Genomic DNA, 144179 nt, shown 5'->3' with positions numbered 1-144179 from the left:
AGGGGCAGCAGCAGCCGGGGAGGGGCCCCGGGGGAGGGGAGCCGAGGGCCCTGTTTCCCTGCACCTTGCTCCTCCTAGGCCACACCGCTAATTGGAACTCACTGTCCCCTTAATGAGTTTTCTCTCCAGAGAGTCACGTGACCATTTCCACTCTGGAGCAAGACAGCCACACGGCTTTGTCTGCACCACACACCGGTCCCCAATTAACCCCGGGCTTAAAACACAGAGGCCAGGAGACGCTCCGGCGAGCCCCTGCTGAGGGCCCGTGCTGCTATGATGTCACTTCCCTCCCTCGCTGGAAAAGGCCAGCGTGGCCACCAGCTGAGCAGGGGACGCCCGGCTCCTCCGTGGCCAAGAATCAATTTCCACCCTCAGGACACTGTGGCTCCATTCCCAGCCGTTCGGAGCCTGAGCTGGACCCCGGCGGCTGAGGCTCTCGGGGCCGGAGTGTGCAGTCAGATGGGGTCAGCAGAAAGGTGGGACCCCAGGGGTGCTCAAAGGGAGACACAGGCCAGCCAGCCCCTCCCAGCTGGAGCAAGGTGTGGGTGCTTTGTCCAGAACCTACTGGTCTCACCTCGAGTACGGCCTGCACCGACCATTACACCTCCCAGTCCGGCTGGAACGTGAATCTGGCCCTGGCTCTTCCTTGCTGACAACCCTTCAGTGGCTCCCAGTGACCAGTGAGTCAAATCAACTTCCTCAGGTCCAACATAGGCTTCGGCCTGCATCCCCAGCCCCACCACACTTGTGCCTAAAATCTCAGGCTCCTCAAGGGGTCCAGGGACCCCTGCCACCTGGCCCCCTTCTGAGACACTCTTCTGCCCACTCCCTTCCACACTGCACTGTCACAGCAGTCACCCCCTTGAAGAAAACCCCGCTGAGCCCCCCAAACCCTCAGGTTCAAGTCCCCCACCCCATTCCCACCAGAGCCTCTACTGACCATGAACTGCATACGTACTAACCGCAGAGACCAGGAGTCACCTGTCGGGACCAGGGCTTCCCAAGCTCAGCCCCGCTGACGCTTTTGGGGCCTCGGAGTTTTTTGTTGGCTGAGAGGAGACTTCACGTCCATCATGACAACCAAAAATGTCCTCAGGTGCTCCCAGATGTCCCCCAGGATGACCACTAGCTCAGATGGGACACTCGGGGGGGGGCACACAGAGCAAGAGCACGCAGGGCAGCGTCGTCTGGGTAAGCGCTGAGTAGGTCCACGTGCACGCTCCTCTCCTTCGCCTCATCTGTCAAATGGGGCTCAGGGGCGTGGCCAGCCCGTGGGGCTGCTGGGCTTACCTGCGCGGGTTAGTGCTGACGGTCGGTACCTGTTGCTCTACTGCGTGACTGCACGCTGTGCTTTAACTGCGGTCTCAGTGTCAGAGTTCCCGTCACTGACTCTGCCAGCACCCGGCTGCTCCACGCGTGCCACCCCATGTAGCTGTCACCACCGTGACTGTCAGCGTCGCCCAGAGGAGACGGAGGCCCCGGCTCGGCCAGCAGTCACCTGGGGAGCTCAGGCTGGGGCCCCTTTCCGCTCCAGACCACAGCAGTGTCTGCTCTGCTGTCCACTTGCAACCCGCCCTGTCTGGGGAGCCCTGTCCACGCGCAGGCCTCAGCCCCACACTGATCCAGCCCCCAGCACCGATGCGTCTCATCACCACCCTAGCCCCCCACATCCTTACCAAGCCCCAGCTCCAGCAGGGCTGAGAGAGAGAAACTGAGCACCCAACACTCGGTCGGCACTGGGCGCACTTCACCGCTCACTACGTGCTGAAAGCCAGTCCGAGGGCTGAACAAAGCAGGACGGAGCTCAGCCAGGTCCATGGCAGCAGCGGGCCGGCGAGAGGCCTGAGCTCTCGAAGGGAAGCCAGGCAGGTGTCTCCAGCGTCTTCCAGAGACTCCACCCAGACGGAGCCGACCCTTTGGGGAGCACGTCGGAGCCTGTGTTTGCTCACAAGTGTGGCCCGTGCCCATCAATGTAGACTCAGACGGAAGCGAGGCCTCCCCCCAGCCACCCTGTGGTCAGCTCCACCAGCAAAGCCTCCCCCCAGCGCACGGGATGAGTTCTGCCCAACGCCTCGTCCCTCCAGCTCCTTGGGCTCCTTCAGGCCCGCTGGGTTCTCTCAGCACCAAGCCTCGTCCCCTCCTGTCCCAGCTTCCCCCAAAGGCCAGGCCCTGACTGCTGCTTTGAAATCACCCATGCTTGGTGCCTCTGCCCAGATGGGACTCCCCGGAAAAGCCATCCTCCTCCGGCCCTGCGTGGCTCCCCGCAAACCCCCAAGCCCCGGCATTTGTCTCCTTCGCCCGCCCGCCTGCACTGCAATTCGTGACCCCGACCCCATTCGACTCTCAGCTCATTCGCTGCAGCACCCCGTGCCTGGCACAGAGCAGGCGCTCAGGGAGGGCGAGGCGGGGGCACGAGCACCTGCTGCAGGGGAGCTCACAGCGGGGCCACGCTGCTGGCTGCCTATGGACGCTAGATTCCCCGCTGCTGGCTGCCTATGGACGTTAGATTCCCCACAGCCACCAGGCACCCTCGGACGGCGACTCTGTCTCCTGCAGAGACCTCCCCAGGGGGAGAACACGGCCGCCCAGGAATTCTGATCAACGCAGCTGCCAACAAACACAAACCGAGGACGAGGACAAGGACGCCTCCCTGCAGGGCGCTGTGTGCCGAGCTGGCCAGGGACCACTCCCCCGGGGACAACCGAAAGCACCCCCCTTCTTCTCTTCTCATCCCTAAGGAAGCCAAGAGGGCCAGAGACCAGAGCGAATCCACGTGCGGCTGACATCTCAGTCCCATCTCTGCAAAAGGAGACCAGTGTTCACAGGAAAATATCATACAAAAGAATCTTTTCACAGAAGTAATAAAAAAGTAGTCATCGTCTTTTCAATAAATATATATTTTTCCTTAAAAACACACCAGACCCTGTTCAAATGCATTTTACTACAACTTACACCTCTTACAGAATGCTACATAAACAATCCCATTTTCGTGGAAGAGGCTGGAATCTTTCTCAGCGCAGCCAGTGAAAACTCACTCCTCAGTGGTTTATGAAACTTGAGTACGCAGATTCGACAGCACGCAATTAATGTCAGGCCGTATGGATTTCAATCTGGCTTGAAATATATTTAAACAAATGAAGTAGATACAAATGTGGGCTCTTTGGCCAGCCAGAGCTAAAAATCCATTTTCCATCCCATTCATAATAAGAACTAATTTGAATGCAATTTATCTAAAGCACAATGTTTCCGAATTTTTCCACACGGCCATTACTTATGGTTTAAGTAATAGTTATATCCATGGATCTTACTGCACTTAATTGAAAATGCATGTTATTAAAATGCAAGACTTAATCCTTCAGAAATAAAAGCATTATCCTAAAGAATAATTGAATATTCAGACTCAGAACAAGAGACAACGGGAAAAAGGGGGGCGGGAGGGCTTTTAAAAAAACCCTCCCGTTCAATCCAGCACTTCTCTCTCTTTACGTGGTATCAGAATTATGTCAGAGTGAAATTAGCCACTCTCAACCCGTTCCTTCAATTCAGATTACCACCGCCTCTCATCCGAGTGTCAGACCTGGCACCAGAGTCAAATCCGTCTGCCGAGGAGTGACATGTCAAGGGTGACAGTGACAAATTGTCACTAAGTGAGGAATAACACATGACAGGGCATGTGTCCTTAATGAGGCACACGCGTGCCAGCCCGCCTCGGGTCGCGCCAGGCTGAGGGCGCAGTGCTGGAAGCGCTCCTGGTGCTGCGGGCCCTCATTAGGGCTGCGCCTCCTCGGATGGGGTCTCCGCATGCAAATAAATAAGTAATACATGCGCGCCAAGTGAACGCCACACGTGCAGCGCCCCGTGTGGGGGTGGGGGGGTGGGTGTCTGTGTGTGTGGGGGTGTGGGAAGGTGTGGGGTGTGTGTGTGTGTGTGGGTGTGTGGGAGGGTGTGTGGAGGGTGTGTGGGTGTGGGGTGTGGGTGTGGGTGTGGGGTGTGGGTGTGTGTGGGTGTGTGGGTGTGGGCATGGGGTGTGTGTATGGGTGTGTGGGGGTGCATGGGTGTGCGTATGTGTGTGTGTGGGGGTGTGTGTGGATTTGTGTGGGGGGGTGTGGGGTGTGTATGTGTGTGTGTGCATGTGTGTGTGAGGGGTGTGTGTGTGTGTGTGGAAGGGTGAATGTGGATGTGGGTGTGGATATATGTGTGTGTGGGGTATGGGTGTGTGTGAAGGGGGAGGGTGTGTGTGTATGTGTTGGTGTGTGGTGTGTGGGGGGGGTGTGTGGATGTGGGTGTGGATATATGTGTGTGTAGTGTGTGTGTGTGTGGGTATGGGTGTGTGTGTGCGTGCGTGGGTATGTGTGTGTATATGGGGGTATGGGTATATGTGGAGGGGGTATGGGTGTGAGTGTATATGGATGTGTGTGGGGTGTGGGGGGTATGGGTATAGGTGTGGGGGGTGGGAGGGTGTGTGTGGATGTGGGTGTGGATATGTGTGTGCGGGGTATGGGTGTGTGTGTGAGTGTGGGAGAGTATGTATGTGTGGGGGTATGGGTATAAGTGTGTGTGTGTGTGGTGTGTGTGTGGTGTGTGGTGTGTGTGTGTGGGAGGGTGTGTGTGGACGTGGGCGTGGATATGTACGTGCGTGTGTGTGTGTGTGAGAAATCTGAATACTTGAGGATTTTTTCAGGGCTTTTCTTTGTAACATTTTCTTCCACCTTCACGATTTATTTCCTCATTTCCTCCTTTCACTTCCCCAAGAGCCAGGAAAGGCAAACAGCAGAACAGGAGGCTTCGTCCTCCTTGTGTCTGTGCGGATTTTCCAGGAGCACTTGGAGAGAGAGAGTCCGATTTGCGGAACCGGGGGCCAGCCTACAGACACTTCACAAAGACACCCAAAGAGCAGGTTTCTTACTGGGCTCCGATGCAAATCACCGCACTTTTACCCCGGAGCAAGACAAGCGCTGGAGGTGGGGTGGGGAGCAGACAGGTAGGAGATGTCATTATGAGAAATTAACTTGAGGCCACGAAAGTGCGAAGCGTTAGGAGCGGGAGCTGGAACCCCATTGTTTTTGTTTGTTTCGTCTCGTTCTGCTGTCTTTGATTTCCCATATGGGATCTCTGGAACTGCTGATTGTCCCAACGAGCAGTGGCTTTTTTTTTTTTTTAATACCCAAGACACACGGAGACATAAAGAAATGCTATTGGGCTTTATCAGGTGAATGGAGAAACGGATGGGGTAGGGAGGGAGGAGGGGACAGATGGGTGGATGGGTGGGTGGGCACCGAGGCAGGTCAGGCAGGACCGGGGCAGTCCTGCGGGGATCGGCCATCATACGAGGAGTGTAGACCAGGGCCACGGCAGAGGGTGCGACGTCAGGAGCGGCGTGGCCAGGTCTGCGTGGTCAGCAGAGGGGCCTCAGGGTGTACATGGGTCAGGGCAGATGCGAACAGTGTGGCAACCTGCTGCTAACTGCCGCACAGAAACAAGGCCCGAGAGAAAGTGCTGGAAGAGTCGGGGCAGACGGGAGGGGTGTGCGAGAGGTCCTGGGCGTCCCCGGATTTCCGGCAGCCTGCTGTGCCTCCTGGCTGAGACGGCACAGAGGGAGCGGCAGACCGACCCGAGGAAAACGTTGAGCTCTCCGGAGCCCTGGGCACGGGGGCGGCTACAGGGGAACTCTGTAATCAAAGACTGTTTCAGCAAAACTGGACTCGCGGGCCACACTCGCGCACCGCTCCGATTGGTGCGCATTTCCCCACGCACACCTCTGGTTCTGTGAGTGGGATCTAAGCACTTGCTTGCAACCTGCATTTCTGTGCCGAATAAAAATATCACGGCCATTCTTTCATCCTTCTTCTTTGATATCGTAAGGCTGTTTTGCTGTATGAATATGTTATAACTCATGGAATCTACCCTCTAATGTTGGACATTTTGACTGCTGTTAATAGCGCTTTCACTATTGCGTACCCCTTCCTGTGATTTTGTTTTTTAAGATTTATTTGAAAGGCGGAGATACAGAGAGAGAAGAAGAGAGGTCTTCCATCGGCTGGTTCACTCTCCAAATGGCTGCAACAGCCAAGGCTGGGCCAGGCCAAAGCCAGGAGCCAGGAGCTTCTTCCAGGTCTCCCACGTGGGTGCAGGGGCCCAAGCACTTGGGCCATCTTCCCAGGCACATTAGCAGGGAGCTGGATCAGAAGTGGAGCAGCCAGGACTTGAACCGGCGCCCAAACAGAATGCAGGTGCATCCTACAGCCCAGCGCCGGCCCCTCCCGTGAGTCTTACTCTAAGGCATCTGATTGGCTCTGCAAGGGCTCCCCGAGCTCCTGGGAAATCAGAGGAGGATGAGAAGCGGCCAGATGCACGGAGCCTGCCCTTGGCGGGGCCAGTGCTCCGGAGACAGCAGGGCTGGTGGTGCTAACACACGGGCCCCGCACCACCTGGCCGGAGAAGGCGGAGACACCCAGGCTGCCTCTCCTAAGAATTCCTGTCTGCACCTGCAGCTCCACAACTTTCATGGAGCCTGTCCAGGAAATTTCTTACTAAATAATTCACTGAAAAGCCCGCGACCGGAGCAGGCCCGCGTTCCACTCAGCAGCGCCCAGTCTGCCGCCGGCTCCGGCTCCTGCGGGTCCTGGGGAGCAGTGGTGACGGCCCGGCTGCCTGGAGCCTCCCACCTGGGGGGGGCCCAGACTGAGCGCCTGGCGCCTGGCTCGCATCTGAGGCCTGAACCAGCCGATGGAAAATCACCCTCCTCTCTCTGCCCTTCAGGCAGATGAAAATCAACAGAAGCGAACACTGATTCAGCCTCCCACACGCCCGCACGTTGACTGCACATCCGACAGCGGAAGGAGGCAGCCGAGGCGCCCCGCGGCTTCGAGCACTGGCGGCCGCACGTGCAGCCGGGCCACCTTCCTGTGACTTCCGGAACATTCCACCTCGCCAGCCGCCGCGGTGGAGAGGGGCAGAGCAAGAGGGGCGGGGAACTCCGGGCTTTCCCCTGCCCCCACCCGGAAGTCTCGGACGTGACTGTCCCTGCCCCCACCCGGAAGCCTCGGACGTGACTGTCCCTGCCCCCACCCGGAAGCCTCGGACGTGACTGTCCCTGCCCCCACCCGGAAGTCTCGGACGTGACTGTCCCTGCCCCCACCCGGAAGTCTCGGACGTGACTGTCCCTGCCCCCACCCGGAAGTCTCGGACGTGACTGTCCCTGCCCCCACCCGGAAGTCTCGGATGTGACTGTCCCTGCCCCTACCCGGAAGTCTCGGACGTGACTGTCCCTGCCCCCACCCGGAAGTCTCGGATGTGACTGTCCCTGCCCCCACCCGGAAGTCTCGGACGTGACTGTCCCTGCCCCCACCCGGAAGTCTCGGACGTGACTGTCCACCGTGCAGGGCCACAACGAGGCCAGGGCCCCGTCCAACCGCAAGGGGTGGGAGGTCCCCCATGCACCCCCTCCAAGCCGAGGCCCGGCTCTGGGCTCTCTCAGTCCGTCGGGCAGGCCTCCAGCACAACGAAGCAAATCCAACATCTGCTTCCGCCAGGGAACCCCGGAGCCCTGCTCCCACGCCACGGCCCCCACAGCCCTCCCAGCCTGGGGCCCAGGGCGCCACAGACAGGAAGTGGGGTGAGGAAAGCCCGCCTCCCAGGCCGCACTTCCTGTCCCGGTAGGATGACTGACAGCGGCGACAGCCAGTCTCAGCAGGGCCAGGCCTGGCCGTGGGACCGCGTTCCGCAGGTGTGCACGCGCGCGGCCTCCCCTGGACCCTGGGACCGAGGGTGCGCCAGGCTCAGGCCCGGCGAGGGGGAGGTTCCTGCCGAGGGAGGCTCTCCTTGGCGCCGGTCCGCCTAATTAATTTCAAGTGTTTGGGGAAATCAGAGAAAGCCTGCCACAGACGGATCCCACCCTGCAGTTGGACAGCTGCTCGTCCCGTCACTTCCCCCTGATGTCCAGTTGTCCCGCAGATGTGTCCCCAGCCGGCGCGGCCGAGGCCCATCTCGGGGGCACCAGGCGAAGATCAGCCATGTCCAGCCCCTGTCCTGGGAGCAGCGGAGGGAGCCGACCGGGCAGGAATGCCCATGACCGCGGGGTCACACCAGGGGCCCATCAGAGGCCGTGGGCACAGCCTGGGCTCCCTGGACAAGGTGTCGAGGGCACAGGGCGAGGAGAAGGAGGAGGCGGGCTGGGGGAGCCGGTGCCGGCGCCCAGGCAGGGCGGGGACTCAAGGGCAGCCGCACAGCCTGCTTCCGATCGCCGCAAAGTCAGACACAGCCTGGGTGGGAGAGCGCGCGAGAGGGAGAGTCAGGGCGTACAGGAAACATCTCCAAATCCATGAGAAAGAGCGAAAAACACCGACCCCAAGACTCGGAGCAGGCCCCTCGCAGAACCACCAGGTGCCCGCGCGCACGTCTGCTTCCAGACGCCCGGGAGACGCAGGTGTGTCCGTGGGCCCAGCAGGTGCACAGGGCCCGTAGGAAGCCTTGCAGTTCCTGGAGAATACAGCGAGAGTATTTACTCTGATTATCTGTGTGCTGCCTCTCAAATGGCTGCACAGTTACCAGGACCCGAGTATGTATGTAGCAGGGATTCTTGGGAGCTGACACCAACAGAACTGCGGGCGTTTCTCGGGGTGGGGGTGGGGGGTGGCGTGGGAAGCTCCCCGAGGTGCTAAGGGTGGCCAGACTGGAGGCAGTGTGGGGACCTGTGGGTTACAGGAGACGGGGCAGGCCTGGCACAGCCTGGAAGCTGCCCCCTGAGCCGCGCGTGCTGAGAAGGCAGAGCAGGGAAGATCGGGGACCCCGAAGCATCCTCTGAGTGGTTACGGCCGAGTCCCCAGACTCCCGCCGCCAGGGGCGAGGCTCAGTGTGGCTGGAGGGCCGGCGGGCCCAGGGGAGTGCAGCAAGAATGAAGTGGGCGGGCTGAACGTGTGCCCGGAGTAGCGCCACGGCCTGATCCCTGACACCCGCAAACAGGAGCTGATCGAGAACCGGGGAGCTTTGAGACTGAACTGGGAGTCCTGGTATGTGACCGCCTGACCGTCGAGGATTTGGGCCAGGCCCTGCAACCAGGGCAGTGTTCTTCTCCGAGAAAGGCAGAGGAGCTGGGGTGCAGGGTCACAGAGAGGAGACCACGTGTGCAGACAAGGGGGAGGCTGGAGCGCCGCAGACCCCCTCCTGTGGCCTCCGGAGGGAGGGAGCCGGCCCCACCCACGCCCTGGTTCTGGACTTTGGCCCCCAGCGGTGTGACAGGAGAAGTGGTCAGTTTGTGGTCAAAGCATTGTGGCGACCCCAGGAATTAGGCTACAGTGCCAGCCGGCAGGCCGATACACCTGCCGCCAGGACGCAGGGCCTGGGCCTCGCTCAACGTTCAGGATGGAGCAGTCACCGCAGGGCACAGAAACCCAGCAGCCGAGTCCGGCCGTGTCTCGGGCCTTGGCCTGGTACGCTCCTGACACCAGCTGTCTCACTGTCTCCACGGTCAACGGCTTACTTGGTTGGAGGCCAGGAGAGGCAGTGGGGAAGCCCTGTGCTGGGTTCTGGTCCTCGTGCCCCTGTTCTGCACTGTGTGGTGGTGGGCCTGTCATTCTCCCTCTCTGGGCAGCCGAGGGCCCCTGTGCAATGCCACATGCTCCCCACACTCTAGTCTGCGGGGCGGCCGGGACGTCTGGGAGGCCGCCCAGCTCCGGGCCAGGTGTCTGAAACCAGGGCGTGGGCCGGGGCAGGGCCTCCTCTGGCCCTGGGAGGCCTCGGCCTGCTGCCCTCCTGTCTCCAGTTTCCGGCAGCCTCTGCTGGTCCCCACCTGTTTCCACCCGCCCTCCCTGCGCGAGCCATGAGCAGGTGCCCACTTGCCTTGAGGCACGCGCTGCGCCCTGCAGGGCCCACCCTGCTGTATCAGATAAGTGGTGTTCCGAGGCATGGAGGACCTCAGCATAACTTGGAGGGGACCCAGTTCTGCCCTGGGGCGCCGTGGGGCCCCCGCTCCCCTCCCTGGGCGTACACTGCTTGGGGAGGTGGAGTGAGGGGAGACACGAGGGCCACACGTGCTGAGACCTCACGGCAAAGCCTCAAGTTCATGGTCACACTCCTGGGTCTGAATCCCCACCTCATTCTTGGCTACTGTGACCCCGCCGCCTGTCCACCTCTGTTCCTCCTCCTGTGTCAGGACACGTGATGTCTGTCCCAAGGGCACATGGCATCACGAGGTACATGACACCATGGGCATGAACGAACGGTGCCCATCCAACAGGGGACGGCGAGAGTGCAGCAGGAGGCTGCGTGGGGAAGCTGGCACAGTGCCGGGTACAGAGTACTCCCTCCATACACGGCAGCCATGGCCACAGCCCGTGCGCCCCCAGTTTCTGGCCCATCGTGGGTGTTTTAATTCACGTGCGGTGAGAAAGTGGGAAATGAGAAAGGACAGAAATACCAGGCCACGGGTGGTGGAGTCTCGCAACGAGCACTCGCCGTGCCCTTGGAGGACCGGCATCCCTGGATGAGCTGGAAGAGCGGCCGGTGCCGTGGGGGCTCCCACCAGCCAGCCCTCCGCGGGAGAAGGCAGGTTCCCGGGTGCCCCCACTGTCAACAGGCAAATGTTTTATACTTGCTTACAAGGCAGAGCAATTATGTCTAATTATTCTATGATGCAAACACATTATGAATACTTAGAGCACCGTTCTTCCCCCTCCTCCCAAGGAACCTGAACTCCGTGGTGAAGACGGTTTGTGTAACTGGAATTGGGAGCAGGTGTAGGAAGGAGACCAGCGCCTTCCTGAGGCCCAGGAACCCACAGGGAGCTGTCTTGGTAAAACAGGAAGCTATTCCAGGAAGAACCGAGAGGGGCGCTGTTGTGCCAGAGCCCACCTAACGTGTGACACACAGCGGCACTGACCAATCAGGAGCCCCGAGGAGGAGGTCGTCTCTGGCCCCGCCCCTGGAACATGCCACTCTGTCCTGCCTACATGGTTCTTTCGACTCTTTTTTTTTTAAGATTTATTTATTTATTTGAAAGAGTCACAGAGAGGGAGAGAGAGAGGGAGAGAGACAGAGGTCTTCCATCCGCTGGTTCACTCCCCAACTGGCCACAACGGCTGGAGCTGAACGGATCCAAAGCCAAGAGCCAGGAGCTTCTTCTGGGTCTCCCACGTGGGTGCAGGGGCCCAAGGACTTGGGCTATCCTCCACTGCTTTCCCAGGCCACAGCAGAGAGCTGGATGAGAAGTGGAGCAGCCGGACTCGAACCAGCGCCCATATGGGATGCCGGCACTGCAGGCAATGTCTTTACCCACTACACCACAGTGCCGGCCCCTCTTCCTGCTCCTGAAATGGCCTTTATTTGTCCCGTCCCGCGGGACAGCAACTGGGGCCGAGCACCTAGAAGGAGAAATGAAAGGGACAGGAGACACAAGGATGGCAGCAAGACAGGTGCCGATCAAGCTGCGACTTTATTTTTCAACCACACACTTATATATCATCGAGGCAGGGTATCGGGAGGGGGAAGGAGGGGGGGCTTATCTTGTAGCTGCAATGCTAATGCAAGTAGGGGAAAGGTTACAAGGCCTTAAGGCACAAGGTCACACAAGATTGTGTTATCAGTACTATCAGGTCTGGCCTGTCCAGCCCTGTCTCTCAACTAAGAGGTCACATGCTGCGTGGTCCCCGACATTTATTCATTCAGGGTTCGAGACTTGCCTCCCCCCACTTCAAGGGGACAACAGTGAGTTCAGGTCACCAGGGTGTCCTTGTCCCCACGGCACCCAGGAGTGTTGAACATACAACAGGCACTCGTAAACACCTGTTGGACAATCGAGTAAACAGGTGCACCGGTCACCCCTGCGGGAAGGTAGGGAAGGAAGCAGCATTAAATGAGCAGTATCTGTGCAGGTCCCATGATCCTGCAGTCCCCAGGGCCACTCCTGGCGTTTACCCCCGATGCGTGAGGCTCAGGAAGGTGACCCGACTGACCCAGCATCACACAGGTGCTCGGGCCCTGGCCTCCCCTGCCTTGTCTTCTGTCGCAGACATTGACTGTGCTGGTACCGGAGCCTTCGCGGGGCCACCGTGGGAAAGGACTGGCCAGGTGACAAAAGCTGTTGTCCGAGAGGAATGAGGATCCGGGCGGCCGGGGAGCCATTCATCCAGGGAGCTCATCTTCCTGACCGCTGAGTGGAAACTCGAGCTGTAGCCCCCCGAGCTGAACTCCCACTTGGCCTAATTCCCTATCGAGTGACAGCAGCTTGCCATCTGTCCTGGGTCTGGCTGTCCGAGGACCTCGGGGGCAGATCCAATCTCCCAGTGCCGCCTGGCCACGCTCGCCCTCTCTCTCCTTAGCTCAGTAAGACAGTAGCCGCCTTTCTCCCAGCGCCTGGCCCTGCCCGCTGCTGCGCCTGAGACGGCTGGGGCGGGGGCCGGTGGCGAGAGTGTGCACCTTGGGCTGTGACAGGTGAAACGCCCTCACCCTGGCCCTCCAGGGGTCAGACTGTAGGCTGGCTCACACACTAGCTGTGTGACCTTGGGCAAGGCGCTCTCCTCCTCTGCTCAGATGTCTTAGCTGCAAAAATATCTCCTTCCCCGTGGGTTTATGGCAAAGATTTAATTTAACGGGATAATGTCTGCAAATCACCTGAGGTCTGACATTGAGAAGGAGCTCCTTACGCAGTAGGTGCATCGTGATTAGATTAGGAAGCCCGTCAGCAACTGTCTCGGAAGCCCACCTGTCTCCAGGAAATCAGCTGCAAGTCTGTGCTGAGCTAGGCTCTTCCCAGAACTCGTCCGGAAGGCCCGTGCGACGCGGAGCTGCGAGAGACCTCAGCAGTCAGCTGACCTGCCCATATGACAGAGGGGGACCACTGAGACCCAGACAGGGGAGAAGAGTAGGACAGGCCCGCCCTGTGAGGCAGTGGCAGAGCCCGGGGTGAGCCCCAGATCCCTGAGTGTTTCCTCTTGGCGTCCCTTGCTCCATGCACCCTGCGGCAGTCACCAATGCACACAACCAACATTCCCAGCATGCAACGCATGAGAACAGTACAGTCATCTTGGGAACTGTGCCCGTCTGCCGGGGTAGCCACAGCAACAGGACCCAAGCTGCCGGCGTGTCTGTGCTCACCGTGCTGGAGGCCGCACACCCAGGGTGGCGGTGGCGGTGGCCGCAGCGACAGGGCTGGCTTGGCGGGAGGCCTCTCTCCCTCTGGCCGGGTCCTCACGGGCCTGTCCGCCCTGGGCTTCCACCCTGGGGACTCTGCCTCTTGCAGTAAGGACGCCACTCCCGGTGGTTCAGGCCCACTCCTGTGGCCTCACTTCATCTGAAAGTCCCAGCTCCAAAAAGAGTCTCGCTCCAGGCCCCTGGGGCCAAGAATGTGCATTTGTTGGTTGTGGGGGGACACATGGCCGCCCAGTACGCATCTCGGGGCTTCCGTGGCTCGGGGGCGCCAGGAGGCTCAGCTGCGTGGGCCAGGCGACAGGGTTCTCACACCATCGACGATGGGGAGTGGCAGGGGCTGCAGCACCCGGGGAGTGGCCTGGGGCTGCTCCCTGCCGAAGCCGTGCCCTTGCTGTGGCAGTCCCTCTGGGCCGCTGTCACCAAATGCCACCTGCCGGGGGCTCGTGAACAGGGCTCCCTGCTCACCGCTGCAGGAGCTGAGATGAACACGCCCACAGATTCGCATCTGCTGGGGGAGGAGGTCAGTTCCTGGTCTGGTCCCGGGCTTCTCACCTTAGCCTCCCACGGCAGGCGGGGGCCAACGGGGTCTCTCCAGCCAGGACACCGACCCTCCGGGCGAGAGCTCGCGACCCAAGCCCTTCTCCCACCCCCCGCCAGCAGCCCAGCAAACGCACACTCACACGAGGCTTACTTCTCACCACAGCAAGCCCAGGGCAGCGTCCACACTGGCAGGTGTCGCCTCTCCAAGGGCCGAGCCCGGGACCCAGACTCCGTCCACCTCCAACACGAGGCTTCACTGTGTCACCTTTGCAGACAGCAGAGCTGTCTGGGGAGGGGGCAGGAAGGGCACGGCAAGGACTGGGGGCCCCCGCCTCCCCAGCACAGCCTGGAGCCCAGCCACGTGCCTGCACCTCACCACCCAGGGCGGCTGGGAAGCGTGCGCAGGAGCAAGGGAAGGGGCCTGGGGCGGAGCCGGCCCGAGTGGCCTTCAGCAGGGCAGGGCTGCGACTGCCCGGCGGCACCAGGCTCTCCCCGTTCTCTCCTCTGCCCACCGGAGCCACCTCCACCCTGCAAGCTGACGTCCCACAGTGCGAGCTCAGCGGGCAGCATCCGCTGACCTTAGCCATCCTCCCAACCCCCACCCGCGGCCCGGGCTAAGTGCCCATCATCACGAGGCCGTCACCGCTCCCCCCTCCAACCCCGGGTGCCCCAGCAGCCCCAGTGAGCCTTTCGAACAGAAGTCGGAGATCTGTTCTGCTCCAGAACATTCCCGGGCTCCACGTCGTGCCCAGAGCCACCCAGAGGCTGGCTGTGGCCTGGGAGGGCAGCGGAGGATGGCCAAAGTCCTTGGGCCCCTGCATCCACATGGGAGACCTGGAGGAAGCTCCTGGCTCCTGCCTTCGGATCAATGCAGCTCCAGCCATTGCAGCCATCTGGGGAGTGAACCATCGGATGGAAGACCTCTCTCTCTCTCTGTATGTCTCTCTGTAACTCTTTCAAATAAATAAAAAATAAATCTTTACCAAAAAAATTTTAAAAGCTATCCACCCCAGCAAAGCCACCCGCTGATTCGATGTTCTCCTTGGTCCCATCACCATCCAGCAAGCTACAGTCTTGCCTAGTTCCTGTCTGCCTTACAAAAAGTCAGCCCCACGTGGGGACAGAGCTGTGTCTGCTTCACTCTCTAGTCTGTCACCACCAATGGCATGAACAGTGCCTGAAGCCTTGCAGACCCTCAGTCAGTCTTGGCTGGATGAATGAATAAGCTTATCCCTCCTGGTTGCAGGATGGCTGCAAGAGCCCCCAGCATCACACCACCCTGGTACATCTGCAGCCAGAAGCAAGAAATGAGACTCCAGCAGAAGGAGCCGCCCCTGTCCAAGTCTTCCTTCCTGTCTGACAGGAAAAGAGTTCCCAGAAGGTGCATCTCATGGTCACAGACTAGAAGCCCCAGCCGCAAGGGAGCCTGGCGAAGGCAGTAGCAGGCTCTGAGTCCCCGGCGCTGAAGGTGGGTGAGGCTGTGTCTGCAGCAGGTGCAGTGAGGTCCGCCCGCGGCCGCCTCCCTCAATGCTTCCGGGACTGCAGGGCACCACAGAACCTGCTTGGGGCACGTGTCCAGGCCAGCATGGTCACCACGTGCCCAAGTTCCACCCATGAAGCAGGCCCGAGACACAACCCACACTGCCGTCACCCACAGCCCAGCCCCACCCATCCAGCTCTGTGAAGTCCCAGTGCCGTGGAAGCAGGAGAGTTCTGGAAACAGCCCAGGTGCCCAGGGCCGACCCCAGCCTTGGCCCTGACACGGCACCCAGCTGCCAGGGCCGCACGTCCTCCAGCCGTTTGCTCTGTGCCTCCACGGATCCCTGCATGACCTCCCCGCAGGGAGCCACGTACTCATTCCACTGGGGCTGCCATTGCTCCAGCCTCCTCTGCGCCCTTCCTCTGGGAACTGCCGCTGGAGCCCATTTGTAAGCTGCGTAATGATTTGTTTTCGTAGCAATGCGATGTTTTTGAGCCCAAGTGCTACAGTCTTTAGTGCAACTATCCACTTTGTTGCTACATTTGGCTCCAAAGAATCTGGATTGATTTCCAAAAGTTCAACCTCCCCGTCAAAGGGTGGCGACGGCTGCTGCCCCGAGCCTGCCCAAAGAGATGGGCTCTGTGGGCCAGGACAGGGGTCAGAGTGCCACCTTCTCATCCCCACGCAGGGCAAGAGCCTCCACGTGCCTGTGCAGGCGCCTGGACCGTCCACAGGTGCCATTTGCCCTCCGCCCGGGAGGACTAAGCTGGCCCTGTCTCCACCGCACACGGGGGGCTCAGCCAAGCTGTCCACTCTCAGGGCAATTCGCTGGTCTCCAATCCGATTCTTACGGCACGAGGACAGAGAGGGCTGAGACCCCACTTCTGGACGCGGGGTAAGGGTGTAGAAGGAGACTCTGCCATGACAGACAGCATACCGCCTTGAGAAAGTCTGCTCACTTGATGAAAAGCCACACCCTGCGTGCACAGCCGGAGTCTGGGAGGGTGACAAGGTGGCTCCAGACCCCTTCTCAAGAAAGGAGGTGTTTCTGAAGGCAGAGGGCTGGCAGGGACAAGGAGCCCACTCCTAGGCCAGCTGACCGTCGCAGGGCTCCCCTCTGCCCATACGCCGGGCCCCTCGGACGCCTCCCTCAATCCCACCCACCCCTGCACATCAGCCCCCAGAACCATCAGCTCAAGGAGGAGACGGGGTTGCCCAGCCCCCTCCCTCGGCTCCCAGAATTACACGCTGTGAACTACCAGAAACAAAACCCCAGAACTGCACTGGGCTGGCCCCAGGAGGACTGGCATTTCGGGGCTGCAAAAGGCAGATGGAGGCACCCGGGGGCAGGTCCGCGGGTCCCGCTCCCAAGGGCGACCAGGGCGGCCGGCTGCCCCGCTTTCCACGGGAGCTAGCGAGCGGTGTGACACTGTCACTCAGCAAGAAAAGTCACTTCCCAAAATACCACGGCTTCAGGTGAACGGCAGAAAGGTCAGAGTGATGTAGGTGTGCGTGCTATAAACCGTCTCGTACATAAAGATTGCCTAATTACGGGGAGATGTGCAGGAGCCCGGGCTGCTCCTGCCTGCGCCGACCCCCCGGGGGTGGGCCGCAGGGGACGTGGCTGGGGCGGCTCCAACCCAAGAGACCTCCGGCTCGCCCCAGCTGAACAGGAAATGCCAGCGCGCCCCAGGCCCCCACCCCCGCACAAACCCCTGGAAAGACAGCATGAGAGCGTCTTGTGTGTTACAATCTTTGTCTTCCGTTCATACTACGATCACTGCTTTTGACCCCTTGGCCTTGAATCTCCACAACGCAGACTCCAAAGCTGTCAGTGTCCCCGTCAGGTTCCGGAGCACACACGGGATATTACTGGAATGGACTCGATTTTGTTGACTTCTGTCTGTTAACACCACATCCCCCATCCAATGTTTCTGTTGTGCTTGGCATCTAATCTCGGGGACCCTGTCTTTGCCCATCGGCGTTCGCTGTCACCCACAGACCAAAGCCTTGGCAAGGGCTACAGTTCTTCTTTGGAAATCGTAACTCGTCGATGGGATTCCCTGGACAAGCCACCCGTTGCCCAGACCAGTGATGGCATCCGCGTGGCCCAGGAAGAAGCTGCTGACACAGGGACTGCAGAGCGCAGACGGATGCTGGGCCTGCGATCCCGCGGGCGAGTCTCCGACCGCCGCTGAGGCAACGCCTTTGACCTTATGAGGTCCTGCGGAGATGTGGCTGCTTCACGGCCCCTGGCCGCACGCTGTGCAAGTATCACCGGCACTTTCCATTCGCTGCAATGCCTTCAGCTTGCAGCAACTCTGTTTTCTTAACTTCAGTATTCCTATTCCCCACCCCCAAAGACAAGGGAAATACAACTGGAGCTCTTCCAAAACACATTACCCCAGAAGAGCTCCGTATCAGACGCTCAGCTTAAACAGGTGCACTCGCTCCCCAGCCAGCCGAGGAGAGAAGGCTACCTGTCCCATAATTCCGGAAGACATGGAGACCAGGGCCCAGGTGGGGAGACGAGATTTCACACAAACAACGACAGCACGGAACCAAACCAAGAGCCTGACACGTGCGCTCAGGGCCGACACCACGGCATGGCGGGCAAACCCCCACTTGCAATGCCAAGCCGGCATCTCACATTGGAGCGCTGGTTCGAGTCCCGGCTGTTCCGCTTCTGATCCCGCTCCCTGCTAATGCACCTGGGAAGGCAGCAGAAGGTGGCCCACGTGTGGGAGACCTGGATGGAGTTCCAGGCTCCCGGCCCAGCCCTAGTTGTTGTGGCCATTTGGGAAATGAAGTGGCAAATGGAAGATTGTCGAAAGCCAGTTGTCTTCACTGTGTGGAGAGGGGGCTCCAATGTAGGAAGCCCCACAGGAACCCAAGCACATGCGGCGACCTCCGCTTCACGTCTCGGGGAGTGACAAACCAGCCCCCCGCCCCGACCTCTCCCCTGAATTCCCACCACGGCGGCCCTGGCTCTGTCTTCTCCAGGGACCACTGAGAGGCTGGCTGGCCTTGTCCTCTCCTGGCCTCCCCACAGCCACCCCTGTCCTCCTCTGGACCGGAGGGGTCCCAGCTTCCGCTTCCTGGGGTAATGGCGCCTGAACCACGGCCTGCAGTTCTCACGGGAGAACACCTCCCTTTCTCCAGGTCCACGCAAAGGGGGCCGCGTCGTGGTGCTGTGGCTGCCGAGCGCGGCCTCCCCGCCCGACCCTGGAGGGGGCCCCGCCAAGCTGCTCTTCTCACGGGGAGCCTGCTCTCGGGGAGTTGGTTCCGCTGGATTACAAATGCTTGGTGGGTTCATTTCTTCATCTTGCATGCAAACGCATTCCCCACACCAGCCCTGCACCAGACACCACATCGGGCCCGCACACCGGAGATCAGGGCAGCGAGAGGATCACGGGCTGCTGGGGGAGGCTGGGATAGGGCGTGGTGCAGGCGCTGGGACTCCTCTCTGCACGGACACACGGCTGAGACGTGGGAAGAAAAACTGAGCACCACGGCAGGGTGGCAGCGCCTCCTGGGGCGAGGAGGACCAACAGCCGCCCGGGCACTGGGCGCCTCCTCCACTCTTGAGACCCCTTTGCCTCCTGAGTTCCAGCAGAGTAAAGGCAGGCGGGGCAGGGAGGGGAGAAGGGAGCGGAGCAGGAACTCCGTGGAAGTGCAGAATCAGACTGAGCTGGCCGCTATCTACTGAGATGAGGGGGGGGGGTGGGCCTGTGTGTGCGCGCTCCATGCTTCCGGCACATTCTGCGTGCTTGGACCCCTGGATGGGTCTGAAGCATCTGCCTCTTCCTCTCCTGAGCTTCGAGCACCCGTAGGCGAGTGTTGGTGAGCCAACAGGTCGACCGGCGACTATCCATTTGCTCTGCCGGCAGCAGCCCAGTGCCGGGCAGAGTGGGGACGCAGCTGAGTGTTAGTAAGTGAGGCTGGTGGGAGTGAGGCTGGTGGGAGCGACGGACGCGCAGGGCCCTGCAGGGCCCCTGTGGCCACACGTGCCCAGGCTTCCTTGGTGAGCTGCGGAGAGGCAGCAGGGCTGACAGCAGCGGGGAGGGGCCCCTCTGCACCCAGGGTTCCTCCACCGCTCAACATGACCTAACAGCCCCAAACCTCTTAGCAATCTGTGAGAAATGTTGGAGAATACAGTGAGAGAAACCTCCCCAAAATCAGAAAGGGGAAAAAAATAGAGAAAACGGGAGAGGCACCCAACAAACAGCTGAGGAGAGAGCCAGGGGCATGAAGCCAAGAAAGCAGAGAGGAAATAAGCAAGCAACGCGGTAACACGTCCAGAACCAAAAGGCACCAGTCTGTGGTCTGAAGCTGGGTCAAGGCCACGCCACCTGCTCCCTGCCCACCCCTGGAAAGAGAAAAGCAGAGCCAATCCCGCCTCTGGGCATCGCCTCCAGAGAACAGAGTCCAAAAGAAAATGGTTTTCCATGCTGGCTTCTATACCCAGCCAAACTACCAATCAGATGTGAAAGTAGACCACAGATACGCTATTTGCAAACAGGTACAAACTTACAAAACCATAACCTGGTGCCGGTGTTGTGGCATGGTGGTTTAAGCCACTGCCTGCAACACCAGCATCCCATATGGGTGCTGGTTCATGTCCTGGCTGCTCTGCTTCTGATCCAGCTCCCTGCTAATGGCCTGGAAAAGCAGAAGATGGCCCAAATCCTTGGGCCCCTGCACCCACGTGGGAGACCTGGATGGAGTTCCAGGCTCCCGGCTTCGGCGTGGTCCAGCCCCAGCCATTGAGGCCATCTGGGGAGTGAACCAGATGAAAGACTGAAAAATCTCTCTCTTCCTCTCTCTCTCTCCATCTCTCTGTAACTCTGCCTTTCAAATAAATTTTTAAAATCTTTTTAACAAGATGAGTGAGGCAATTTTCAATTCCAAAGGGGAAAATATTTTATTAGCAATCAAAAAAAAAAAAAAAAAAAAAGAAAATGATATCACAGTATGTGGGGAAAACAAGCCATCACAGAAGATGGCACCAGCAGCCACAAGCGACCAGGAAATGGCGGCAGGGAGGAGCCACAGAAGTATTCTGCCCAGCAACCAGCACCTATAGGCTGACTAAAGAAACGCCCTGAGCTGATTAGCTAGAACCCCTATATAAGCTGCTGCACTGACTGAAATAAACGAGTTTGCGAGCTGCTGGCCACTAGCTTGCTTCTGCCCAACTCCTGGTGTCTGTGTCGTGACTCCTTGCCATCTTACCCCCAAGCCACCCAAACAAGAACCCAAACAAGAACCCAAATGAGGTAACAGTACACTGAAATAAGCAGTATCTACCTGGTCAAAATAATGTAAACACTGCTACCAACTTATCAAAAATACATGGGAGGACTTTAAAAAGTTCATGGAAAATGAAATTTTAAAAGTTTATTTTGGTGAAAAAAAATTTAAAACCCATGCACTTACGAGGTCTTCAGAAAGCTTGTGGAAAATGCATAATATGAAAAAAACATGCATGGATCTCAACACTTTTACACAAAAATAAACCCTTTTAATTCCATTTTTCCATTAACTTTTTGAAGTATTCTCACTGAAAGAATGGGGAAAGAAAAAGAGTGCAAGAAAACTAAGATCTTATTCCCCATGGTGTACTTGAGTTTGAAAACTGACAAATAGTGAATTCAGCAGTGTCACGATGCAAACTCAATTGCATTTCTTTATGCTAACAATGAAACTTTGGCAACTGAAATTTAAAAATACAATACTATTTACAATTGTTTCAGAGAAAATGAAATACTCAGGTGTTCACAGAAAATAACTACAGGACTGATGTACTGAGATTTACAAAATATTCATGGGAAAAAAAAAAAAAAAACCCAAGACCTAAACAAATGGACATAGCATGCTTGTTTAGATTGGAAAACTCGACATGATAAAGTTGTCAATTCTCCCCAAAACTGACCTGTAATTTTAATGCCATTTCTAACAAAACCCCAGCCAGGTTTTTGTAGACATGAACACATTTATTCTAAATGTACACAGAAGGGCAGAGGTTCTAGAATAACAGGACAAGCCCTGCTCTGTAGCTACAGAGATGACCAGTGTGACACCAGCGGAGGATGGGCAGGTCACTCAACAGAACAGAAACCCCAGGAACAGCCCCACCGACCCGTCGGAGTCCCTTCAGCAGAGGGGCAGAATCAGGTCGGCAAACAGCCTCGTCAGAAGGCGGTCCTGGAGCAAGGAAGGCCCACAGGCAAGGTGCTGGACGTCAGCTTGGCCAAGGATGGGACATCTTCCCCAGGGCAACTGACCCAAGCGAGGGGAGACCCCAAAGTAGATGCAGGGAGCGAGCGAGCAAGTAGTGTTTTGTGCGCTGTCTCCAGTCCGCTCTCATCTCAGCCTGAGTGGCCATGACCGCAGCCTCCTGCCAGCTCCCTGGGTGCAGCCTGGTGGCCTCTCACCCTTCCCTCTCTGGCTGCCTGCTGGGAACATGGGGCTTGGCTCACACCCAGCTCAGGAATGTGGGCAGCCGGCATCCACAGACAGGACGTGACAGCCGCTTGCTCTGGACTGTGGCTGGCTGGACCACGCACGCTGGTCGGTGCCCCCTTCTCCCCTCCCCACCCCCACTTCTCCCAGGAGCCCATCACAGGCTCAGCTCTCTGAAGACCCCAGGCTGAGGGCTGCCGTTCTGGAAATGGCCCACGAGAGAAGCGCAAACAGGACGAAGCCCCCGTCACCGTCTGAGCAGCTCCCTCTCATCTGGGAACAGGCAGCAGACCCCCGAGGAAGCCCACCTAACGTGAGACAAGTGCATCCCGGAGGAGTCAGGATGCCCAGGGTGCAGGGACACGGAGTCAAACGCCAGCACTGGAACCCTTGGACACAGACCCAGTACTCAGAACCAAGGGCCAGGGTGGGAAAAATTTAAAAAGAGGGGAACATTAAGAGAACAAAGAGCCACCGGAAATTAAAAGCATGATGGTAGCAGAAACTTCTGCTCGAATCACAAGAGCCATTGGGGAAATCGCACAGGGAGCTGGGCAAACAGGACGAAAAAGTAAAGCACCTGGAACAGACGTTCCAGAAAGAGGGGGCAGAGGGGGCCGGCGCTGCGGCGTAGTGGGTAATGTCACCGCCTGAAGCCCCCGCGTCCCACACACGCCCGGGTTCGTGTCCCGGCTGCTCCACTTCCAATCCAGCTCCCTACTAATGCACCTGGGAAAGCAGTGGAAGATGATCCCAGTGTTGGGGTCCCTGTACCCACACTGTGGCCACCTGGGGAGTGAACCAAGGATGACAACGTGCTCTCACTCTCTCTAACTCTGCCTTTCAAAATAAATCTTTTTTTAAAAAAAAAAAGAGCAAAGGGAAAAAGTCAACAAATCAATCCAAGAATCCCCAGGACGTGTTTCGTGACTTCTTATGTGTTTTGTGACTTAAAGGATGTACAAGAACACACGGCCACATCAGCCCTGTGAAATGTAGGACTTTAGGGACAGGAAAGTCCCCTCCGCAGGCAGGGGCAAAGGGCCACATTCAGAGGGAGCCGCAGTCAGGACGGGGACCGCGAGGTGCCCAGGGACGCCTTCCGCACCCTGCAGGAACACTATCCCCAGGTCTACCGCTGCCTGAGTCAGGAGTCGGGAGGAAAAGCAGAACAAAGGGGACTTCCGCAGGCAGCTACCGAGCTTCCCAGGCCGGATGGGTGCGCCGAGAGCGAGGCAGGCACCCGGGCAGCCCACAGCTGAGCCAGCGCAGGAGGGAGGCAGAACCGCGCCAAGGGCGAGGGAGAGAGGGGGTCCCGAGGCCCCCGTGCAGGCGTGTGCAGGGAGGGGGCTTGGAAAACCTGCGCCAATGACTGCTTTGAGTGCAAACAACACAGGTGAAACTAAAGTCTCTGCTGTTAACAGAAAGAGCTGAGATCTTCGGGATGACGAAACACAGACTGGGTGGTGAGATCGACTTATCACTCAACACCACGGACACTCAAACCCCCACGCTCGGCTCGGCTCGGCTCGGCTCGGCTTCCACGCCGACGCCGCACCAGAGGAACGGCAGCTTCCTCTCGCTCGCTCTCAGTGAACACGCACATGGTGCAGGTCCCAGAAGCCTCTGCGGCTGTCACTTCTGCTGGGGAGAAACGGGGCTGGAGGAGAGGAAAGGAAAGGTTTTTTTTGTTTTTGTTTTTGTTTTTTGTTTTTTTTTGAGAGGCAGTGGGGCACAGGGGGCAGAGAAACTCGTATCTGCTGGTTCACTCCCTAGATGGTAGTGAAGGCTGGGCCAGGCAAAGCCAGGAGCCAGGAACTGTCTCCCTCATGGGTGGCAGGGACTTCATGATTTGAGCCATCCACCACTGCTTTGCAGGAAGCTGAAGTCAGGCACCAGGAATTAAACCCAGGCCCTTAACTGCTAGGTCAAACGCCACCTCCTCCTTCAGTTATTAATGCAACAAATAAAACAGATTGTTCTCTATTCCGACTCCCCAACATACGAGACTTTCCACTCTTGTATTTCTTTGCATTTTTATGGCATGTATTATGTACACCTATTACCTAAAAAGAGTATTTCCTAAGTCAGTTTAAAATGGAGGTGTGGGTGAGGTCTCGCGCGGCTGCATTTGCTCCAAGCCCACAAGAGCCATCACTCAGCAAGTGCAGGGTTGCCACGGCGGGAACGAGGCTGGCTCGGCTCCGGGGCACGCAGACATTCCAGCAGACACTGGGGTGTTTAGGGGCTCATGGGGTGGGAGGGTGGGCCCCGGGCCTCGACTCCTGCACCAGGGCTGGTGAGAAAAGGCGGCGGTGGAGCCCGGCCGCACTCCCAGCCTCCTGGCTCAGCACACGCCGCCTTCCAAGACCACACAACCAGTGGGGCCCACAGGGAACATCCCTGCCTCAGCAGGGCCAGCGATGGGCGTCTGGTGACAAAGCCGGCCAGCCCAGGAGCGCGAGGGGAGCTTCAGAGCCAGGTCTGTGTTCACCGAAGGCCCGCTGGCCACGTGCGCTAACTCCACTGCCTACAGCCCAAGCTGGCACACACAGCCAGGACCCCCGGCCCCTCTCACGGAGCTCACACGTCCAGGGACGGCACCTCGGCCACCCGGGACCCCCGGCCCCTCTCACGGAGCACACACGTCCAGGGACGGCGCCTCGGCCACCCGGGACCCCCGGCCCCTCTCACGGAGCTCACACATCCAGGGACGTCGCCTCGGCCACCCGGGACCCCCGGCCCCTCTCACGGAGCTCACACGTCCAGGGACGGCGCCTCGGCCACCCGGGACCCCCGGCCCCTCTCACGGAGCTCACACATCCAGGGACGGCGCCTGGGCCACCCGGGACCCCCGGCCCCTCTCACGGAGCTCACGCGTCCAGCCGCAGGCAGCAGAGCCCATCTGTTTGAGCACCGTGAGTCCCAGGGCGATCGCCTCCTCCCAGCTCTGCTCCGCGGGGGCTATGCACGGCAGGGAGGGTGGCGCCATGACAGTGGTCCTGGGGGAGTCAGGGGAAGTGACCCCCTGAGAATGGCCACGTAACGGGGAGCCAAGAAGCATTCCTGTTGCTTTAAGAGATTGAGGTACAATTCCTGACACCTTCTGAACGAGGCACCAGCTTCTAGATGTCTGTGCATTTCTGAAGCAGGAACGCCGTTCATTTTAAACCAGGACCTGGAACCAAGACGGCGTGGTGGGGACCGACACGGGGCCAGGCCCAGGCTGCTCCCAGCTCCTCTCCACAGCCACAACCCCAGCGTTCCCACGACTCAGAGACAAGAAGGGAACTGAACGCACCCCGTCCCTGGCTGCTGCCTTTCGATGGCCTGCACCACAAACTATACACGTTAGAAGATGGGAAAGCCTCCCCATGCCTCGGCTTGCAGGAGGGGACCGGGCCAGCATCGGAGATCTGGGCTGATCAGCAGCATCCCCGCTCCCCGGGAAAACAAAGGGGACCACCCGTCCATCAGGCACCGAGAGCCTCTGTGCTGGCTCGGCTACAGTTTTTTTTTTTTTAAATGTCTGGCAGAATGTTTTACAAACTAAACCCAGCAAGACTACAATTCGACCAGAAGGTGCCTCAGATGGTTTTGCTAATAATTTTGATCAGCTGAAATAGAGAAAAACATCATTTCAATTATTCACTTTTCAAAAGCCGTCAATTTTAATTTGGAATATTAAACGCCTTCTCTCTTCCTCCCTCCATCACCACCGGCCCAGCAAAAACCAAACCTGGCAAGAACTCTCCCAACTAGGGCGAGCGGGGGTCTGGTGTGTCAGGCCACCTGCCGTGTCACCGGGAAGCCACGCGCGTCCGCCTCACGTGTCCCCCTGCTCCAGGGGACCGAGTTCCTCTAGAAAACTCGGGGAGCCTGGCGCTGCGGCTGCTGCAACCATCTAAAGTGCGAACCACCATATATTGGCTTTTGCGGTAATAGCCTTTTAACCAACTTTGTTAATGGACTGAATGCAATTTAGATATGGAACTTGGCTAAAACGTAGCTTCAATTGGCTATTAAAATTTAAGAGCCAACTAAGATAGCTAATTACAAAAAAAAAAAAAAAGCTCCAGTGATAATGCTAAGCAGAATTAGTAATAGCAAATGACAGTCTGTCTAGTCTTATTCCCACAGGGAGAGAGACTCTTAACTGAGAAGTCAACCGACAACGTGCAGCAAACCTAATTGCATTACTGGTATTATGGCGTACAAATCTGGCAGCTCACTGGGACAAAACAGGGAGCGAAGTCTGTCAGGCTCACGTCAGAAAGCAAGTGACCCTGTTTCGCACGGCAGAGCCGCGGGTTCCAGATTTTACTTTCATTGAGAGTCGTTGGGAAGAGGCGCCCTTCCCGGGGAGGCCGCCCGCGCCGCCCGAGCAGGGGCTGGCCGGGCGGGTGGGAGGAGACTCTCCCTGCAGATCTGTAGGTCTAAACAAGGCAACAATCAATATCTGACTGCTAAAAAGTTGGCCGCGGAGGGGGAGACCTCATCACAGACACCCTCATTAGGGCCTCAGCCGAAGTGCAGACTCGCTCTCCTATGAAGATTTATCTTGTGCGCTGGCCACTTTGAATCCCAGGGACTGGGGTCTTGAACATTCCCTCGTCAAGTGGCCCCCCGCCGGGCCTGAAAATGTCAGTGCGGTTTTTTCACGGCTGTGCGCACAGATTAGAAACAGCAGGGGAGCTGGGAGTGTGACTGCAGCGCCGGTGAGGACACTCGTCTGTGTGGCACTGCTCAAGTGGCTCCCGGAACGCAGGGCCCTGCTGTTTTCCAATATTTACACACAACTGGAGTCAGCAAGAGCAGTAAATGCAGGCTCGAGGCAGCTTCTTTTGTGTTCGGGACGTCACATGCAAATGGGGATATCAACAATAACACCGAAAAAAATGAAAACCCTCCATCGGTACCAGTTCCGCGTTTCCTCTGCATTCTGCCACTGGGCGATCAGGCATTCGCACCGCTGCTCCTCCCACCCACCTTCTGTGTGTGCGGCACAGTTCACCGGGAACAGCAGGTGTCTGGATTCTTGACCGCCAATTGTGCGTTTGCAGGCGGCTTCTCTGACCTCCGCGGGGGCAGACAAGGCCCTGGAAACCATTTCTGATGTAATTTCAGCCACCTCTGCTACCTGAACACTTGCATGACACAGCAGACTCATTTGGGGACTGTACCACCTGGAATACGGTTTCTTTCAAAAGCCTGCTTGGGAACATTAAAAATGCAAGGAAGAAACCACTGCAACCATATGCACGTCCTAAGAAAGGTCTAAAGGACCTTTGTTAACCATACACGGTGGGGTAAATTAACATATTTTTAAAATATCTGCCAAGGATTTTTGGGCCAGAAGACTGAGATGGGAGGGGACGCACTCTGGGCCCAGGTCACGTTCCTTTGCAAGGACAGTTTTCAGCGGACTGGGATATGCACCAACCGTGTTCTCCAACAGCTAACGAAGACAAGAAAACAAGGTTTGGGCACCGGCCGAGGAGCCCCTGAACGGATGACTCTGCCCTCTTCCCCGCTCAGGTGACTTCCCACCCGGGACTGCAGCCCCTCCAGTCGCTCTCCCCCCACACGGGAGTTCTCCCACAAGCTGGTCTTACGGTGGGAGGAGTTGGAGAGCCTGCACGGGCCACGCTAGGACCACGATGCATTTCGTACTCTGGATTTCTGCATCAGGGTCGGAGCGTATTAGCCATGGCAAGGTGCTGTGTGTAAGCAGTCGGCCAGGTGCTGTGAGGTGCTCACTTGACACAGCGCATCCTCCAGAAAGGAGGGACTGTCAGACTGTGGCGCCGCCCCATTCCCCGGTCATTCCTGCAGCCCCAGCCTCCGCACCCAGACCGCCACAGGCCACCCCCCACACTTCTGACGCTTCCCCAGCTTCAAACAGGAAAGGCTTTTTGAAGCTCTTTTGCAGCGGTTCATAAATAAAACCCGAGTTTGTTCACCAAATGACTTTTATAGGCCACTTCAAGACAAACCAAAGGACTGAAACTCGGGAATGCTGTTCTTGCAAAACACTACTACCACCTCAAAAGCAAACTCTGTATAAACATATCCTTTATAGCGGAAGCTATAGCTATATAAAGAGTTGTCTAGGGTCAAGGGTCAAGGGCATGCCCTACAGAATGAGTGACAGAGTGTACGGGGCTAGACTTCCATAGGAAAACCTTCTCTCTGTGGAGTGTCTTGCATTTCTGTATCAGCAGAGCTTAATAAATGAGAGGCTGAAGGAATAATTCATGGAACTTGAAAAATACTATAAACTTTTATCCATGCAGCTGTCAGAACTATGAAGAATTACGTACACATGAAAGCAAGACTCAAAATAACACAGCCAAAGGACAGGAGTTTCGTTTTTGTAGTGGTGATATCACAAGTGAATTTTTTCTTTCATTTTGATTTGTTAGTGTGGATTGGGCAACAAGGAACTAATAACTAAAATGGCATGAATTTAATCAGTATGGTGCTACCAAAGAACACACTGATGGCATCAAATGACAGTGCAGAGACCACAGTCTAAGAACATGTGGAATAAAGGAGGGTGGGAGAGGTGTTTTATGTAACAAATGGTATTGGAGCCACTGAGTAGCTGTCTGGGGAAATGCCCTGTGATCCTTACCTCGTGGGAGAGTGCAGACAGACACCAAAGCCAATTCCACATGGATTGCAAATTTAGAACCATTAAAACAAAAGGCCAGGGCTGGCACTGTGACGCAGTGGGTTAAAGCCCTGGCCTGAAGCACCGGCATCCCATGTGGGCGCCAGTTCGAGTCCCGGCTGCTCCTCTTCCGATCCAGCTCTCTGCTGTGGCCTGGGAAAGCAGAAGATGGCCCAAGTCCTTGGGCCCCTGCACCCACGTGGGAGACCTGGAGGAAGCTCCCAGCTCCTGGCTTTGGATCAGCTCAGCTCCGGCCATTGCGGCCATTTGGGGAGTGAACCAGTGGATGGAAGATCACTCTGTCTACCTTTCTCTGTAACTCTTTCAAATAAATAAAAAAAGGCCCTGATAAAGTCATCAATATTTGATTTCTGTATAGACAGTATTTTAAACCAGCAGAAAAAAGTGAAAAACATCAGTAGATTGAAACCATAAAAACTAAATTTTATAAAAATTAAAAAATAGATCTCCATTAAAAAATCAAGTCAGAAACAAACATAACAAAGGAGGGGGCAGGCCTAACTATACAAACAGCACAGAGATCCACCATGGGAATGGCTGATGCAGAAGTCACTCAGGGTCCCACCACACAAACAGCACAGATGCACCCAGGGAACGGCCTATTAGAACTCATCATCCAGGCCCACCGGCAGTGGAAACACCGCCCCCTGCAGCAGGGTGATGATGCTGGTGAGAACACCCGTGTCCCGTGTCAGAGTTCCTGGGCTGATCTGAAGCCAGGAGCCTCCTCCAGGTCTCCCATGCGGGTGCAGGGGCCCAAGCACTTGGGCCATCCTCCACTGCTTTCCCAGGCCACAGCAGAGAGCTGGATCGGAAGTGGAGCAGCCGGGACTCGAACTGGCGCCCACATGGGATGCCGGTGCTTCAGGCCAGGGCTTTAACCCGCTGCACCACAGAGTTCCATTCCCAGCTCTGGCTCCGGCTTCCTGCTAACGTGGATCCTGGGAGGCAGCGGCGACAGCTCAAGTAATCAGGTCCCTGACGGCCACGTGGGCACCTGCAGTGAGTTCCCAGATCCTGGCTCCCCCCCCCACCCCCTTCAATGATGATTTACCCCTCCAAAGTATAAAGACATCACTTAACGTCTCATTTCAGGCTGCAGTAACAGGCGGGCGGCTTCACCAGGTTCTTTCCCACAGCTCTGGAGGCTGGAAACCCAAGATCAAGCCCTGGCAGATGCTCCAGGTGTGCAGGGCTAATCCCCTTCACCTGGGCTCCGCCCCATGCCCTAACTAGCTCCCAGAGGCCCCGCCTCCAAACGCCACCCCCCTGGACTTTGCAGGGACACATCCAGCCCACGGCCTGCAGGATGAGAATGTGGAAGACAGGCACCCCGGCGTATGCACTGGGCACGGCGTCAACTAACGGATTTCCGCAAAGTAACCTGACCTTCTGCACTACTGACTTCCCATCTCAGTCTCTGGCCCAACAGAGGCTCCCTCAGACTCCAGGGAAATGCTCCTCCCATCTCGCTCGCAGCGCCGTGACATCCCTGTGCCGGACACAGCGATATCAGAGAAGTGATCGCAAAAGGATCACAGAGGCCCAGAGCTGTGGCGTAGCGGGGAAAGCTACCGCCTGTGGTGCTGGCTTCCCATACGGCGTTGGTTCACGTCCTGGCTGCTCTTCTTCAGATCCACTCGCTGCCAATATGCCTGGGAACACAGTGGAAGACGGCCCAAGCCCTTGGGCCCCGGCACCCGTGTGGGAGACCCAGAAGAAGCTCCTGGCTTCACTGCCCCAGCTCCAGCCATTACAGTCATTTGCAGAGTGAACCAGCAGATAGAAGACCTTTCTCTCTGTCTCTCCCCCTCTCTCTGTAACTCTACCTCTCAAATAAATAAAATCTTAAAAAAATAAGTATCATAGAGCCATTAGAAAAAACATTAAAAACATAAAAATTATATTAGTGAAGGATCTGTAATTAACATGTTAAGTATTTAATGCTAGCTTTTAAATGCAAAATATAAAGCTTCATATAAAATTCAACAATGTAAAGATCAAAATACACACAAAACAGAGGAAGACAAAGGGTGGAGACCATATTCCTGCGGCTGCCAGTATTATGGCTGGTTTGTCTTCTGATGCGTCTCTGTAGGATCTAAATTTGCTACAATTATCAAGCATTACTATTATACCTTGATAATCCAAAGAAGAAAGCCCACTAAAAATGGGATTTTATTAAAAAATTTATTTAATCGAAAGAGTTAGAGAGAGAGAGAGAATCTTCCATCTGATAGTTCACTTCCCAGATGGTCACAACAGCTTGGGCTAGGCCAGGCCAAAGCCAGAGCTTATTCCTGGTCTCTCGTGTGGGTGTCAAGGGCCCAAGCACTTGGGCCATCTTCTACTGCTTTTCCTAGGCCATAGCAGGAAGCTGGATCGGAGTGGAGCAGCCGGGACATATGGGATGCTGGCATTACAAGTGGTAGCTTTACCTGCTATGCCACAGCACCAGTGCCTAAAAATGAGATTTTAAAGAGTCGGTATAGGAGCCGCTGCCTACAGTGCTGGCATCCATGAGTGCCAGTTCAAGTCCTGGCTGCTCCACTTCTGATCCAGCTCTCTTACGGCCTGGGAAAGCAATGGAAGATGGCCCAAGTCCTGCACCCACATGGGAGATCCGGAAGAAGCCCCAGGCTCCTGGCTTCAGATAGGCCCAGCCCTGGCCATTGCAGCCATTTGGGGAGTAAATCAGCAGATGGAAGACCCCTATCTTTCTCTCTCTACCACTCTAATAAATAAATAAATCTTTAAAAAAAAAAAAAAAAGAGTAGGCATAGAATGATTAATTATGTATGTGCAGTTACACACAAGCACACATAAATTATTCTATTTCCATCACTCATTTACTGCTTTGCAATGGGCTCTTTATACAACCTGATGATTTACTAATTAAAAAAAATCTGGCTTTATAACTGACTGTGTATTGTTTGTAGAGGCCACCGTCAACACCAGAAGTTACCATTTTTACTTCAGGGCTTAGTTAGCTCCCAAAGATTTCTCGCTTGCTTTCTAGACAACGCAGAGCCTGCGTAAGCCTGGCTGTGTTAAGGACACGAGCCTGCACGGGTGCGGATGCTCAACCAACTGCTCCTCCGCTCCCAGGAGACCGACGTGAACAGCGGGGGGCAGGAGGAAAGGGAACCCAAGCCGGGCTGTGAGGCCTACACGACGCATGGAACACCCAACCCACTCAGGGGCTGGAAGGAAAATAAAAGCCACACAGAACCGAAAAGGGCAAGGGGAAAAAAGCATAACCGGATGACAAGGCAGCGGCTCTCCCTGGACTTCAAGAACCCAGGTGCGAGCTGAGACTACAAGCAGAGCAGAAGAGGGACACAGCTGAGACCCACTGGCTACCGCGGCCAGTAGTTCTCATTAATTCCTGCAGCCCTGCCAATGCAGTAACATTCAAGAAAATGCCAGCACTTGTTTCAAACAATATGTGAGGGAATATTTGTTTTCTTAATATTTAACCAACAGGTTTTGCTATGTTTTTGTGTTTTGAAAAATAAAAAAGGCTAAGGCATATACACAAAGATACAGCACACACATTTTGTCCTATTTTAAGCATCACTGTGTTTAAAACAGAACTTGTGAGTTGACTGAGGTGTTACAAATAAACTTGGGACCACAGCACTGAGGAGCACTGAAACCCAACACTCCATGGGAAGCCAGCATCTCTGTCCAAAACCTCACTCGCTGTCCACGGAGACACGAGCCCTGGCACCCGAGGCGGCGGAAGCCCAACCTTCAGAGCCAAGTGTGCAGGTCTGCGTTGTATCTCTTAGTATCTGCCCAACACAGTGGTGAGAGCGCTGCGTGACAGCTACATATCTGCATCAGAGCCCCCGCCCCTCTCAGCACAGCCTCGTCAATTCTGGCTATGTCCACATTCTACCTGTGCATTTTATGAAAATACTTAATATTTTCTTTAAGTCAACTTTTGCTTTTTAATAACCCATTTAGGCTAAGCAGTAATAGTTTAGTCCTAAGCAGTAGTTACATCATTAGTTCAAGGTGCTCACTATATTTTAAACACTTAACTGAAATGGTGTCCATATCCCACATAAAAACATGGTGCGTATTGCAAATAGTACAGGGTATCACCCATTAGGAAACACAGCCCAATCTCTCTAACAAAGTTTTGAGGAACATTACCTTGAAACTCGATGAATATACTAAAATTCCAAGTTTTTGTTCCTAAGTCAACTAAAAAGAATTCCACAATTTAAAATTTCTCATTTCTAAGACTTTAGAAGTGCTGCTTTCCTGTACAAACACTGCACACCAGAGGTGCTTAATAAATGCTAAAATCAGTACAAACCACACTTTGAGGTCACAATAAATTGTCTATCTGTATCAACCAAGAGACCTTTATTTTAAGTCTTGCACTTCCTTAAGGCTGAAGATTCTTTCAAGCATTTTATGCACTCTGGGAAGTGCACAATGACCAGAAAAGCACAGATCACAGTAATCTCTCCCCATGTACTCCCAGCTCCCAAACACGCAAGCATGGGACCGCCGAGAGCAGACCTGAGGATCTTCAGACTGCACAAATTAGCCTTTAATAAATTTCACATTCATTTTAATAAAAAAGTTTATGTTTTTCAAAGACAATACCATGTAACTATCACTCTCACAAGACTCACATGAAAACAAAACACTTAAAACAGAAGAGGAGAAACAAGCACAGGGAAAGGAAGCAACGCTGGTTCACGCGTCTGAGTTACTGCTGCACTCGCCTCCTCCTTGAACCTTGAAGAGAAAGCAGAGAAATGTAAACCGTTAGTCACTAACTTATAAAGGCAAAAGAGTAGAAGCAAACGTCTCTAGATACAGTTATCAACATCTAAAAGTCAAATGGACTCTGACATATTTGCAGAGATGGAGTTTACTCACAGAAGTACAACTATTAGTTCCCAGCAAAATCTTAGGAAACTGTGTCAATTTTTAAATATATCAGCAAATATGTTAGAGCCTACCTCCCAGTCTAAGCCCATGTAAGAACTCTTCATTGGTAAGAACATACCCAGCTCACACTGGTACTGAACTATTTCTCTCCAAAATGTCTACTGTAAAATGTAATGCATGACACCCCCACCCCCCACCCCGTGTAAGTGACAGCAAATAGACAACAGAGAAGGCTGCACTCAGTGGAGGAAGCTATGAAATTCTACATGCATACGAAAGCTACGTGCTTCTACACACTGAAGGCCAGGAGGTGCCTCCCAAGTGAGCTGCTTCTGAAAGCCCGTTACCCCTCACAGGTTAGAGAGCACCGGGCTGCGCATGTAACATGGAAAGTCTTTATCATTCAACATTACACAGGTCCTGGGAGCCTCTTTAAAAGGCATCACCCCGATGCTGGCACCCCACGTGACATGGTTTTTCACTCATTCGTTTACTCTACCAATATTTATTTATTGAAAATTTACCATGTGCATTTTTCTAGGCACTTGCTATATATCATAAAACAAAACGAATGTCCAGGTTTTGGACATTTATATTCTAGCAGAAAGAGACTGATAAAAACAAACACAACAGGTGAATTCCTGAGGCCAAGGCTCCGCCTGCAGGGTCAGAATCCCATATTGGCGCCAATGTCCCAACTGCTCCTCTTCCGATCCAGCTCCCTGCTAGTGCTCCTGGGAAAGCAGCAGAGGATGGCCCAAGTCCTGAGGGCCCTGCACCCATGTGGGAGACCTGGAAAGCTCTGGGCTCCTGGCTTCAGCTTGGCCCGGCCCGGCCCCAGCTGACGTGGCCATTTGGAGAGTGAACCAGCAGATGGAAGACCTTTCTCTCTGTCTGTCTGTCTCTGTAACTCTTTCAAAACAAATTAAAAAACTTAAAAAAAAAAAAAAAAGGCACCACTCTGGGTTGGCCTCTGTCAGTGATCTCCACTGGGAGTGGAAGCTCGACCTGACGAAGGACGTTTCTCCCACCAGCTACCCTCTGTGTCTCCAACAGAACAGCGGCGTCAGCCGTGACCACCTCAGCCTGATCAGGTCACCTGGCGCTGGCTGAGAAGCGTGGCCATTTCCTACCGCCTCCTGCGTCACTTGGCCAGGTCAGCACCGGCCCCTAATGGACTGAGATGCACCAAGCAACAGAGGTCAACACTTCTCTCCTAAAAAGTGCAAAAGCTTCTTTGAATTTACTACAAAATTTCCACCACACATGTGTAGTAATAAAGAGATTTTAAGGGCTTTCTGATAATGGGTTTAGTTAGTTACTTAACTGGAAGAGCATTTTAAAACTAACCCTTTTTATTTCTTCAAGTTACGGTCCCAATTCAATCGCCACACAGTTCAGTTAAGGCGAAGTTTACACTTACATGACTATCTTTCTCCCCCTGCCACTTACAAGACTATACACTAAGGCTGATTTAAAATTCTCAGTTTTTTCCTCAGTTTTTGGAAGATAATTTTATATTTAGAACATCATGCAGATTTTTAGGTTTAAACGTCAAGAGTTTTACAATTGATTCTGCAGAGAAAACTGACTATGCTCTGATCCTGAGATCAGCATCATGAGATATCAGAAAAAGTCAATTATCAGTACTATACAACAGGGGGCCAGCGCTGTGGCACAGCAGGTTAACGCCCCAGCCTGCAGCGCCAGCATCCCATACGGGCGCCGGTTCTAGTCCCGGCTGCTCCTCTTCCGATCCAGCTCTCTGCTATGGCCTGGGAAAGCAGAAGATGGCCCAAGTCTTTGAATCCCTGCACCTGCGTGGGAGACCTGGAAGAAGCTCCTGGCTCCTGACTTCAGATCAGCTCAGGTCTGGCTATTGTGGTCATTTGGGGAGTGAACCAACGGAATGGAAGACCTCTCTCCCTCTAGCTCTACCTCTCTCTGTAACTCTTTCAAATAAATAAAAATAAATCCTAAAAAAATACTACACAACAGCTCCCTTTAAACAGTTACTGAATCTAAAGCCACATTATAAGGATTCTACTCTAAAATGATAGAGCTACATTAAAATGGTACTGTCCTCACTGATACCCTAATTCGACATTTTACTTGAATTAGTAATGTAAATTATCACTTTCCATCAAGAGTCAAAGTCTCTCCTGCACCTGTGCCGTGGGATGTGTCACACAACCAGGACTGAGCCCCTGCAGACTCTGCTCTACGTATCCACTCACTGTCTTCAATTATGGTTGTTGAAGACAAAAAAACCCATCTTCTTTTCTCTTTAATTTAAAACATAACCATGTTCATAATATACTACTATTAGTCCAATCATAAGACTAACGTGTAAAATCTGATGCTTCAAAAATAATGCATTTAAGTTTGAAATACTTTTCTACAATTTTATAATGCAGAAGGAAAAACACAGGGGAGAAATTCCTCTTCAGGGCATCCTTTAAAGTAACCGTTTCATGGCCAGTCATGCTTTCCCTGGGAACCCTCGGAACGGTCCCAAACCCAACATACCCCACAAGTACCACCAGTAAGAGCAGCCTCCACTCGTGAGCAGGAGACAAAGCACACTCAGCCATAAATATCATGGCCACATTAACTAATTTTTAGTGTGATTCTGAAATATTGCATGGTTTTGAAATGCCAGAATATGCATTTTTTAAAGGCTTATCATTTTGTGAGGGGAAAAATTACTTGCAGCAAATAACCAAATTTTCTCAATTGGTAAAAATTATGCCTTGCATAAAAATAAAAGGATTAGAGGCCTCTGTTCTTCTTGAAAACCACCCCATCACCCCTCTCCTTCTTTGAGAAAACCTACACAATACACATTTTGAAAGCTTTCAGAATGTGTTCTTACACAATAGACCCCCAACTATTCAAAATGAGTTTAGGTGTATCAAGAAAATTATACACGTTTTTAAAATGGTCTAAATAGATATTAAAGGAAAGCTGCTCCCATTTTGCTCGGCACAGCATTCTGAAAGATCACACAGTGAGAAAAATCTCTTACCATATTGTAAACCATAAATTGTGTTTGAAAATAAAATTGTTAATGAAGAAACTGACATTTCTAAAGCTGCTGTTAGAGGTAACCATTCTTGAAACACATTTATGACATAAAATCTCAAAGCCCTAAAACACAGAATTCACGGGATTATATATTTCTTAAAAATTAAAAAAATCAAATTCAATAACATGCCTTCTCCTGTAAGTTAAACTGACGAATATAAATAGTTACATCTACCTGCATCTACGTGAACCCTTTCCTTTTTTGCTAGAAGAAGTCACATTTTACCACCTCGTGCAATCTCTCATTTATGAATATTTTGATAACATAATATCTTAATTAGGCTTGTACTGCGGAGAAAAAAAATGAACTGCAATGGGAAAATAAAAAGCATTTAAGAAATCTGATTAGGAGTTTATGTGAATAAAGGAAAATTCGATTATTCTTTCTCTTCTAAAACAGTTATGTCAAAAAACCCCTTACTTGTCCAGCTTAGGTTATCTATGACCTGGGGCAGGCGTCATGAGGCAGGGGGTCAAATCCCACGTGGGCACCCACGCTTCCCGTACTGCATCCTGGAAGGCAGCACTGATGGCTTAGACCCTGGGCCCTGCTACCCATGGCAGAGCCCCAGCTGGCGCCCCGGGCTCCCGGCTTTGCCCTGCCCCCGCTGGGAGGTTGTGGGCATCTGCAAAGCATATCAGTGGATGGAAGACCTTCTTCCCTAACCGCATTGCTCCGCCTTTCAAACAGATGCAGATAAACTTTTTTTTTTTAAATTATGAGCCTATTCTCATTAACAGAATAATGAAAATATGAATATATATTTTTTATGGGAAAAACCATCAGTGTGAGGACTTCACATTAAAACTTCAGGGTAGGGGCAGGAGCTGCGGCGCAGGGGGTAAAGCTGCCACTCTCAGTGCTGGCGTCCCATATGGGCACCAGTTCAAGTCTGAGTGCCACTTCGATCCAGCTCTCTTCTTTGACCTGGGAAAGCACTAGAAAATGGCCCAGAAGAAGCTCCTGGCTCCTGGCTTCGGATTGGCCCAGCTCTGGCCATTGCAGTCATTCGGGGAGTGAACCAGTGGATGAAAGCTCTCTCTCTCTGCCGCTGCCTCTTAGTAACTCTGCCTTTCAAATAAATAAATAAATCTTTAAAAAAAAAAAAAAACTTTAGGGTATAAAAAGCATTTCAAACCACATGAATTTAAAATCATTTATCTATCTAAACAAACGTGCCTGGTGCTCACGAGGCGAAGAACGGTAAAGGGCCTTCTCATCTACCCGGGGGCCACCCTGGACTGACAGGTGTCAGTGTAACCAGAACACAGCAGGGCCCTTCCTGAAGTCAAAGCGCCTGTTGTACAATGTAAGGAATTTCTTTTTCAAAGTAAGACTATTACTGTCTTTAAAAATGCCCCTTGATTTTGTTCCCACTCACTGTCATGGCTGCTGCTGCCAGCCTCTGGCTGAGACATGCTTCCATACGCTGCTCCTGGGGGCTCCTCACTTCCTAATAACAGAATGAACAAGACAGGGGAGAGGGGGAGAACAGGGGAGAACGGAGGACCACGGGGAAAAAAGAGGGGCCACTTCCAAACCTCTGGCCTCCAGAGTGACGCCACGCACCCTGCTCACACACTTCAACTCTCCTGGGTGCACGCACACAAACCCAGGGATGCCCTACACATCATCTAAATGAAGAAAACGTTCACAAAATCTCAGTGAAGACGATGCCCTCTGAGAATCAAACACTCTTCTTTCCGCGGACTTCCACCCAGTGCCACCATCAGAGGGAGGGGAACCCATCACTGGCCTGACTCGACAGGACACTGCGGTTACAATCAAAGTTTTACCAAAGAAACTTTTTCATCAGAAATTAAGTATGTCAGGACCAGTGAAATAATAAGCACACACAAAAGGCAGAGAGAGAGGAGAAATCTCTTTTTGTAATGGTATTGTGGGCAGAACTGAATCTCCCTCCACTGAGTCAAGTAAACCATCTGCAGCGAAACCCAGAACGTTAACTGGTCGTTTACTGACATACTGGACCAAAGGCTGACCCCGTCTTGCCCTCTGCAGTTGCTTCTGCCTGTAACGTCTCGGAACGACTCCGTTACCGGAAGTTTCTTCAGCATCAGTTTACCAGCCAAGAAGAAATTAACTGCACACTTTGCTTTTTGTGTCAAGTGCTTTGCAAAGTGATGATCTGACACTTTAATTCCTTGCTGCCTACCTTGCTGGGAGAAAAGAAGAGCGGGCAGACTTTATGGGACCACCAGGCAACCAGGGGAGTAGAGCATGGCACGGCAGGTGCACCAGCACACGGGAAGCCACCTGACTCCTGACTTTCCCTGGCGTTCCCAGAGCTGTGGCATCAGGCTCCAGCTCTAACCCTTCCAAAACAGCGCAGTGCTGCAGGCTCCAGATCTGCACATGAGCGTAGCTGCTTAGTCCCAACTCCACGATGACCTGGAAAGGCCAAGGGCAGCGACGTGTGTGTGAGACACTGCGACACACCCTGTACAGGTGGAAAACCTTGTAGGACGTTCTACAAAGAAAGCACCATGCTGTGGTGTCAACGACCAACCCCTCCCCCAGTGGGAGGAAGTGAAGTCCCTGTCCACCATGAAGGAAGCTAACCGACTTACGGGTTTGTATGGTCTCCTCCGTCTGCGCGCTTGAGCATTCCATATCTTCAACACTAGAGGCTGTGCTTTCTTCCTTTTCTTTCTTTCTCTTCTTACACATAAAATCGAAAAGAGAAAGATGGTCAGACAGTCAGATAAACAAATATACAAATTCATCGTATATTAGTATACACACAAGAATCTCAAAACACGGGACAAGCACTGTGGCACAGTGGGCTAAGCCTCTAGCTATGGCACCGGCATCCTCTATGGGCACAGGTTCATGTCCCAGCTGCTCCTCTTCCAATCCAGCTCTGTTATGGCCTGGGAAAGCAGCAGAAGATGGTACAGTGTTCGGGCCCCTACACTCATGTGGGAACCCGGAAGCTCCTGGTGGCGGATTGGCCAAGCTCCAGCCATTCACTGGGGAGTGCCCTAGAGGATGGATTTCCTTTCTCTCTCTCTCCCTCTCTGTCTGTAACTCTACATCCAAGTAAATAAACAAAATCTTTTAAAAAAAAATCTCAAAACATTTGTGGAAAAATGGATCTACAAGGTGATTGATTCAAATTTTCTTTGAATCCGGGAGTAGTGTTTTTCACAACAGGCACCTCCCACTCTGTGTGAAGCAGCCCTGGACATGAACGCGAGGACGTGGTGTGCCAAAATCCAGGGCACTCACAGGTCAGGACAGTGGTTCCCCCGGGAGGGAGGGAGCGGACAGACAGCACACGCCTGACCTGGATGGCAGGGAGGCCTGCTCCCCGGCTCGAGCCCACTACCCAAGGCTCTGCTCGTTCTCAAGGCTGATTTTTCAAAAACTCCTTGAAAACCACGTTTTACAAACATGCTGTCACCACTCACTCGGGCCAATGATCCGTACTCCCTCCATTTCACAAGGAGGGAGGCTGAGAGCGTGCAGGGAGGGCAGCTACTCAGTAAACGGAAAAACACAAGCTCACTTCATACATTATTACATCAATGGGCAGACCATGTAACACTGGTGGTAAAATTCTACTCTTGAGTCAGAATGGCAAATTGCTAATAATGTTTCTCTTTCGAGATAGTTTTTATTAAAAGTTTAAATAAATCTTATTGGAAACGAGTACTATGAAACTCTCCTAAAATAGTTTGGAACTCCCACCATTCTCTCAGACCTTTCCTAGTTTCTATTTTTCTTAATAACTTTACCTCATATACCTTCAAACTTAAGTGTGCTAAAATCCAAATCCTAATTCGAAGCTCCTGCAGGTCACCTACACTAAGTCTGCATTGTATAGGAAGCATCTGCTACTCCCGAAGGCCAGACGCACTGCCACAGAAGGCCCCGGGCTGTATTTCCTCACAATTGGTGGTGACCGAAATTTCCACCCGAGAGAGTTCTCTGCTGCAGGCCACTTTGTGTGCAGCTGCTAGGACACTGTTCTTTGTCCTAATGGCAACCATGGGTTGGTTCTGTTCCAAAGAGCTGCCTAGGAGAGCTGAACTCTATTCAAGCCATGTTACCTCAAAAACACAGTGGTCAGAACTGTTATCACCTATGTGTTACAAGTAATCCCACTGCTTCCAAACACGCTTACGGCAGGAATGGAAAGACCAGAATTCCGAGACAGCCTCGTGTTCCTAAAGAAAAGGCTTCCCCTATGTAAAAATAGCACCTTGAGGACACCTCACAAAGCTTCAAAAGGCATCCGTCTAGCAGATTTGCACAAGGAGGCACTGCTCCTCAAAATGGCTGTGGCTTCACACGGCTGAGGAGAGAGGGGAGAGTGCCTCACATCTTTCTTCTCCAAAGTGTCGCTTCATGATTACCATCTAAACCCTGCTGGGCTGAACAGATTGGCTCGATAATTACATACAATAACTGCAGTGGGCAGGTAACCCTCAGCTGGCACAGGGCAGCTCCCCTGTGAGAACTCCCATATGCAAACTGCTCCGACGCAGCGCATTAGGTCCATCTCTCCTGCCGGTGCACGGGCCTGATGCACGCCAGCCAGGACTCCGAGGTTAGCACGTCAGCAGATTTGTGATGCATTAGGCAGGAATAAACACAGACACTTGTGTTCGTTCAGACCAAAATTAAGGAGGAATATTTCAGTACTATATTGCTTTTCATACAGGAGAGAATGCATTTTCCAGTTTTTGGAGGGCAGATTTTTAAATGCTCATTATAAAGGGAGCTATGCAATGCATTCTACCCAAAGAACCCAGTGCAGTCATCTTGTTTGCAAGCTTATTTAATAAAAAAGAGCTTTCTTAATCTCCGTGCGGGTAAATTACACAGAAATGAAAATCAGACAGTATTCAACCAAGAAAAGAAACACCTGTGCTTTAGGCAGCACGCACTAGGTAAAGCACTGAATTGTTATTAATCCACACTTCAGCTTCAGCACAACTTGGCTAATACACGCATTCTGGACAGAAACGGCCAACAGTCAACAGACCACCAATTAAAAGATGAAACAAAACAGAACCTTCAGACTTCACACTGTGAGACTGTTATCCATCCTGTAAGGCAATGAGTGCAGTTTCAAACACTGGCCACCAGCGTCTTCTCCAAGTCTCCATACACGGCACTCAGCCATGGCCCACACCCCGAGGCTTCCCAGAGTGCTCACGCTGCCTCCCCGGGAACACTGACTAATCCAGTCTCTGGTTCTGTCACACCTACACGGGGTCTCACAGGTGACTCTGTGTTTACAAGTGAAACCAAAACACTGTACAACACACACAAGAATAACATAAAATAAACAGAGAGTGTGGTTTCCTTTTAATTCAGCACAGCTAAAACATCTTCAAAAGACTACTTTATTTCAAAGGGCATCAACATACACATTGCACGTGGTATTTCTGAAGTACGAAGACACGCCACTCTGAAACTCAGCTAATTAGCAGCTTCTCACCCCCAGTGTAGAAACAGGAAGACAAACTGGCCAGAAGCATTTGGGCTGATAATTTAACTAATAGTCTAAAGACTGAAGACCAGTTACAGACTTATGGCTCTTTCAGTAGAAAAGAGAATAAAACTTTTCAGAGGTAAAAAAAAAAAAAAAAAAAAAGAAGATCGATGCTTCCCTAGTCAAGCATGGAAAAATGGTCTCTAGATGGGGCCAAGGGCATCGCAGAAAAGCCAGGCCAACTCACTCACGGCCACAGGAGATGGGTCTTCAGCCAATGCTGCTCTGCCCCCATCCCCTCTCCACCAAAGCTCACAGATTTACTCTAAACTCAGAACGCACAGCCTAAATGTTCAATGCTTGGTCCTGTGCCTGTGCCCAAGAATAAAGAGTTCTAGCTAGAAAGACTTGTACGGGCCTAATCGATCAATCTTGTTTTATTTATCTGATGAAGGCCACTGGCAGTCACTGTGCCAATGTATAGTTCACAAATTACTATCGCACTCCTTAAAAAGAGCTACTAGTAAGACATCAAAAACAGACAAGACGCATCTATGAAGGCAAAGAAACAAATATGCTCTCCTCAACATGCACAAAACTAGACTTGGTTAAAACTCCACTCTCTGGACAGAAAAACTGAAGCTGGGGACAGAACAACGCCAAAGAAGATGAGCTCGGTGCTCCTCTCGGACGATGGCACAAAGCCAGACCTCAGCTCTGGGCCCGCGGCGCTCCCTCCACCGAACCACCCTGCCTCCCCGTGCGCTCCTCCGGATGCAACAGCAAGCCCAACTGTTCCCCTGCCCTGTAATACGGGCTTTGTGTAGACCATCTCTAACTCCTAGTTCTCTCCTACTACGAGGAGCTTTTAAAAATTCATAGAAAAATGGAATTAAAGATATTTTTATTTTGGTGCAAACAATTTTGAAATCCATGCCTACTTATAGGCTCTCTGACAGCAAGGACCATGGTTTTCCTCCTTTTCCTGATCCTTGCTGAGCTCAGCATGGTGTCTTACCCAAAAATATCTAGGGATAAACAGATGGTTTAGTGTCTTACCTTAAGTTCCTAAAAAATTGCAATGTTTGAGTGGGCATCAAGCAATTACAGATCTATTTTAAGAAAAGATCAGACATAATTAGAAGGAAAAGACGGGCAGTGGATTAGGAAATGAGTAAGTGACTTAGAGGGAAAGATGAATCTGAGGAAGATTCTGAAAATATCCTGCTGGAACGCACAGAACGGCGGGGGATGAGGACTACGGTGAGGAGAAGGAACACGATGCCCTTCCACAGCAGCACCGACCTCCGTCACGCGTGCTCACGAAGCTCTGCCGCGGACGTGCACTGTCCCAGACTGGGTTCTCAAGGTGAGCACGTGCGCTGTAAAATAAAGCACGCGCAATCTAGGCTGTTATAAAACACTCCACACACAGACAGGTTCAGGTCCTGCAAGTGTCAGTCCGTAGGTAAACCCCTTTTGTGTTCCCTAAATGACTACCTTGGACACGTATTTAAGGGAATTTCATTCTATGAAGTATTAATCCATACGTACACGTGGTGTGCGCGCAGCTTCTCCGTTAACCATAGTTAATGGTTGACTTTGGTTTTGCTGTGGTTATGTTACCTGTTATCTTTCTCCTGTCAATACTTTTAGTTGCCTACTCTGCAGGCAGGAAGATAAAGTACAACTCAAGTAATCCTATATGCATGTAAGAAAGAGTTTTTGCAAAAGAAAATATTTAAACACATGGTTAGGAGTGGGAGTTGTGGCACAGCAGGCTAAACCGCTGCTTGGGACATTCGCATCCCAGCATCTGGAATGCTGGTTCAAGTCCTCGTTGCTCCACTTCCAATCCAGCTTCCTACTAATGGGCCTGGGAAGTCAGCAGGTGATAGCCCAGTGCCTGATTCCCTGCCACCTACGTGGGAGCTCAGGATGGAGTTCTGGCTCCCGGCTTCAGGCTGCTGCAGGCATCTGGGGAGTGAACCAGCAGATGGAAGCTCTCCTACTCCCCTCCTTTTCCAGCCCTCTCTCTCTGCCACTCTTCCCTTCAAATAAAAATAAAAAAATCTTAAAGAGTACACAGTTTGGAATATCTATGTCCTTTATTAGTTCAAGTTATTTCACTTTGAAAATAGCACGAAGAATTAAGAATTTACTGTAATCATCTGAAAATGAGGCACTTAAAATCACTGTTAACTCATAAATAAGCCAAAAAATAACGTTGCATTTATAGGCTCTATCAGAATAAATAAATGTAAAAAAATTTATCTGCTTGGCTATCAGAATTGATTGGCGGCTCCACAGACAATACATTTGTTAGCAAAAACACTGCTTTCACAAGGCAGGCACGGTGTGTCCGCCTGCTCATTCTGCAGCACCTTGCTGTGCCCACCAGTCTGGCCTGCTGAGGAACTAGAGAAAGCCGCTGAGCAGCCCAATCACCATTCATTCTAGAAGAGACTCTCGGCTGACGAGCAGGTGCGCTGAGAAACAAGCGGAACTTTGAGCACATGATCTGCAAGGGCACTACAGGCAGGGCAGTGGGTTCAGTCACCACTTGTGATGTTGGCATCCCATATCACAGTGCCAGTTCAAGCTCCCGCTACACAGCTCCCCGCCATGAGCCTGGAAGGCAATGGAGGATGGTCCTAGTGCTTAGGCTCCTTCCACCCATACAGGAGACCAGGATGCAGTCCTGACTCCCGGCTTCAGCCGGACTCAGATCAGGCTGTTGCAGCCATTTGGGGAGGGAACTGGCAGATGGAAGCCCTCTCTTCTTCTCTCTCTTCCTCTCCCCTAGTGCCACTCTTCCTGGAACTTCAACTTGCAGTTACTTAACAAGCTGAAAGATGTCTCTAAAGATTTGATGAACTAAGACCTAACGGACTAACATATCAGTGTGTTCTCTCCGATGTTAGGGACCATATGACATCTATTCATTCATGAACTCCTCAACACTTCATTAATGTCAAAAATTGGGGCCGGTGCTGTGGCGCAGCGGGTTAAAGCCGTAGCCTACAGTGCCATATGCATGTCAGTTAAGAGTCCTGGCTGCTCCACTTCCAATCCAGCTCTCTGCTGTGGCCTGGGAAAGCAGCAGAAGATGGCCCAAATCCTTGAGCCCCTGCACCCATGTGGGAAACCCCGAAGAAGCTCCCGGCTCCTGGCTTCAGTCAGTCCCAGCCCCAGCCATTATGGCCACTGGGAAGTGAAGCAGAGGATGGAAGATCGCTCTCTGCCTTTCAAATAAAATAAATTAAAAAAAAAAGGAAAGAAAGCTAATACTTTTAAATACTTCAGTTGTGGTGGGGATTCAACTGATCTCAAGCCACGTACAAACAAGTTTGTTACAAAACAAATCAAATTATATATCTGAATTACCATTAAAGACAGACTGCCCAGGGGTGCTGTATGGCACTGCACTGGAGACGCCAGCCGTCCTACCACAGTGCCGGAGACGCCAGCTGACCCTATCACAGCGCTGGAGACGCCAGCCGTCCTATCACAGTGCCTAAGATGCCAGCTGTCCTATCACAGTGCCTGAGATGCCAGCCTTTCTACCACAGTGCCGGAGACGCCAGCCGACCCTATGACAGTGCCTGAGATGCCAGCTGTCCTACCACAGTGCCGGAGATGCCAGCCGTCCTATCACAGTGCCTGAGTCACCAGCCATCCTGTCATAGTGCCTAGGTCTGAGTCCCGGCTTCGCTTCTCACTCCTTCTTCCTACTCATGTGCACCCTGGGAAGCAGCAGTGACTGACAAGTCAAGCAGCTGGGTCCCTGTCACCCACACGAGAGACCCGGATTGAGTTTTGGGCTCCTGGATTCAGCCTGGTGCAGGACTGGCCATTGCAGGTATTTGGGGGGTTGAACCAATGTCTCTATACCTTTCAAATAAAATGAAAATAAATAAATAAACAGGCTGATTTTCCCCTAAATAAATCCATGACCACAAATTCCTAATTCCTGAACACTCAGCAAAAACTAGCAGACACAGCACTTGGTGGAGAGGAGTCCTCTGCTCTCCATCCACTACCCACGCTTCATTAGCATCACTCAGCAGCTTCCTGGGTGAAAGCTAACTACGAACTAATTAACTTGATATATATATGCTTTTGATATAAATAAATTAGGGAACTACATCTTTATTTCACAGTAATTACCATCTTGTCTTTCATTTAAAAATGAACTTTTACCAATTCATGATCATTTATTCAAAACAGTCTATTTTATAATGCACTCATCAAGCAAAAAAAGCCTCTCTCTATATGACTATAACAGAATACTGGTATCTGCCTAGCCTAATACCCTATTTCATACACTGAACTCTCAAGAATGTGTATTAGGTCAAAGATGGTATTAACAGACCAAATGAAAACATTCCACGTTATTCTCTTGGGAACAAAAAACAAAAAAGATGAGAAGTTCACAGTGAGTGAAGTAACAGCACCGCAACAGCTCTTCAGTTACGTCCACGGTCACTGGCTGTGCGCCTGCCACTACACGGAGCACTTTACGCCTTTTAAATCCATACAACAGTGTTAAATGCAAGATGGGTGACATTATTTCCATACAAGTATTTTTCAAAATGTGTCCTTTATTAAAAAGAAAGGCACAGGGGCCAGCATGGTGGCGCAGCGGGTTAAAGCCCTGGCTTGCAGTGCTAGCATCCCATATGGGCACCGGTTCTAGTCCTGGCTGCTCCACTTCCAATCCAGCTCTCTGCTATGGCCTGGGAAAGCAGTGAAAGATGCCCCAAGTCCTGGGGGCCCTGCAGCCACGCTGGGGACCCGGAGGAAGCTCCTGGCTCCTGACTTCAGTCTGGTGCAGCTCCAGCCATTGGGGCCATCTGGGGAGTGAACCAGTGGATGGAAGACCTCTCTCTACCTCTCTCTGTAACTCTTTCAAATAAATAAAATAAATCTTAAAAAAAAAAAAAAAAAAAAAAGGACACAGAAATGTTTAACATTCCCTAAGACCTAGTCATGATGCCATCAGAGAAAAATGGCCCCTTGATCTAACACTGTCCTTTTTGCTCTGCATCCTGAGCGCATCTTGCCAACCACGTCCTTTTGTGACTTCAACAAAAGTTTCCTGGGCACAACCCAAGGCATTTACATGATTTCAAGTTTCCCTCTGTATCTCTTACTACAAGGTACTTGCGTATACAAACATCAAAACAGGGCACAAGCATATCACTGTCTACAGATCAAAACGAGGCACCGAGCAGGCAGCTGGCACAGTGCGAAGACACTGAGTGAGATGCCCATATCCTTCAGCGGTGTCACGTGGATTCAACGCCTGGCTCCAGCTTCCTGATAACTGGACTCTGGGAAGCAGCAACCATGGCTCCAGTAACTGGGTTCATGCCACCCACACGGAAGAACTGGACTGAAGCCTTAGCTCCCGGCTTCTGCCTGGCCCTGGCCCAGCCCCAACCCCAGCCACATGGGCACTCACAGTGCCGACCAGTGAATGGGAATGCATGCATGCTGTTTGTTGTACACACTCACTTGCTCTCTGCCTTTCAAACATTAAAAAAAAAAAAAAAAAAAAAAAAAAGCCCCCAAACTGGGCATAGGGCTGATTAATTGTATTCAAGGTCTAGAAGTTCCCAATATCTGCTATGCCTTTTTGCAAAAGGGCGATTTTCTATGTGTAAGCTAGAATCTAGACACTCAAATTTTGATTTGCAGAGGCTCTCAACTATGCCTGCACAATGAAATCACCTAGGAAGCTTTATAAAAATCCTGTGGCCTGGGTTCCATGCCATAGCTTTTAATTTAATTTGTCTGGGGTGCAGCCCAAGCAGTGAGATGGTTAAAAGATCCCAGGTGATCACGCTACTACACAACCCAGTTGGAATGTCCTTCCAGACTACACAAAGGAACTAAAAGATAGCAGTCTGAGACGCAGCAGGCTGGCATGTGCATTCCATACCAGAGTGCTGGTCAGAGCACCGGATACTCCATTTCTGATCACCTCCCTGCTAATGCTCCTGCTCACATATGTGGGCCCCTGTCACCTATGTGGGAGACCAGGATCAAGGTTCTTGGCTCCTGGCTTCAGCCTGGCACAGACCCAGCTGTTGCAGGCATTTGAGGAGTGAACTAGTAGATGGAAGACTGAGCTCCATCGTGGTCTCTCTCTCCTTCCTACCTCTGATATTCTGTTTTTAAATAAATAAATACATTTTTTTTAACAGGACCTGGAGAAGAAGTCCCAATACTCAGAAAAGAAGCTCTCTGGCCACAAGTCTCGCTCATCCCCTGAAATCACTAGAAGTAAACCTCTGTAGTGAACACTATATTAAACTAACAAACAGGTATATAAGCATTCCCACTAAGGATGCAAAAACATAAACAGATAATGGAGGCTGGCAAAAATCTAAGGAAAATCACAGAAGCACAAAGACACTAAGCTCAAACAGGCATAATTCCTATTCCAAAAGAGTTAATGTTAAAAAATTATCATAATCGACTATTTTCAGAGAGACTTAAGAGACCATAGCACCAATAAAACAAGAATAAGATGCATTACAAAGAGGGTCTGCTGAGGACAAGGAAGAATAAAAGGAAAAACAAAACAACACACATACCACAATGAAATGCAGAACGCCAGAACAAAACAAAAAACCAAGACGCTTCAAGCGTGGAGAAATCAGAGCTCCAACAAGATACAAAAATCCACAGAATTATCTAGTACCAAAGCAGTGTCTTCAAATTGAGAAATCACCAACAGCACAATAGGGCTCAACGCCGGCACAACACAGACATTTTTTGACTTTCCAGCTTCAACAAGTTTACCAATCAAGTTCTCTAAAAAATCATTTGAGCATATCCTCTTGAAAATTAATCCAAGCAAAAAAAAAACAGTAACAAAAATATCAGGTGATGACTAACTCTAAATAACAACACATAGCACACAATGAACAAGAAAACTACAAAATCTCAGGTGACTACAACACAGGACACGGGCAGGGTTTATTCAGGCAGGAAAAAGACACAGATTCTAATTAATCCACATGTTTACACATACAAATAGCTAAAATGTGTTTTAAAAAATAAGACTGGAAACATTTTGGGGATAATAGAAACAAAGTACTCAGCTCTGGCAAAACAAAAAGATGCTGACAACCCCATTTTTTAATGGACAAAAGAACACTGACATGCATGTCACAAAAAATGATAATCAAGGCCAGTGGACATAGAAAAGCTGTTCCAACTCAACACCTATCAAAGAGATTAAATTAAAACCATAAAAAAAAAAAAAAGAAATCCGTAAACATCCACCAAAACAGGTAAAACTAAAAATCATGCGATGGCTAGTGTCAGCGAGTAAAAGGAACTGTCCTAAGCTGCTGACGAGAATAAATTAAGACAGCAGCTCTGGCAAACCGCTTGGCTAAAGCTAAACACATGTAACCCCTGGGCTCCACCAACTCCACTGCGATCCACTCAACCTGGAAAAAACGCTTCCCAGAAGAAACTGTAGGAATGTCTTTAAATAGCATTATTGTAATTGTCAAAATTTAGAAACAATTCAAGTGTCCATCACTATGGTAAATAATGGAGACCACACAGCAATTGGAGTACCGTAATGGAGTACCATACACCAATGAAAAACATGAACATTTTCAACAGCCTGTAAACCTAGAGACATACAACTGAATAAAATATACAAAATTATATAACATATGACAACATTCCTATAAATTAAAAAAAGAAATGAAAAAAAAACTACTGCGAGTGCCTGGGCCCAAGCCCTGGCTCCACTTTCAAGCCCAGCTTCCCACTGCTGCTTGGGTCCCTGACAACTGTGTTCTAGACTCCCAGCTTCAGCCTGGCCCAGCCTGGGTTGTTGTGAGCACCTGGGAGAGTGAATCAGCGAATGGACGATCGCTGTCTGTCTCTGTCTCTCAAATAAATAAATTAAAATTTATAAAAGAAAAAATAAAGAAATGGCAAAATCAATTCTGGTAACAATCCATATCTTGCTGTAGGTACTATTTAAATTCATATGTTCACTTTGTAAAGTTCACACCCACACTGTTCTGTATATATGTAATACTATCACTTAAAGTTGACAAAATTCAGTCAAAGAGGTTCAAAATAAGTAACTCAATAATGGAACTAATGAAAAAAATTGCCAGTAAACACTGAATCCACTTCAATGCAGAAATGGTCAACCCTTTAGAAACCAAAAATGTTTCAACGTCAACAATCTAAATTTATATAATTAAAATAGCTTATTACTACTGTGTGATGCTGAAACACATTTCCACCGAATGTGGAGGGTACGTGGGGGCAGGACTTGAACCACAGGCAAGCAGACGCGATCAGCTCAGAGAGGAGGAAGCTGTCTGCTGGGGCAGCGAGCGGCAGGCAGCTCATCGGCAGTGCTGCCTCAGCTCCTGGTATCCCGCACCGGGCTAAGGGCCAGCAAGGATTTATTCAACAATGGTTAGTGATTTTCCAAAGAAACTCTGCAAAAGCCAACTAACATAGCTAAAGAGGAACACATAAAAATTAGGCAGTAACAAGGGGAGAAGGAACAAAGGGTATGTGTACATCACTCAGAGGGAGCCACAGTCTACTGTCTAAAGGCAACACAAGTGGCAGGACCAAGCTACAGACCTACCCCAGGAACAAGACCCGGGAGACTCCAATCAACAGTGCTTTTTGTTGACTTGGGCAGGCAACTCTAGAGAAAAATAGCCAACGGAAGTATTAATGTCCTTTTAACTTGGCAAAGCTCTTTCCAGTGAATGAAGCTGTTCTCAACCCTGAAGGGACAGGGAGGAATTCTGTCAGGACACACCTACATGTTATTGATCTCTGTAGCCCCAGAGATCAAGGTTAGATCAGGCACATAAATCAGACCTTATTTATACATAACTGTTGAAAGTTAATGTAACAAAATGCACGGAATCCAACAGCTACTGCACTGTACTGCCGGATTCAAGCAAAAGTGTTCAGTTTCAATCAACAAGGAAAACGTTCAGCTCTGTACTTTTTAAGGGCAGATGTACACTTGGCCTCTTTGCTAGCTAACCTTATAATACACCAACATTCCGTGCTTCCGACGAAACTCCGGCCGCTGGACTGTAGACATTTCCATGTAGGTAAATTCCTATCTTACCTTCCTTTCCAAATATACTACACCATAGTCAAGCATGGCTACCAAAAATTAACAGTAACCTTCTTCATTTCATGGCTGATCAATTTCTTTCAATCATAAAAGCTATCTCTTAGGAATATAAGGAGAAATATACACTGAACTGATTAAGCCTATCCATTTCCAAAAGAGAGTTGAGCTTGATAAATACAAAACACATACACTTCATAGTTTAAAAAACTGGAACAAAGGGAAAGAGAACAAATATGATAATCATAAGCATTAACAGAATTTCCAAGATTAAGCATCACATTTAGAAGCCTCATATTTTGTCCTAAGCTTCTTGGTAACCACAGCAAAAAAAAGGAGGGGAGGGGGCACATGAATTTACACATTGCTAAAAACCAAACAGCTCTATGTCAGAAATGAGTACACAAAACACAGTGAGCTCACGAAGCAAATCTCCTACTAGTTCATTCAGTCCCACCCCAAATGAAGCTTTCTGCCTGCAGGGGAGGATCCAACAGGGCTCTCCAGTCCTCTGAAGTTCCCAAGGAGTACCTGGGTATGTACCTGGGTACTGGGGCCGCAGACGGGAGCTCTGCAGCAGACCGGCCTGCTCGGCCGTCGAGCCAGCCAGGCTGCAGGGAGCACACCCCCCAGCAGACCCGTCATCGAGCCAGCCAGGCTGCAGGGAGCACACCCTCCAGCAGATGGCCGTCGAGCCAGCCAGGCTGCAGGGCGCACACCCCCCAGCAGACCGGCACCAACAACAGGGACGTGCAAAGGAAGGAACTGCTCTGGACAAGTTCTGGCTGCAGAAGAGACCTCACCTCTCAAGCAGTAAAATGTTAGACAACAACACTAAGGCAGCCAGCTGCAGACCCCAACACAGGGACTCTGTCCTGAGCAGTACGAAACATGCTCTGTATTTAAGCATGTATGCAAACAGGAAGTTTGCTACTTTTCTGAAAAGTCCCCCTCAGTCTTCCACGTCACTGTCTTCATTTCAAACCTGACGTGGTTTTCAGCATACCTGCAGGCCACAGAGATGCAGCACATGCAAGTCACACAGACCTGCGACTTCAGATTCTACAAAGGAAGTTCAAGCCATCATCTGATTTTGAAATCCCTATCTCCTCTGTAAGTTAAAGACTTTAGAAAATCATTTAGTATGCCTCTGATTTCAAAGAGAGAAAAACACTTTTTAGTTATTTTTCTTATGGCTTGGAATATGAGATTTCCAAAGAAATTTACTGGAATTTAGAGTTAATGACAGTAGAAATGGTAATATAAAAATATTTTTCTTCAGAAAGTAGCCTTCCCCTCCCATATAAAAACAGCTAATATATTTTATTAAATAATTTCAGATAACAGAGGAAATCAGAAAGCTTATCAATAAGTTAATTATTAAAAGCAACCAAAAGTAAATCAATAAGGTAATGCATACCTGCAAAATCTAAATTTAAATGGTATCAGGGGTCTTTACATGTTTACAAAGTATTTCTACCTTAAGTTTATTATTTCTTAACATTTCCCTCCAAATAATGAATCCCCTTGTATGCAGATACTTTCTATGGAACATTTTGTATGTTAAAATGGTAAGTACATCACACAACAAGGCCGTTCTCTAATGGTGAGACACTTTGGCCACAGCACAAACAAGGAAAAACCAAGGAACACGTAAAACCCAAAGGGGCAACCTGGGAATAAAAGAACATATAAATCACTAACTCAGTGCCCCATCAAAACCCTCCTGCCAGATACCAGCATTCCAAATTAAAGTCACTCAGGAACGTGGTAACTTGCTGCTGGACTCAAGACACACGTCAACACTCACTTTCCTGCAAGCCCTCCACACGCTCTGTTCTCACACAGGAAGCACCAGCAGTCTGTCACTCACTTCACTGATACTGCTCAGCGACCTAAAATCAGGAGCTGTGGCGATTATAATCACAATAAGCCAAAAGGATAACTTAGAAACAAAATTCACCTTCGTCACTGTCTTCGCTTTCAAATCTCCGTTCTCCACAACACTGAGGTCCAGTTTGCCATCATCCTTACTTCCTATAGCTTTTAGTCCTTGCAGAAGAATATCTCGTAAATTTTGATAAAGAGGTTTTTCAGTATAGCCCAGTAATTTCACTGTTTCCAAGTATTTAGCAATTTCACCTAAAAGAATAAATCATTTTATTATAAATTTTAATCACAAATCCAAAATATTTATTTTCTTCTCCTAAGAAAATTATTCACAGATATAATCAGATTAGAATGGAAATGTACATCTTGTTGAGACATAATTTTTTTAAATCATTTCAATGAAAAATATGCTTTTGAATTCAGGAATTATCAAAGTCAAAAAAATTATTTTGAGATAACATGTAAAAACATTTTTGTAATTCTGAGCAACAATGAGAAATACATAATTAAAATTTAAATATGCATTAAAAATAATCATTTAAAACCATAAAAAATAAAAAGGGCCTAGAATAATTATGAAAGTAAATCCTTTTTTTTTTTTTTTTTGCTATAGAAGCCACTAGTTGTATGGCACATGGCTAGATTCTTTGTGTAAATGAGAAATAAAACACACCCAAAACAGGTTAACAAAGAAAAAAGAAAGCAAGACAAACAAGGTCTTCCCATGAAGAAAAACCGGCTTCTGAATGCTAACAGGTTTATTGCACACTGAGACAGAACCACACCATAAAAAGCCTGGTAGCCAAAGTCAACACCTGTCAACATCAACAAATCCCCTTCCACTTCCTCAGCCCTAGACTTGGACCCACTGCCTCGTACACAGGTCCTGGAGGTGTGAGTGCCATCCGCTCCAATCCCAACAAAGCCTAACCCTCTAGCTCCTCAACCTAAAATCTTAAGAGCAGTCATCCTTAAATCTTTGCTTCCCACACATCAAAAGATTTGGTCAGTCCTACATATACACAGTCACTAATTCAAATACTATGAATCAGGCACTGTTCTGGATTCTTAGAACTTATCAGGAAAAACAGAGACAAAAACCCCAAACGTCCACTTTCCTCCTCTGATGGAGACCCACAAGAACCATAACATGAACACCGCCATGTCTGGCTGAACACTGAGACCGTTCCCAGGGAGGAGGAGACGTGACAAAGACACCACTCTACCACTGCAATTCAGTGTGACAGAGCAGGCCGGGTGATTTCAACCAGTGTAAGATGGTAAGAAAAGAAACAGAAGGCAGAAAGAATGGAACAGGAAATGTAAAACAGTCTTCAGTCACAAACAACACAATCATACACATAGAAAATCCCACACAATCTACAAAACTACTAGAACCAACAACAGGCACATCTAGCAAGGTTACAGGATGCAAAATAAATAAATAGAAACCTAACTTATTTCTATACACCAGCAAAAAGCAATTTGGAAAATGAAACTGTTAAAAGCTACCACCAAAAAGCTTCAAATATCTAACAACAAATGCAATAAAATATGGGTGAGATTTTTTCAGATTATAAACAGTTAAGAGAAATTTCAAGACCAAATTTAATGCCATTCTATTGTACTAAAAAATTCAACAGTATATAAAGATGTCAGGGCTCCCCCAAATTAGTCTGCAGAGCTAATTCAGTCCCAAAGTTCCAGCAAACTGAGGGGCGCGTGTGTATGCGTTTATGTGTATGTGTGCGTGCGTGTGTGTGCGTATGTGCACGCGAGTGTGCGTGTTGGTATATGTGATTCGAAAGGTGAGTCTAAGCAGAAATGCAAACAACCCAGAAGAGCAAAACAGCACAGTCAAGTTAAAGAAAAACAGTGATAGAGGACAAACCACCAGGTGTCACGACATAAGATAAAGCTATAAGACAGTATAGCTCAACAGACCAAAAGAAAAGTGCATGCATTTGGCATAGTGGTTAAGATGCCACTCCCGGGCTGGTGATGTGCTGTAGAAGGTTAAGCCCCTGCCTGTAGCATCAGCATCCGATATGGGCACCGGTTCAAGTCCCGGCTGCTCCACTTTCGGTCCAGCTCCCTGCTAATGCACCTGGGAAAAGCAGCAGAAGACAGCCCAAGGGCATGGCCCCCGCACCCACCTGGGCAACCCAGAAAGAGCTCCTGGCTTCAGCCTGGCCCAGCCCTGGCTGTTGCTGCCATCTGGGGAGTGAACCAGCAGATGGAAGATCTGTCTGTCTCCTTCTCTCTGCATCTCTGCCCTTCAAATAAATAAATCTTCTTAAAAGTCAATAAACCTTAAAAACAAAAAAAGACAGGATTCCCTTCGGGTTGCCTGCATTCCACACTGGAGTGCCTGTGTTAGTCCCAGCTCCACTCCCAAGTCCAGCTCCCTGCGAACACAGACTGGGAGGCAGCACCTGACGGCTCAGTAGCTGGGTGCCTGCCACCTGCACTGAGACCTGGACTAAGCTCTCTGGTTCCTGGCTTCAGCCAGGCTCAGGCCCGTTTGCTGCAGACATTTGGGGAGTGAACCAGCAGATGAGGGCATTAATTAAATATTTTTTAAAACCTGACAAAAAAGAACAGTTTAAAGAGTCCAGAAACAGATCCACAGATCCACACTTGTTTTATGCCAAAGGTGTCACCGGTGGAAAAGAATGGTCTTTTCTTTCAAGAAAAGTTGTGGGGGTCAAATGGATATAAACAGGGAATGAAGAAGAAAATGACCCCTCCTTGGAGCTGGCGTGGTAGAGTGGGCTGATACACTGCAATGCAGGTCTCCCACACTGAAGTGCTAGTTCAAGTCCCGCTGCTCCACTTACTAATGTGCCTGGGAAAGCCTTCTCTCTCTCTCTCTCTCTCTCTCTCTCTCTCTGCCTCTCCTTCTCTAACTCTGACTTTCAAATAAATAAATAAATCTTTTTTTTTAAAAAAAAAAAAAAAGGGTTTGTTTTTTGTTTTACTTATTTAAAAGAGTCACAGACAGAAAGAGAGGACAGACAGACAGACAGAATCTTCCATCCACTGGTTCACTCCCCAAATGGTCACAACGGCCAGAGCTGGGCCAATCCAAAGCCAGGAGCCAGGAGCTTCTTCAGGGTCTCCCACATGGGTGCAGGGTCTTGGGCCATCTTCCACTGCTTTCCAAGGCACATTAGCAGGTAGCTGGATCGGAAGTGGAGCAGCCAGGTGTCAAACCGGCACCCAATATGAGATGCAGGCGTTGCAGTCAGCAGCTTTACCTGCTATGCTACAATGCCAGCCCCTTGGCAGGGATTTTCAATTAATGTATTCAATGATGTATAACCAATGTCTAGAATAGCTGTTGGCGCACAATAAAGTCTCAATAAATACTAGGTGAATAAATGAATTAAATTTGCTTTATTTCCTGAAAACAATGAACAATGATTGAACAGGACTCAACTATTCAACAACTCACCTTTGGGAAGGGATGTGCTTTTCTCATGAAGCAGCCTCAATACAGTGATTAAACACCCAGAACTGAGATATATATAGACAGACAGATACAGACATAGACACAGACATAGATATCATGCCTTTTTTCTCCCACAAAAACCAAAATCTCTATGAACGTTTAAGAAATTTTCCTACCTGGCTTGTTTTTCTCAGGAAAACATTTATCCATCAAACCTGCAATATCTTCTCTGTACCTGTTACAGAATGAATCATGGTTTGAAGCTTCATGTCACGCACAGGACATTATTAACATCTAATAACAATGACGGGCACATAAGCAGCATCGTGTCACATCCTACACATGCTGACAGACTCTCCTAAGATAAACGGACAGGCACCAGCACTTGGTGTACTGGGTTAAGCCAGCATCCCTACAGGAGCACAAGTTCCAGGCCTAGGTGCCCAGACGCAGACCCAGCTTCCTGCTCATGTACCTGGGAAGGCAGGGAAGACGGTCCAAGTACTTGGGCCCTTCCACCCATGTGGGAAACCAGGATGGTCCCAGCTTTCTGGCTTCAACCTGACCATTGCCGGGAAGTACATCAACAGATGGAAGATCTCCTTCTCTTTCATTCCCTCTTTCAAGTACATAAATCTTTTTAAAAAATAACATAAATTGAACAAAAAACCAACGAACTTTATTGTTTTACAAGTACTTTCTTATTTCTACAATAAGATCAGGTGAAACTATAATTCTTGACAGAAATTCTGACTAAAACACTTTCTTTATCCTGATTTTGTCCAGAACAATTTATTTTAGGTTCTCCTTTACCTAATTTTGGAATCTCTAACATAGTTAGGGTCTTTCAAATTATCCTCCCAAGGAAGATGGCCACTGAGCCACTGGACCATGCAGTAACCAAGGATTTCCAAATCACCACGTCTCGATGGGGCTGCAAAGACAAAAGATAAAGTATATTGAAATACCTCCCACGGTGCAAGTTCAAGTATCCACAAAGCGACAAAATAAAACAGTCCAATTCCAAGTCTAGTTTTCATCATAAAATTTTCAGAATCATTTTTTTAACAGAATCAATTTCTTATTTGACAGATAGAGTTAGACAGTGAGAGAGAGAGACAGAGAAAAAGGTCTTCCTTCCATTGGTTCACCCCCTAAATGGCCGTTACGGCCAGAGCTACGCCAGTCTGAAGCCAGGAGCCAGGTGCTTCTCCTGGTCTCCCATGGGGTGCAGGGCCCAAGCACTTGGGCCATCCTCCACTGCCCTCCCGGGCCACAGCAGAGAGCTGGACTGGAAGAGGGGCAACCGGGACAGAATTAGGCACCCCACATGGGATGCCAGCGCTGCAGGCGGAGGATTAACAGAATGAGCCACAGTGCCAGCCCCCAAAACATTCTAATTAAGCAAAATAAAGCCACAAAGAAGCCCTCCTTGCAGCTGAGTGAATCACCTCACTGCCAGAACCTTCTTGGTTGTCTGAGGGAGGGAGGAGGGAGGAGGGAGGAAACACAAGATGGCTGGCGACACACTGCAGGGCCTGTGCCATCTGTCCTCTGACCTACTGCTGCCTCTCAACTCTTATTTACTAACTTATCCATTTATTTGGCCCTAATTAAGACCTGGGCAGAGCCTGGTCAAAAACATTAGCAATTTATTTCTCATTCAGGTACCTCCTGACATACCCACGCCATTGTGTGCATCGATACTGGTGAATTCAAGGGTGCCGTCGTGACACCTCTTGGGGTCTTCTTTGTATTCTTTATGAACTCCTTCTGGGCAGTATCGATAAGCAAGGCCATAGTCCACCAAGTACACCTATAAATTTCCAAGTACCAAGACAAATTAAAGCCAAAATCATTAAAGCACAGAAATAAAATACTGTCGTGGGGGTGGAGTAACTGACAGGACTATACCAAAACACTCTAAAAAGTCAAATCCAAAATGCAAACAGCAGCAAATATTGAATTCTGAGGGACTTTTTTAAAAATAAAAATGTTAACTAACCATGTAGCTACAGTTCAGATAATACCACATGACTTTATGTACTTCGTCGACAACTATGTGCTACACTTGTAATTACTCATCTGCTCAACTGGAGCAAGGAGTGTAACTCTTACGCTTTTTCTTACAAAAATGTTCAAAACAAAATTGAACAGTCACACTGATTCAACACAACTGCCACTTTCTGCATAAAAGAGCACAGCACCCCACACAGGGCCAGCGATGCCCCTGACGGAGGGCACGTCAGTCGCAGTCTCGTCCTGTTGCTTCACTTAAAAATAATCAAATACTAATTTACTCCATAAAACATTTCACAGTAAAATCACGATCTGAAGAACTTTTAGATGAGACCCTTACCTACATTTAAATACTATATATTAATAAGTCAAGTCTTCATAATTAAAACTGAATTTAATATCATATCCACACACATTTCCGGGCAATTACAACTGGTCTTATTAGCACACAAAGCTAATAAATTTGGCTTTCTTTTATTCCATCGCCACATATTACATCTTTAATTCTGGTAACTGTGACACAGGAATGCATGTGTGCACAAAGAGAAACTGAAAGTAAAAATATGGAGATGGATCCGGCACACACATAAAATGTTAGAAGAACAATCCCATCCAAAGCGCATGCCTAAAGGGTGACCAAGCTGAAAAATCTTTCGATAAAATAAAAAATGTAGCCTGTTGTAGTCAACCGCAAACTGATATATATATAAGTGATACAAGTATTTCTGCTTATTACATTGTACAAATCCAGTCTACTTCAATTAACAATGTCCTCCTTGTTCAGGTTCTCAGCTAACAGAGAAACAGCTAGAACAAGAGGGCTAAAAAGAACTGGATAACTGCCTCCGGCGGTTCCCCATCAGCACACAAGCACAGCATCTTCCTTTTGTTCCATCTGCCGGGACTGACTTTGGGAGAGGAGAAGCAAACCCATGAGATGGTCCGAAAACAACGAGAGTCAAAGGAAAAACCAGACATAAAGACAGGTTTGAGAAAGAAGGATGAAATAGAGAACGCTGAAAAATAATTACATAAAGTGCCCAACACATTTAAAATGTGTAAATCTCCCTTTTATACACGAGATCAAGAGAAAAGGCAGACTTCCCGTGAATTCGCAGGCCCAACTGCGAGTGTCAGCTAAAGCCTCCTTTACCAGGCTCACAGGACAGCTGCACGGAATCACAGGTCCCTCTACTCCAGCTAACGGACCCAGACACAGGCAGGGTACTACTAGCATCTTTTCTTTCCTTAGAAAGTAAATTACAAAGAAAATGTAATAAACTTTAAAAAATGCACGCTGGAATTCTAAACACCAAGCGTATACAAATTTAGACAGCTAAGGTATTTCTGTAAACCAATTGATTTGAACAATCAACATGTTAAAGACCAAATTTTCCAAGTAACAGAACACTTACATTTGATGGATTTCTTGAACAAAGGAAATAAAAAAAGTGACAAAGCAGACAGGCAAACATAATTCATTGGTGTACTATATAATTTTAAGCTTCCACTCCCAAATAGCTATTTGAAATTCATTTTGTATCACAAGTACTTCTTCTGAATATTATTTAGGGCAAAATAGCCAACTTGATAAAGTGCCAACAAACTGCATCGAAACGGAGAATGTTAACTAGATAAAAGTGTCAAGAAGAAATATTATTATCACCATATCTACTTCAAAAAGTAAAACTTCTGCGTGGGTTCAAAAGTTCAAAGCGACCATACTTGTTTCCAAACAACACATTTTAAATAGTAGAAATTAAAGATACACAACTACCTGGTCAGGATTCTTGTAGCTCAGGAGGAGATTCGAGGCCTTGATATCTCCATGTACATACTCATGCTCGTGAATATATTCCAGAATATCCAGCTAGGAAAGCATCACACAGGAGAAATTAATGTAATACCTAACGCCAACCAGCAGAGGACCGAGCTCCAACATGCTAGCCTTTATTAAAAAGAATTCTTTGAAAACAAAAATGTAGCTCACATACAATTCTTAAGCTTAGCTGCAAGACAGTTTTCCGAGAAAACCTTCTGGCATTTGCTTCGTATATTTTCTGAAGGTCACTCCCAAAGCGATCCATTATCATAAACCTGTAACTGAAGACAAACAAGAAAAGTCAATGAACAAAATATAACTCAGGAAAATCTACTTTGCAATGACTAATACCCTTTCAGAGTAATTTGTTCCAAGGCAAAGTTTAGTAAGACAGTATTCTAAAGAAATAACCCAAGAGAAATATAAACGTTTGGAACAATTTCCCCCACTAGAAAGCTCAAGCCCAGCCTACTGCTCTGTCCTCTGTCCCCAGAGGGTCTCCGCTCTCTGCTGGTCACTGCACACAAGACCTGAAGATACCGCTCACAGAAAGAACCCAGCAGATCCATCCACAGGAAAGATAAAGCACTCTGAATAAGAATGAAGGCACCGATTTTTCTCATTAAGTTCATTTATTTTTCTGGATATTAGCTTCCTTCCTGTGATGATTTTTCTCTAATTTTTAAAGTACATTCCAGCAGTATCAACATTCTGTTAAAATAAAGACTGCCAAGGGACGCTGCTGACAACAGCTAAATTCAATCAAAATCACTTAAATGGTAAGAAGGCATAGTATGTTTGACATTCAGTGGGTGAGACTGGAGGGAGAACAAACATGCAGGAAAAAAATGAAGACTTTTGGTTCTGCCAAAAACCAGCTACATCACCTTGGTTAAGTCCCACTAACCCCTGAGCCTCCTGTCCATGGGAGTAAAACGACAGTGAAGACCCACCGTTTCCAAAGTCTTTTCGGTGACTGGGTGCTACAGTTCACAAAGTACTGAAAACATCACTGATGAGCAGTGACCCTGTCCACTGAAAACATCACTGATGAGCAGTGACCCTGTCCACTGAAAACATCACTGATGAGCAGTGACCCTGTCCAGGTTTTGCTCTGAGGACTTCCTTTGTCTTCAACAGTTTTCCAGGTTCCAACTTGTCTGGCTAAATCATTCAATAAACCAACAAAAAACAAGAACACACCCAAAATGTATCAAGGTGCCTCTGGTGGGGAGGAGAGGAAGACGTCCTCACCACTACGGACAGCGCTTACGGAACGCCTGGCCCGAGCAGTACCCTGAGCAACGTGACAGAGGAACGTCCAGCACAGGAAAGTAAGTAATGTGTCCTCGAGTATGCAATGAAGCCAAACTTTGGACCACTGAACCACCAATACTTAAGTAAACATCAGTTGGAAAACAAAATTCCCGCTTGTATGCCTTTATAATAAAAATATAGTATGACAAGTGGAATAGAGAAGGAGAGCTGATTAACACTGAGAGCTAACAAGCCAGTGAATGGGCGTTCAGTCTCGCAGTCAAGGCGCCATGTCCCACACTGCAGTATCCGGGTACAACTCCCAGCTCTGGCTCCTGACTCCAGCTTCCTACTAACCCAGACCCTGGGAAGCAGCAGTGGTGGCTCAGTTAATCAGCTTCCTGCCCACCCTTGGGTGAGATCTGCACTGCATCCCTGGCTCCCAGCTTTAGCCCCAGCCCAGCCCTGGCCATTGTGGGAATTTGGGGAGAAAACCAGCAAATGGGAGCCATTTCTCTGCTGTGCGTGTGTGTGTGTGTGTGTGTGTGTGTGGGTGGGTCTCCATCTCCCAAGTAAATAAATGACGACATGCCAAATAAAAAAACTCAGGATTCTACCCCATAAAAATGTACAATTATTATATGTAATTACAAATAAAAAATTTTTAAATTCAGAATTTTATCTGATTTTGAACTAGAGGAGATTTGGAGATCATCTTGTCTACACATCTTTTAATAAATAAAATAATGTTTATGGAGGCAAAATGATTTGTCCAAAGTCAGACAATTAATCAGTGGTAAAATGTGTTAATTCATGTAACATTTCCCAATACCTCTAAGATAATAAAGAGAGAACAATAATTTTGATTTCCTGATTTCCTTTGATATCAGGTTTTGAAAGTTTGAGAGATGACATCAGAACCTATGTTGGCCGGCGCCATGGCTCACTAGGCTAATCCTCCGCCTTGTGGCGCCCGCACATTGGGTTCTAGTCCCGGTTGGGGCGCCGGATTCTGTCCCGGTTGCCCCTCTTCCAGGCCAGCTCTCTGCTGTGGCCAGGGAGTGCAGTGGAGGATGGCCCAAGTGCTTGGGCCCTGCACCCCATGGGAGACCAAGAGAAGCACCTGGCTCCTGCCATCAGATCAGCGCGGTACGCCGGCCACAGCAGCCATTGGAAGGTGAACCAACGGCAAAAGGAAGACCTTTCTCTGTCTCTCTCTCTCACTGTCCACTCTGCCTGTCAAAAAAAAAAAAAAAAAAAAAAAAGAACCTATGTTCTTGTTTTCTTCTACATATAAATGACATCTGCAATTTTAATAATAGAGGTAACAAAAATACAACCTCTGCTGACAGCCTGAACGAAGACTAAAACGCAACTGCTTAATCTGATATGGAATCTAATAACACACCACATTAAGTAGACCTTTGCTTTCGTTCGCATAGCACCCACCACTACTCTAAACAACCCCTTAATCTCATATTTCTAAATTATAAACATCAACTGAAGCAGGATCCATGAATTGCATGGAAGCTGTCACCACATGCTAGTCAAAGACGGCTCCACCGCTGAGCAGCCAAACTGAAGTCATCTCTGAACAACCGCTAAAGCAAGACCCGTGAAGTACACATCTTCTGGGGACTTGGATAAAATGACACAAGAAACGGGAAAATATTAAATGAGAATAAAATAATCTGATGATGATAGCTAACATTTTTACTATCTTAACACTGTGTGTATTAATTTAAATGAGTCAGAGACAAGTGAAGATTTCTGATGGGGAGGAAGACAGAAGAGTGATCTTACTTTCTGTTTCTCTACTCTTTATAAAGACTTATAGCCGGCGCCGGCACCCCGGGTTCTAGTCCCGGTTGGGGTGCCGGATTCTGTCCCGGTTGCCCCTCTTCCAGGCCAGCTCTCTGCTGTGGCCCAGGAGTGCAGTGGAGGATGGCCCAAGTGCTTGGGCCCTGCACCCCATGGGAGACCAGGAGAAGCACCTGGCTCCTGCCATCGGATCAGCACGGTGCACCGGCCGCAGCGGCCATTGGAAGGTGAACCAACGGCAAAAGGAAGACCTTTCTCTCTGTCTCTCTCTCACTGTCCACTCTGCCTGTCAAAAAAAAAAAAAAAAAAAGACTTATGAATACTTTTAAGAGCTTCCACTGAAAAAGTAAATCGATGCCTTACACATTGTTTCTGAAGAAGATTTTTTTTTTTTAAAGATTTATTTGAAAAGCAGAGTAACAGACCGGCAGAAGCAGAGAGAAATCTTCCATCCACTGGTTCACGCCCTAAATGGCCACAATGGCCAGAGCTGAGCCAGTCCCAAGCCAGGAGCCTCTTCAGGGTCTCCCTTACTGGTGTGGGCCCAAGCACTTGAGCTATCTTCTACTACTTTCCCAGGCCACAGCAGAAAGCTAGATGGAAAGTGGAGCAGCCAGGACTCGAACCAGCGCCCATATGGGATGCCAACGCCATAGGCAGAGCCTAGCCCACTACGCCACAGCACCGGCCCCAGAAGACATTTCTAACAACCTCATTTTATAAAAGAAATGAGCTGAGTGGTAAGGTCACCACTAGTAACAATGAGGTAAGACGTGGACTGAGTATGTCTGGTTCTAGCCAGGGAGGTTAACTTTGAAAGCATCCTCATCAGGCACCTTAAAGTCAGCCATCAACCCACCACCACCAGGCCCCTCCCCCACACAAGCCCTGTTTAGACAAGATCTGAGTTTTATCATAAAGCAAGTAGTAAGAACGTACATGATGGGGCTGGCACTGCAGCGCATGCAGCCTTGCAATGCTGGCATCCCATTATCCCTCTGCTGGTTTGAGCCCAGACTGCTCCGCTTCCCATCCAAGCTCCCTACTAAAACAGCTGGGAAGGCAGAGGAAGATGGCCCAAGTGCTTGAGCCCCTGCCACCCGGGAGGGAGACCAGGATGGAGTTCCTGACTCCTGGCTTCAGACTGGCCCAGCCCTGGTAATTGCAGCCATTTGGGGAGTGAACTAGTGGATGGAAGATCTCCCTCTCCCTCTCTCCCTCTCCCTGTTACTCTAACCTTCAAATAAATAAACATATGTTTTTTTAAAGAAAAGAATGTACATGTAAAATGTGCTGGCACAGTGTAGGCAGCTTTAAGAAAAGCCACTATTCTCAAGCAAAATACCACTGTTCCCAAATAGAAATAAACAAAACCACTCATAACCACGAAGGGAACTGAGGCAGAATGAAATAACTTACCCAAAGTCACAAACCTTGTAATGGGCAAAGCACAGATTTGAAACTAGGTTGTCTGTTTTAAATTCTTACCCTTGACTAATCTTCAGTCTATAGAATTTCACCAGGAAACTCTCATTAAAACTTTGGAAACGTCTTCCAACAAAATCTTATGTAACAAAACATTACATGTGATTTCAGGGACCCCTCCACGCCCTAAGAGAAGTACAAATCCCAAGTAAGCATCACTGCCTACCCGATCACCCACTCTGTTCTAACAGAGAATTGACCTGGTTCAGGCACCCATCCTCCTCCAGGTCCACGCTGCACCAAGTCCATCTCTGGGATGACTGCGCCTTGCCAACGACTGCTTCAAGAAACAGAACTTGGGGCTGGCGCCGCGGCACAGCAGGCTGAGCCTTCACCTGGGAAGCTGCCATCCAACGTCTGTGCTGATTTAAGTCCTAGTTGCTCCACCTCCAATCCAGCTCCCTGCTAACGCACCCGGGAAAGCAGCAGCAGATGACCCAAGTGCCTGGGCCCCTACGCCCATGGGAGACCTGGATGAAGCTCCTGGCTCTTGGTTTCAGCCCTACGCCCATGGGAGACCTGGATGAAGCTCCTGGCTCTTGGTTTCAGCCTGGCCCAGCCCCAGCCATTATAGCCATTTGGGGAGTGAACAAGCAGATGGAAGATATCTCCCTTTCTCTCTCAATATTTCAAATAAATACTCTTTAAAAAAAATAAAAATAGCTTTGATAAAATTCTAACCATGAAAACATGAGAAGTCTGCCACAGGATCCTTGGGGTTTCCTTGCCAGCAAAATGAAGCTCATAAAAGGCGGTCCCATTTTCTGCCTTTGGATACGATGGTCACATGTGATGCCCAGAGGGGGGCAAAAGCACACGAGCAGGTGGCAAGGTGACGACTGAATGACTCTTGAAGGGCTCCTGTTTGCATAAAAGATGTGTGTGTGCGCGTGTGCGTGTGTAAAGGAAGATGAAGATGGGTGTGTGTGTGCGCGCGTGTGTGTGTGAACGCAGGGCCTACTGGGCTCTGCTCCTACTTGTCACCCGGGGTGTGTGTGTGTGTGTGTGTGTGTGTGGGTGTGTGGGTGTGTGTGTGTGAACGCAGGGCCTACTGGGCTCTGCTCCTACTTGTCACTGGGTGTGTGTGTGTGTGTGTGTGTGTGCACGTGCATGTGAATGTGAAAGCAGGGCCTACTGGGCTCTGCTCCTACTTGTCACCAGGTGTGTGTGTGTGTGTGTGTGTGCACGCGCGCATGTGTGTGTGTGAATGCAGGGCCTACTGGGCTCTGCTCCTAGGGAAACTGCTCTCAGAAGTCCTCCAGGCAGGCCCTACGCTAACGGGCTTCACGGTCTGCTGCGAGGGAACGCAGAGGCCACAGAAACGCCTCATTATCTGGGTCGCATATACTGCACGCAGGCCTGGCAAAGGCCTAGCAATATTCTGAGCTTTCAATAGGTAACTCTTGACTAAACCAACTGGACGGAGAATACTCAAGAGAGAAGAAAAACTATTTAATTTTTACCTTTTTCCATTTTTATCATGCAGACCAGACCCCCAATACTTAGGAACACCCAGGTACTTCAGTTTATGGGTACGAATCCATTTCTGAACTACAAATCAAAACAGATGCTGGTGATCTCAGCTGTTATGCACAAATGATACTTGGTTAAACATCACTAAGAGCAGAATATACTTCTACATGCAACAAGATTTCACTTTTATAATGTACAATATAAAAAGTACTTTACAGTGCAAGCATATTTTAACCTTCTAAATTCCGTTATCTTTCCTTCAACACTGTCTTAAAAAATGAAAAAACTACTAAAAGCATTTTCAAAAAATCAAAACCACACAACTGCGGTTGCAGTTAATCTGATTATACTAATGTTACATGCTTCCCCAGGAAAATTTGTTTTTTACCATACTCTGTAAGGGGACCCTCCCCAAAAGTCTTCCACCAGGGAACCCACCATAGAAGAGAAGGACAGTGGCCCCGAGATTCTCAGAGGCAAGCGGGCGGGCAGCAGCCAGGGCAGTCTGCCGTCTACAGGGGTACCTCTGCTCTACCCAGCGGTTATGGCATCCCCTGGGGTGACATTCTCCAGAATTCAGAAAAATCCTCAAGGTTTGAACATCCTTGAGCCATACACATGGATTAGGGTAAATTCTCAATTATATATTTTTTTAGTTATATATCATTTATTAGCTTTATCTATGTATTAATTCAGGTGAAATCTTGTCATAATAAACCCATTAAGAGATCAAAATTCTTTCATACAACTCTTTAAAACAGAATTTATTTATAAAGCAGAAAATAACGAGGGGTCATAAGATGTGACGCTTATTAGCCTTGGCTTAAACAAACAAGACAAAACACACTTGTCATTTTACAACTATAAACGTACACATACTGAAGCTCTTACTTTGCTCTGGTTTAGCAGCTCGTTGGTAGAACTTTAATTCAGTAAAAAGAGGTCCATTGTCACTCGGTTCCTTAAAATATAAGAGTTAATTAGTACTAGCAGTACTGAGTTATTTTCAGTGAACCTCCAAAATAGACTAACAAATCAACTTTTCTTTCCAAACAACATAATTCTGGTACTTAATTTCATAACTGTGTTAAAGATTAAGTCAGACTCCTTAGAAATGTTTTAGACATTCTCAGAATAGTCCATAAGTCTTATATTTCTCTCAAGTTCTATTTCTATAAGTGATAAATTATACAAAAATCAGATATACAGCTCAGTCTTTGCAGAAGTTTAAGAAAAACCTTTAAACTAATTTTCATCTTTATTAAGCTTTCCCTTAAGCAAAGATCAGCAACCATGTTAACTGTATCACCGAGGGGCTACATGGTATTTCTGAGATTTAATAAAATTTCCATACCTGACTTAACCAATTAGTGGCAAAACCTGCTCCTCTCCTGTCTCTCCTGACGGCTCTGTCTCGTTCCTCAGGACCACAGAGGAGGGCGCGCGGGCACATGCGGCCCTTCCACGCACGCTTTCCTGACACACTTCCCATGGTTTCCAAACCACAGCCCGATGACTTACTTCCCACGTGGTAACTCAAAGTCAAGAAGAAACCAGAGCTGCCTAACAACTGCTTCCCACTAACTTTACTTGTCTATTTTCATCTCATATTTTAAGAGATATTAATAAAATGTTTTTATAAACAAGCATACATTCACAACAAGGTACTTGCATAACCAAAAAACAATAGCTTATTAGGAGTTCTGCTTTGTTAAGTAAATACAGAAGGGCAGGGAAGATCTTGAAATTCTGTTGACTTTTTAAACAGTAAATTTTTCTAATTAATATTATTAGTATTTAATGTTTGATATTTTGTGTTGGTTATTATCTTGTTTATTGGGAATCAGAAAAAAATTATAAGCAGTTAAAAACTTCAAATGAAGAAGCTGACATATCTGAACTGATTTTAGAGTTGCTTTTCTTTAAGGAGACTTGGGGAAATTGTTCTGGACAGAAGCGATGTAGCTGGAGTCCAGGGTTCAGCAGCACTCCTGGGGAACGGGCGGCGGGGCTCGGCAGCCCCAGCAAGAGAACGCTGGGAAGTCCCGGCCTTCCGCTACTGAGGAGGCCTCCTGCAAACGCTTGTAAAATATGTTCACTTTTCTCATGCCACACGCTCTCGACTCTCACAGAAGTTAGTTCTTCTTGAAGGTTAGACAAAATTACTTCCATCATCTCAGACTAAATCCAGTCCAACACGTAGGGCCCCCGTGACTGTCCACAGAAGATGGCCAGGGAGGGGCCACGCAGCTGTGAGCAAGCACCAGACAGAACACGGACGGCACACAGCCTGGAAAGCCTGCCTCGCTCACTCCAGGCGAGTGCACAGAAGAGAGTACATGCAGCGTGGCCACACCTCAAGAAGCAGGAACCAACCAGCACACCGAGTCCCAGCAGTGGACTGCTCGCCTCCAGGCCCTCACAACCTGCAGCTCCCCTAGCAGCAGTGGTACCTAGAGAGACACTGCATGCTCCCACCAGGGGCTTCCCGGAACAGGCCCCCTGCAGGACTCACAGGACCCACGTAAGAATGGAAGAAAGGGAAACCGGAGAGGAAAGAATTCTGGTAGTTCTTTTCAAAGACTAACTTTCAGAAGAGCTCATCAATACACTTCAGGTTTGAAAAGGTATGCCTAAGACAAATTCTGCCTTATTCAGCTTCAACCTATGTCATATCAACTTTAATTTTCAAGTTTTCCTTCAGGCAATAATTTATTAAACTTATAATAATGAGAATCAACTATATAAATCAGACTATTATAATGAAAGCCTCACTACAATGAAGGCTCTTTGAGCTCATTTCATACTTCTTCTAATCCAATAAGCTTCCATTATAACAAAATAAAGGAGCTACTTGCTTGGCATTGCACTCTAGTCAGAGCTAGCTATTTCTGTTGAAGAGAAATACCTTAACTCGTAACTAAAATTTTATTAACATATTTCAAATCTAAAATACTTTGCCAACTCTATAATAGCCAAGATTTAGAAAAGAAATTGGGACTGACATTTTAACTAGAATATCACTAAACGTTTCTTTAAGACTTCTAAGTGTCAAAATGAAGATGACAACAGAAAAAATTAAAATGTGATATATTCCAACGGCACCATCTAAAAGCAACTGGCTGCCATTTAAAAATGAAGCTGTACAAAGTTTCTCCTTCCTACTGAAAAAATTGTGATATATGAGTTGAAAATTCAGGTAACTTCTTAAAACAACAGGGAGGAAAATCAAATGTTAGTCTACAGAGTTCTTCCCAGCAAACTCTGAAATACACAGTCGGTAACAGTTCACACGGGAAACAGACCACGAGACACGAACAGTAAGGATACACAACCCCAAACAGCTGACTTCTGCTCCCACTGCTGCTGACACCACTCAAAGGGTGACTCCTCACTGTCTGTTAGCAGACAGCACAGGATAGCTGTTCTCCACGCATTACCCCACCAATCGTCAATTTACTGTTTCTTTCTGTTCATTTACTTTCCTGTAATAAAACACAGGAGGTGTCTCTCCGTCATCCAGAGGCAGAGTGTGAGTGTACCATCCCTGGTGGACCAGCACCACAATTCCACGGCGGCTACGGGAGTCAAGAACTATGGCCCCAGACCAAACCAGAGACCACTGTTTGGCAGGAAGGGGAACATTGTTAGTGTGTGCCCAAATATCTATGCTGAATAGGGATGTCTTAACATCACCTGAGTGCCAAATACAAGAAATCTGTGGTTAACTATCTGGAGCTCTTTCACAGATACCTATGGCACCAGCAACAGCCAGACTTTTCGACAAGTCTTGCACACTGAGGCGGAAATCCAGACAGGTACCTACACACCCGGCCTGAAGAGAAGAGCCACAAAATGAGGACACGGATGTGAACGCCACATTTAACATAATGAAGGAGCTGCGTGTGCCAGCTCAGTGCTTCTCAGCCCCAAGGCACAGGCGCATCACCTGGGAGCTCTCCTGAAAACACCAGCACCCAGCACCCAGCCCTAGCCTCAGACACTGACAGCACTGCACAACCACTGATGCATTATCACATTAGTAAGTCTAACTGCACTTAAAAACCAATTTGCCTGTATCTATTATTATTTGAAAGTTTTTCTCCATTATTTGCAAGTATTTTTCTCTAAAGATTATAAAATAGATACTCGTTCCAGAGAATCTGGAAACATTGGTGTATTTTCTTCACTGACAGCCCTTCTAGAAAACTATCGCCATGCTGTATAGTTTTGTCTCCTCTGTTTGTTAGTCATTAATTATGGGATATCCCCAAATAACAGGACGTGCTCTTGGAAAACATGACCTTCAAGGGCCCCTAATGTTTTGAACGACACATGAACGAGCCTACACTCAACAGCGCAGGCAACAGGATAGTGAAAGGCATCAAGAAGTTGTGTGTAATAAATAACAGAAAGGTTTTAAAACATGGTGGAAAATTATGGTTAAAAAATATTCAAGGGGCCGGCACTGTGGCACAGCACATAAAGCTGCCGCCTACAGTGCCCACATCCCATATGGGCACTGGTTCAAGTCCCGGCTGCTCCACTTACGATCTAGCTAGGGCCTGGAAAAGCAGAAGATGGCCCAAGTCCTTGGGTCCCCACACCCGCTTGGGAGACCCCGAAGAAGCTCCTGGCTCCTGGCGTTGGATCGGCGCAGCTCCGGCCGTTGCGGCCATCTGGGGAGTGAACCATCGGATGCGAGACCTCTCTCTCTCTCTTTCTCTGCCCCTCCTTCTCTGTGTAATTCTTTCAAATAAATAAACCAATCTTTTTAAAAAAAGTATTCAAAAGAATAAATAAAATAAGCATTTAAGGAGTGCAAGGAAAACAGTTTTAAATAAGGTCCTTATTATCAAATAACTTAAAATCTAGTTAGGGAGATAAACTAAACACATAAAAAAGTAACTAGTGGTATGAGAAGAATATTAGCATGTGGGATTGTAAAGCACATGTTAACCAATGTGTGCTACAGGAGTTTGAAGGACTCCAGGAAGGAGATATCAGGGAGGAAGAAGTAAATACAGCTACCAAACTCCCCCTTCAAGGGGAGAGAGAAAGTGAATAATATTGTTTTGTTTGTGGCATTCTTCCAGGATCACAAACTACAATGCTGAAAAAATTATTGAAATATCAAATGCAAAAGATATTTATCACTGTCCTGATAACAAAGAGGAAGAGTAATAAAGGAAAATGAACAGAACTAAATTAGGAGACAGGAGACACAGAGGACTGAGGTAGGCTGGGAACAAATGGTCCATAACTCAGAAATGAAATTCACTACCTCACACATCTGGGAAATACCCGTGCCTACCCATTTTTTCCTGTTGAATGTCCACGTAAAAAAGGCAGTAAAAGTGAAGTTACACTGTATTAAAGCTGAAATAGTTCTAATTATAATGAAGAATACCAGCAAACAGGTCAGCTTAAAGATGCGATTATACACCAGTTCCAGCTGTAAGACACAGCACTGGCACACTTTCCTTCCAAGATATGGAACAGCTATGCAAATTAACCAAGTGCCAAGGGGTCACAGGGAACCTCAATATTCTAAGAAGTCTTAGGGAGGCTCTTTCCTCTCCGAACAGAAATCTTTTGAAGATCTAAAGAAACTAATCTTACCCAGAGATTTCCATCTGTCCTACCAAAGACAAATGCAGAGGCAAGCATCTGGCCTAGCAGTTAAGATGCTCAAACCCCATACGGGAGTACCTGGGTTCAACACCCAGCTCCAGCTCCTGACTCTGGCTTCTTCCTACAGCAAACCACAGGAGGCTCAAGTAAGCGGGTCCTACCACCCCTGTGAGAGATCTGAAGTATCAGTCCGCAGCCTCAGCCCAGCCCCAGCTACTGCAGGCAGCCGGAGGGGCACTCGTTCTCACATTTGCTCACCCCTCCCTCTCCACCTCTCAACTGAATATATATGTCAGCAAATCGGGGCCGGCATTTCACCTAGCACCCACATCCCACATCCGAGTACCTGGATTTGATCACAGACCCTAAGGGACAGGGGTGACGGCTCCAGTGACTGGGTTCCCGCCACCCAGACGGAGAGCTCTGGCCACTGTGCATTTGGGAGTGAACCCGAGATTGGAGTTTTCTCAAGTAAACAAAAAAATTTTTTTAATTTCTTAGCAAATCAATTCCAGCATTATATAAAACAACAGAATATACCATGACTAAGTGGGATGTATGTTAAGATTACCAAGTTAACTGAACACTCAAATAGCAATCAATGTAATGACATATTAATATGTCAGAATAAAGGAGAAAAATTTTATGATCCATCTCAAAAGATGCAGAAAAAACAATCTGAAATCAACAGGCAAACTACAAACTGGGAGAAAATATTTACAACACAGATACCTGAAAAAGAATCTGTACCCAAATAACTCTTTTACTCATCAATTATGAGAAGTAAAACAAACTAGTTATTTAAAAGGGGAAAAAAAAAGGAAGAGAGGGGCAAAAGACCTAGCAGACCTGCCACATGGGTAAAACCTACATGAACAACCAGGAAACAAAGAAAACGTGCTCAAACGCACCAGTCATCAAGCAACGCACATGGAAACCGTGGGGCCACCGCCTGCCTGATGGCAGCGGAGGCCACAGAGGCCGCGGAGCACCAGCGTTCTCACGCGATGCTGGCGGAGGTGTAGAATGGCAACCACTGTGGGATCTGTCTTAAACATGCACCGTCCCTATAAACCACAATTCAGCTTCTGGGTATTTAGACAAGAGAAATGATATTTATATCCATAAAAATACTTGTACACGAATGTTTATAGATGCCTTAGTCACAACAGCCCAAAACTGGAAGCAACTCACATGTTATCAACAAAGCAATAAAACTGAACAAATGACTGATAAACATACAACACAGATGAATCTTCGAAACACTATGCTGAACATAAAGTCAGAGAAAAAGGAGCACATCTGTATGATACCACTTATTTAACATTCTAGAACAGAAGTAACTAATCCACAGCAAAAAATAAAAGATAAAAATTCAAACAAGCAGTGCCTGCAGGAGTGTAGGGAAGTAAGGCCTGAAGGGAAACAGAAGGTGATGGAAATGGTGTGTATTTTAGTATTTATACCTCACACAGGGATATGCACTGATCTAAAGTCTTCAAACTGTTCATTTAATATCTGAGTCCATCCTTGTAAAAAGTATGCCTCACTAAAAGAAGTTTAAAAAATTCAGGTCCAAAAAAAATTTTTCCTCAGAGGTCAAATATGTTTCTTTTTGAAAAGAGTAAAACAAAAGAAACAATTTTGGGCAAATTCTAGTTTATGAGTTATGTAGCCTTCAGTAAAAAACAAGGGGGGGGGTGGCAGCTAATTGTCCAAATAACAGCTCTTATAAGCTCATCTATTAAACAACAACATGCGCTCCACACGCATCAAAGAACTGAGGAGGAGGAATGTTTCAAATGCTGGAGAATAAAAGACCCAAAATCGACGAACAAAAAGCTAAAATGTCTTTTAGTTTGCCAGTACATGAACTGAGCTCACTATCAAAGTATGCTGCATAATCACAACATCAGTAGAGCAAAGAAGGCACAATAATAAAAACGGAAAATTTAATTTTCTAAATTGGGAAGGGATACAAAGAAAATTAAAAATAAGCAAAATGAAAAATCTGACTAAGTGAAAATCCAGAAGCAAACACAAAACAAAATACAATAAAATTACATTGTTGGTCTGGTCTTGTAGGACAGAAATATAAAAGGCATCGCATCTGCTGTAAATAGCTAAAAATATAAAGGAGCTAAATATTCCACATCTGTACACCTCTATACTCTCATTCACTTATCCTCAAATGCCAGTGCCATTCTAATTCTAAAGAAGAAGGATTTTATTAACTCAAGTTATTTAAAACTTCTATAGCTATTTGTGTGTCTCATTAAATATTTATGACATTATTAAAAATGTAATGCCTACGGTTTAATTAATTCTAGGTATCAAAAACGATGTTTTACAAAATAAATATGAAATACCAGCATAACTTGAGAAAAGAAAATGATTAGCTAAAATATTTTCTTACCACTTTCACAACGCAAGGTGCATCACTGCCAACGGACTTTGAAGAATTTGTATCAGCTGTTTAAAAAAAGTGAAATTATTATCAGAAAAAGTAGCACTAATAAAAACACTATGTTGCTATTAAGAAGTGTACTTCTAGAACGCCTTAACAGAGTTTAGTTCTCAAACGCATGTTTTAGGTACCACAACACACTGCATCACACTTAAGACCTTCCTGTCAAGCTTTAACACAACTGAGATTCAAATACATCTCACAATTTCTAGTGTCTTCAATGTGACCATCAAGTAAGCACAACAAATTCTGAGTTTAAAAAGTTAAAGATTTCTTTAATCCAAAAGTACTCAGTCTTTGATATGCTAATACATATTATGGTTTCTCCAGAGGATGATAATTTCTTAAATTTAACAAACTACACAATCCTTTTAAGAAGGAACATCTAGAGGGTAGAAAAAAGACAGCAGTCAAGGAGGTGATAAGTGTTAGGAAACTGGCGCAGTTGTAGCCAGGTGGCCGCATGGCCCACTACCTGAGCCAGCCTCCACCCCCATCCTACTGGGATTCCTGCTCCTGCTTCCCTGCCCGCCCTCCGGCCTGTTCCTGCACACGTGCTCTCTTGGCTCTTCCCTCCTGCGCTCTCTTGGTTCTCTCTCTAGCCTCCTCCTCTCGTCTCTTGGCTCTCTCTCTCTCGGCTCCTCTCTGCTCTCTCCTCTCCTTGCTAGCTCCTCTCCTCTCTGCTTCTCTCTTATACTCTCTTTTTCTCTCTTTCCCTTCGCCGCCCCTTCACCCCGGTCTGTGGGGTGTTCCCCAATAAAACCCTTCCCTTACTCCGGCGTTCGGTGTGTTTTGCGACGGCTAACATTAATATATAACAATAAGTGTTCAGAATGAGGACATACATTCAAAGAAAAGTCAACAGGATTTGCTGATGGGTTGGATGCAGAAGGTAAAATCTAACAATGATGGGGCCAGCGTTGTGGCATAGCAGGTAAAGCCACCACCTGCAACGCTGGCGTCCCATATGGGCACCAGCTCCTGTCCCAGCTGCCCCACTTCCGGTCCAGCTCCCCATTAATCACCTGGAGAAAGCAACGGAAGATGGCCCGGGGTTGATGCTACAGCACAGCGGATTAAAGCCCTGGCCTGCAGCACTCCACTTCTCCACTTCCAACCCCACTCTCTTACAGCCTGGGAAACGAGCGGAGGATGGCCCAAGCCTTTGGGCCCCTGCACCCAAGTGGGAGACCTGGAAGAAGCTCCTGGCTCCTGGCTTTGAACTGGCTTGGCTACAGCCGTTGTAGCCATTTGGAGAGAAACCAGCGGATGGAAGACCCCCCCCCCCCCTTGTCTCTCTCTACCTCTCTCTGTAACTCTTTCAAATACATAAAATAAATGCTTATAAACAAACAAAAAAAAGAGTATGGCCCAAGTGTTTGGGACCCTGCCACCCACATGGGAGACCCAGATGAAGCTCCTGGCTCCCGGCTCCTGGCGTTGTCTGGTCCTGTCCTGGCTGTTGCAGCCATCTAGGAAGTGAAGCAGCAGACGAAAAACCTCTTTCTCGGTCTCTCCCTCTCTATATATAACTTTAACTTTCAATATAAATAAATAAATCTTAAATTTAAAAAAAGTCTAGGGATGCCTCCAGGATTTAGGCCTGAGCGGGTTACTAATGTAGAGAGAACTGCAGGATTAGCTCCTGATCTGAAGTTTGAGATGTTTATTAAACACCCAAGTTCAGACGTTAAGAGGCAACATTAGTTAGACAAGTCTTGAGCTCGGAGAGTGGTATAAGTTAGAGAAATAAATGTGAGTCATCAATACAGAAATGCTACCAATTTAAAGCCATGATACGGGAAGAGATCCCCCAGGGAATGAGAGTCCACAGAGAAAAGAAGCCATCCTAGGACTGAGCCTTAAGGCGTTCTCACATTAGAAGCTGAAGAGATGAAGGGGGACAGGCTGTGGAAACCAAGAAACCACCAATCAGCTGAGAAGCAGCAGTATTGGGGAAGGGCTGCAGCTAAAATGCTTCAGACTAAAGAAGAAACATTAACTCATAAAAACGGCCAATCTGGGCAGATGAAGGGGTCTGAGCTCCTTGCAGACTGCCCCAGGGAAAGTCACTTAGACAGTGAATTAGTAATAAAGCAAGTTCAAAATGAAGATAGTATCCCAATGATACTGCACAATTCAAATGAGGAAAGGAGGGGGAAGAGTCTCAATAATTCATTCAAACAATATGTACTGCAACATAAGCCAGGCGCCAGGAAAACAGCAGGACCGGTCCCATCATCAAGAAGATTTATTCTGGAAGAAAGAGAAGTAATTCTGATGCAGTGCAGAAACTATACTGAAAGGGTAAACCCAGGACTATAAACTCCCAAAACTAGAAGTATCTCCACCATTTTATCTAGCAAGCACATTACTGGATATATCCAAAGCAAACAGAGCCATCGGACACCTACACTCCCACATTTATCACAGACCTACTCACCACAGTCAACCTGTGCTATCACTCTAGCGTCTACTGAAGGGGGAACGGGTGAAGGAGCGTGCTATGTACACACACTGGACATTAGCCATGTTGTCATCGGCAACAACATGGAACTAGAGGACCTGAGTGAACTACGTCAGCACAGAAAGACAAATACCTCACAGTCTCGCACAAGTCTATCTCACAAGTAGAACAGAAGAATGGTTCTCAGAACCTTGGAAGGGTGTGGAGAGGAGGGATGGAGAGAGGATGGTTAATGAGCACGGGAGCACAACTGGGTAGGGGAGTAACTGCTAACGTTCTGCAGCCCAGGAGGACCACCATGAGTGACAATTCATGTATTCAACACAGCCAGAACACGGGAGTTTGAATGTCCCTGTTACAAAGAATGACAAATGTCTGAGGTGATAGATATGCCAGCTACCCTGGTGTGATCACCGCACATTATACACAAGTACTGAAATGTCATACCATATCCCCTAAATATGTGTGTCAACTAAAAGACCCGTTCTAGGTGTGGGCGTGGTGGTGCAGGGGGCTGAGCCGTCTCCTGGGACACCAGCGTCCTGCCCCAGAGGGCCCTTCATGTCCCAGCTAGTCTACTTCTTCTTTTTATTTTTTTTTTTTTAGAGAAAGAGATCTGACGCCAGGAGCCAGGTGCTTCCTCTGGTCTCCCATGCAGGTGCAGGGCCCGAGCACTGGGCCATCCTCCACTGCCCTCCCGGGCCACAGCAGAGAGCTACTCTACTTCTGATCCCACTTCTTCCTAATGTGCCAAGAAGGCAGCAGATGATGGTCCAAGTACTTGGGTTCCTGGCACCCACGTGGGAGACGCAGTGCAGCTCTGGTTCCTGGCTTCAGCCTGACCCAGCCCCAGTTACTGTGACCACTTGGAGAATGAAGCAGAAGAAAAAATTTCACTCTAGCCCCGTCACTCTGCCTTTCAAATAAATAATCTTCAAACACACACACACACACACACATTTCTAAGAGATACCTGCGCTCCCATATTCACCAAAACATTATCCATAATAGCCGAGATATGGAAACAACTTGAATGTCTATAAAGGGATGAATGGTTGAAGAAAATATGGTCTACACAAACAAGAAAATCACACAGCTTAAAAGACAAGGAAATCATGCATTTGGCATGGATAAACAAGGAAAACATTATGCCGCATGGAATAAGGCAGTCACAGAAGGACGAGCTATCTAAAACAGTCAGACACGTAGAAGGCAAAGAAAAGAACAATGGTTGCCAGGGCTGAGGGGAGAAGACAGGGTCTTGCTAGCCATCAGGTAAGATGTTCACTTACACAAGACGGTGAGTTCTAGAGATCTCCCATTCAACATCAGGCCTGCAATTTACATACTGTACTGTGCACTTAGAAATTCCTTAAGAAGGTGGGCAAGTGCTCTCACCACCCCTCCACCCTCGACAAAAAGAAAAGAGCAAGAGAACACCTCTGGAATGACAGAGCTGGTTATCCCCCTGATCACAGCAACGGCTCACAGGTGCTGGCTCAGGTCTACACTCATCAAGTAGAGCTTTCTATATAGCAATAATATCTCAATAAAGCTGCTAAACAATTTTTACAAAAGTTCAACACAACATAAAATATTCTATTAACTATTTTAACTATATGTTGAAGCAATTTATGTTTGACACACTAGATTAAGTAATATTCTATTAAATTCTTTTAAAAAGAAGCATCATACACAAAGATCCCAAAGGCAGCCTGACAGCCAGGCAAAGATTTTGAGACAGTACAAGGGATGGAAATAAAATTGCCCAAGAAAGGACTGGTATGCCATTCTTTAGCACTTCATTCTAAGGGCACTGGGAAACCATTACAGAGGCTTTCACTGGATGGTTATGTGCCTCACTCAGGCCCACTGTGAATGACAGGATACGAGAGAACAAGACTGGACAGAGAAGGCCCACTGCTACCACCAGAGTCCAGACAAGACATAAGGGCCTGACCTCGGGTGTGGCAACAAAGATGGAGAGAAATGAATGGATCTGAGAAGTCTATCCTAGCGATAAGACTAGACGAGGCATTAGGGATATCAGTGAAGGGATCCTGAAGAACATCTTCCTGGTTTCTCTCTTGAGAGATGCCATTCATTCAGATAATCCTCTTCTGATCGTGAGAGGATCAGGAAATGAAAATCACAGAAACTTTAGACGTGCCTACAGGACATCCAGGTTGCAGGCTACTAGCCATGGTCTGGACTCGAGAACAAATTCCAGGCTATGGACAAACAATATCTAAATCAACAGAAAGGAGCCGTGAGGTCCAACGATGTCACTTGGAGAGAATACACAGAATGAAAAGTCAGCCACGAAAGGAAAGCTGGAAGACACAGAAGTACCCACAAAGCCAACCGAGCACAGCCAGGGAGCAGGAATGTTATCATGGAAGACCAGGGAAGCCAGCTTTACGAGAAAGGTGAACAGCACCAACTGCTGCAGGGAGAAAAAAATCTAAGGAAATTTAAACCCAATCTTCTTAATTTGTTAACAGAATGGCTGTTTCAGTGTTACCAGTAGGCACAGAGAGAGAAACTGCAGGATAAATACTTCCCAAAAGCAGAGGCCACTGGCCTGCAGGGGTCACGTGCAGGATGGAGTACAGCACTAATGTTTAAGCAGCGTTCCATAGACACAGCCCCAGGAGCTGCACCTGAACAACTGACCACCGCTCTGTGATCCGTGCCAGCAGCTCTCAAACTTCACTCTCAGGAGGGCTGCGTCAAACACACTGCTGGGCCCAACCCCTCCAGTGCGATCTTAGGTCTACAACAGGACCCGAGAACTTGCAGTTCTAACAAACTTTCCAGATGATGCTAACCTATGTTACTATAGTAAATATTCTGAGTAAGATGTTTGCTTGAAATAAGAATTCCAGTACCAAAAATAAATTTTTTAAAGTTAAATAAGTAATTTAACAAAATCAAGATTAGAGGTAGAGTAAGGATACAGAATGGAAAAGTTGGAGAGCGGTATCAAAAGGAAACAGGAAATGCAGTCCATCATGACAAATACTCTTGGCTAAGCAGACAGCTTTAGAAGCAGTCTGTTGAAATATTTTTTAATAATTCAGTTAACCTATAGAACTTCAGGGCTGCAAAATGGATCTCCAAAAATCTCAAGATATGTGTGCCAGTGAACAGTACGTGTGACTAGACCTAACATGCAGTTTCTAGGTTGTTCTAGCTCATTCTCCTAATCCCACTATGATGACTATTAGGTTTCTATAGGAAGAAAAAGAAAACCTGTACCTGTAAAAGATCTGAAAAGCCCCAAATCAGGCTGACACAAAGGGAATAAACTCTAACTGCAGGGAGGTGGGGAGGGAAGATGGACGCTGTTTGCTTTGGGCCTCGAGAGATTAAGAGCTCATGGAATGTCTTAAAAACCTAACGCTGCAGTGCTCAGGAACGACATCCCAGATCTGTCTCTTCTGCTGTGAGTAAACCACAACCTTCTACTCTTGGGTCAGAGATGCACTCTGGCTGACTGCAGGTGACCAGGAACGCCCTGCAGCAGCTCACAGCGCTGTGGTAGGACGGCACGGGGACCTCTGTAAGGACAAAGAGAACAGTCTTATACTCACCGAGATAGATACAACCAAAGCCGCCTTGGCCAATGGGCAACCCCAGCTTCCATTCCTTCTTTGACAAGTCAGTCACTATCTCCCCAGCGGCAAACTGCTCCGCGAGACGCCGTTTTGCTGGGCCCTGTCTCCCAGCTTGAGCTGCTTTTACACGAGGCATTTTCACTGTAACAACAAAAAAAAGGAATACTCATCACCTTAAAAGTACGCAAAATACTCTTCTCTATGGAAAGCCCTGTGCAAATGGCTATCTATCCCTTAAAAGAGAAAGCTGGTTCGAATCTTGTCTGATTCTATCTTTACGTTGAAGAGGAGACATTAAATAAATGATCTATGCAATTATCTCCAAGAAAAAAACTGTTTTTAAGTTCCAGTGGCATATCATTTGTACTAAAAATGCTACTTAAAAACAACAAATGAATTGTTCTACGAAGTTGAGGGGAAAACGTATGTTCAATTAGAATGCACACTTTATAGAATGGAATACACAGAATGCGTGTGTGTGTAAAGGTCCATACTGATAAAACCAATAAGCACATAGTGCAGAGACAATGAAACCCCAGGAAAAAGGGCTAGGGTTCCTAGGGCATGACGGGAGATGGTGTCCACGGGTTCCCGCCCACCCTCATGACAGAGAAGACGACACTATCAGCCCATTTTAACACATGAGGAACGTACGGCTCCACAAACCAGTAAGCCTGCTTGGCTCCCAGGCTCACAAACAGGTGTGCTGCACAGTTCCCGAAGTCACTATCACAAACAGCACCTCTCTCAAGGGCTGACAAGGAGGAATCATGACTGCAGTCATTGGGTGTACAGCAAAGGAAAACCCAGTAGAACCCAGCATTCCTGTCCCCTTCTCACTATCACTTAGGACATGAACCTCGACTAACCTATCTCACTAACCTAAAGGGTGAGCCTCACATTCGGGGAGCAGTGCTTCACTGCGAGGAGAGCACTGGGCTGGAATCAGACCTGAACGCCAGGTACTTCGCGTGCCTTCAGTGCCTCAGGTGGAACTCACTTCACTGAGGGAGAAGCTTAACGCGTATTCCACGTGCATACACGTGGCTGCACACGTGTTATATGATTTCATTAACTGAAAAGGAGTCAAAACAAATACTGGTTATGATTCCACAGTTCCCTAAAAAGGTACTCAAGACACATCAAAGACGTGTGGTAAGATCTGTTCAGATTGTCTACAATACGTGAAACGGTTATTCAGCTGAAAGAAACTGTTCAGACCTGACAATTTACACTCCATGAACAGTCCAGTCTTGAGCCTAGATGTGCCACACACAGGTGCACGACACTGGACTGAACATGCTCGGCTAACGCCGTCACTCCACCACACGGCTTCCCCAGATGCAAATGCCTTTCTTCATCAGAGATTGTTAGTGTTTTCCTAGAGAATACGGCTCCATCTTTGTTGTCTAAATCTTCAGTAGGTTAAAAAACACGTTCAAAGTAAATAAATGTACTTCTCTTATTTCATGTCAGTTCTCTTCATTTGTTTTTAATCATGTTAAAATCTTGAATAGAATTCAGTGCCAACCATGACAGCCCAGATTCAAAGCAACAAGAAAAGGTGATTTTTAACACCTATGGTAGATCTAGTAAAAGAAATAACTAAAAGAGCACTGAACTTCACATACTCAAATGGATTCCTTCTAGACTTTATCCAACTTTATCAAATCACCAGAGGAATCTCCTATTTATTTCCTTACAGTAGCCAAACAGTTTAAAATTAAAAATTCTTTCAAAAGATGCATTCTATTTATTTGAAAGGCAGAGCCACGGGGTGGGGGTGGGGAGGAGGACAGAATGTTCTTTCACCCGCTGGTTCACTCCTCAGATGGCTGCAACACCCAGGGCTGGGCCAAGCCAAGGCCAGGAGCCAGGAGCTTCATCTGGGTCTCACATGGGTGACAGGAGCCCAAGCACTTGGACCATCTTCTGCTGCATTTCCAGGCACATTAGCAGGGAGCTGGATCAGAAATGGAACAGCTGGGACTGTCCCCAACCAGCGCCCACATGGGATGCCAGCGTTGCAGGCAGCAGCTTAACACATTATGCCACAACACCAACCCCTAAAGTTAAAATTTTTATATATATTTCTGTAACCCAAAATAGTTACTAGACAATCTTTTGTGTTTTTCTGTAATTCCTTTCCAGAAAAAACCAAAAAACAAACATATTTTAAGTGAAATAGTCTGGCCCACTATAAATTGTGGTCAATACAAAGTGTTTTTCCTCCAAATAAAGCTGTTGGCTTTTATTTTTAGTTTTATTCCTGTAGCCAAGTAATTGAAACTAATTGTAATAATTAATTAAGACTTGGACTGACTTCTTTCTTTCCTACAAACAGTTCCACAGAGCGGCCTCATCACTATCAGTCTACTGAACGCTTCTCAAAGCCATCCAGGGCCACACCGCCCTGACAGCACCCAACCCCATCCGAATGCCCGACAAGCCCTGTCCACGTGGTGCAGGCAGCAGCACAGCTGTGCACGACCCTGGACCCCATCCCATAAAACCAGACAGGACAACCGCACAGCAAACCTCAAAACCCGTGGGTAACACCTAAAACCACAACCCCAAAATCTGAGTGGCTGAGGACAGGCCGCAGAGAGCAACAAGATCTGTGTGGTGTCAGCAGCTGCCACGAAGGGAGCAGAAGGAACTTCGCTGCCTCTGATGAACCTGAGACTCCCAAAACTACAAAGAGGAACTTCTTAGGAAGCACAAGACAAGAGGACGGTCGTTAGAACTAGGAGGAGCCCACACAGCCCACGGCAGGCGAGGACAGGGGTTTGGGCCGAGTCTGAAGATGCTGGAGCAAGCGGGACTCCGAAAACCAACCCGAGTCCCATCCAGGCCATCTCCTGCTGAAGAGAAACACAAAATGAGCCATCAGGAGGATCCGACAAATAAAGGACAAGCTCAGATAAAAGTGCGGCGTTGAGTCAGTCTCCAGACTGTGCAACACCACACAGAAACAAAGAGAGAGGCGGCCCTGGAGGACGAGCCACGGTACACCTGATCCACACCAGCTAAAGTTAACTTAAATGAAGGAAAACGAACTGCATATAAAACCCATCCACAGAAAGGAACAGGGCCTGGTCCCACACTAAGTTCACGCTAGAAAAAGAAAACAAAAGGAGAAAACATCCCTTCAGCAAAGCAAGTAAGAAAAACATGCCTCCCAAAAATTTGACAGCTACTTGTATCAATATTTCAAATTAAGCTAAAAAAAAGAAAAGTCTATACAAAAACTAAACTATCAGGTAGTAGTAGAAAAAAGAAAATGTTAAGACAAAATCATTTCAGAAATGGAGACTAAATTAGAAGGAACACAACTGAATAAAGTTTTGAAATGACTTAACAGAAACAGAAAGCAAAAAGGAAAAATGGAAAAATTAAAAAGGGCAAAATGATAAAAACAATTCCAATGCAATCGTAAGGACCAGCACAGCAGCTCAGGCCGCCACCTGAGCCATTCAAGAATACTAGTTCAAATCCCAGCTGCCCTGCTTCCAATGTGGCTCTCTGCTAATATACCCGCAAAGACAGTGGACGATAACCCCAAGTGCTCGGGCCCCTGCCACAGACGTGGGTGACCCAGATGGGGTTTTGGGCTCTTGGCTTGGCTCTGGCACAGGTTCAGCCATCACAGCTACCTAGGGGTGTGAACCAGCAGAAGGAAGATCTCTCTCCCTCTCTGTCACTCGGGTTTTCAAATAAATACTTTTTTTTTTTTTTTGGACAGGCAGAGTGGACAGTGAGAGAGAGAGACAGAGAGAAAGGTCTTCCTTTGCCGTTGGTTCACCCTCCAATGGCCGCCGCAGCCGGCGCACCACGCTGATCCGATGGCAGGAGCCAGGTACTCAGCCTGGTCTCCCATGGGGTGCAGGGCCCAAGCACTTGGGCCATCCTCCACTGCACTCCCGGGCCACAGCAGAGAGCTGGCCTGGAAGAGGGGCAACCGGGACAGAATCCGGCGCCCCAACCGGGACTAGAACCCAGTGTGCTGGCGCCGCAAGGCGGAGGATTAACCTAGTGAGCCGCGGCACCAGCCCAAATAAATACATCTTTAAAGAAAGGGGAAAAAATTCACAAATTTAGAATACAGGAGGAAAAAAGCTAAATATACATGTAACAAAGAAATCAAAGCAAGGCAACAGATTACTAAAAAATACTTCTTCAACAAAACTTTTTACACTTAAAAATAAAAATGGACCCAGAAAAGCCATCACTAATATACAGTCCAGCAACATCACTCAGCTAAGTACACAGAATACATTCTTTGAGCCCCAAGCCCCCACCGTCTCAGGGGGCCTCTGGGGGCTGACCAATGGCTGTGCCAAGGCACAGAAGCTGCTGCGGCTGGGTGTCAAGCGCGGTGAATCCATAAACAGCCCCTCAGTAACTGCTCTCATGAAGTCGACGTCACACACTTCACTGAAGGCGGCCAGTGCACCACACACTCACATGGGGCAAGCTAACATGATAAACCATTCCTGGGAGGAAAAAGTTATATATATATATGGCATGTAATAGTTCTTTAGTATGTTAATAGATTCTGTTAATATTTTATTTAGGAACAAAACTGATAAATTCACAAGACTGAGCCGCAGTTTATAATCTGTGGTACATGTTTCAATATCAATATTATGTCCACTTCACAAAAAGCCTAGACGCTCTTCGTTTAGCACAATCTGAAGTATTTAATGGCAGTTGAGTGGCCCAGTCCTTAAAGATTTTAAAGACCTCAACTGTGAAAGTCTGACAATGTTAAGTGTGATAAGGATTTGAAACTACTAGGACTCTCACGCACAACACACTGCTTGAACCATTTAGAAAATGCCTTGACAGTAGCTGCTAACCGACCTAGCAGTGCTAACTGTTTGTACACCTAAGTCCAGTGAAAGCATGCCCGCCAAAAGCCACGAAAGCAAGATCGGAGCAGCAGCTTAATTCACGACAGTCACAAACTGGAAACCTGTGTGTCTATCACAGGAAAATGAACCTCCCCAACACTACTGTAAGAAAACCAAGTCGGACTCAGGAAGACATACTCCATGATTCCACTTATAAGAATGTCAATAATAAACAATTACTCAATGACGACAGAAATGCAAGAGCAGATCCATTTTGGGGAGGAAACGACTAAGACTGGAAGACAGCAGGAGGGATACGGCAGTGCTCTGCGTCTCAACTGGACATTTGCTTTGCAAAAATTCATCACATTGTACACTTATGACGTATTTCAATCTGTTTTGTTTATGTAAAATTAACATAGTAAATTACCTAAAATGCCAGTCAGGGTCCATGCAGGAAATAGAAAACATGTAAGTAATTTAAACAGACGAATCTTTTATTTTTTCAAGATGTATTTACTTATTCGAAAGACAGGGTTACAGAGAGAGGGAGACAGAGATCTTCCATTTGCTGGTTCACTCCCCAAATGGCTGCAACAACCAGAGCTGGGCTGATCCAAATTCAAGAGCCAGGAGTTTCTTCCAGGGTCTCCCACATGGGTGCAGGGGCCCAAGCACTTGGGCCATCTTCCACTGCTTTCCCAGGCCCTTTAGCAGGGAGCTGGATCAGAAGTAGAGCATCCGGGATTTGAACCGGTGCCCATGTGGGATGCCAGCACTGCAGCTGGCAGCTTCACCTGCTACCTGTTTTGCCACTGCGCCACCTTCCCCTAGTTTTTTTGTAAATTGCAGAGCTTGCGGCCAGTGATTTGGTGTAGTGGGTAAAACCACCACCTGCAGTGACAGCATCCCACATGAGCACTGGTTTCTGTCCTGGCTGCTCCAATTCCTATCCAGCTCCCTGCTGATGCACCTGGGAAAGCAGTGGAAAATGGTCCAAGTCCTTGGGCCCTTGCACCCATGTGGGAGACCCAAAAGAAGCTCCTGGCTTCAGAACAGCCCAGCACCAGCCATTGTGGCCATCTGGGGAGTGAACTAGTGGTTGGAAGACCTCTCTCTCTGCCTCTGCCTCTCTCACTCCACCTTTCAAATGAACAAATAAATCTGTAAAAAATTTAAAAAATAATAAATTGCAGAGCTATAGAGGGAAATCTTCCACCCACTGTGTCACCACACAAATGGCCACAACAGCCAGGACTAAGCCAGGGTGAAGGCAGGAGCCAGCAACTCAGGTCTTCTACGTGGAAGTAACGGGCCCAAGTACTTGGGGTCATTTCCCCTGCCTTCCCAGGCACAGAGCAGGGAGCAGGACTGGACACACAGCAGCTAGGACTCAAACCAGCACTCCAATATGGGACACCAGCAACACAAGCAGCACCTTAACCCACTGTACCACAATGCCAGCCCCAAACAGAAGAATTTAATATGAAAAACATTCGTTTATAAACAGGGGTCAACTACTAACAGAGGAAAGAGACAACTCTAAAGAATGCACGACTAGCACATGCAGGGAGCAGCTGCTGCCTCCAAGGCCAAGGGCGAGTACCCACAAAAGGACACTCCGCAGGCCGGGCAGCGAAGTCTCCGCACTGCAGGTGGGCAGGAGCTCGACACCAGGAACCTGCCACTGGAGACAGCGGGGAGTGCTCAAGAAATGCACAGGGAGTACCACAGCTGGCAGCCACATAGAGAGACAGAACTCCCAAACAAGCACGCTGCAACAGCAGGAGAAATCCCTTCCCGTGCTGTGTCTGCAGGACCCCTTCACCCCTTCACCGCTGACAAACCCCAAAGTATCCTGAAGAGGAAAAAACATTTACAGAGTCCAGTTCAAGCATCAGAACCAGAGCATCAAAGGCAACAGTGATCAAGTGTACGAGCGTGAGACCCATCAACCTCCTGCCAACACCTAGTCACATTTTCCCAGACAAAGGTGCTGTGGTTTGAATATGGTCTGCATTCCCCCGTAAAGGGAGGACTTGGGTCATTGCTGGTGGAGGGGCTCTTGAGGGGTCATTCTCTTAAGACCCCTGGAGTGCTCCTGAGAGGGCTGTTATGAAAGGAGCCTGCCAGCCCCTCGCATTCTCTCTCTGCTCCTGGTTTGAAATGCAACTGCCTGCTCCGCCACACACTCCCGCCACTGCTATCAGGACCATAAGGTGATGCAGCCAAGCGGTGGCCTCATGGAGCCTGGACCGGGGCATCTGGACTTCCTGCCGCCCAAACAGGAGCGAGCTCAGTCTTCAGGAGCAGCCTGTATCGGGTGTTTCATTACAGTGGCCAGAAGCTGCTGATAGCAAAGGGTCACTGGACCGCTCCTAGGGAGACCACCACGGACCCAGCCCCGAGTGTCCCTTTCAGCAACCCCCACCGTGACCCTCCCAGCACTGGCAGCCCCCCCCTTTTCTCAGGGTTACAGAAGTCTCCCACTCGTGAACCATCAGATAGAAGACTCCCCCCCCCGTCTCTCTCTCTCTCTGCCTCTCCTCTCTCGATGTAACTCTTTCAAATAAAAATTTAAAAAAAAAAAAAAAAAGGAGCCTCCCACTTTCCGAGAATATGAAATCTGTGTTTCGCAATCTCTTTGTTGCCTTTCAGGCAATTTCTGACAGAAGAAAGAATTATTTTAAACCGTTAAGTTCCTGCTCGAAAACACAACAGCGTAACCGCAAGCAACCGCCTCAGTAAGTCAGTGAGTGTTCTAGAGCACTCAAAACCCCAACTTACACACTTGCTCAGTCCACTATAGGTTTCTTCTAATAATGAAACCAATACTGCATTAAGGTTTCTATTAAAGAATGCACTGGAGGGCACAAACCTTACGAATCTAAATCTTTCTGCATAATTTGAGCCCACTTGGCTCAAACCTACTATGATAGTAGCCAATGCAACAGAGAGGTTTCAAAGAAAAGTTTATCTCACATAAACCATTACATAATCTGACCACTTCCTTTTCCCTTTGATACTAAATGAAATGCAGATGCAATTGAAAAGCACATCAAGATGCAAATCAATACTGCCCTTTGCTGAAATCACTCACTGGTATATTCCGTATTAGCATATTCACCAAAATTTAATTGTAAACAGAGTAATTATGGTACTAAAGTTATTAAATACACAAAGCAAGCTTCAAACTATACATATTCAAATAGAATTTCAGTGGCAGATCAACTTTTATATCTGAAACAATACCCTAATTAATAGTCAGCTCTGATGATAAAATGTTCCTCTGTTTTTCAGATAACATTCCAAAAAAGTTCTGCTATGAATATTAAAACAAAGTTTTGTGAATGGATTTTTAAATATCAATAGCTATATTTATCACAATATGGTACTGTATTTAGACAACTGGCATTTTTCAAGTCCTGGATTCAAATTTGGAATTTTTTTTCTAATCATCCACTGAAAAGAGGGGAAAAAAGCCTGAATGAGTCACAACAATGACACTTGCGCTTGATGAGCTCCATGAATTCATCCTCCCAAACGGGGAAATCACAATGTAGAAAGCTTGTTATACACTGGGTGACTACCCATAAATTCTCCCTAAAATAGGCACACGCTTAAGCTCCATCGGGGGTCACAGAGTTACATAGAGTTTTCTTTAAAGTCATAAAGTTTCCTGGAATTCTTTATACTAGAGAAACACACTGACTTAAGGATAATCCTGGATAAACCGGACCACTGGCCAGTCCATCAGCATCGTACCAACACACCTCCACCGTCTGCCACCCACGGCCTGCACGCTCACGTGGCGTCTGTCCCACATCCAGAGCTCGCTCTCGTCTTCCGTCAAATGAGGCTCTGAAGTTTCGGCACCGCTCATCTCTCTCACTGTAGGTGATAAATGCTCCCCACATGCTTACCAGCTCCCTGGATACCAGAGCTGTCACAGTTCATTGTGCCTGGCAGATAATCAATGTGCACAATTTAACAAAAAGTTTTTTAATCCAAGTACCTGATGTCTAACCTGAGAGGAATCTCTCTTCCCAAGACCCAAACCTAGCAGCCACCTATACCCACTGCAAGCCCCTAACATCCAATCTTATTTCCTTTCTCCCATCTCAAGTGAAGAATCTCACACCGTCCGTCCTTCTCTCACAGTCCACAGCTCCCTCAACTGCCTCCTTCCATCAGCCTTCAAATATGCCCCACCCACTGCCATTCTTTCTTTTTTCAATGCTGTCTGAACAAGTGCCAACAGTCACTGCCACGGCCTTCTCACTTCCTCAGGTCACTCTGTCTGGACTCCGCCACCAGGACCCCACTCTCAACTCCTGCTAAAGCCACCAGCGGCCTCCCTCCATCACACCCAGCAGGCATCTTCAATCACCTCTCGCCTGTTCAGCAGCACTCGGCATCGCTGTTCACTCCAGCTGTCTTGAAATATTCCTTTTGTTTTGCTTTCACAATGCACTACTACTTGGATTTCGGTTTTCATTCTACCACTTAGCCCACTCACGGTTCTTGATAATCTGAAGATACAAAAATGAGTCACAGCTCACTCTTTCAAGAAGCTTGTTCCCCTCTGATGGGCAGTTTTCCAGGGTTGACGTGCTTAAAAAGCAAACTACCTACACTTCCACCTCTTACACCAAAATATGAGTTTTATTCTATAACAAATCACGTAAAATAAAAACATGCTGTTAAAATAAAGTTAATATTTTTGGAAATTAGGACTGAAGTATTACTAAGAATACAAACGACTGACATGTTTTGTTCCTTTACAAGGGTGGGCAACATCCTGCCCACAGGCCACATCAGCCCTGCAGTCATTTGGTCTGGCCCTGCCAAGGCAACCACAGGTGGGACTCAAGATTCAATAGATCTATAGCAGGCTTTTTTAAGATTCATTTATTTTCAAGGCAGAATTGGTGTGTGTGGGGGGGGGGGGGGGGCACAGAGATCTTTCATCCACTGGTTCACTACCCAAATGCCCACAGAAGTTGGGGCTAAGCCATGCAGAAGCCAGGAGCCTGGACTCCATCCTGGTCTCCCACTTGGGCCATCTTCTACTGCCTCCCCAGGTACATGAGCAGAGAGCGGGATTACAAGTGAAGCAGCTGGGACTTCAACTTCACTATGTTTTTGCTGATCATGGAGTCACCCATCCCAACAAACAGAGAATGTGCTGTAAGTAAGTACTTTTCAATGGTGGTTGTTCTTTTAGATGCTAATTATAAATCTACTAATTATCACAGTAATAAACATGAAGTGAACTTATGAAGAATGACATGGTTTTTCACTCATTCGTTTACTCTACAAATATTTATTTATTGAAAATCTACCATGTGCATTTTGCTAGGCACTTGCTATATGTCATAAAACAAAACAAATGTCCAGGCTTTGGACGTTTATATTCTAGCAGAAAGAGACTGATAATAAAAACAAACACAACAGGTGAATTCCTAAGACCAGGGCTCTGGAGTAGCAGGTTAAGCCTCCACCTGCAGGGTCAGCATCCCAACTGCTCCTCTCCTGTTCCAGCTCTCTGCTACGCTCCTGGGAAAGCAGCACAGGATGGCCCAAATCCTTGGGCCCCTGCACCCATGTGGGAGACCTGGATAAAGCTCCTGGCTTCGGCCTGGTCCAGCCCCAGCCATTGCAGCAACTTGGGGAGTGAACGAGCGGATTCACTTTCAACAGGGAAATTCCTAACTTGGAAAACGTAGCCACTAGAAAAGCGAAGCACACACAGGGAAAGGAGGACAGAGTGGCCCGGGGCAGAGGGCCTCCATCGACTCAGAGCGGTCAAGGCCAGCTCCACTCAGAAGGACCTGGTTCAGCTGAGCACATCTGAAGGTGAGAGGGTCGGCCACGTGAGGATGTGGGACAGTCTAGCAGGACAGGCAACTGTGCAAGATCCTCAGGGAGGAGCACACTTGGCAACCGAAACAGACTGAGGGCACCAGCCTGGCTCGGGTGAGTGAGCCTGGGAGATGACGTCAGAGAGGCTAACACCACAGCAACACGTCAAGCAGAGCCTTGTAGGCCTCCATTAGGATGCTGACTTTTGCAAAATGGTAAACATAATTCCACAGGTTTTGGGATAGGAAGGATTTCATCTCACAACATTCAGTCGAAATAAAAATTGTAATTGAACATCTGAGTCAAGAATTCTCCCACCAATCTATTTCTCACCAAAGCTTTTACATATATTTTTTGCTGACACATATAAGCATTAGTCCATTTTCAAAACATATTCCATCTATAAACTATATAAACTTGACGGAAATCCAAAATTTCAAGTGCCTCTGGCGTATCTTTGTACAAAAATCACCTCAAGGCAGAAATGGGTTTATCATGGGCCAAACTGTATCCCTAAAAGTAGACAGCTGACTAAGTCCTGTTCTTCCTTTAACATAGATATTAGTTACTCAGTAGTGCTATCAGAATGAGTGGCTCGCGACTGTGTGGCAAGAAATATGAAGACGTTTGGGCCGGTGCCGTGGCTCACTTGGTTAATCCTCCGCCTGCAGCGCCGGCATCCCATATGGGTGCCGGGTTCTAGTCCCGGTTTCTCCTCTTCCAGTCCAGATCTCTGCTGTGGCCCAGGAAGGCAGTGGAGGATGGCCCAAGTGCTCGGGCCCTGCATCTGCATGGGAGACCAGGAGAAGCACCTGGCTCCTGACTTCGGATCGGCGCAGCACCGGCCGTGGCGGCCATTTGGGGGTGAACCAATGGAAGGAAGACCTTTCTCTCTGTCTCTCTCACTGTCTATAACTCTGTCAAAAAAAAAAAAAAAAGAAAAGAAAAGAAATATGAAGACGTTTACCACCATGCCCACCTTCTACATTTAAAATAAAAAGAATGAGCCCGTGGAATTCTATTACAATGTACACTGTCTGCTTCGTTAATTCATTTGCTCTATAAGTGTTGACCAACACTGCTCCAGGAACTGTTCTAGAAGACAGGGATAAGGCAGCAAACAAGGCAGACAGAAAGCCTTGCCCTTATGCAGCTTGTGTTTTATTCAGAAGAGACTGACAACCTAAACACTGAAACGTACCTCCCACGGTGATAAGTGCTAAGGCAAGAAAAGGAGGGGGTGAGGGGGCGGTTTAAAAGATGGTCTGGGAAACCTCACTAGGCCTGGAGATAAAGCGAGGAGGCAGCCATGCAGAGAAGGAGCCGGTGCAAAGGAACCAAAGCAAGAACAAGCTCAGCTCATTCTAGGAACACCGAGGAGGCGGGTGCAGCCGGAAAGGAGCTGGCAGGGAGAACCCCGCTGAGGTCAGACATCAGTGAGCACAGGGAAGGAAAACAGGTCCACTGCACAGGCCCCCCGAGGGAGACGGGAATCACTGGAACGTCTGAGGCAGAGACGAGACATGCTCTGACGTGCTGATGCAATAAAAAAGGACTGGGAGGGGGCAAGGCAGAACAGCCCCCACGTTCACAGTGGTTCTGCCAGTGGAGTAAACAACGGGGACATCCATCTTGGTGGACTAAGAACGGTAGGCAGGCGCCGCGGCTCACTAGGCTAATCCTCCGCCTTGCGGCACCAGCACACCGGGTGCTAGTCCCGGTCGGGGCGCCGGATTCTGTCCCGGTTGCCCCTCTTCCAGGCCAGCCCTCTGCTGTGGCCCGGGAGTGCAGTGGAGGATGGCCCAAGTGCTTGGGCCCTGCACCCCATGGGAGACCAGGATGAGTACCTGGCTCCTGCCATCGGATCAGCGCGGTGCGCCGGCCACAGCGGCCATTGGAGGGTGAACTAATGGCAAAAGGAAGACCTTTCTCTCTCTCTCTCTCTCACTGTCCACTCTGCCTGTCAAAAAAAAAAAAAAAATGATGAATACTGTTAAAACCACACTGACTTTCAGTCACCCGACAGAGGAGTACAGAATACCTTGAGTTTTTTCAACTTTACACAAGTTCCCCCCGCCCCCACATATGCAGTGCCAAGCAGAAACAATTGGTATTAGTGACAGATGGTCTGGGAGCCTGCTAATCGTTTCTTACTCTGGGTTTTTTAAGCTCTCTCTTCATAGCAATTACATGGCACCAGGAAATTAAACATATGAACTCATTTACTCCAAAGGCATTTATAGAACACCTACAAATACGTGCAGGCCACCGTGCTAGGGCTGGAAATTCAAAGCTGAGTCACACGCAACCACACAGCTCAGGTAACATCACAGCACCAGTTTCAAACAAGGACCAGTAAAAACGCCGTCCAGGTAAAGACTGCTTCTGAACCCCTTGATAAAACTATTTGTTAAAGACAGTGATCTACAGAATCAAACCCTGTCAGGTTCATGGCGGAGGAAAAGTGTCTCTCACAACGCAAGCCATCAAGAGCTAGGGAAGCTCTGTTTCCTCTTTTGCAGCCAATGCCAGGAAGTTTAAAGCAAACTTAAACAAGCCAACTACACAGCCCCCCACATGGCAGGCGGCGACTGTGCACGCCACAATCATGGGTGGGACTCTGGAATGCTGCGGCCCGTCCTCCACAACGGCTCCTTCTAATGCCATGCTGGGACTGTCTCCACAGACGGCACCCTGGTCCAGACATCCTGGCTCATCTTCCTTTCTTCACTAAGTCATCATCTTTGGTGTAACTGCTCTCTTCCCTGCAAGTCTACTGTATCTGAAGATCGTGAGACAAGTCCCACCAGTTCATTTTAGAGGCTCTGGGCAAAAAAAATCTAAATTAGCAAACAACTGAGGAGATTTTCTCCCATCCCATGGTATCCTTAGGCCAAAAATAACTCAAACTTGTTTCAAATTTATTTGGGATTAAGAAGCAATTACGGCCGGCGCCGCGGCTCACTAGGCTAATCCTCCGCCTTGCGGCGCCGGCACACCGGGTTCTAGTCCCGGTCGGGGCGCCGGATTCTGTCCCGGTTGCCCCTCTTCCAGGCCAGCTCTCTGCTGTGGCCAGGGAGTGCAGTGGAGGATGGCCCAGGTGCTTGAGCCCTGCACCCCATGGGAGACCAGGAGAAGCACCTGGCTCCTGCCTTCGGATCAGCGCGGTGCGCCGGCCGCAGTGCGCTGGCCGCGGGGGCCATTGGAGAGTGAACCAACGGCAAAGGAAGACCTTTCTCTCTGTCTCTCTTTCTCACCGTCTACTCTGCCTGTCAAAAAAAAAGAGAAGCAATTACATGTTTTGGTATGAATGGCTTCCTGCCACACCACAGCGAGTCAAAGAACAGAACCACGCGAGAGACAACCAGGCACAAATAACTTCAGCACCGCTTTTGCTAAACTGCATCAGGAACAACTGGAAAGCAACGCATCTAAAGACAACCCTCTCACAGAGAGCCAGCCAGCTAGAGGCTGACGGGTGCGTTTCCTCAGTGTTTAGAAATCACCTGGGAAGTCAAATGCAGAACGCTGGCTTCCCACAGCCACTTCCCAAATACACAGAAGGTCTGCCTTCATTTTCTCCATTTTGCCCCACAGATCTTTCAACTGAGACAGAATGGCAAGGGTGTCCACACGGCATGAGAACAGGCTGTGACCAGGATCACTCAACAGAGAAACCTGAGGCACAGGAGACCGAGCAGCCTCCAGGTTCCGGATAGGGAAACCCAGCCGTTCCCTGGGCGTCACTCGGAGAACCACGCATATCCATAAAAACATGACAAACATGCACAGCTGTATGATCCCTTCAGGAATAGTAACCAAATAAATGTCAAAATGGGAGACAACAGTGACCGGCACTGTGGCACAGGGGTGTCAGTCAGAATTCCACATGCTCCGATTCCAATCCATCACCCTAGAAAGGCAACAGGAAATGACCCAAGGACTTGGGGTCCTGCCACCCTTGTGGGAGACCCGGACGTATTTCCTGGCTCCTGGCTTCAGCCTGGCCCAGCCCCGGCTGTTGCAGCCATTTGGGGAGTGAAACAGAGAATGGAAGCTCTTTCAATTCTCTCCCTCTGATGCTCTGCCTTTCAAATAAATAAATATATGTCTTTAAAATATATATACATATACAAATAACACAGTAAACCATGAGAATACAGAAGTGAACCTCTAGAGATAATGATCCCATAAATTCATAGATTTATTCCTGAGAAACACTAAGCGAACTCAAACTGTGACACAATCTTTAGCGGCAATTGTCACGCTCCTCGTGTTTTCACACCCAAGCTGGAAAGAACGAGGTGAAGACTAACGCTTCTAACTCTGAAAAAGAAAGTGGGTATCTTCAGGGAAGAAATTACTTCTTCCACGCCAATTTTTCTAACTTGTATTAGGAAAGTGATTAACATTAGATTATAAAACTTTTTGGTAAAGTGAGTAAAACGTTTAAAACACAGTTATCAGACGACTTCCTCGACTTTACTTCTTCAACAGTGTCTGCAAGCTCTAGAAGAGAGAGCACTAACTGCAGTCCCTCCTCACTGAGAACACACGGCGTCATTGCCAGCACAAGCCCAAACCACCTCCGCTACCACTTCCTCCCGAAAGGAAGGCTCTGTGAAGGCCCGGCTGCGTGCCTGCTTTCTGACGTGGCTCCGACGGCGGAGTCCCAGCGGGTCTCTCAGAACTCAGTAGACTCGTCTGCTCTCCAGAGATCACAAACGAGAAATTCAACTGCTCTGCCCAGGCGAGAGTCAGACTGAGGGAGGAGCACGCCTGAAGACGCTGACTTTCAAGGGTGCCAATTCCTGGCTCCTGACCCCAACTCCAAGGAAAAGAGGTAAAAGGAATGCTCATGTATTAGGAAATTCAAACCATACTGTGAATATTTTCATAATACATGTTATTTATAACATTTACATATTTTTAAAAACTCCATAAATGATAGATTATCACTGATTCTATTTGGGAGGCAAAATTATCCAGCAAACTGTTATCGTTTAATTCTCCAGATGTTCACTTTTTTTTAAGATTTATTTGGGGTCAACGCCGTGGTGTAGCAGGTGAAGCTGCTGCTGGTATCCCACATGAGTGCCAGTTCAAGTCCTGGCTGCTCCACTTCTGATCCAGCTCCCTGTTAATGCACCTGGGAAAGCAGCAGAGGATGGCCCAAGCCCTTGGGCCCCTGCACCCACGTGGGAGACCTGGAAGAAGCTCTTGGCTTCCAACGGGCCCAGCTCTGGCCATTGCGGTCATCTGGCGAGTGAACCAGCAGATGGAACATTTCTCTGTCTCTCCACCTCTCTAACTCTGCCTTTCAAATAACGGCTCACTAGGCTAATCCTCTGCCTGCGGCGCTGACACACCGGGTTCTAGTCCCGGTTGGGGCGCCGGATTCTGTCCCGGTTGCTCCTCTTCCAGTCCAGCTCTCTGCTGTGGCCCAGAAAGGCAGTGGAGGATGGCCCAAGTACTTGGGCCCTGCACCCGCATGGAAGACCAGGAGGAAGCACCTGGCTCCTGGCTTTGGATCGGTGCAGCCACGGCCATAGCGGCCACTTGGGGGGGTGAACCAATGGAAGGAAGACCTTTCTCTCTCTCTCTAACTCTGCCTGTCAAAAAGAGTTACCGAGTAAGACAGAGAGAGAGATCTTGCATCTGCTGGTCAATCCCCAGATGGCAACAATGGCCAGGGCTGAGCCAGGAGCTTTCATCTGGCCGCTCATTAGGCTGCAGGGGCCTGAACATTCGGGCCATTTTCTACCACTTTTCATGGGCCATTTGCAGGGAGGTGGATCAGAAGTGGAACAGCCGGGAGGGACAGGAACCAGTGCTCATATGGGATGCTGGTGTTGTGTCATCGCTTCACCGACCACGCCAGGCCCCGTGTGCTCACTATTAAATGGATCAATACACTATACAGGTTAGCTACAGAACATTTCTCCTTATAGATTCTTAGGACAGAGGCCTATGGGAGACCACTTCCAAATACTCTAAAAAGAAATTAGGATTGGGCCAGCGCTGTGGTGTTGCAAAATAAGAAGAAAAAAAAAAAAAAAACTAGCTGTCTTAGTATTCAAGGAATCCTTTACACTATAAGAAAAAAAGGTACAAGTGCAACCGGAAAAAAGGGAGAAATGACAGACAGGCAAATTCACAGGAAAAGAAATTACAGGAATTTTCAGATCCATAGAGATGTGTGCCCATGTACACATCAGCCAGTTTCAACATCTATCAACACATCGTCAATTCATTTCCTTTATAGGTTCCAATCCACCAGCCCCTCCCATTTTAAAGCAAGCCCCAAACATATCACTGCCATGTAAATAATTCTAACGAGGCCGAAGACAGCCACCACACACCATTACCACACCTCGCAAAATTAACCACAACTCCTTAAAACCACCTAGTAAGTGCTCAAATCTCTCTATCTCAGTAAGAGAGCTTTCTAAGACTGATTTTGGTTCTCACGACCCAAAAATTGATGCACCTGCTGGTCAGTCTCTCAATCACTCTGATTTGCGGGTGTCCCCCTCTCCCTCATCATGTGTCCCAGTTTCCTACATTCTGAACTCTGACTATGACCCTGCACTGTCACTCACTCTGTTCTGTACTGGTTACTGACGTTGCTACCAGATCATACCGGTACTTGATAAACAAGGTGAGTGTTATCACTCGTTGCAGCAAAGGAGAAACGGCACCAGGAACCGTGGGGCACGCGGGGCAGCCTGGGAAGAGGATGTTGTGATCTATCCATCCCGGGACTTGGCTCCGGCTAGCACCTGCAGAAGCAGCAGTCTCTCTACACTGGGGCAGTTCTACCACTGGGAACTCAATGAACCCCATTTGAGGGAGGAGACGCAGCTGCAGCAGCCACTCAGCTTGGCTGAGTGTCTGGGAGGCGCACAGTGATCCTGGTTTTCTTGGCTCTGCCTCATTTCCCACAGTCTTAGAAGCCTGTCTGAGGTATGGTGAGATTGTGCTGTTTATCAGATAACAGCCTTGCTGTCCACGCAGGTCAGTTATGAACCTCAGGGGCTGCTCTTCCCCTTCTTTTACCCAAACAATGGATGCCGCCTTGAGTTAGCACTGAGCCCTCTGACGCCACTCCAACAGTCTGGAAGAATCTCCTTGCTTCCTAGAGCAACACGTCCCAGGTGCCTCCTGTAAATCTGCTTGTCCCCAACCTAAAACAAGGCACTGCTACAACGGCCCTTGTCTCCTTCTGGTTGAAAATGGTACTTGGAGACCAAAATCCTTCCAAAGATTAAAACTTAGGGACTTCACAATGATGTTTCCCATTCAGATTTAGGATTACACACTTTTTGCATTTTATTAGTGAATGAAGCAAATTAAAATGACTATGATACGCAATTTACAATTAAAATGACATTTTTCAGCTACCAGATTAGCCAAATTCAAGGAGTAAGATTATACACAGGGTTAGAAGAGGATGAAAAATGTCACATCAATTTGGCACAACTACCAAAACTTTAAATCCACAGCCATTTATCCCATAGGTACACTCATGTATCATCGAATGTACGCGGTATTTACTACACTACTGTACATAAAAACAAAAGACTAGAAATATCCCTAATTTACTCTAGGAGAGGACTTATTAAATAAATGGCAGCAGATAGCCAATAGAATGGAATATTGTTCAGTTCTGAAAATGAGGTAGAGGTCTACACAGACCAGTCTCCAAGAAAGTGCGTTCAGGGAAAAGTACAAGCACCATGATGAGAATTAGGATTTTCCTAAATATTCCTATTCCTGTGAACTAAAGGGACCCTGCTACATGTGCTGCAGGCACCGCCCCCAGGAGGCCCACAGGCTCTGTGTGTGGACAGACAGCACATTCCTAGGAGGCTGTGGAATCAATTCGTAGCAGAAAAATGCCTTAGGAGTGGGAGGCTTACTTTTCATATGCTTAGATTTATCACTGTGTGCATGCATTAACTTTTCTATTAAGATTTTTCAAGAAATTCTTCATGAATAATAAAAGAACTTCATTAAATAAACTACCAAGCAACTCTTTCAATGTTGTTAGTCCGGAACTTGCCAGGGCTTCTGTGACATCAGGATCCACCTAAGCCAGACCTACTAACTGCCTCAAACTAAGAACACGGCAGTCAATGCTGTAGAGAAACAACTCTCAATACTTGATTTGTGATGGGATCATTCCTTCACGTGTTGGTAACAGGTCAGTCTTCACAATGCACTATGGTCTCTAGCCTCTTAAAAAGTAATGCAGGGAGCCGCCGCCCACTCCAGCTCTCTGCTGTGGCCTGAGAAAGCAGTGGAAGATGGCACAAGTCCTTGGGCCCCTGCACCTGTGTGGGAGACCTGGAAGAAGCTCCTGGCTTCGGATAGACCCAGCTCCAGCCATTGCAGCCAACTGGGGAGTGAACCAGCGGATGGAAGACCTCTCTCTGCCTCTCCTTCTCTCTCTGTGTAACTGTGTTTCAAATAAATAAATAAACATTTAAAAAAAAAAAAAAAGTAATGCAGTCTCTGAAAGACCAGGAACTGAAAAGAATACTGACAAGATGTTCTTACATCCATTTTTGCATAAGTAATGCTGAATGAGTAAAAGCATGAATGACTGAAGCTATACCACAAAAATCAATTAACCATTAATTATACTCTACAGCTCCTCCATACAAATGATCTATTACAATGAATATCTCCACAATTAGGTTTCCATATAAGCAACGGTCCACACTGGGTGAGTTAAACACAGTACATGTTAATTCTTACAATAACCACGAAACAAAGTATTATTTTACTGACATAATGGAAATTAATTTTTCCATGATCTCACAACCAGTAAGTAGTAATAAGGCTATACAAGGTTCAAAAGACATGTAGGAAAGTGTAATTTTTGCAAAAAAAAATATTTTTGTTAATTAAAACAGAGTACATATAGAATAACTAAGTTTTAAAACAAGAATCTTAAAGTGGTCAGATATTTGCTTTAATGACTAATACTACAGCCATAAATAGAAATGCCATAAAAATAGTATAAAAATTAACCAGAAATACACTGCTATTGCTATAAACACATTTAGGATGACTTCCAAAGAGCAAAAGAAATGAAACAATCACTCACAGAAACAAGTTCTTATTTGGTTTTCTAAACATAATATGTTGACACCAATTCAAATGAAGAAACTTCATGTGATAAACTACTGTAGAACTGGGGGGAGGGGGAGGATTAAAATAATATAATACAAAAAAAGTGGATTTCATGAGACTCTTCCAGGGTCTAGCACAAAACCCTGGAGATTCCGAAGCCGACACTGTCATCGCAGCATCTGAATGACGGCACTTTTGCGATCATTTCTCAGGAAAGCGTTCAGACCAAATCAGTGCTCCAGGATCCGATTCTGCAGCAGGGATCTGGCCTAGAAGCCTGCGTCCCACGTAGGAGAGCCTGGGCTGGATTTCCGGCTCTTGCTCCCAGTCCCAGCCTCCTGCTAATGCAAACCCTGCCACACAGTGGTGATGGCTCAAGTACCTGGGTCTCTGACACACACGGGAGACCTGTGTGGTCTTTAGCAGTGGCCCAGGCCCAGCCACTGCAGGCATTTGGGGAATAAACCAGCAGACAGAAGTGCCTCACCCCCCTCTCTGACTTTCTACATCTCATTCTAAGTGCAGAAGAAAGGAAGGTGAAAATCTCAGCGCTACACATCCCTGCACACATGTAACACGTGTGTGGCACTGTGTCACCACTAACTGCCAGTTCACGCCAGGCTCTGGACGTTCTGTGAGGATCTGGAAGTCGGGGAGCCCGTCCTACTCTAACATACCTGCCACTTGACGAGAAACCAACAGGCATTTCTCAAGAATGGGCTGAATTAGGGCCATGGTCCAGGTACACCTCCCATGAACTCAGATAAGACCCAATTTCTCAGGTCTTCTTTCCTCACCTGAAAAATGAGAAGCTCGAATTAAAGTCCAAGCCAGGCACTTCACCTACTGGTTTGTAGGGAAAACAGCACAGTGCACCTCGGAGCCAGTATGAACCCCGGAGGACCTCTTCCCACACCCCACAGATGCACACTCCGGTCTCAGGCAGTCCACAGTTACGGATGCCAACAACAAAAGTTGTTGCTGTGAGAGCTCCCCCAACCCACCTGCTTACCAGACAGAACAGTCCCTGAACAAAATGGAAGAGAAACAAAGGGAAAAATGTTTCAAGTCAAAAATAAATCGAAGTGAACATTAAAAGGCTAATAAATTCAGTAATAAAAAGACAAATAACCCCACTTAAATGAGCCAAAGGACTTGGATAGATATTTCTCCAAAAAGGATTAGTAAGCAGCCAATAACCATACAAAAAATATCCAACATGATCAGTCATTAGAGAAATCAAAATCAAACTCACAGTGAGATACCGCTTCACATTCACTGGGATGGCAGAAACAAAGACAGACAATAACAAGTATTAGTGGGTTTGGAGAGATCTGAACCCTTACCCGTTGCTAGTGAGAAGGTAAAAGCTGGCAATCTTAGAAAACGGTAGTTCCTTAAGAGGTTAAACGTAGGGTTACCTTTGTGTGTGTGTGTATGTACACACACTCAAGAGAAATAACATTTACCCACAATTTGTACACAATTCCTCATAGCAAGCAGCATTGTTCATAATAGCCAAAATGTGAAAGCAACTCAAAGTCCTTCAAATGATGAATGGATAAATAATTGTGGTATATCCATACAATGAAACACAGCAATAAAAAAAAATATGAAGTGGGGCAGGCACTGTGGCACAGTGGGTAAGGCTGTTGCCTGCAGTGCTGGCATCCCATACAGGTGCCAGTTCAAGTCCCGGCTATTCCACTTCTGATCCAGCTCTCAGATTATTTATTTATTTATAACCAAATCTTTAAAAAAAAAAATAAAAGTGAAGTACTAATACATGTTACAATACAGATAACGATGAAACAGGGTACGTGACAGAAGCCGGTACAAAAGAGCACCCATTACATGATTCCAATTATGTAAAATTTGCAGAATCGATAAATTTATAGACAAAGAGCAGACTTGTATCTTAGGCACGGGTAGTGACTACTAATTGGTGAGTTTCTTTCAGCCCTGATGAGAACTCTCTAAAATCAGGTTGCAATGGTCTGACGTTTGCAGGCCCCAAAGCAGGCCACTGAGAGCAGAAAGCAAGCAGCAGCGGTGGGTTTCCTGTTGTAATGTCCAGGCTGCTCTCCAGCCTCCTGCTCTCGGGGGCACAGCACCGCGCAATGCACGTCTCCTTCCAGAGGCACAATCTGTGAAGACTAAAGCTCACTGATCTGGAATGACTTCGACTGAATTACAAAACTCTATAAACTCTACCTGTGATTCCTGGAGTTCAAAGTAGGACACTGAAGGAGGGGACAAGTGAAAAAACAGAGACTTTCAAAAACGGAGTCGGGATCCTGACCCACAACTTCCTAAAACAGAGGGAAGATCTCCTGGCAAGGGGTAGAGTGTGCACACCACACACTCAGAACACGCGTGGGCAGAGACCCAGCACCAGGATGGAGGAAGCTGCCTTTATCATGAATACATCAAGTAACAGAATCCAGATACAAGATTCTAGTAAGCCTCAAAAACAAAACAAAAAACCCTAATGATCAAGGAAAACAGAGCCGGAATGAATACCAGAAGATAATCCATTCGAGTCGTTACAGATGAAGTTTCAGGCCAGGGGGGTGATGACAGATCCAAGACCAGAAGCCTCATTAAAGGTAACTTAAGGGTGAGCACACAATCCCAACTCCCGGTGTGACCACTTGACCCAACGCTACCTACCACCACTGGTGCGTTCAAGTGCACAGAAGAAAAGGAAACTTGGCCTCCCCCTACCAGAACACACAAAAAAGTCCTGGAGACTCAAACCGAAATGTGAAAGGCCAAACAGTAAAGCTTCTAACAGATAACACAGGAGAACGACCCCATAATCACGCGGCAGCAAGAAAGTCTTAAATAGGATGCAAAAAGCACAAACCATAAAGGAAAAGATGATAAACAGAAACTGAAAAGGTGCTCAAACCATCAGCCCTCAGGGCCATGCCAATGAACCCCACACTGAGACCTTACACAGAACCACTAAAACAGATGAAATAATAAGTTTAACTGACAGTATCAAAAGGAATAAAGACTAAAAAGCCACCAGAACTGTCACATGCTGGCAGGAATATGAATCATCTATTAAAGCCAAAGATACATACATATATATATATATATACACATACCCTATGACCAACAATTCTACTCCCAGATATATACCCTACTAAAACGAATTATGTGGATGCCTGTGTGTATACCCCAAAAGATAAGAACAAGAATGACTTTTGCAGTCTTATTCATTATTGCCCCAGAGTAGAAACTATTCTAATATTCATCCACTTTACTAATTTTTATATATAATTTGCGAAGACTTTTAAAAAAATGGCCACGAATTCTTCGACATACCTTCCACAAGGACATGCAGTCTCAGGGCTGGCGCTGCGGCATAGCATCCCATATGGGCACCGGTTCGAGTCCCGGTTGATCCACTACTGTGTTATTCATACAACATGGGTGAATCTCAGAAAGTTGAATAGAAGAGGCCTGGGGAAAAGGTGGTGTACAGCGTATCACTCCAGTGACGTGAGTGCAGAACTAACCTACAGTGACAGATACCAGAAAAGCAGTTACCCTGGTAGAGCAGTCACTGGAAAGGGGCCCACGTCAGAGACGTCAGGAGTGCTAGGATAGTGTGGCCATTCTAGGGCGTTCACTATGTACAAAAACAAAGTCACCGTAGAGAGGATCTGTATACCTTTTATTAGAATTCCAAAAAAGACTGCTCTTAATCAGAATGAGCCACGGAAAGCATCAGCATGCCCTATGCACTCTACCACCAGCCCCGGTACTTAACACACAGTCACCCCAGCTTCCAAGACAGTCCGCTCCTTTTCATCCTGCCTCTCTGGTTCCCCTTCTTGGTATCTTCTGTTGCCTCCTTTCTGCTCAGCTCTTTCTTACTTTTGGGATTCCCCAGGTTTCCACCCTCAATCCTCTTCATTCTACATGCTACAATTCTTTGTCCTGCTTTTCCAATCTCAGTTGATGGCATCACCATACCCTGTTCTCTTACAAACTTCTAATCTGGCAGAGAATTAGGAATCCAAAATATCTTGAAAAACTGCAGTTGGCTAAATCCATTAACACGGAAGTTAACAGGGTGAGCACAAAGCTCCATGGACCACAAAACGAACGCACAGATCAGGATAAGCAATGACGTAGACAGGTCTGGGATTTTATTCAACTCTAGGTTCAATGTATGATGCGGCCATGAAAAGGATAAACCTAATATTAGTAAAAATACAGTATGCAAAAAGAGGAAGATAATAATCTTCCCTACATTAAGAGTGTTATACCTAGAACAAGAAATCCAACTCTATTTCTTCACTTATCTAGCCATGCCTGAAGTATTGCATTCAATTTTTTTTTTTTTTGACAGGCAGAGTGGATAGTGAGAAAGAGAGACAGAGAGAAAGGTCTTCCTTTTTCCGTTGGCTCACCCCCCCCAAATGGCCGCTACAGCCGGCGCACCATGGCCAGCACTGTGCAGATCCGAAGTCAGGAGCCAGGTGCTTCTCCTGGTCTCCCATGCAGGTGCAGGGCCTAAGCACTTGGGCCATCCTCCACTGCCTTCCCGGGCCACAACAGAGAGCTGGTCTGGAAGAGGAGCAACCGCAACAGAATTTGGCGCCCCAACCGGGACTAGAACCTGGGGTGCCAGCGCCGCAGGTGGAAGATTAGCCAAGTGAGCCGCGGCACCGGCCTGCATTCAATTCTAAGGATTACAATTTTAAAATATAATTTTTTTGACAGGCAGAGTGGACAGTGAGAGAGACAGAGAGAAAAGTTTTCCTTTGTCCGTTGGTTCACCCTCCAATGGCCACTGTGGCCGGCGCACCACGCTGATCCGAAGCCAGGAGCCAGGTGCTTCTCCTGGTCTCCCATGCAGGTGCAGGGCCCAAGCACTTGGGCCATCCTCCACTGTACTCCCTGGCCACAGCAGAGAGCTGGACTGAAAGAGGAGCAACCGGGACAGAATCCAGCACCCCAACCAGGACTAGAACCCGGGGTGCCGGCGCCGCAGGCGGAAGATTAGCCTAGTGAGCCGCGGCACTGGCCTAAAATATAATTTTTTAAAAAGGAAAGCCATCAGCATGATGAACTGACATGAAACCGTGCCATGTGAAGAGCAGCTAATAAGCTGGAGATGTTTCAACTCCAAGAATGAATTTTTACTTATTTTTCATTTTTATTTGAAAGGCAGAGAGTCAAAAAGAAGAAAGACAAAGAGTGGTCTTCCATTTGCTGGTTCACTCTCCAAATACTTTTAACAGTCAAGGCCTGGGCAGGCCAAAGCCAGGCGCCCAGAACTCGATCCATTAAGTCTCCTAAATGGGAGGTAAGGACCCGGGCATCTAAGAATCTGAAAGCATGTTAAGAGGAAGAGGAATTCAGTCTGTTCAGTCTGTCTCCACGACAGGACTGAGTATCGACTTCCCAGCCACACAAGGATTTCCAGCAGTCAAATTTTAATAAAAAACAGGCAGGCGATCTCAGCTGAGGCTAATCTTATCCCGCAGTGCAAAGAGCAGCCCCTGCAACACAGAATGACCCATCTAAGATGTCAACAATCCCACGGTTGAGAAACCATGCAATGAGCTCCTTGTCAGTGGACAATGTGATTATGGCCAACAAATGACTCAAGGATGGTGGGAAAGGAGTTTAAAAAGATTTTCTGTTTTAGATAATTATCCAGGGAAAAATATCTTCAGATAAGTTAAAGTGATGATGATGATGGTGAGCATGACAAAAACGTACTCAACAATTACAGTGGCCCAGACCTTACACTAAGAGATTCATGTCCACAGTCGACAGTGAATTCTCACAAGAACCTTCTGTTAGGTATTATTGCACCTGATCTAGGTAAACAAGGTTGCCCTAATGTCACTCAACAGTCAACATCTGAATCTACCTGAATCCAATTACATACATCACAATATTAAGTGGTCAAAGCTTTGCCACTCTAAAAAATAAGTGAGGGGCACATGTACCATGTGTAACACAAGCCGCGCTGGCTGAGAAGAAGAAGAGAGGATTATCTGAAGTGGTCCTGTGATGGAGGAAAGAACAATTATCTTGACGATCCCCGACTGCCTACTTCTTTAAGAGCCAAGACGCTCTTACAAACCCACGGAATCTCGGTCAGAAGCGGGGAGTAATGATGACATCCCTTTATCCACAGGCGTGAAAGCTCAGGGTGGACAGACGTTTGAACATCCCCGACTGGGAATCCTGCCCTTAACACACACACGAGATGCAGATACATGGTTTCTTGGCTGCCTATCCTCACACCCATCTGTCGGGATGGCAGTGTGCCTGCTCACATGTTGGTCAAACTGTCACTAGGGCAGAGGTGCCAAGCAATGATCGTTTTAAATGGGCAGCTTGCTCTTCTCTTCTGCAGAGAAAAAATATTCTCTGGTAACACGGAAGGGCTGCAATCTAAGTGAAATATTCTTGACCAATCTCACCATTTCAGCCGGAGAAAGATCTAGACTAGTAGATGAGACTGAGGCTAAGGAAGTTAAATCAAACAGAAAGGTACTCTGAAGACAAGCTGCAGCACAGCTCTTCACACTGCTCGTCATGGTGACCTCTTGCACGGTGACACCTTTGCTCAACAAGTCACTGCTGGTTTTTTTAATGGGATGAAACATTTTCCCATGTTCTAAATAAAAGAGTAGAAATGCATTAATATCTAGTAGTTTGACATTATGTAAGTGCTACTTGTTGGCTGGGTATTTCATAAATGATAGAAATCTAATCTACAGCCAAGATCTTCTAATTGCAAAAACGTGGAAAACAAATGAGACTCCCAAAGATGAACAGGGCAAAAAAAAAAAGTATAATTTCAATGGGGGGGGGGATGGAAGGGGGGCTAAAAAAAAATAAGAAACTGAGTATTTTCATTCACAAATCTAAAATTTAAGTCTCTGGGGCAAAATCCCAGGCCAGTTACCTGTCCCGCTCTCTCGAATGTAAGCAAAATGTCCCCAAACTCAAGGTGGCTTCCTGGCGTCAAGTCTCTACCAGCTCCCGCATCTGGAAAGCCCTCCCTGGGACTGCACCCCGAGTGCGGCCGCCTCAGCGACTCTGCAGACGGCTGGTCCCCACCACTCTCCACACGTGCTCCACACAGAAGGGGCAGGACAGCCTAAGCAGCAGTCCCTCACTGTTTCCATCTTCTCAGCTGGCCAGCTCCTGGACCCTTTCAGGCCTGAGAAGAAAGGTCACCCACATCAACAAGGAGCAATGACCCTCCTGCTCTTCTGCATACGACCTCCTGAGACTGGCATCAAGACGCAGCAGTGCCGGAGTCCAGCAGAGCCTGCAGGCTCCAACCCGACAGTGGTGAAGCCTGGCATTTACCATAACCTTCGGAGAAATACCAGGACTCCCCCACTGGGAAATGACGCCCGTGAGGCCTTCTCTTACACCTGTACAACACGAGTGCTGAGAGTCATGGTTACAGCCTGTTCTTCCAACCAACCTGTTGCTGTCTCACACAGGGCCCTAAAATGACTCCTCCCCAATACCTTGTATACCTTGTGATTTTCCTGTGAACACCGAGAAGTAGTGCCTTCTAGAATCCAGTGAGACTCATCACAGGCTCGTCAACCCAGCCAGCAGTTTCTGGACTCGGGAACCAGGTACCCCGCCTCCACCTCCTTCTGCACCGTCGCCTGCGTGACTCCCCCGAAACGGCCAGTCCATTCTTACCTTCTCTAGGACACGTCTCTGCGCCTACTCTTCTCCCAGACACTGTCCCACCTTTTAGCCATGTCTCCCCTTGGTAAGTCTGCACTCATGTCCATTTAACTGCTCGCTCACTTCCTCCGTCTTCATCTGAGTACTGAGTTTTCAGTGCATAACCAACTGACTTCGGATAAAAGTTCTGAAAACTGCTCAGTGGAGAAGGTTTAAACAAATGGCTTTGGAACAGTTGGACATCCACAGACAAAAAAAAAAAAAAGAAAAAAGAAGAAGAACCAAGATCTAAGCCTCACCTTCTACGCAAAAATCAACTCAAAACAGATCATAGGTCTAAATACAGGATGTGAAATTATAAAACACTGGGGGCCGGCGCCGCGGCTCACTAGGCTAATCCTCCGCCTTGCGGAGCCGGCACACCGGGTTCTAGTCCCGGTCGGGGCGCCGGATTCTGTCCCGGTTGCCCCTCTTCCAGGCCAGCTCTCTGCTGTGGCCAGGGAGTGCAGTGGAGGATGGCCCAGGTGCTTGGGCCCTGCACCCCATGGGTGACCAGGAAAAGCACCTGGCTCCTGGCTCCTGCCATCGGATCAGCGCGGTGCGCCGGCCACAGCGCGCCGGCCGCGCCGGCCATTGGAGGGTGAACCAACGGCAAAAGAAGACCTTTCTCTCTGTCTCTCTCACTGTCCACTCTGCCTGTCAAAAAAAAAAAAAAAAAAGAAATTATAAAACACTTAGAAGACGACATAAATCTGATCTCAGGTTACGAGGAGCTCTGAGACACACGTGACACAAAAACAATCCACACACTGATAAATCAGACTCCATAAAAGTTAAAAAATGTTGTGCTGTGAAAGATACCATACGAGAAGGAAAAGCCAGACTGAGAAAATGTGTTTATAATTTAGATTATGGGTGAAGAACTTGTATCCAGTGCATAAAGAACATTCTACACTCAGCAATAAGAACAGGGTTCAAATACAAAATGAGTGAAAGACTTGAACAGACAAGTCCTCAAAGAAGCTATGAATGGCAAAGAAGCACAGGAGAGGTTAGCTATCAGGAAGAGGGAGCCACCAGGGAAATGCAGATTAAAGCCACCCAGACACATCTATCACTACACACACGAAACACCACCGATACCAACGGTGGTGAGGATGCAGACACTGGACCCCTCATCGCGTGAGGACAGGACTGTTCACAAGTTCTTAGCTAAACACACACTTAGCATATGACCCCACAATTGCACTCCTGGGCATTCATCCTAGAAAAATGAAAACTTATATTCACAAGAAAAGCCAAAAATGACACACAATCCACATGGCCTTCAGCAGGTAAATGGTTAAATAAAGTGTGGTACAGCCATAAAATGGACAAACACAGCACAGTTACCAGAACCAGGAAAGTAACACTGATTCGAAGTTCAACGTTCCGGTTCTTCGGTGTAGGTACAGCTCCGGGACATCTGATCGCATGTACAGATCCACAGAACCATCACCACAATCAGGACCCACAACTGGGCCTTCATCCTCAAGAAACCCAACCTTAACCCAGCAAAAACTGGTCATCTCTGGGGCCAGTGCTGTGACACAGGGGCAAAGCCACCGCCTGCCATGCCGGCATCCCATTTGTGAACGGCCTTCCTGGCTGCTCCACTTCTGATCCAGTTTCCTGTGAATAGTCTAGGAAAGGCAGCAGAAGATGGCCCAAGTGTTTGGGCTCCTGCCACCCACATGGGAGACCAGGATAAAGCTCCTGGCTTCGGCCTGGCCCACAGCTCAACCTTGCAGCCACCTGGGGAGTGAACCAGCAGATGGAAGATCTCTCTCTTTCAAAATAAATAAATCTCAAAAATGGCGAACTCCATTCACTTCTGTAATGTTGTCATTTCAAGAATCCTGAATAAATAGAATTACATCACCTTTAGAGACTGGCTTTTTTTTTTTTTTTTTTTTTTAAACTCAGAACTATGCTCCATACAAGCTGCTGCATGTACCAACTATTCTCCCTCTCTGGTGACGAGTGATGTTCCACTGTGTGCTAGACCGTATTTTATTTAGCCATTCATCCTTTGAAGGACCGGTGGGCTGTTCTCGGTTTGGGCTATGATGAACAACTGCTGTGAACCTTCCTGCCCAGGTTTTTGGTGAGTGTGTAGGTTCCATCTCTCTAGGACAAATGCCCAGGAGCACAATTCTGGGCTGCAGGGTACCTGAGTGTTTAACTTCCTGAGAAATGGCAAAACTGACTCCTAGGTGGCCACCCATCCTACTCTCCCAGGAGCAACAGGAGAGGGGAGAGAACCTGAAAGTCATCATTTCTACAGTGCTTTCTACAAGCCTGAAAAAGCAGCAAGAGGAACCCTCTTAAATGTTGTAACCCGAACTTCACTTTCTTAAAAATTATTTTTTAAAGCTTCTTTTTCCTCTTTCCCAAATAATGGACAACTTTTTTATCTCTAGCAAAGAATGTATAGTTATAGGTATGTTGGTAGCGGATGCCATATTGTATACCAAACTGCAAGTGGGGAGGGAAAAAACCCTGAAACCTACAGTAGAAACAGACAAAGCTTCTGTTTCTACGCCTTCCAGTCCACCAAGACTAAAGGCTCAAGAGAACTTGCAAAGACTCAGGTATGCTGTGAAATGTGACTGCAACGCATTAACACACAGCACCATCGAGTGGTATCTGTTCAGCTGTTACTCCGCACAACGATTTAAGAAAAGCAACTAATCTGAAACAGAACTGCAGCTTCCTCAGCTGTAAGGCTTCCAACTTTATAGCTTTTTAATTTAGATCTGACACGCTGATAAAGACAATGCTGTCTCTTTTGGGGTCTTGAAACAAGAAGCTAAGTCCACAGCAGACGTATCTGTCCACCCGGAGAAAATGAACGAACAGAAATTATAAATTCCAAAGACAACACTGGGACCTGACGTCCCTGTTACCAATGGCTTCCAGTTCTGAGTCCCTCGCGGGATCGGCGCGATTGTTCCTGGCGCTGACCTCCTCCCACTGTTACTAGGATGCTTACCCCGAGATTTAATTATATGACTCCTTCTAGGGCACTGTCCCACTTACTGCACAGGGCTGACTGCTAAACATGTGTTTAACATTTGCCAGTGCAAACAGTGTCTATTCTAAGATGCAGTTTAAACCCTACAGCACTGGCTCCCATCAGAGAGAGAAGTTATGGCAAAGAATCGTCAAATCCACACACTTACCTGAAGATTAAACAGAAAGCATGGTTCGCAGGCATGAGTTTTTCTAGGCTGACAAGGATGCTCTGGTTAACAAAATTCTCAGTAAATGCACTGAGAATGTTTAGCTAAAGTCGTTTCGTATTAGCATGTGGGACCGATACTAAAAGTCTACCTCCCTGACAGGAGGGGAGGGGCACACCTCCAGCCCCTCCAGGCTCCCTGGAGAGCTTGTCTGTAAGGGTCGCCCGTGGGCTCCTGGAGCAAGAGTGGCAGGCAATGCCCGAGTTCCTGCCAAGGTCTGAGCCAACACTGGGGACGACGGAGCAGGAGTAACGGGGAGTGCACGAATCCACTTCAAAACAGCTTCCTCAGAACACAGCGTGCTTGTCTCACGCGGAGCCAAGGGGGAAACCCACCAGCACGGCCCTCTGCTCTCCGGCAAGGGCTCCCACAGGCAGGGGAATGGGGTCAGCAGGGCCAGACACACCCCCGGCTCACATCCCCTCGGATAGCCTCCTAGCGAAGTGCCGAGCCAGGATGCTATCGCTTTTCCGGATTAATTTTGCATTCTTGTTGAAAACTCTTTGTTTTCTATATTCCATCATAAATAGCCTTATACATTCACCGACCTGTGCTGGATCCTAAACAAAGTCCAAAAGAACCTGCATTAAGTGAAGACGAGGAACACTTGCTTCAGGGAGACCGGGGGACAGCAAGAACAGACGCAGCACCGTAGCCCAGTGCCCACCTGCTCTCCCTCTGAGCACGCAGAGCGCCCACCAGGCTAACCCGCTGCAGGGGCTCTCAGCTGCCGTCCACCCTCACCCTGTTAGCAGTGTTCACAGGCCGCACTCACACCCACGCAGCACTAACTCCCTTAGGCTCCTGCCTGCCACACATCTGCAGGAATCAGGGGCCCTCCTTCTCCTGTGACACAAGGCAAACCTCAAAGCTCTGCTTCATCTCCAAGTAAGTTTCAATTTTCCAAGTCAAAATCCTGTTCACAGTATGTTGTCTGATTAGGGATGCCTTTACAGAAAGCAGTCGCCAAAATTAACATCTTGTTTTTGCCTTTTCTAGACATCTGGGACATTCATTTACGTATTATTTAGAAGAAGAAAAAGCTGGCCTATTTCCTTTAAGAAACTGAATGTTAGGGTCTGTCGACGTGGTGAGCGCCTTCCGGTTACTTTCAAGCACAGCCTTGCATCCTGCAGTAGAGTTCGCGAAGCTTCCCACAGACCCACTTGCGGGGCACGCACTCCCCTGCTCTGTGCCAGGCTCACGCTCAGCGCGTCACCCCAGAACCTCGTGAACAAACACCCTCCCGTGACGCCTGCAGCTCGGAGCACTACAAGCAGCCATCACATGCGAAACTGCCACCTGCCCGGGACCGGGCCCCGACCTGGGCGCGCCGGCAGCCTGCAGGGCAGACGAGCGACGCTGAGACGCGCGGGCGCGGGCGTGCTGGGGCCGCCGGAGGAAGCCACTACCGCTTCGGCCGCGCTCCCCAGCCCAGCCCAGCCTCTCACCCGCCCAGAAACTAAAACTCCCGGCGCGGCCCCGCGGGCGCCACCTGCGCCCAGTGCCGGCCCCAGGCGCGCTGCTCGCTCACAAGCCGCTGTGCACCTGCGCACCGACCTCTCCAAACCACCCCGCTCGGCCTGGCCTAAAACCCTCCTTCTCAACTCCTACACACGAACGCGGCCCTTTTTATTTTTACTCCATGAATTTCAGACTCAACAGATGAGCGATTCCAGTTTAAAAGAACAGCTAATGAGGCTCTTCGACTGAGATTCGCAAGCTATCCCGGGAGATGCAGAAGGAAACCGACCGACCACGGCGGGCTGGTCCGTGTCGCTCGGGGGCTCGCGGCCACTTCACGGAACCTGACTAAACCCACGCGGGCGTGGGCGCCGACCCGCGGGAAGCGGACGCCCCGGCCGGCTAGCCAAGGGGCGCCCCCAGGCCCCTCCGGCAGGTCTGGCCCCCGGGACTCCGGCCCGCAACCGCCGGTCCTCGCCGGGACGCTGCCCCGACCCCGCACGGCTCGGCCCCCGCCCCGCGCCCTCGGAAGCCAAGCCGAGTGCCCGCCGCGCCGGCCAGGCCGCGCGAAGCCGCCAGCGCCTGGAGCTGAGGCTGCGGAGCCGGCGCGCTGGCGCAGGAACAGGAAGCCGCGCGCGCCCCGGCGACGCCGCGCCGCGCGGCCCCGCGCCCGCTCCCGGCCGGCCCCGCGTCCCCGGCTCGGGCCCCGCTGCCTGCGGCCTCCCTACCCCAAGCCGCAGGCCCGTCGCCTCCTGCCCAGTACGAACTTCCCGCCGCTTTCGCCGACTCGCAACTCGGCGGCGGCGCCGGCCCCTCCGCACCCGGCAGTATGGAGCCTTCCCATTGGCTCTGGCGCCGGGGGAGGCGGGGCGAGCGTAGGTACGGGCCGCGCTCCTTCCGCCGCCTCCCCAGGGCTGCCGGGATCGGTGGTGGGCGCTCCCACTGCATGCTGGGAGTTGTAGTCTTTGGGCGACCCAGGGAGACCCAGGGTCCCCTGCTCCCTGGGGATTCTGGGAAATGTGGTTTACACGCTCAGCTTGCGTGTTTCTGACCAACTAAGGTATTCGTCGATGAGCTGGGAGCCGAAGAAGTCAGTATTGCCAGTGCTTGGAGTAGCTTCATCCATTAATATTGAAAAAGGGCCTTGTGAGTGCCTCCTGTCGCCCTCCACCCCCCGCCCGGAGGCCTTGTCCAGCGCTTGGCCCCAGGTCTAGCCCTTCCGCGTGATGGACATTGCACCTGAGGTAGGTGGTAGACCTCCGCGACGCTCCGGTGTCTGCCAGGATGAAAGGAGACGGTCGGGGTAGCGCTGCGTGTTCCGTGAGTGGTAGGAGGGGCTGGTGTCGTCTGGCCACCCCTGGTCACGTGGCTGAATCCTGCCTGTTGGTCAAGGCCTCGTGTCGCGGTCACGCAGCCCTCTGGGACCCTCACTCTGCAGTGTGCTCGGCCGGTGAAGCCGGCTAAGGCTGCTGCTCCCGGGGGGCCGTGAGCTATGGCAGGTGGGACCCCCGTTCTACATCAAACGGACCCGAGTCAGAGGCCGAGGAGACCCCAGGCGGCTGGCGAAGCCGGCTTCAGGGACCTTGGCAGGGCGTTTGCGCGGCTTTGGAGGGGCTGGTTTTTATTTGCCAAGCTGAGGAATTTATATATGATTTTCTCAAAGTGACTCCGCCAAAATCGGGCGAGCTTTGGTCCCACAAACCTGGATTCCCTCGGTCCTTGAACGGTGCAGTGATGTAGCTAACGTCTGCACCTACCCTGCCAGGTACCCTCACCAGCTCCCGGTGATGACCTCACAGCCCACTGAAAGGACCCCGTGCCCCCTGGCGGGGTGGGAAGGGAGGAGACAGGCTCCTTGGGCAGGTGTCCCCCACCCCATCCTTGCTGGCCGAGTCCCTTTAGCTGAGGGTCACTGCTCCCTGGGCCTCCCTGCAGTTTGCGGTGCCAGCCCCTCTGTGCCTCAGCCCCAGAGATGACCATGTCCGCCCGCTGCTGAGCCCAAGCTACGGCTCCAGCCCTCATGGTGCCCCCTCCCCGCCAGACACACAAACACACACGCATATCTTTTTATATAGGAGTCTCGTCGCAAATAAGCCCTCTTACATGATCTTATTTCAAATGTGTCATCTGCTTGCTGTCAAGACCTTGACGGGAACACACGCACAAGGTGAGCGCTTGATGTCTGTTTGTCAGCAAAGAGGCTGCAGGATTCACACCTCTCAGGGGTGTGGAATTCCTCAGCAAGGCTCTGTCGCCAGAACCCATTGAGAGAACGACATTCTGCACACACGCGCACGCGCACGGACTTGCACACACTCCAAGAACTGGACAGGACTCATCTGTGGCAGCGCGACCTCACCGGAGACTTGTGGGAGGAATGTCCCTGCTTCCATGCTCGGCTGGCAATTGGCTGACCTTAAAGCGCAATTAAATCAGCAGCGGAGCAGGGAGCCCTCCAGGGTGAGGAGAGAATGGATTTACACTGGCGCTCGTGGCGCTGGCACCCGCAGTTGGATGGCTGACTGTTCGCACTGCTGACATGCGGCTGTGTTCCTCAGGAGTTGCCAACACCTCCAACACCACCCACACGTGCTGAGACGTCCTAGCAGCGCCGAGCACGCCAGGCCAGCAGCCCAAGCTGCCGCCACGGAGGGACTGCATGTCTGAGACGCCGTGGGTGGGGCCGTGACTGGACACGGGAGACCTGGGAGAGCCGTTTATGAGTTGACAGCTTGGCATGAAGATCATGGCTGTGCGAAAAGGTTGACCGGCGAGGATTTGCTAGTCCTAGGCTTTCAGCGTTGAGCACTGAGGTACCAGCATTGTGGCCCAGTGGGTCAAGTCGCCACCTGCCACTCCAGCGTCCCGTCTCAGAGCCGCGGCTCCCGGGCCCGGCTGCTCTGCTTCCCAGCTGGCTCCCACGTGCTTAGGCCCCTGCCCCCCAAGTCGGAGACTCGGCTGGAGCCCCAGCCATGACTTGGGCCTGACCCACCCTCAGCTGTATGTGGCCATTTGGGGAGGAAACCAGTAGATGGAAGACCTCTGTTCTCCCCCAACCCCGCCATGTCGCTCTGCCTTTCAAATAAATAAATAACTCTTTAAAAAAAAAAAAAAGAAATTGAGAATTGATGGGAGGCAGTGTTCATGAACATAACCCTGCCGTATGCACAACGTACCTGTATGGTCCAAACAATGTTTACTGGGTACTTCCAGTGAACCTGACTGAGCTGGACTCCAGAAATTCTACCGTAACACCAGGAGGCCCTCCAGTTTGACAGGCACAGGGGTTTTTCACATACATTATCTCCCCAGTGCTCTGAGGGAGAAGTATCTCCAAGAAAGTAAATCCTTACAGCTCTCCTTGTGAACTTTTGTCATCCTGGTCCTTTGTGCACAGCCTCAGTACGTGAGGACAATTCTCAGAAAGACAGAATTTCTGCCCGGGGTGGAGCCTCTTACAGAGTGCAGCCTCGCCAAGCAGCAAGGGGCTTTGTGGTAAGGGTTCTGTGGATAACCCAGGGTGACCCATGAGCAGGTGCGGCTCAGTGACTACGTTTTGCACCTTCCCAGCAAGGAAAAACCAACTAAAAATCAATTTGTGAGATCTGAATTGGTTTACCGTATAGTCAGCTCCCCGAGGACGCTTCTCTTACTTCTGGGAGTCCTTCCAACCCTGGTAGCTCTAAAGCAGAGGCCTGCAGAAATGGAGATTGTTCGGGACACTTTGAGAAAGAGGGAGGAGGCTGTGGCGTTGGCTCCACCATGACAGAAACTCAGCCTGTGAAGTTCAAATAAACATGATAGTCATTAGAAGGCAGCACTGCCCGGGCAGGTGGCCCAGCAGATGCTGGAGCAACCCCTGAGTCAGTCCCTAAGTCTTTGTCCCTGTTCTTTCATCTGCAGAATGGGAACAATCTTGCTGAGGCAGCACAGCCTCCTCTGGCTAATGGGAGGCAGATGAGGTCATGTCTGAGAATGGCTTTGATCTCCTTGGAACCAAGCCACTGGGGGTCATTAGCGCAAGCCGCCGGACAACAGCACAGGGAAATCCCATCTCCTGGCGGGGGAGAAAGGAGAGGGGCAGCAGGAGCAGCGTGTATTCAGGGGTCTTCTGAGCCCCCCCGCCACTTTGGATGCTTCATTTCATCCCAGCAGTATGAGGGAGCTACGTAGGGAGTTAGGTAGGAATGAGTGAAGCTGGAAGCATTTTTTTTCATAATTTCTGTACAGCCCTGCCTTGTAACTCCACCCCTTTACCTGTCGATCCAGTAGACCCACTTTCCCATGATGCACCTGTGTCTCATCTGGGACCAGGAAGAAGGAACACCATGATGGCCACGCGGGAGTTAAGCTGCATGTGGAGGCACCATGAAACTCCCAGAAATGCTCACGGTGCTAAACTCAGCGCTGTTTGTGTATTCAGTTCGGGCACCACCTCCAACCTCACAAAAGGAACTGGTGCACGGAGAGGCAGCCCCTTTTGCTTTTTGGCTTCCGGATCTTGCTTTTCTGCTCCTCTCTGGCCTCCTCCCACGCTCCAGCCTCCTGGGCGGCTTTCTGGTCCATTCATGACAGGTATCTCTCCACGGGAGGCTGCCCACACTCGGGCGCTAGTGTGTATTCACTTCCCTCTTTTAAATAAGTCCTCTCTCAGTTGTGCACTCAATTTATGCCTCTGCTTTTTTTTTTAATTTTGTTTAATAAATATAAATTTCGAAAGTACAACTTTTGGATTATAGCAGTTCTTCCTTCCATAACCTCTCTCCCACCCACAGACCATCCCATCTCCCACTTCCTCTCCCATCCCATTCTTCATTAAGATTCATTTTTAATTATCTTTATATGCAGAAGATCAACTTAGTATATACTAGGTAAAAATTTCAACATTTTGCACCCACACAGATACACAAAGTATAAACCACTGTTTGATGACTAGTTTTACCATTAATTCTCATAGTGCAACACATTAAGGACAGAGATCCTACATGGGGAGTAAGTGCACAGTGACTCCCGTTGTTGATTTAACAATTGACACTCTTGTTTATGACATCAGTAATCACCCGAGGCTCTTGTCATGAGCTGCCAAGGCTATGGAAGCCTCTTGAGTTCACAGACTACGACCTTATTTAGACAAGGCCATAATCAAAGTGGAAGTTCTCCCTTCAGAGAAAGGTACCTCCTTCTTTGAGAACCCCTTCTTTCCACTGAGATCTCACTCACAGATGTCTTTCGTTTAGGTCATTTTTTTTGCCATAGTGTCTTGGCTTTCCATGCCTGAGAAACTCTCATGGGCTTTTTAGCCAGATCTGAATGCCTTGAGGGCTGATTCTGAGGCCAGAGTGCTGTTTAAGGCATCTGCCATTCTATGTATGCCTCTGCTTTTAGTTCTTACTTCTGTGGGATCAAGAATGTAGAATAAAAAAGGAGATACTTATGCCCGTAACACCACGACTCTTTTTTAAACTTTTATTTTATTTTATTTTATTTGAAAGAGTTACAGAGAGAGGTAGAGACAGAGAGAGAGGTCTTCCATCTGCTAGTTCACTCCCCAGATGGCTGCAATGTCCAGAGCTGCACTGATCCGAAGCCAGGAGCCAGGAGCATCTTCTGGGTCTCCCACATGGGTGCAGGGGCCCAAGGACTTGGGCCATCTTCCACTGCTATCCCAGGCCATAGCAGAGAGCTGAATTGGAAGAGGAGCAGCCGGGACTCAAACCAGCACCCATATGGGATGCCAGCACTTCAGGCCAGGGCTTTAACCCACTGTGCCACAGCGCCAGCTTTGACACCAAGACTTTTGAGCATCTACGAAGCCTTGGGCACAATGTGCTATAAACACATTGTAACCCACTGGGGACGTCATGTGTGTCCACCAGTTCTATGAGCTGTGTTTTGTATGAAGACCTATTACATGCTGAGGGAACAGTCTAACGTGGCCCTGTGAGGTGGGTGAGATGACCCCAGTGCCCAGATGAAGACACCAAGCCCCAGAGAAGTGACCTGATTGCTCAGGATGACAGTGCTGGTAACCAGTAGAGCCGGCTGTCTCCAAATCCCAGTATCAATCACAGCTGCTGATGTTGGAAAAGATCACGAGGCCAAAGCTAGCAGGAGCCACATAGACTGCGTGTGGTTCTGCAGTACCCAGCCAGCACCTGCTAGCCAGCCCTTCTGGGGGTTTTAAGTACTTTACTCCCTACAGCAAAGACCTCTGTACTTACAATGCCTAGGGTGGTCGCCGTGTCCTGTGTGAACCTTTGACTGATACCGGAGAGAAGCTGGCCCTGATGAATGCGGTCTCTCATCGATTCTGGGTTGCAAGCATCTCACATCCTAATATCTGTGAAAATGGAGATGTGTCACAATCAACACCGATTGTAATTGGCAGTGGTTTTATTTTTTTCTTTATTAGGCAGCTCATCCTACAGTGGGGCTTCTTACACCGGCTGGGGGCTTAGAATTGACAAATTCTGGGACACCTGGTGCATGTTCCCCCAGAACTTCTCCCTCTCCTCTTCATCCCATTTCCCACAGCGGACGTTGGACCCGTCGCTCCCAGTCCCCAAGGGTGTCAATCTTCTCTTGCACTCCCACTTCCCACTCTTTGAGGGTGAACATCCTTAGAGGAGGAAGGAAGCGGGACACGGGATCTGTGGACGTGGCAGATCTGCGTCTGGAGCCTCTCTGCTGGTTAATTGCTGTGTGACCTTACACAAGTTAGCAACGTTGCTGAGCCCGTCTCCTCACCTGCAAATGACGGCAGCTGTCAGGGCTAAACGAGATGGCGTCTGTGAAGTTCCTGGTTCCTAGTAAGCGCTCGGTGGGGGTTGTTTCCTTCTCCTCTGCTCGCTGCTGCTTCTGGACACCGCGAGTTTGCCTCTCCCATCATTCCATCTCCAGGAGCCGAGCAGCAAGCAGCTGTCATCATTTATTGTCAGAGGCGAGACGTAGACTCAGGTCGAATCTACATACATGCTCACATCCAGCTGCCAAGCTGCAGGCTGGGGAAGGAGGGAGAGCTGTTTCAAAAACAAAGGCAAATCGTTGCTTTTATGTTTGCAGCCATCCAACTCTTGTCATGTTTTGATTTCAGGGCTGCTCCAAGATTCTGGGACAAAAGACACTATATATAAGCATTATTATGAGATTCAAAGGGGCTCTGAGCAAAACAAAATCCTTTTATTGCAAAGAGAATTGGAGAGACTTGTTGCCAGATATAGTTACTGCATGGAAAAATGCACTTTTCCTTTTTTCCACACATCATCACCATTGCCACCACCAGGCTGTAGCTAAACCCATACCCTACAAAATACAGCTATCTGCAAGGAACCTTAAGTGATAATAACTGAAACCAGTTGGCAGCACCATATGCCGGCAGGCGTGGTCCTAAGGACTTGACTCCCAGTACCTCTTTCGGGCTTCCCAGCCCACTCTGGGCAGTAGGTGACCATTCGTGGCCCATTTTACAGATGAGAAGACTGTCTTGGAGAACCCAAGCTACTTGATCAAATTGGTACAGCTAATAAGGGTGGAGGCAGGATTTGAACTCAGCCGAACAGGGTTCATGCGTGTGCTCTTCCTCTGTGTCCAGGGCAAAGTGGCGTTGCACAACAAAGCATGGCACATGGCCCCTGACTTCAGACGTCCACACCTGATCACGAAGGCGCGTGGCGAGTGCTTGGCACCCCAGCGACTGTCCTGGGAGCCCGGATGCAGGGAGCCACTTTGGGGGTCCCGGGCAGAAGCAGTACAATGCAGAGAAGAGCTTCTGAGTTCCAGGGCCTTGTGCTCTGGGGCATCCCGGGTCAAGGCCTCGGCAGAAAGGGCAGAGCAGAAGTTCCAGAAGACGCTTCCAGAAGACACCAGATGTTCCCCGAGAGCTGGAGGCGAGAAGAAAATTCACAGGAGGGGAGGACCGTATGGAGAGCTGAGGCTTTTAAAGAAGCAGTGAAGTTAAAACAAGGTCATCACTCTGGCGTCCTTTGTTCTTTATTAAAAAGATTTGTTTTATTGATTTGAAAGGCAGAATTGGAGAGAGAGGGAGAGACAGAGAGAGATCGTCCATCTGCTGGTTCACTCCCCCAAATGGCCACAGTAGCTGGGGCTGGGCCAGGTGCCTGGAACTCCATCCAGGTCTCCCATGCGCGTGCAGGGACCCAAGTCCTTGGGCATCTTCGTCTGCCTTCCCAGGCAACTTAACGAAGAGCTGGATCAGAAGTGGAGCAGCCGGGACTCAAACTGACATCCATGTGGGATGCTGGCGTCTGAGGCAGCGGTTTAATCCACTGTGCCACCGCACCGGCCTCTTGACTGATGTGCTTCGAAGAAGAAATTTGGGCACAAACACACAGAGGGAGGCCAGGTGAGGGCCCGGGCCACAGACAGAGGCCTCAGGAGAAACCACGCCTGCTGGCTCTGGATCTTGGATACCCAGCCTTACTTCTCCGGGAGAAAATAAGTTCTTGTGTGTGGCATGCTGCCACGGCAGCCCCTCGCACACTGAGGGACACAGTGACCAAAACGTGGCACTGCAGAGCCACCCCCACAGCCCCTCCAAGGCACTGGCTCTGGCTGGCACCACCAAGCTGCTCGTGAACCGAGTCAGGAGCCGCCTCTCCTCCTGTCATTCAGGCCAGAGGGAACCTGCTGTGAGGCCGGAAGTGTGATCTCAGACAAGGGGGCATGGGCGCAACTGCGGTGTAACAGGGCAAGTACAGCGACAGAATTCCTAGGACAACAGCCACAGAGCCAGGGAGGAAACCGGGCTGCTCGTCCGTGATGGGAGGGACACGGCAGCCTTATTTAGTCCTCAATTCCAGCCCCGAGAGGCAGCAGCGATTACTACGACCTGACAGACGAGAAATAGGGTCTTTACCTGTGGCTCTAGCCAGGTTAGTGACGCAGCACCAGGTAGTTGGTGTGAGCAGGGGTTTAGACCCAGGCCTGTATGACTGCAAAGCCGTGGTAACTCCACACTATCTACTGTATCTCAGTGTGCAACTCTCCCCTCCCCCGCCCCCCGCCCATGTCTCTGGCTAATACCTTGAGAGAGAACGACTACTCAGCAAGTTGGTAAATTATGCTCGCTGCCAGCCAAGAAGCCACGTGTCTTGCCTCTCACAGGTGTGGCTCGATTGCAGGCCATTACTGACCGTTCATGCAGGAAGCCCGGGCTGCAGTTCACCAGCATGTTGGGATTTCCCAGGACTTGCGTCTCACACCAGGGAGCTGAGCTCAGCCAGTATTTTCATAAGCGAACACCTGCAACGGGGGTGTAAAACACGACTTCACCGCGTAGCATTCGGTGGGAATTTGAGTATAAACCACAGGATAATTTGTGAGCTCGATCTTTCTTTCCCCCTGACTGTTAGCGGGCTCAGCTGAACACAGAGATAAGCCTCGAGTGTTGTTTGGAGAAATATGCTCTGCGGCTTCGAGAAGATTGAGGACACGCTGCAGAGTCTCGTGGTGCCTCCGCTGGTGCAACCTGCGTCTACCCATTTACTAGATCACAGGCATGGACGGTCATCCACTGTGGCCCAGGCTGTCTCAGGCTCTCGGGACAGGGCGAGCAAGACGCCACACTCCACTGGAGCAGACAGACACCAACCAGGTAAGCAGCACAGGACCAGCCATGGCTGTCCCCCAGAGTCTCCACACGGGCAAAGTCCACTCACGCCCCAGGCGGGCAGTGTTGGATGGGCCTTGCAGCCCCTCACCCTCACCCTTCCCCAGGCAGAGAAAGAACCCAGCACAGAGCTGAGGGCCCCCTTCTGTCTCTCTCTCCCTGGGATCATCCTGCCCCTCTCCCCAAGGGTGAGAGCTTGCTCAGGCCAGGGACCCGCTGCCTTGACTGAGGTAGGGACTCCTTGACTCCCACCACGAAGGGTCTGGGCCCAAAGGTCAAGCCAGGTCTGCCAGTCAAGCTCTCCCTAGAGTAAAGTTGACATTTTGATACCCTTCTGTTTGATTCTGTGTCTACATTTCTGTTTATTTCAAAACTCAGAGGCAAAAATGAGTGCCACTTAGCTGAGCTCCTAAACCCCCTTGGCTGTGTCAGGAGTAAGGGGAGGAGATGTGGGAACAGAGAGGAGGACCCAGGAAGTGAGCACCGGGAGGGGCTGGGCCCTGGGTGGCAGGTGTTCCTGCAGGGGAAGGGTGTGCACAAAGACTAGCGGTAAGAGAGGCTCGCAGTTGAGAAAGTGTAAACCGTCAGTGAGCCGCACCTGCTCAGTCTGCACACGTGTGTGTGTGTATGTCTTCCCCTCACCTGCTGCCAGCCCCTGACCCTGTCCAACATGGCACCTGCCCCCACCTCACCAACAGCATCGTTGCCGACTTCCGGCACCATTGCTCCACTGTCATCTCGGCCCGGCCCCCACCCCTGCCCCCACGCCCGGCAGACTCTTCTTCCAGATCCTTCCTCCCTGGGCCTCGGCAACACGTCCTGAACATCTCAAGAGAGAGGAAACTTGGGAACTGGGCCATGTCCCCGCATGGAGAACCCACAAGGGTCGCCCTAAAGCCTCCTTATAAACAGCCCTGGAGAGAGCGGGCGCTCAGCTCAGCCTGGCAGTTAAGATTCCCACAGCACACGTGAGAAGACCTCGGCGCCACTCTTGGCTCCAGCTCCGGCTCGGGCTTCCTGCCAGTGCAGCCCTGGGAGGCAGCACTGACGGCTCAAGGGATGGGGCTCCTGCCACCCACGTGGATTGAGTTCCCGGCTCCCAGCTCTGACCCAGCCTAACCCCGGCCAATCTGCGCACTTGGGGAGAGAAGAAGCAAATCTTTCTATCAACCCACCTCTATTCTCTCTCTGCCTCTCTTAAATAAAAATGAAAAATAAAACTCCTCCCCTAATCCTTGGCTGATCACTGAATTGCTCATACACGAGGAGGATGTCCAGGAGCCCAAAGAAGTAGACAGTCAGAAGGCTGAAAGAACAAGGGGGCCAGTGCTGTGGCACGGTGATCTAAGCCTCCACCTGCGGCACCGGCATCCCACATGGGCACCAGTTCTAGTCCCAGCTGTTCCTCTTCTGATCCAGCTCTCTGCTGTGGTCTGGAAAGCAGTAGAAGATGACCCAAGTCCTTGGGCCCCTGCACCCATGTGGGAGACCTGGAGGAAGCTCTTGGCTCCTGGCTTCAGCCCAGCTCCAGCCATCATGGCCATCCGGGGAGTGAACCAGTGAATAGAAGACCTCCCTCTCTGTCTCTCCTTCTGTCTGTAATTCTGCCTCTCAAATAAATACAATCTTTAGAAAGAAAAAAAAAAAGAAATGAAGGGAGGAAGGAAGGAAGGAAGGAGGAACTGAGCACAGATTTCAACCCCTGCCCACCACGTCTGGAGTACGGGTGCTTATAAATGCTTCCGGTTGTCCATGAAGCCCACAACAAGACCATGACTTACGAGGAAAAGGCTACATCCAGATTATAAGGAAATGAGCAACAGAGACCGGACGATGTCGAGTGGTTTGTCCTCGGCACACAGCTAACAAGTGCAGGGTTGAGACTCAAACCCAGCCAGTCTGCCCTCACAGCTGGAGCCCTGTCGCCTCAGTCGCCGGCCTCCGCGTTGTCACCAGACATCCATCGTTAGAGCACTTGTCACCAATTCAAGATCCAAATGTAGCTGCGCATGACTTTGTTTGGCCTCTGCACTAGACTGGAGGTTGAGAGGGCAGAGAGACCTTCCACAGTGCCTGGCTGTACATATCCCTGAAATATTTGTTGAATAAACAAAGAGCAGTTTGGTATGGCTGACACGACATCCCAAAGGCTGAGCGTGTACAATGGACCAATATCTTTTCTATTAGCAAAAACCTATCATTAAAAACACTTTCCTGCCATGTGATGGCACCCCTCTTGTGATCCTGGAGTGAATGAAATCACCAATAATCACTCAGGTTTGTAGCTGGGTTTATTTGTACATATCTGTTACCAACTATTTCCAGGCACGATCAGGAATGTCTAAGTGCAACGTGAATGACTCTGTTTTGATTAATAAGCTCTGTAGGAAAAATTTCCACGGGTAATCAGACCGCACATCCAGATAGAGCACATGCTGAGAATGGAGGCAGGGAGAGGAGAGGGGCGGAGATGGAAGGAGATGATGATTCTCTCGCGGCCAGAGAGGCCGTCTGAGTGCATGCGACAGAGCTTGTCGGGTCTCCGTTACATCGTCAGGTCAGCCTGGCATCTCTGTCAGATTCCTGGGACTGCTGCGACACACGGCCACCTGCTTGGTGACCTGTAACAACAGAAGCTCTCTCACACGCCCAAAGTCAAGTTGCCAGCAGAGCTGGGCTGTCTCCAGAGGCTCTAGGGAAGAACCTTCGCACCTCTTCCAGCTCTGTGACGCCAGGTGTTTCTGGGCTCGTGGCCACACATCACTCCCATCTCCGTCCCCGTCTCTCCATGGCCGTCTTTCCTGTGTGTCTCCAACCTCCCCTTCCTTTCTCTTTTCTGGAGACCAACCACTGGATTTAAGGCCCACTCTAAGTCCAGGATGATCTCAACTCAAGAAAGATCCTTGACCTGATTACATCTGCTTCAGATCCCCAGAGTCAGAACTTGGACGACTCTTTTGGGGGAATCCAACTCATCCCACAGCAGCAGCTGTGGCTGTTCCACGGCGTTAAAGAGAGGGGACAGAACCGGCCGGCGCCGCAGCTCACTAGGCTAATCCTCCGCCTTGCGGCGCCGGCACACCGGGTTCTAGTCCCGGTCGGGGCGCCAGATTCTGTCCCGGTTGCCCCTCTTCCAGGCCAGCCCTCTGCTGTGGCCCGGGGGTGCAGTGGAGGATGGCCCAGGTGCTTGGGCCCTGCACCCCATGGGAGACCAGGAGAAGCACCTGGCTCCTGGCTCCTGCCATCGGATCAGCGCGGTGCGCCGGCCGCAGCGCGCCGGCCGCGGCGGCCATTGGAGGGTGAACCAACGGCAAAAGGAAGACCTTTCTCTCTGTCTCTCTCTCTCACTGTCCACTCTGCCTGTCAAAAAAAAAAAAAAAAAAAAAAAAGAGGGGACAGAACCGACTTCCCGCTGTCCCCAGGTGTTGTCCGCCATGTCTTCTGCTTGTTCCTGTTTCCCCCAAATCAGGTCCTGCTCTGGACCAAGCCCGGTGCGGATGTCCTTTTATCCTCACAACCACTTTGCAGGACGCCCACTCTCCTGAGAAGGAAACAGAGGCCCGAAAGGGTTAGATCAGCTGCTCAAGACTGCAGCCGTCTGGGTTTGAAAGCCAAGTAACAGGGCAGCCACCCCGCACTGCCTGCAGAGAGCCGCTGTCTCCTGCAAACCCATTTGTTAAAATACGAACACAACCGAGAGAGGTTACCCAGGTCCTTCCTGGAAACCCAGGGAGGTTCGCTGAGAACACGAGAGCCCTCCAGGTAACGCAGAGAGGGGGCCTTGGAATGAGGGCAGATTTACCACCTGAGAAGCTGTCTCTCAGACAGGGCAAGCGACTTGACCAAGAACACACAGCGAATCATTGGCATCAGCAGCAGTCAGAGCTGAGCGCTGGCTGGACGGGAGGAAACCTGCAAGGCCCAGCCTGCTTGCCGTGTCCTGAGTCAGCGTGCAAAGGTTCCTCTCAGCAGAGGCAGGTTTAGAAGCAGCAACGCTCCCACCCAACCTTGCCAAAGGACCCCCGTGGGCAGGCCCGGGGCCTCCGGGGCTGCTTGGTTCAAGGAGGGAATGAAAGCGCACGCAGTCGAGTGGCGCTGACAGACCTGCTGGGGACTCGAGTGGCCTTGACGTTGCTTCTCCCCTCGGGGCCTCAGTTCCTCAAGTTTGGGCTCGATCTTCTCAGAAGTGCCGCCAGCACTGAACATTTGCTCTTCATGGGCTTTGAGGCTTGGGCAAGCCTGGGGCCAACTCCAGCCGGACCAAGCCTGTCTGTTGTTCCCATCACTGGTGGCTCACCCCTTCCTCTGTCAGCCGCACCCCAGTGCTCCAAGGGCGAGCCATCGTCTGTAACTTTGACCTTTCAGTGGGAAGAACCGGCCCCTTCTGCTCTGGGGTGAGCAGGTGGCTGAGGCTTAGCCAGTTAGTGCAGTTGGCACCTTGCAGATGGTGATTGGTTTAGGGATAGTCGTGGGGTCCCATCTGAGCCAATGAGATTCGATCCAGGGGCTTTTATTGAAAATACCAGGAGAAGGAAGTCCTCTTTCTGCCGGCTTGCAAAGCGTGGTGTATTCTGCCGTGCAGATGGAGGGAGCCTGACTGACCACGAAATCAAGGGCCAGTAGGCAGACAAGTCCCGGTGACCCCGACATCGTCAGAGCAGCTGGATGCGGCCCTGCCTGATCTCGGCCGAGTTGTGCTCCTGAGATGTTCAGTCACCATGACTGGATAAACCACGAGCCAGGACAGTCTTTTGTTTTTTGTTTTTTTCTTAAGCCACTTTAAGTTACCACTTGTAGCTAAAAGTTTCCTGAAGGATACAAAAGCTCTCATTTCAAGGATGAAGAAATGGCAACCCAGAGTGGGAAAACAGCATTTTCATGTAGTCTAACAGCAGGAAGTGCCCGGAAGCCCACCAAGTCCCATCCTCACTAATTGCAGATAAAGAAACTGGTGCCCACAGCTGAGAAGTGACTTGTAACGTGTACACCACACACACACACACACACACACAGAGCAATGTGAGTTATCTTATTACTATACTCAGAAACTCTGTTTATCATCAAACATTTCATATACCCTATTACAGGTGAGAGAATTATTATCTAGCCTGTTGCCCGTGAAATGCTTTTTCCCATAATGGAATTTTACTCTGAAAGTGTATTTTGGTATTAAAAGGTTCCACTTTATAATGTCGATGGTTCACTCTGTGATCTAAAAAGCACTTAAACGCTTTGAACGAGAGGCATAAAAAGCTTTTATTGCAAAAGCCTTGCTGGACCTCCCAATTCTGCCATTGATCCTTCCCCTGAAAGGCGGTTCTGGAAGCAGCCGGTGCACAGCAGACCCCGTGGCAGGGCTGGGTCTCCAGCCAGTGAGCGAGGCGCGTTCCGAGGCTGCGCTCCCAGTGTGCCCGTTTGCAGGTACAGAAGCGTTCTGGATGGAGCGCAATGTCCCTCTAAGACAGGATCCTCGTGGAGCTACAGCCTAACTTTGCTCGCGACTCCCGGGCTTTCCCTTGGTTAGGTCACCTCACCTGTAAAAAGGGCTCAGGAATACCGGCCGCTAGTGCTCTTGGGAGCAGTCGGTTAATCACAGTGAATGCAGCTTCCCAGCTCCCCGCTGATGTGTTCCTTCAACAGCTGGGGGATTCAGGGCCCCTGACAGCAGGAGCGAGGAGGGGAGAACCCATGGCACTGGGCAGGTCACCCATTCCTCCAAGCCCCCATTTCCACGTTGTAAATGGACATGGATGATAGCAGCCCTGTCGCTGTCGCTCGTGTTGTCAAAGGGCCAGTGTCCTGCCTCCAGCCCTGACTCCACACAACGTCTCTGCTCAGCATCCCGCTACAGGCAGGAGGATAGGATCCACCCTTGGCCAACGTCTGGGGACCAGCGACATTTGGTCCGCTGCCTTGTCAGCCGGAGGTACGGGAAGGAGGACGCGTGGAAAGGGCTAGGGGCTGGGTGGCAGCGAGGAGCAGAGGGCAGGGCTGCACAGTAACACTGCATCCTGTGCTTCCTTCCAGTACCTCTCAACATCATTAATTCCTGCAAGGGAGAAAAACTGAGCATGCAAAACCTTAGACCTCCCAAACCTTGTCCCGAGCTGTCTGTCACCCTTCCACAGACACGGAGGGGAGCAAGACTCTAAGATTCCAGAGGCCCGGATGGGAGTTTGAGCTACTGCCACTTCTGATGTCCCTGCTGATGCTTCATGTGTTTCCACTTGGGTACAGTAGCCCCCCGACTCCTACCCTGCGCACAGGTTCATCTTACGCAGTTTCAGTAACCTGAAGTCAACCATGGTCCAAAAGCATTAAATGGAAGATTCCAGAAATAAATAGCTTATTCGTCTTCAAGTGCTCGTCCCTCCAAGCAGCATGAGTAAATCCTGCAACACCGCATTCCGTGCTGCCCAGGAGGGGCCCCCCTTGTCCTGCACAGCCACAGGCTGCATGCGCACTGGTCCATCAGTAAGCACCTCAGTGATGGTCAGCCGTGGAGGTGTTGCTGTCCTTGCATGCAAGGACTTCATTTACTTAACAGTGGCCTCAAAGTCCAAGAGTAACCCACCCCCACCTCCTGTTCTCCAAGTCCCCCTAGTCGAGGCCCCGCCACTGGAGAGCAGCAACAAACTTGCTGCATATCCTGCCCCAATTTCCAACCTAACCCCAACATTGTGCAGATAACAAAACGGAGCTGTTTCGTGCCACTAGCCTGTGGGTGCCAGCCACACCCCGGGGGCACCGAGCACACAGGCGAGCTGGGGGCACCATGTCTAGTGAGGACGTGTGGCAGAAGGGATTTGGTGCTGCACGGCTACAGAGTGTTTGCTCGGGGAGGTGAGGTATTCTGGGATGGGCAGTGCTCATGGCTGCCCAGCAGTTATCACAGTCCTGAGGGCCCTTTCCTTTTTTTTTTAAAGATTTTACTTATTGACACAGTGGCTCACTTGGTTAATCCTCTGCCTGTGGTGCCGGCATCCTATATGGGCACTGGGTTCTAGACCCAGTTGCTCCCAGGAAGGCAGTGGAGGATGGCGCAAGTGTTTGGGCCCCTTCACCTGTGTGGGAGACCAGGAAGAAGTGCCTGGCTCCTGGCTTCAGATCAGCATAGCTCCAGCCATAGCGGCCATTTTGGGGGGGGTGAACCAATGGAAGGAAGACCATTCTCCCTGTCTCTGTCTCTGTCTCTCTCTCTCTCTCTCTCTCTAACTCTACCTGTCAAATAAATTAAAAAAAAAGATTTTATTTATTTGAGAGAGTTACAGACAGAAAGGGGGAAAGACAGAGAGAAAGGTCTTCCATCCGCTGGGTCACTTCCCAAGTGGCTGCAGTGGCCAGAGCTGAGCTGATCTGAAGCCAGGAGCCAGGGGCTTCTTCCGGGTCTCCCATGTGGGTGCAGGGGCCCAAACACTTGGGCCATCCTCCATTGCTTTCCCGGGCCATAGCAGAGAGCTAGATGGGAAGAGGAGCAGCCAGGACTCGAACCAGTGCCCATATGGGATGCCAGTGCTGTATGCAGAAGTTTAGCCCACTACTCCAATTGTCCTTTTCTTCATTTTGAATCAAACATTTCACAACAGTCAAGATAGTACATTTTATGTCGTGTCTGTTTGACATGGGCTTTTATTTTTTTTAATTTTTTAAAAAGATTTATTTATTTGAAAGTCACAGTTACACAAATATTTTTTTTTTAAAAAAAAAAGGATTTGTTTTTTGTTTTATTTATTTAAAAGAGTCACAGACAGAAAGAGAGGACAGACAGACAGAGAGAATCTTCCATCTGCTGGTTCACTCCCCAAATGGTCACAATGGCCAGAGCTGGGCCAATGCAAAGCCAGGAGCCAGGAGCTTCTTCTGGGTCTCCCATGTGGGTGCAGGGACCCAAGGACTTGGGCCATCTTCTACTGCTTTCCCAGGCCATAGCAGAGAGCTGAATTGGAAGTGGAACAGCTGAGACTCGAACCAACACCCATATGGGATGCCGGCACTACAGGCAGTAGCTTTACCCACTACACCACAGCGCCAGCCTCATGACGTGGGCTTTTAAATGCTTCAGTCCTGTGAAAAGGTAAGCAGTGTCGCATACACACCTCCCAGATGCATTTCCCATCTCATAGGCCATTGTCGTCCTGTCTTCTGCCCCAGCGTGTGGCATTTAACAGGCACAGGTCTGAGAGCTGGGGGGCAGTGCCCTCGAGAAAGAACCCAGCGTCGATTAGGAGAACATCATTAGCAGGCGGGCTTCATTCATGAACGAGAATTTCACAGAGTTCCAGGAGCCAAGCGGCAGCACTGTGTGGGTCGGCGTTGCATTCCCACGGCAAGACCATCCTCCGAGCCTTCCTCACGTTCCCGGGTTAAAGCCGAGCTCATTGCAAGGCTGGCTGGAACCTCCTGGCCAGCAAGGCATTTGTGGGGCCTTTAAACCGTTCATCTCCCCCAAGGCATGCAGCAGCCTAGAACAGCCACAGGCATCGCACAACGCGACCTTCACCTGCAGCGCTGAGAGAGGCCTTGGGAAGGGAGCCCATTCTGCAGGAAGTGGGGAGGGAATTGAGACGGGTCCCAGAGGGAGCTTCGCATGCTGGCCGCTGCCAGTGAGGCCTGGGTCCAGCTTGACTGTCCGCCTTACTGAGCCCACCTGCTCCTTCATATTTGGACGTGCACTTGCTCATCAAGTCGTCCACCTGCAGCCAATGCAATGACTCAGGGGAGGGAGGCAGGGGTGACACTGCAAAAATGGCAGCCAACTTGGTGTTGACCCAAGCTGAGCCAGTAGTTCCCCTCCACAAGGATATTGAACTGAAGGGATGGGGGGAAACTCTGAACAGGCTTTGTCCTAGTTGTTTGCAGCTGGCAAAATGCACCAGGCAGAGACAGGAGCAGGGGCTCCTCGTGTGCTTGCCTCCAACCCCACCCTCTAAGAAAGCGCACTAAAGATGTGGACCAGGGGCGCCAGGTGGTGCAGCAGTGTAAGCTTCCATTTGCAATGCCGGCATCCATACCGAGAGCTGCTGGGAGTCTGGGCTGCTCCTCTTCCACTCCAGCTCCCAGCTACCGTGCCTGGAAAGGCAGAGGGAGATGGCACAAGTACTGGGGTCCCTGCCACCAAGTGGGAGACCTGGGTGGAGTTCCAGGCTGCTGGCTTCAGTCTGGCCCAGCCCTGGCTGTTGTGGCCATCTGGGGAGTGAACCAGCAGATACAAGATCTGTCTCTGTCACTCTGCCCTTCAAATACGTAAATCTTCAAAAAATAAAGATTTACCACCAGGTGCCTGGTCGCGTTATTGTACAGTGACACAATGAAAAATAAGAGAAATCTTGGCAAAGTTTAAAGAAAATACAGTTAATTGCCCCTCACATTCTCGCTTTAGTTACACAAGCAAGCCCTGGGTTTAATCACATGCATTATTGTAATCAGCCTGCCAATCACATTTTGAAATATTTCATTTTTGACATAATTACAGTAGAATACCCACAACCCATCAATAATATGGATAAGGCAAGATGGATATTGTGTTTCCGAGTGGGACCTGACAAAGCCGCTGCGGCTTTTGTTCGGGGAAGAAAGGCGGAGGAAGAGCCCCTCTCGCGCCTCGGCTGGGTTTAGCCAGACTGTCTGGAATGTCACTCACCGGAGACTGCAGCACCGGCTCGCCCGCTCGCTCGCGGGACGCAGCGCGGGGAAGTTTCAATCATGCAAGCCCCGTGCGGGGCGCTGCGGTGGAGTAACGGTTCAGGAGGAGCGCCGGGACCCAGGCGTTTGCTGTGAAATGGGGGCCTATTGTGAGTCGCTCCTCTGTGTTAATTCGCCCTGTTTCACTTACGCCTTCCCTGCTGTAGTTCCGTTTATTCGTGTGAGCTTTGCTCAGCACCGAAATTCGCCTGTGAGGGTTCAGATCTGCTACTTCTTGCAGGTGGGTCGGCTGAGCTGTCCCCTCCCCGCACCTCCCGCGTGGCCATTTCTGGGGAGGTCTTCCCCTTACTCTCAATAGCCTCGGCCAGACTCACAGACAGGCTGTTCAAAAATGGCTTTATTATTATTATTATTATTATTATTTAAAGTTTATCTATTTGATAGGCAGCGAGACAAACAGGGAGAAAGAGTGAGAGAGGATTCTCCTCCCTCTGTTCACTCCCAAATGCCCGGCCACAGTGGCAGGGCAGCTGAAGCTGGGCCCTTGGAACACAATCCCGTGTAACAGCTGGCAGGAACCCGGACACCAGAGCCGTCCGCACTGCCTCCCGGAGTCTGCGTCCGCAGGAAGCTGGAGTCAGGCGCTGGGTGTAGACCCCAGGTTCGCCTTCACTGCCAGACCAAACGCGGCCCTGAGGATGTCTTTTGTAAACAGAGCAGAGAGCGCGTTCTGGGACTTGGGGAGAACCCCTTCTATCTACTTGATTGACACAGTGATATTGGGAGGAAGAGGAGAAAAGCTCAGATCGGAGGAGCGCATGTCCTTCCTTGAACTTTTTTTCTAGAAGCACCGCTTAGGGAGGACCTAGTGGGCGTGCTTGACCAACTTAAGAGAGCGCAGCTCCAGAGCAAAACCCTACAGCATAGGATGGAGGTGAGGCCGGGCCAGGGAGCTGGAAACATGTTCCGAAGCGATTGTACGTCAGAGACTTCCCATAGTGGAATCGTGCAGTATCTGTCCTTTTGTAGCTGGCTTATTTCAATTATCGCAGTATCCTCGAGGCTCATTCACATTGCAGCATGCATCGAATCTCTTCCCTTGGAAGGCTCAACAATATCCCATTATCTTTTCTCTATTCATCCACCGCTACTGCCACTATGAACGTGGGTATATAAATCACCGACTCTGTTTGAGTCCCTGCGTGCCATCCTTGTGGGTAGAGACCCGGAAGTGAACCGGCCTCTGGGATAACTCTGTCTTTAACTCTGGAGGAGCGGCTGTACTGTTTTTCCTTAGCAGCTATAGAACTTTTCATTCCCACCAACAGTAGGCCAAGCTTCCGATTCTCCCAGCCTGGTCAGCACGTGTTCATCTTGCTTCTGGCCTGGGGTTCTTGACAGAGGCTGTCCTGACGGCTGTGAGGGGGGACTTTCTCGATGTTTTGCATAGAAGATGGAGCTCAGGAGGGCAACAGTGCCCTGGGTTCCTGGGAGCCAGGGGGCAGTCGTGCTGGTCTCCAGCAGCCTCTTGGGGGCTCTGCGGGCCCCCCAGCCCCCTCACATCCCCACCCACACCACGGCCTGGCCTGGTGGCTTTGCTGTCCCCAAGTGGCTGTTTCATGCCTCTGCACTACATTCCTGAAGATGTCCTCATTGTCCAGAGAATGTCCTCATTTCCTGCTTCTGCGTCTGTCATTCGGAGTTAACCAAAAACACCAGGGCGCGGGCCTGGTACAGGGACAGCCCTCAGAAAACACTGGCTGTGTCCTTGGTGCAGCTGGTAAGACTCCACTTGGGGGCCTGGCGCTGTGGCATAGTGAGCTAAGCATCCACCTGTGGTGCTGGATCCCATATGAGTACCGATTCAAGTCCCGCTGCTCCTCTTCCGATCCAGCTCTCTGCCCTGGCCTGGGAAAGCAGTGGAAGATGGCCCAAGTGCTTGGGCCCTGCACCCACATGGGAGACCCAGAGGAAGCTCTAGCCGTTGCGGCCATCTGGGGGTGAACCAGCAGATGGAAGATCTCTGTGTGTGTGTGTGCATGTGTGTGTGTCTGTCTGTCTCTCCCTCTCTCTGTAACTCTACCTCTCAAGTAAATAAATAAAATCTTTAAAAAAAAAGACTCTGTGGGAACATCTGCACGCCACATTGGAGCGCCCGGGTTCAAGTCCCAGCTCTGCTTCCAGTGCAGCTTCCTGCTAATGTGCAACAGGTGGTGACCCAAGTACCTGGGTCCCTGCCTCCCACACCAGAGACCCAGACCGAGTTCCTGGCTCCTGGCTTTGACCTGGCTAATTCAGTTTCTTGAGGCATTAACTAGTGGCTGGGACACCTCTCTGTCTGTCTTATGTCTCTGGCTTTCAGGTAAATGAAAGTGAAAACACATATGCTCACACCTCGAGACGGCCAGCAGACAGTGCCTCCAGCGAGTGGAAGGAGGTCGGTGCTGCAGTCCACAGCGGCCCCGGGACACTGACGCATGTCTCCCAGCCCACAGCGGCCCCGGGACCCTGACGCGTGTCTCCCAGCCCACAGCAGCCCCGGGACCCTGACGCGTGTCTCCCAGCCCACAGCGGCCCCGGGACCCTGACGCGTGTCTCCCAGTCCACAGCGGCCCTGGGACACTGACGCGTGTCTCCCAGTCCACAGCGGCCCTGGGACACTGACGCGTGTCTCCCAGCCCCTGGAGGCTGCCTGATTTCCTGGCTGCTGTACCAGACACCAAACATGGGCAGCTTAAAGCAATGCAACCCATTTTCTGTTTTGGTGACTGAAGTCTTGAGGAGACCCTGATCTGTGCCTCTCCCACGTGGCTGCTGGCATTCCTGGACGTGGCCGCCTCCCTCTGGTCTCTCCTGGTCCCCTTTGTGTGTGCCGAGCCGTTGACATGGGGCCTGCCCAGATCATCCGGGACAACCCATTTCAAGAGACTTAACTTCATCACAACGGCAAAGACCCTTTTGTCTGAGTCAGGTGACATTGACAGGTGACAGGGGTTACCTTTCACAGTCCCCCAGACAGTCAGAGGTGAGCGGCTCTGAGCGGGAACGGTAACTGCTGTGTCAGGTGAGGTGCTGAGGTCACATCTCCCCATTAGGTCACGTGGCAAATGCACCTGCTTCCAGAGACTCAGCCCTTCACGGAGCTACAAACAGTAGAGGAAACTCGGCCCAGAGTCGCAAAACACGCAAGGCTGAACATGAACGTCGCCATTTCAGAGATGATCCGAAGGGCGCGATTTGGTGTTTTGCCTTCAATCTATTCCCCTCTTGTCATCTTCAGGACATATCACTGGCGCCTTGCCGATACATGTCTGTATTTGGAGAGCACGACTGGAATGACAGACAGCTGCAGTATCACCGAGCACTTACGTCAGCAGTGACACACAGACCCCGACGTGTGTCCCTCAGACGTGGCGATCCGAGCAGGTGGGGACTGCTGTCCGTCTCGTTTGTGGAGGAACACTCAACGCGCCGGCTTGCCCCAGTGTGCTCACTTCCCTTGTGGGGATCAGACACCATTAAAAGCCCTTGGCAGTCGAGATCTGCAGCGTCCGTGCCGTGTCTCTGGGTAGGTGCGCTCCGTGGGTCAGCAGGCTGTCTCTGTGCGGGCTCAGACACTGAGTGTTTCAGACTTGCGGTCCAGTTGTCTCTCAGCACCCACAGGGGCTTGGTTCCAGGACCACCCCCTGGGACCCCCAAATCCAGGGACGCGGAGCTCTTCTGCTGTTGCGTTGGGAGCACCGCTAGGATGGACGGGAATGGGCGTGGCTGCGTGCCAGTGAGAACTTATCAGCAAGAGCACGTCTCCAGGTCACAGGCTTGTCAACCCTTGCGCTATACTTTAGTTGATTGCTGCTGTTGGACACTCAGTCATCTCCTAATTTTTCACACGAAAATGTGAATTTTAATCAAGTTCAATCCAGTCATCACTTCTCCTGGCTTCGCTTTAAGACTTGGAAAACTTTCTCCGTTTCGCAGTTGGCTGCGGCATCTCTGTTTGTGCCTTTGAAGAGCCAATTCACTTTTTTGGCCATTGTGGATTTCCCCTGCTGCTCTCTCCCTCTAAGGGCAATATCAACCTTTAATAAATTGCATGGGACTGGAGCAAGATGGAGTAATAAGACCATGTCTTATATGGCTTTATTGGGCATTATTAATTTATGCCCATCCTGTCTGCCACCAACATCTCTAGGAATTAAATGAAAAAAAAAATAGTTTAATAAAGAAAAATGAAGGATTCTGTAAAGCTCTGAACGCGAGCGAGAGCGCATCACGGCCCTTCCCACGGCCTGAACACCCGAGCTCACCACAGCCACGTGTTGTTCTCATGCCGGGACGATGTGTTTGGAGGGGGGCCCTTGGGAGGGCATTAGGCCCCCAGGGTGGAGCTCTCATGAAAGGGGTTAATGCCCTCTAAAAGGGGTGACCGAGGGCTGCCGTGCCCCTTGTACGTGTGAGGACACAGCAGGAAGGCTCCAGCCGTGAGCCAGAAAGTGGGCGCTCACCAGACACCGAATCTGCTGGGAACTTGACCTTGGGCTTCCCAGCCTCTGCAACCACAAGGAATAAGTGTCTTGTTCATAAGCCACCCCGTTTATAGTAGTTTTTTTATAGTCCATTTATAGAATGGACTAAGACACTCCCTGTGTCCACACAGGTGTACCCACCCCCACACCGATAAGCTGTGGTCTAAGGCGTGCTAGCTCTCCACTGCTGAGGGCCCAGCAACCACAAACCCAGTGCCTCGAGACAACGCCCACGGCGATGCCAGAGCCCTGCAGGTCAGGTGTCGGGGATGCTGTGGCCGGGCGTGGGGTCTTGCCTGGCGGCAGTGGAGGCATCAGCGGGGTTCTCATTTGGAGCCCGGGGCCTCTTCCAAGCCACTCCAGTCACTGTCAGGATTCAGGGCCTTGTGGATGTGGGTCTGAGAGCCTGTTTCTTCTTGGATCCTGACTGTCAGCTCTGTGCATCTCTCCCTGGTCCTGGCCTGTGGTCCCTCCATCTGCAGAGCACGGCAGAGGCTCACAGCTCTCTCCTGCCTTGGATCACCCTGAATTTTCCTGCCTCCAACAGAAGCAAATGCTGTTGTAAAGGGCTCATGAGGGAGCAAGCACTGAGCCTAAGGGGTTAAGAAACCTGTATCCCATGGGCCCAGTGTGGTGCTATAGCAGGTAAAGTGGCCACCTGCAGTGCCGGCATCCCATGTGGGTGCCAGTTCTAGTCCTGGCTGCTCCACTTCCGATCCAGCTCTCTGTTATGGCCTGGGAAAGCAGTAGAAGATGGCCCAAGTCCTTGGGCCCCTGCACCCACGTGGGAGACCTGGAAGAGGCTCCTGGCTCCTGACTCCTGGCTTCAGATCAGCACAGCTCCAGCCGTTATGGCCATCTGGGGAGTGAACTGGCACATAGAAAATCTCTCTCTCTCTGTCTTGCTCTCTCGCGCTCTCTCTCACTCTCTCTCTCTCTCTCACCCTCTCTCACTCTCTCTGCCTCTGCCTCTCTGTAACTCTGCCTTTCAAATAAATAAATAATAAATCTTTAAAAAAAAAAATCCTGTATCCCAGGGTTGGTGGGCAGCACATATTAGTGCCAGTTCAAGTCCCGGCTGCTCCACTTCTGATCCAGGTCCTTGCTAATGGCCCGGGAAAGCAGTGGAGGATGGCCCAAGTCCCTGGGCCCCTGCGCCCACATGGGAGACCTGGAAAAACTCCTGGCTCCTGGCTGTTGCTGTCATTTGGGGAATGAACCAATGGATGGAAGATTCTCCTCTCTCTCTCTAACTCTGACTTCCAAATAAATAAATAAATCTTTAAAACTAATAAAATGAAATAAAAAACTGGAAAATGTCTTCAAAACAGATTCTCAAGGCACAAACTTATGTCAACGCTTCTCTGAAGAAAAGGGAAACAAGCACATGCCCATGTTGGACGCCTGCATTCAGTCCCCCCCACCCCTCCCCCGCCGCCTTTCAAATAAACAAATACCTAAAAAAGGGAAAGGGCAGAGCAGCAGAGAGAAAGGGAGAGACCGAGTGAAACACAAGAGCGAGAGAGAAGTCTTCCACGTACTGCTTCTCTCCCCAGACACCCAAGGCAGCCAGGGCAGGGCCAGGCATACGCCAGGAGCCAGGAGCTCCATCCGGGTCTCCAGTGTGGCTGGCAGGGCCGTCACTCACTGGTGCGTTAGCAGGACGCTGGATGGGAAGCGGAGCAGACAGACCTTAGCCCAGTGCTCTGATGCAGGGTTCTGGTGTCACCAGTGGTGGCTTAAACCCACTGCCCCCCAACCCTGCCCCCCGACACTCTGCCTTTCAAATAAAAAAAGAGATTTTTTTTTGATAGGCAGAGTGGACAGTGAGAGAGAGACAGAGAGAAAGGTCTTCTTTTGCCGTTGGTTCACCCTCCAATGGCTGCCGTGGCCAGCGCGCTGCAGCCGGCGCACCGCGCTGATCCGATGGCAGGAGCCAGGTGCTTCTCCTGGTCTCCCATGGGGTGCAGGGCTCAAGCACTTGGGCCATCCTCCACTGCACTCCCTGGCCACAGCAGAGAGCTGGCCTGGAAGAGGGACAACCGGGACAGAATCCGGCACCCCGACTAGAACTAGAACCCGGTGTGCCGGCGCCACAAGGCAGAGGATTAACCTAGTGAGCCGCGGCGCCGGCCAAAAAAAAAAGAGATCTTTAAAAATGGATAAAACTGCTGCTAATAACCAATCACACATAGTTTTTTTTTAATAAAATGCATTTCCATGAATTTTTTGAAGACCACTCATATGGAGTGTGTCGCTCCCCCTCTTCGTGGAGGAACGACACAGGACCCTGCGCTGTTCTTTCGTCTGCTCGGCCCTCCCCGGGTTTGCTGCTGGTTCTTCCCGGGTTGGCTACTATCCCTTCCACCTCCGTGGAAGGGCAGTTCCCCCTGGCCACATTCCCCACTTCCGCAGGGGAGCAGCACACCGCCGGCCGGCTCTTCTCGGGGGCTGCACAGGTGTTCCTTCAGCTAGATGTTCCCCATAGATGTTCCCCATAGATGTTCCCGGTGCATGCCGTCTCTCTCCTCCTTTATAGTCCTCCTCCGCCAATCCCAACTCGGCTGCCCACACGCCGAGTACGCTGCTCTCCTCCAATCAGGAGCAAGTCCTACAGTTTATTAGCTGAACTGGAGGCAGCTGTGCGGAAGCTGTTTACTTCTCTCCCAGCGCCATATTGTGGGAGAGCAGATGCATAGAATAAGTCTTAATTCCAGTAACTCAGTCCAGTCCGGGCTGCTCCCCACAGAGTGGTTTTGTCCCAAATAAATGTATCTTTTAATTCCATTTCCGCAAAGTTTTTGAAGAACCCTTTTGTGAGTTTGCAGACATGTGAATATACACACCAGCTGGGTTTCCTATGCATCACAGTGACCAATTAGAAAATACGATCTAGCCGGCACCGTGGCTCACTAGGCTAATCCTCCGCCTAGCGGTGCCGGCACACCGGGTTCTAGTCCAGGTCGGGGTGCCGGATTCTGTCCCAGTTGCCCCTCTTCAGGCCAGCTCCCTGCTGTGGCCCGGGAGTGCAGTGGAGGATGGCCCAAGTGCTTGAGCCCTGCACCCGCATGGGAGACCTAGAGAAGCACTTGACTCCTGCCATCGGATCAGTGTGGTGCTCCGGCTGCAGCGGCCATTGGAGGGTGAACCAATGGCAAAGGAAGGCCTTTCTCTCTGTCTCTCTCTCTCACTGTCCACTCTGCCTGTAAAAAAAAAAAAAAAAAAGAGAGAGAGAAAGAAAGAAAGAAAATATGATCTGGAGAAAGCTCCTATTCACCAGAAGCCAAGCATCAGTAACAGACAAATATGTAGAAATAGACTTTATGAGAAATACACATATCTTATTTGAAAAAGAAACTATAAAATTTCTCAATGATAGAAGACAGCTTGGGAAAAAAATTAAGAGCATACTGGTTGTAGTTGGTGTACTGCGCTATAAAGTTGTCAGTGCTTCCCAAATTAACCTTTAAATGTTAAGTATTCCCCCCAAATTTATATGGAATCTAATAAGATGATTTATAAGTCCATCTGTACAAGAAGATACAAAATAGCCCAATAAAAATAAAATAGAGAATGAAGGCGCACTGGTGGGAAAACACCTGACAGCTTCGTTTGTCTAACAACCATCTAGGCTCTGAAGCCTCTCTACAACCTGTGCTTGAGTATTCCAGTGTCAGAGAGGAGTGTCCTCCAGGAGGCTCTGTTCCTTCAATCCACTTACTAACAAATCCACCCATCCACCCTCCACCCACCCATCTCCTTCCATCATCCACCCAACCATCATCCAGTCATCCACCATTTATCCATTCACCCACTCACCCATCCACCCAGTCATCCATCTGTCCATCCATCCACACTCTCACCCATCTATCCACTTACCCACCCACGAACTCCCACTCATCCATCCATCTACCTCTTCACCCATCCACCCACAACACCATTACACAACCATTATAGAGCATGTATTTGTACCAAGCATGCTAGCAGATATCTAGGCAGTTGAGTTGAACATACCGTAATATGATGGTCAAGATACCCAGAGTCTTTTTTTTAAAGATTTACTTTATTTATTTGAAAGGCAGAGTTAGAGAAAGGGGGAGAGAGAGAGAGAGAGAGAGTTTTCCATCCGCTGGTTCACTCCCCAAATGGCTGCAATGGCTGGAGCTGAGCCGATCCAAAGTCAGGAGCCAGGAGCTTCTTCTTGGTGTTTCACATGAGTGCAGGGGCCCAAAGACTTGGGCCATCTTCCACTGGTTTCCCAGGTGCATTAGCAGGGAGCTGATCGGAAGTGGAGCAGTCGGGACACGAACCAGTGACCATATGGGATGCCGCTGCTTCAGGCCAGGGCTTTAACCCACTGAGCCACAGCATCAGCTCCAAATCCCAGCATCTTGTGTCTAAACAAACAACAGCAACCAATGACAAAATCTATAGTTGAGTTTCCTTTTAAATTGCTTTGGAAGAATGGAAGGTGTCAGAGAACCTTCCCAGAGATGGCATTTTAGCCAGGAGCCAACGAGTGTCTAATAGACATTCTCCAAACAGGGAAGAGAGGAAGAGGATTACAGGTAGAGGGAACAGAAAACTGAATCCAGAACAGCACAGACAGCAGGGTCGGAAAATTGCAAACAGCAGAGAGGGGTGGGGCCCCTGAGAGGAGAGTGGAGAAAGGGAGAGGTGACAGAGGCCGACTCTGCCCAGCTGTGCAAACCCTGCTGAAGTTAGAAGTTTGGTGAGTAGGATAGCGATTCTCTAGAAATCTCCGTAAAAAATATGCAAAGAATCCCCATGATGTTCTTACATTAATCCGGGCTGCTGGTTTGGGCTTAGATGCAGCTTTGCAGAATGTATTTTTTAAAGTTTCATTATGCCACTGTACATCAAAATAGGCCAATATAAATTATAATATGGTCATGCCAATAGGACTTGCAAACACAATATTTTAAGTTTCTATTGCATTCCAAGACCCATAAAAATTATTCCGAATGGCTGTTTGCTTTTTGAAACCAAATGAAAAGGTATTTGCAATTTGATTATTAACAAATCAAATCACTGATATGATATTGGATTCGGTACATCTCAAAGTGACTGAGAGTGAAAAACCCTCAGTGGTCAATTATGTAGCATGGCTGGTTTATAGCTTCCTGTGTGTCATTAAGAATAAGCACAGAGCCGGCTCCGATTTTATTTTGATTTATTTTAACCATTTCTCTGCTCCGAGAATTTCTCTCAGCCTTTACCAGGCATTGGAGCTCAGCTCTGACTGAGGCTGGGCTAGGTGTGACCAGCCACACAGCTGACTCAGTGAACGGATCGGTGGGTGAACAAACAAGTAAATGAATGGATGGGTGGAGGGACGCATCTCCACCTGGAGGAGTGAACGCGGGCCATTTATACGGAAGAATTAGAAGTTCAAGAACTGAGCTGCTTTTGCAGTGGAAACAACGCTGGCTTTCTGGTTCCCAGCGTTCGGCCTCGTATTTCTGGTGATTTTTGCCTTGTGTTTTTTCCTGCATCATCGACTGGTGTGAAAGTCCCTTTTCTTCGGGTGCGCTGAGGGCCTCTTGAGAATAATTGGTGGGAAAAACCATCCTGGCCTCCAGCGAAGTTTTCCTAGCCGGGGCCTGCTGGGCAGTGACTCCGACCTCTGCAGGTCTCCTTCTTGCATCAAACGTGCCTCTGCCTCACCTTGGCAGGTGCACCTCCGTCTTCCTAAAGTCTCTCCGTTCACTTCACGCTCGGATCTCCATTCAGATGACCTCAGCTCTAGACTGTGTGACCCCAGGGAACACAGAGGAAGGGCTCCCGCAGGGCCACTCCTTTTTGCCTCCTAATCAGAAGCCTAAGGGGTTGGTTCCTTGCCTGCTGTGGGTCCTGCTCTGCTGTCGGTGGTCCCCGCTTTTGGGCAGAGGTGGGTAAAGGTGACTGCCCTTCCTGCTGGGATCTCCCCAGCCTTCTCACTATCCCATTCCCCAACCCAGGTCTCAAAATAAGTCAGTGGGGCAAGATGTCCTGCCTAAATTTTCCCCAAACAAGCACGGGGCAGGTACCGGGCCCAGCAGCTAAGACACCTGTGTCTCTCATCTCAGCAGCTGGGTTCGAGGTCCACTCTGCTCTGATTCCACACCCAGGGGAGGAACCTGCAGGAGGGCGTGAAGAGCGGGAGAAGCCATCCTTGGAGACTGGCCACCAGCGTGAGTTCCCTGCAGTGCTCATAAGTTAGGTTCCTGCCACTCACAACCACAGAACGTTGGAGCCCAGCCCCGTCAGGACGCGGGCCAGCTCTGCCCCAGCCCTCTTGAGCTCCCACCTGTCAAGCCTGGTTCAAACCCGCCAGCAGAGCCTGAGTCGGCATCCAGGCCCCTGAGCCTGCTTTAACAGGCCAGGAAGCTGCAGTCCAGAGAGGCCACCCCAGAGGCACACAGCAAGCTGCTGGGCTGATTCGGGACGCACTGAGAGCCCCTCTCACACTCTCAGACAGTGGAGGTGACGTCTGTGTCTTACTCTCCCTGCTGGACTGTGACCTCCTGACGAGCAGGGACTGGGCCTGTCCCTGTCTACAACCTTCACAGCCCCTTGGCCAGGGCAGATCTTCAGTGCGTTTTTGCCCAAGCAAACCAAAATCTGCACAGCGAATTTCCCAAGCCTGCTGAACCCGAATCCACGATCTGATTCCTCAGGCAGCCACCCCTCTGCTCCACAAGGAAGTCAGGACAGGAAGGAAGAGAGGCAGCACCATCAATAAGAGCCCCAGGCAGGCTTGGCACCAGGCAGGCCTCATTCCAACAGAGACTGGCAAATGGCCAGGCAGCCTTCCACTTCCTCACCTGTGAAACGGGCTGCAGCCATCAGTACACCTGCTTCCCAGGCGTGTGGCTGGTCACTTCAACGGTGACTGCAAAGGGGCTTTGAAAACCCTAATGAGCTTCACACAAACAAGGAGCTGGCATCACGGACGGCTCTGGACGTGCTGACCCCAGTGTGCTGATGGGCCCGAGTCCCTGATCCTCAGAAGAGCTGCCACCCTCCCCTGCCCACCCTGCCCATCCCCGTGGCTCTCCCCAGTCCCCAAAAGGCAGCCCAGGGCTGAGGAGTGACTGAGCCCCTCCCAGATTTTCCCTCTCTCTCTCTCTCCTCTGATTCCCCACCCATTATTGGCCCCAAGTGGGGAAGGAGACATGACTAATTGTGCCCACAGTTGCCTCCTGGCATGGACAATTAGCCACCTGCATCTAATTCTAAGGGACCCAGAGGCTAATTACATCTGCCAGACCCCCATGGGCGCTGTGTGTGTGTGTGTGTGTGTGAGAGAGAGAGAGAGAGAGAGACAGAGAGAGAGAGGGAGAGAGAGAGAGGGACTCCTTGAGATATCATCAGGCACCAGACAGAGGCTGCTATGATGAGTGGGTGTGATTGCATTTAACATCCGCCACGAGCCTGCTGGCCCCTGGAACACAAAGGAACCAGACCAGGACACTGCCTTTCCTGCTGATTAGCAAAGCACAGCCGTGGGCTGTGAGCCTCCTCTGGCTCATTCTGGGGGCGGGGGCGGGGGCGGGGGCGGTTCAGGGCAGCCACTGTGATGAGAAGCACCTGCCTCAGGGTCCCGGGGAGACCCATCGCCCCTCCGTCCACGCAGCACACGTGCCCTCCTTTAATACAGATGATGCTGGCCTGCGTGCCTTCCCTTCTGGCTCAGGGCTGGACACACAGTA

At 49.5% G+C, this 144179-nt stretch overlaps 1 protein-coding gene across 15 annotated transcripts; it reads right to left on the bottom strand.

The window, feature by feature from the left end:
• Positions 1 to 32899: 32899 nt before the first annotated feature.
• VRK1 (VRK serine/threonine kinase 1) lies at positions 32900 to 113604 on the bottom strand. 15 transcript variants are annotated; one of them, XM_070065627.2, is made up of 16 exons: positions 113397 to 113510; positions 103559 to 103696; positions 100900 to 101019; positions 80337 to 80501; positions 74223 to 74278; positions 67064 to 67133; positions 66163 to 66250; positions 60309 to 60417; positions 60092 to 60184; positions 57979 to 58111; positions 57109 to 57229; positions 56472 to 56530; positions 52915 to 53093; positions 50445 to 50507; positions 38922 to 39012; positions 37052 to 37783 (listed from the first exon to the last, which is right to left on the bottom strand). In XM_070065627.2, the coding sequence occupies exons 3-16, from the start codon at positions 100955 to 100957 to the stop codon at positions 37656 to 37658; spliced, it is 1413 nt and encodes a 470-aa protein (XP_069921728.1). In that variant the 5' UTR covers positions 100958 to 101019; positions 103559 to 103696; positions 113397 to 113510; the 3' UTR covers positions 37052 to 37655. The 15 variants fall into 15 exon arrangements, 14 of the variants coding, with proteins under 14 accessions (XP_069921733.1, XP_069921735.1, XP_089178657.1 ...); XM_070065632.2 differs by lacking the exons at positions 37052 to 37783; positions 103559 to 103696 and adding an exon at positions 32900 to 33086 and having other exon boundaries at positions 113397 to 113519; XM_089322530.1 differs by lacking the exons at positions 100900 to 101019; positions 103559 to 103696 and adding an exon at positions 36510 to 36637 and having other exon boundaries at positions 37712 to 37783; positions 113397 to 113603.
• Positions 113605 to 144179: the final 30575 nt, after the last annotated feature.

Source organism: Oryctolagus cuniculus, chromosome 20 (genome assembly GCF_051225735.1).
Source record: "Oryctolagus cuniculus isolate XC-2025 breed Fujian yellow rabbit chromosome 20, ASM5122573v1, whole genome shotgun sequence".
NCBI lineage: Eukaryota > Metazoa > Chordata > Mammalia > Lagomorpha > Leporidae > Oryctolagus > Oryctolagus cuniculus.
The sequence above is the reverse complement of the archived record's forward strand: the minus strand, read 5'-3'. Positions and strand labels throughout refer to the sequence as shown.

What these genes read in the sequence shown, in the direction of transcription:
- VRK1 (XM_089322532.1), bottom strand. Translation starts at nt 100,957, where the DNA reads ATGGCCCTAATTCAGCCCATTCTTGAGAAATGCCTGTTGGTTTCTCGT. An exon ending in CTTTGGTTGTATCTATCTCG is followed by an intron (nt 74,279 to 80,336) that starts GTGAGTATAAGA and finishes TTTTTTAAACAG; the next exon opens with CTGATACAAATTCTTCAAAG. An exon ending in CATGATAAAAATGGAAAAAG is followed by an intron (nt 60,418 to 66,162) that starts GTAAAAATTAAA and finishes GTTTGTCTTCAG; the next exon opens with TTACAGGTTTATGATAATGG.